The following is a 144,179-nucleotide window of genomic DNA, read 5'->3' on the forward strand; positions in this document are numbered from 1 at the left end:
TTAAAATTCAAAAAGATCAAAAAGGGGAACATTTCCATGTACACATAAGAGGATTCAATCTAAAACTCTGGATTTATTTTAAATAACAAACCATGTAATAAATGCTACATATCATTTTAAAAACTGCCTTGCTTTTCTGTATTTCCAATTAAGTTTTCTTTTGTTTTTTGCTATGAAGTTTTAATGTTTTTTCTCTTTCTTTCCCTCCCCAATCCACCTCAGAGGAGGGCTACCATTAGACACAAGTATGTCTGTGTGTATATGTGAGAGAGAAACAGTACTATATATACATTTCTGTTTAACAGTTCTTTCTCTGGATGTAGATAGCATCTCCCTTCATAGAGCCTTTGTAGCTGATTTGAATATTTATAATATTCTACGTTTCCTACATTTTTCCTTTGTCATTCATTCACTCATTCAGCAAGTACTTTTTAAAAAGTCAATTAACAAATTAGTTCTCAGGAATTCTATAAAATATTATACCCTACCCCATGGGGTAGAGGAGAAGGAAACCACTCAATACAAGCTAGCCCTTCTCAGAAAACCTCAGAGAAGCTGTCATTTCTATTTTAGATCAGGAGAAAATCTTTTCCAAAGAAGTCAAGAAGGAGTAAATGTTAAGAATAATAGTTTGTTATATATAGGTCACTTAGACACATTGTGAATATAGGATGAGATGGGATGGGGGATTGCTTGCTTCAACAAGCATTTATTAAGCATCTACTGTGTGTACCTGAGATATAAAGACAAAAAACTATGCCACTTCTGCCTGAAGGAGTTTTTACTAAATGTGGGCAAATATGTACACAGAGTAAGGAAAAAAAAACCTTTTTTTTTTTAAAGTAAATAAAATCATTTGCAGGGGAGGGGGTGAGAAAATATCTTGTGTAGAAGATAATACTTGATCCTAATCTACATTGAAGGTGGATATCCTAAGATTCTAAGGAACAACAGAAGAGAATTCGAGGCATGGGGAAGAGGGGCAGCCATCTGTAAATAGACACAAAGGAAAAGTGTGGAATGGAATATAGGCTTGAAAGTAAAGTGTGGGAGAGGGTGTGATATAGATCTAGAAACATAGGTTGGGTTTTCATGTGACAGAGAAGTTTCTATTTATTTCATTCTGAAAGCATAATGGAACCATGAAAACTTCTGAAGAAGGCATTGAGGTAGTCAGACCTGTGCTTTAGGAATGTCAATTTGGCAGCTGTGTGGAGGATAAATTAGAAATGAGAAAGAGAAGAAAAGTAGGCAGATCAATTATGAGTTTATTGCAATATTCAGTCAGAGATGGTGACGGTCTAATTTAAGGGAGGATTGCCCCATGAGTGGAGACAGGGGAGATATGGAAGCGGAATACCCAAAACTTAACAATTGATTATCTATGAGAAATGAGGGAGAGTAAAGAATTAAGGATGATGGACATTGAACCTTGACCATGGTTAATGGGGTGGGATATGGAAGATAATCCAGCAGAGAAGACAAGGAAGACATCTACAGGCAGGTAGAACAGTGTCATCCAGGGAAGAGAGATTATCCAGGAACAAAGGGTGGTTACCTGTTAGTTGAGCAATTAAGAAATTCTTAATCTTATCAAAATGTTTTAGATAAGTGATCAGATTAGATTAGAATAAAATGAGAAGTTGAATGAGAGAGAAGGAACTAGAAGTATTTTTTCTTACCACTTAAGCTAGGAAAAGGGAGGAGAGATGTAACTTGAAGGATAGAGACTCAAGTGAAAGTTCTTTAGGGATGAGTCAAGTCAATAAGCATTTAAATGTCAATTGTTTTCTAGGAATACAAAGAAAGGTAAAACAAAATAAAACTAAAAAAACAACAACAACAACAACAACCCTGCTCAATCATTGTCCTCAAGAAGCTGAGGAGACAACATATGACCAACTCTGTGCAGGACTGGGGTATGTTTGTAGCCAACAAAAGAGTCCCATTTTGTGAAGAAATTTTAGGTTAAAGAGGGAAGAACAATGATTTGAAGAGAAAAGCTGCTGGAGAAAGAAGATAGATTGCTATGGGATCATGGACACAGGTAAAAGAATTGGACTTGGTAATCTTGGTAAGAAGAATCTTTTTCCTCAGAGACTCGAGCAAGTGAGGAGAGAAAGGGAGATGATATCAGGGAGTTTTGAAGCATTGAAAAAGGGAGAAGGAGCTCTCAGTGAAGGGCCTTTAATCTTCCAATTAAAGTATGAGCAAGCCCATCTGCTAAGAGGAAACTGGAGGAGGAGGAGCACGAAACTTGAGAGAAGGCTTGGAACAGTCTGCAGGGGATTGTTGTTACTTGTCCATTCTGGAAGAGGACTGATGACATCACTGATGACATCAGGAGAATGATGTCTGGACTTGCAAAAGTGAATTGGATTTGTGTGGCAGAGCTGTGCAAATTCATCAGCCTCATTCTCTCCTCCAAAGTTAAGGGATCCCATGGCAAGACATAGGTCAGAATGACTGGTGATGGCCCCTGAAATAAAATTTTAACAAATTAAAAGAGAAAAAGGATTGCATTCTAGCTTTGAGGGCCCAATTGAGATGAGATAACAAATATAGACCTAGTTAGCACAGTTGTGTGAGTTCTTCCAGTATCTTCAGTAAAGTAAAAATAGAAGAGGAAGGTAACTCTGGGTTAGGGTTTAAAGATTTGAGAGTTGAGTTAATTAATTGGTTAACTATAGAATTAAGATCAAGAAGGAAGGAAATTAAAGTTACACCAAGATTGATAGCCTGAAAAAGCAATGAAAAAAACCAAAAACCTAGAGATCTCAATAGATATAAAGAGTAGATTTAGTTTGTGACCAAAGATGAACTAGAGACCATGACTGATCACAAAATAGAAAATTTTGATTATATCAATTAAAAACAAACAAACTTTGTACAAACAAAACTAATGCAAATAAGATTAGAAGGGAAGCAACAAACGGGAAACTTCACAGTTAAAGGTTCTGATAAAGGCCTCATTTCGAAAATATATAGAGAATTGACTCTAATTTATAAGAAATCAAATCATTCTCCAATTGATAAATGGTCAAAGGATACAAACAGACAATTTTCAGATGATAAAATTGAAACTAGTTCCACTCATATGAAAGACTGTTCCAAATCACTATTGATCAGAGAAATGCACATTAAGACAACTCTGAGATACCATTACATACCTGTCAGATTGTCTAAGATGACAGGAAAAAATAATGATGAATGTTGGAAGAGATACAGGAAAACTGGACACTGATACAGTGTTGGTGGAGTTGTGAATGAATCCAACCATTCTGGAGAGCAATCTGGAATTATGCCCAAAAAGTTATCAAACTGTGCATATCCTTTGATCCAGCAGTGCTACTACTGGGCTTATACCCCAAAGAGATACTAAAGAAAGGAAAGGGACCTGTATGTGCCAAAATATTTGTGGCAGCCCTGTTTGTAGTGGCTAGAAACTGGCAAATGAATGGATGCCCATCAATTGGAGAATGGTTGGGTAAACTGTGGTATATGAACGTTATGGAATATTATTGTTTTGTAAGAAATAACCAGCAGGATGAATACAGAGAGGCTTGGAGAGACTTACATGAACTGATGCTAAGTAAAATGAGCAAAACCAGGAGATCATTATATACTTCAACAATGAGATTGTATGAAGATGTATTCTTATGGAAGTGGATTTCTTTGACAGAGACCTAACTCAATTTCAATTGATCAAGGATGGACAGAAGCAGCTACACCCAAAAAAAGAACACTGGGAAATGAATGTAAACTGTTTGCATTTTTGTTTTTCTTCCTGGATTATTTCTACCTTCTGAATCCAATTCTCTCTGTGCAACAAGAGAACTGTTTGGTTCTGCATACATCTATTGTATTTAGATATACTACAACATATTTAACATATATAGGATTGCTTGCCATCTGGCGGGGGGGGGGGGGGGGGGGGAGGGGGGTGAAGGGAAGGAGGGGAAAAATCGGAACAAGTGAGTGCAAGAGATAATGTAAAAATTACTCTGGCATGGGTTCTGTCAATAAAAAGTTATTATAATAAAAAAAAGGGTAGATTTAGGCAGATTGAAGCACAAGGAAACAAGAAAAGAGGGATGAAGTTCAGACAAGAATTGTAATCTGCCTACCAGATTGCTAAGTATATGGCTATATATAGTGCTGAGAGAAGAGTTTTCACAAATCATGGGACTTGACTGAGGATGCTGGTGAACTGGGAAACCAGGTTGTTTAAGGGGACATCAACCTGTATATTAAAAGTTGTCAAGTAGAAAAGAAGTTGTTGGGGTGGTGATCCAGCTATTTAACTCCTTCAGAAAGAGAGGATAACAAATACAGGATGAGTAGGAGGAGGCCTAGAGATTGAGCCCTATTGACTTATTTTACAGATAAAGAAATTGGAGTCCAGAAAAATTAAATCATTTGCCCAAAGTCAGTTAGCTAGTAGCTAGGTCTTCTGGACTCCAGCACTCTCTGCCTTTTACTACACTGACCCTCAAAACCTTTTTGACCAACTATTGGCAAAAGGATCTGTATAGGGCATTATATCTAGATGGGTTCATTCCTTCATTTCTCTCCATTACTGATTCTCTGAATTTCTCGTTACCATATACCAATAAGCCTTCTCATCTGGAAAGATCTTTCTACTCCTATTGTCCCTTCCATGGATTAGTCATTTCCTTCTACATCCTCCATTTTAAAGAAGAGGCCAGCCATGTTAATTTGTTTATACCTCTCTGGGCCGTATCCTTTACTCTTTGAGCAGGTTCCTTCTTCCCTTACCCCTTACATTGTGTTTGTATTTTCATTTCTTAGCACAATGTCTATCACTTAAGAAATGCTTCTTGATTTGACTTAGATTCTCCCAAGCAGAGGTTGTTAAATGATGGGGCAGAAGAAGGAGCTAGAAATGTTTATAAGGATCAGAAGCAGGACTATTACAGCAGTGTGACTAGTGTCAGGAGAAAGTATATAAAGACCTGGATAGGACAGTCAAGAATTGAGTGTATTGGGAGTGGGGTAGGATGGACAGAGGAAAAGCCATGATTAATTTCAAAACTTGGGAGAGAGGAAAAGAATGGAGGAGTAGTCGTGTAATGGACCATTGCTCCAGTGGGCACAGTAACAGGGGAAAGCAAAGCAGGATGGGTACTTGACAAACGAACGGCTGATGTCATTGGACATGAGCCAGCTGAGGTTGGTAGTAGTTTGTATATACAGCAGGGATCCAGTGTGGCCAGAGTTAGGGGTAGGAGAGGTGGGACTTGGCTAGCCATAGCGCAGACATTTAGGGCCTTTAGAGTGAGGACCCTCAAGGGCCCTGAGATAGCAAGAGGATGCGTTAGAGAAAGGTGAAGAAATTGTCTTAGAGAAGAGAGATGAGAATTTGAATCTCCCGTCAGGGAAGCTGCGAGAACCCGAAGTACTGCAAGGGTTAATTAGAGTGCGATTTCAAGGCACAGACAAAAGGCGGAAGACTTTTTTTTTTTTTAAGAGTTGGACTGAAGTAGAATTGTGGTTGCTTTTCCGTTGTGACTGATACTCATCCATAAAATAAAAGTAGCTCCTCTCCCGGTGTTTCTCCCCTCCCCTCCCCTCCCAATTTAAAACAAAACGGCGGGAGATTAATCCAGCCCAAAATCTCAAGTCCACTAACGGATCCGTGCTATTGACCCGGGGCAAACCCCGCCCCCGGCTTCCTCGGTGCCTTTTTGTGCTTCCTAATCAGCATCCCCCCGAACTTCTGCGCCGCAAAGTCCCCACTTAAACTGAGGGACAGTTTTCATCAGTGGTGTATTCTAAAAACAACTTTGCATGAGCCCAGAAACAAGTGCCAGACTTCTTTTTAACCACGTACCTCATTTGGGGTAAGCCGACCCTAGAACTCAGGGGAAGAGGGAAGTAAAGGGGTGGGGGAAGCCCAGAATTAGAGAAGGGACCTTGGAGCTACGTAGGTAGGTTGGAGTGAAAGGGGAAGGAAGGACAAGGAGGAGATAGGAGTGTCTTGGAATAGGTCCTTAGGGCGGAGAAAGTTAGTTTCCTCTCGCCTCTTTCAGAAGCCCCAGCTGCCTCTCTCAGAGCGCCCAGCTCCACTTCTGCGTCTAGATCCGCGACTCTATGGCGACGAACTTTTGGAAGGCAAAGATCCTACTGGCAAGTGTTCTGATCGGGTATTTCGGTAAGTGGGAGCTCTGGCCTAACTTTCTGGTCGGCCGCGGTCTCGAGAAATTGCGTTAGAAAGTCGACTGAGACTACGCCCATCCATCGATACTCTGGGGACCCCGGGGACAGTCGCTCATGGGGAGAAGGGAGGTGCTCTTCGGCGATGAACACACTGGGAAGAGTGGTGGGGTACGGGAATTTCGGGAAAATTAGGAGAGACGCGTCGCTCGAACTGCCTATTGGCCAGGATCCAGAATAGTTTGAGTAGAACCTAAGAAAAATAAATGCCAGAGTGATGGTTTGCTCTCAGAGATCTCCCGCTCCCTCTCATACAATTATTGCCTCATTCTTTCTGCCATTCTGTCCTCCCAGTCAACAGAATCTCCCTCTAGTCCTCCTTCTCCCATGTCTACATTCAGAACTTTTTTTTTTTTAGGTAAGGAAACCTCCAAGTTTATGCTCACTTGAACTTGATCAAGTTTTATTTTATTCCACCTGCTCCTTCCCCTTTCATCTTCCTTCCCTCCCTTCTCCCCACCCCCAACTTCAATCACTCTTCCTTTCAAAACTGGGCAGTGTTTTCAGAAAGTTTTAAGGAATCTTTCACTTCGGCTTTTGTTCACGAGCCGTCTACAGCTTCTTGAGAAATGAAATTACCTGTTTAATCTATACTGAATTACTTGCTGTCTAGGGGAGGGTGGTAGTGGTAAGGAGTGGGAAGAAAACCAAAGACAAAATGATTTGCAAACCATTAGAATATCTTGGAGGGGCTTAACTTCCTCCTTTCCTCCATATCTGTGGTTTCCCTTTGAGTTAGGGTACTCACAGTTTGCCTCTTATTATTTAATAGATGTTTATTACATTGCAATAATCAGTTCCCTTCAGTTTTTTCCACTTTCCAATTCATCCATACCAGAGATGCCCCTAAACCAAGTCATTCTGGAGCTGGAAAGTCTTCTATGGTTCCCCACAGGTCACAAAAGGGAAAAAAAAAATAGCTTTTTTTGTCTTAGGGACTGTCCCAGTTGTTTTTGACCTTGGGAGTTAAGTGTTTTTATTAAGTCCATTTAACAGATGAACAATCAGGGTTAACTGACTTGCCCAGGTTCCCACAGCTAGTAAATATGTGAGGTCCCACTTGAACTGGGATTTTCCGGATTCAAGGCCTGGTGTTCTACTGGCTGGTGCTCTATTCATTTCACCACCTAGTTACCCTGGGGTGGGGAAACAAAAAACAGCTCAAAATAAATTTCTAAAACTTAGAAAATTCCTTATGTTAATTTAGCATTTTCTTCCCAGAAGTCCAAAAACCCTAATTGTATTCTTTGGAACAACAGAGAAGTCTCCTTTTTCTATTTCCAACTCTTTGAATATTTGAAGATAGACCTCTTTCTTACCCATTGCCTTTATTAAGTGAAATATGCTTACTTTTTTCATCATTTTGTGTGTGTGTGTGTGTGTGTGTGTGTGTGTGTGTGTGTGCAGTAGGGTTTCATCATAGTTCTAATTTTCACTTTCTGCATAGACTTAGTACCTTTTAAATGTGGCATCAAAATAGACCACAATTACACCAAAACAGAAAATGGTTTTCCAGATGTGGATTGACTGATCCTCAGTACAATAGGATGATTGTTGACATCAGAACAATATGCATCTATTAATTTGGTTCAAGATTTAGGGTCTTTTTTTTTAAAGCAGCTTTACCATTGCTCCCCTTGAATTTGGGCCTTTTTTTTTTTTTAGAAGCAGTTTCAACATTGCTCTCGCTGAACTTGTGACTTAAAAAAAAAAAAGCTTCATTATATTTCCCCTGAGTTTGTGACTTAAAAAAAAAGGAAACAGCTTCATCATGCTCTTACTGAATTTGTGACTTTTTTAAAAAAGCATTTTCACTATGTTTACACTGAGTTTGTGACTTAAAAAGCAGCTTCATCCTTGCTCCCACTGAATTTGTGACTTTTTAGAAAAGCATTTCACCATTGCTCCCACTGAACTTGCAACTTAAAAAAAAAAAAAAAAAAAGCAGCTTCATCATATTTCCACTGAGTTGGTAACATTTTTTAAAGCAGCTTCATCATGCTCCCACTGAATTTGTGACTTTTTTTAAAAAGCGGTTTCATTGTGTTTACTCTGAATTTGTGACTTTTTTAAAAAAGCAGCTTCATCATGTTTCCACTGAGTTTATGGCCTTTAAAAAAAAAAAAAAAAAAAAAAAAGCTCCCTTGTTCTTGCTGAGTTTATGACTTTTTTCCTTCTTTTTTTCTAGTCAATGTGGTTAAATCACTTGTTCAGGGCCTTACAGCCTAAGTATTTGAGGTCATATTTGAACTGGGGTTATCCTGATTCAAGGGCCAGTTGCTCTACCTATTGTACCACCTACTACCAGTCTGTGACCTTTTAAAATTCTCAGATCCTTTTCAAATGAACTTTTCTTAAACCAGATGTTTCTCATCTTTTACAGACCCTTTTAAGATTCATTAAAATGCAGCTACTTTTATTTCTTTCTGAAATAAAGCAGGATAACTAACGAATAGGATGCTCCACTTGAACATCTAGGTTTGAGATTTGCCCCTGGACACTTACTAGTTGTTTGAACTTGTGCAAATCATTAAATCTCTTTGTTCCTCAGTTTTCCATCTATAAAATGAAGGAGTTTAACTTGATAACCTTTCTAAGGTCTTTTCTTGCTGTAAATCTAATGAATTTTGACTGTTATCTAGTATATCTTACACACCTCACACCTCAGGGTCCTCTGTAAATGTCTTAGCAACCAGTCAACCAACAAACATTTGCTAATCACACACTATGGCTGTATCTTCATCTAAGTTATTGATAGTACTGAACAGGAAAATACATGTGGAGCACTGAAGTATTCATCAAAGCATTCCCTTCCTGTTCCATTGTCAGTCCACTAGCTCTGAATCCTACTAGCTACTATTACTGGACCCACTTTTTAAATGTCTCCAACTATGTCATGGGTATGAGGTGCCTTATTTGAGAGCCACCTGGAATGTAGCATTTTCCTAGAAAAGATACTCTAATGAGAGAGGGATTTTGATGAACATTTTAAGTAGATTAGTGAAGCACCTAGGTTTTCCTGGCCATTTTGGTTTTTTGAGAAACTGATTCAAGGATGTCTGTCTTATTGCTCTGTTTTACTTTTTAGTAAATTTTATTATGATGATCTTTCTGCTTTTTTGAACAGTAAAACAGAGAATATTTATTAAATTGTTTTGCAAAACATCCATTGTTGTTCAGTCATGTCTAATTCTTCCTGACTCCAATTGGGGTTTAGCGAGTAGAGATAATCTAATGGACTGTCATTTCCTTAAGTAACTTGCCCCAGCTATTTAGTATCTGGGATTGGATTTGAACTTAGAAAGATGGATTTTCCTGACTCCAAATTTGGCCTTGTATCCACCGAGCCACCTAGTTGCCCCAATATTCTTTACTAGAATAATGGTTTTAAATGCATAAAATAAAATATACAGTATTACAAAGGAAACTAATTATACTTTCTCAAGTTATCAAAATATTTTTAAAGTTCAAGGATCTCTGGTTAGTTATCTCTTCTAAATGGATGTTGTCCATCAAAATGATTTCCAGGGAACCAAAAATTACTGGAAATTTATATTTTGGAATCATGCTCAGAACCAGCTATTCAGGAAAAAATTTTAATAAACTCATAGAAACTTGTCCCTGGCCCTTGGTTCATACTTCCTGTTTCCTTTTCCCCCTTTTGCTTTTTGCTCTTTTAAGTCAGCCCTCTGCTTTTTCTAGGGTCACATTAATTGAGAGCCCAAAGTCCTTCCTCCCTGAAAAAAGTTCTAAGCTGAAACTGAGATCCGGGGAAAGTGGAGAAAGAACTGTGACATGTGGGTTGTGGCAGGCAGCCTGGACTGTGCTGTCCTGATAATAGTGTGCTACATTTTGTTTTTGCAAGTTGTAGAAGGAATTCATAATAGTCCCTATCACAGCCTGCCTTTATACTCTGATGAAGTCATTTCCCTACCAATTCAATTCGAACTAAGAAGCATTTATTTAGTGCTTTCTGTGTACTATTACCAGCTCTCACGGATCTGTACTAGTGCCTGGCAGTTTGAGGAAGGGGAGATGGTAATAAATATTAATGAAACGCCTACTATGAGCCAGGGACTGTTGCTAAGTGCTTCATAAGTATCTCCCTTGATTCTCACAAGAATCAAAGTGGATAGGTGTCTTTATTATCCCATTTTACAGTTGAGGAAACTGAGCCAGTCAGAGGTTAAATGACTTGCTCAGTCACAAAGTGGATGAAGGCTAGATTTGAATGGGGTTTTCTGGACTCCAGACCTATCCTCTATCTGCTTTGACATCTAGCTGACTTAACTGTAAACTCTCAGGGCAGTGCTTACTTAAGAAATCCTAGTTGACTGACAGGAGGACATTTAATATGCAATCAATAAAATACATACACCATAATTATAACCCTGTAAATGAAAAGATCCCATTTGGGACACGGAAAGTCCTGAATGTAGTGTAATTGTAATGGCTATGCTAGGGCCCGGAGAAAAGAGGGGAAAATGTGCCCCCTTTCTCTGCTTTGCAGAGGTGGGGAGCTCTGGGTATAGAATATTCATGTACTCTTAGTGAGTTTTGTTGAACTGTTCTCTTTCCTCTCCAGCCACATTTTAAAAAATTCTATGTGATAAAAAATGATTCTATAAGTAGGAATCCTAATCCTATTCTTTAAATAGGTTCAGTCATTTCAGTCACATCCAGCTCTTTGTGACTCCATTTAGGATTTTCTTGGCAGATATTGGAATGATTTGCCGTTTCTTTCTCTAGTTCATTTTACAGATGAGGAAACTGAGGCAAACAGTTTAGTGACTTGCCCAAGATCACGGTAAATATCTGATGTCAGATCTGAACTTAGGACTTCCTGAGTCCAGACCTGGTTCTCTATCCACTGAGCCACTTAGTTTATCAAGAAGGTGGAAGAGGGAAATATTTGAAAATGTAGATGATTTTTAAAAAATAACAAAAATGAACTAACCCAAATCTTGCCTTGAAGGTGTTTATAATGGGCCTGGAAGTAGAGGGCTATCTATTAATACAATATATTTTTATTGAGGGGTGGTGTGGTACAGTGGATTCTGGGAACCTGGGTTCAAATATGACCTCTATTCTATGTGTGGCCTTGGATAAATCTTTAAAGCCCCTTTCTTCATCTGTAAAGCAAGAGGATTGAACTTGAATATTTCCAAGAGCCAGTTCCATTTTAGAATTATTTTTTTCTTATGTTTAAGATACTGGGGATATAATTTAAAAAGAGGTGCATGTGAATAGTATACCTGGATTTTTCTTTTGCAAATATGATTTCATTTCATCCTTATAACCTTTCAGATAGTTGTTATTATCTCTATTTACATTTGAGGAAACTGAGGAAAACAAAGGTGAAGTGACTTGCCCAGTATCTGGATCTAGATTTGAACTAAAGTCTTCCTGTCTCAGTACTCCATTCATTGTAGCACCTGGGTTGGTTTTAGTAAATTAAAAAATGGCAGAGCTCTATCAAGACATAGATATTAATCTCTGCCTTCCCTCTGAGACCTCTGATTCATTCTATGTCTTGTTTTTTGAGCCAGGAAGTCCTGAGTTCAGACACTTACTAATTGTATGAACTTAGGTAAATCACTGAATCATGCAAAAATAGTTGTTTGCATATTTTTCCCTGCATTCCAGTGTGAGTTAGGACTCTTTTATACCCAACTTCCAACCCTCACTATTCAGCATGGTATCTAACTTTATGTAGTAGGTGCTTGATAAGTGCTTGACTTGACACTTAAATAGCTAGTCCCCTTTGATATATCTAAGTGGTTGCTTCTGCTGCAAATCCATTCTACACCCACATTTACCATTTACAGATGGCCACAAGCCAGCTCAAGTCTTGTGAATTGAAAACTGAAGAAGGAAGGAGAATTCCCAGCAACAAATATAACTTTTAATAGTAGAACTAAAATGATAAAATTTGATATGCTGACTTCTGACCACCGTCTTCAGCCCCTTTCTAAATTGTTATTTGAAGGCTCTTTGGGTGTGGTTTCCCTTGTAACTCAGTTCTTCTTTCTGATGACTCATGAAATTGTACTGAGAACCCAGTGGGGATTCTGAGTGGGGGTAGGAGGCAAAGCAACAGATTGGCAGGGGAGTGGGAGGAGTTCTGTAGCCTAGAGTGCCTGGAGATTTAGAGATAGTGAACTCTTAAAAGTGAGGAGTACAAGTCTCCGTGGTTGGCTCTGGAGGTAAGGCAGAAAATGGCAGAAGGGCAGCAACAAAATAGGAAGATGAAAACAAAATGATGAGCATGGTAGTGTGGAGAAACTTCGCCCACTATCACTAGAAGTCCTTTTCTCCAACCCCTTTCACTGTAAATCCTTTACTTTTCCCTAAACATTGTTTCCCCCTTTTTTTTTTTTTTTTTTTTTTACTTTCTTTCTAATCTTGGTTGCATAGGTTTTGTTTGTGCAAAATCTTTTTAATTTAATGTAATCAAAATTATCCATTTTGCTTTGCACAATGTTCTTTACCTCCTGTTTGGTCATAAATTCTTCTCTCCATAGATCTGACAGCTGAACTATTCTTTGCTGCCCTAATTTGTTGGTGGTATCATGCTTTATGCCTAAGTCATATACTTATTTTGACTTTCTTGTTGTAAGGTGTTAGATGTTGGTCAACACCTAGTCTCTGTCATACTATTTTCCAGTTTTCCCAGCAGTTTTTCTCAAATAGTGAATTTTTATTCCTGTAGCTGGAGTCCTTGGTTTATCAAACAGTAAATTACCACAGTCATTTTCTACTTTGTCTTGTATACCTGAACTATTCCACGTATTTTTTAACTAATACCAAATAATTTTGATGTTCTTTATGATTTTATTTTAGATCTGATATGGAGAGACCACCTTTCTTTGCATTTTTTCAGTAATTCCTTTGATTTCCTTTTTTTTTTTTTTTTGCACAATAGGATTTTTTCCCCCATTATAACATGTAAAGATAAATTTCAACATTCATTTTTGTAAGATTTTGAGTTCCAAATTTTTCTCCCTTTCTCCTTTTCTTCCTCCTTCCCCAAGATAGCAAGCAATCTGATATAGGCTATACAAATATAATAATGTTTAACATTTCCATTTTAGTCATTGTAGTGCAAGAAGAATCAGGACAAAATTTCCTTGATATTTTTGACTTTTTATTCTTCTAGATGAATTTTGTTCTTTTCTTGCTCTATAAAATATCTTTTAGTAGTTTGATTGGTGTAGCACTGAATAAATAAATTAATTTAGATAGAATTGTCATTTTTATTATATTAGTTTGGCCTACACATGAACAATTGATATTTTTCTAGTTATTTAGATCTGATTTTATTTGGGTAGAAATGATTATGGCATTTAATAATCTAATAATATTATATTGTATTAGATGATATTATATTATCTAATAATAATAATAATCTAAATATTCATAACATTGAACAAGGATAAATGTCATCATTTCTGATTAAGTAAATATATCTAGTTTTGAGTAAATATTGGCTTGCACACACCGTACTTATGCAGGTTACAGAGATAATAATAGAATAATAAAAAATACAGAAAAAGAATTTAAACATTCATGTAAGTTCTTCATTTTATCTCTCCATTCCACACAATAATGAATAATAGTAGTGTTAATGGGCATCCTTGCATCACCCCTGATCTTATTGGGATGATCTAAACTTATCTCCATTACAGATAATACTTTCTGATAGTACTTGTCATTTTCAGAAAATCTCCTTTTATTCTTTTGCTCTCTGGTATTTTTAATAGGAATGTGTTCTGATTTTTTTTGGGGGGGGGGGTGAGGCAATTGGGGTCAATGACTTGCCTCGGGTCACTCAGCTAGCAAGTATTAAGTGTTTTAAGTCGAATTTGAATTTAGGTCCTCCTGGTTTCAGAGCTGGTATTCCATTTACTGTTCCATCTAGCTTCCCCAAGGTGCTGTATTTTGTCAAAAGCTTTTTCTGCATCTATTGAGATAATTATGTGATTTCTGTTGGTTTTGTTTTTGATATGGTCAATTATATAAATAGCTTTCTTAACATTAAACCAGCTTGTATTTGTGGTATAAATCCCACCTGGTCATTATATATTCTCCTGGTGATAAATTGCTGTAAACTCTTTTTGAATATTTTATTTTAAATTTCTGCATTAATATTCATTAAGGAAATTGGTCTATAATTTTCTTTCTCTGTTTTTGCTCTTCCTGGTTTAAGTATTAACACCACAATTGTATCATAAAAAGAATTAGATGGGACACCTTCTTTGCCCATTTTTTCCAAATGATTTATATATAGTATTGTAATTAGTTGTTCTTTAAATGTTTGGTAGAATTCACTTGTAAATCCATAGGCCTTGGAGATTTTTTCTTAGAAAGTTCTTAAATTAAATTTAAATTTAAATCTCTCCTGGACTTTCCAGGTCAGTTTCTTTCCCCTCTCCCTCCCCCCCCAATCAAATAGTTCACATTTTCTTCTATTTTTTTTTTCATTAATTTGATTTTGTTTGACTGATTCTTGGTATCTTGTAGAGTCATTAATTTACATTTGCACATTTCTAATTTTTAAGGAATTATTTTCTTCAGTTAGCTTTTGTACTGCCTTTTCCATTTGGCAATTCTATATGTAAAGACATTGTTTTCTTACCTTTTGAAGAATTCTATTTTTTAAGGAGCTGTTTTCTTCAGTCAATTTTTGTGCTTCAGACTCTTTTTTCTATAATTCTCTGATTATAACTAATTTCTTTTCCCAATTTTTCTTCTACCTCTCTCACTTGATTTTTAAAATATTTTTTGAGCTAAGAGCTAATTTTTTGGAATTGAGACCAAGTCACATTCCCCTTTGAGGCTTCATATGTAGACATTTTGACATTGTTGCCCTTTTCTGAGTTTCTCATCTTCCCAGTTGCCATAGTGGCTTTCTATCTATCATTTCTTCATTTTGTAAAATTGAGCTCTGCTCCTGGGGTACAGAGAGCACTTTCCAAGCTTCTTGCACTGGGGACTAGTAGCCCAGTCACTGCCTTTCTGTTCTGGGGCCTCTGAGGCTACAGTTTGCCCACCACACTAGGGTCTAGTAGAACCTATTGTGCTCTGGTTCCTGGGACTAGCAGTTTGCCTGCCCATTTGGGGCTGAAGGCCTATGGCTGGGCTTCTGTGCTATTGATCTGATGAGCCAGGTTTGTGGGAGATCTTGGTTGCTGATCTGTATTGTGGCTAAAAGCTTTCCATTAACTTGCCCAGACACCGCCATTGCTGGGCTGTACTCCCTTTTTGCCCAAGTGAGACAGACCTTTCCTGAAGTCCTTCTAAGTTGTCCTGGGCAGAAAATTGTTTCATCCTGTCTTTTTGTGCATTCTGTGACTCTAGAATTCTTTTAGAACATTTTTTCCAACGGAAACTGGGGAGAGCTCAGGCAACTTCCTGGCTTCTTTCCATCATCTCGGCTCCACCCCTTTATAAATCCCTTTCCATAGTTCTGTTGTGAAATTCTGTGGGTAAAGCAAAATAAGTCTCCCTATAGTTTTCCTTCATGAATTAGGCCTACTTTAGCCTTCTGAAATTATCCTCTTCAACACTTTAGGTGGATGAAGACAATTACTAGATATCTCTCCTCCCTCCTTTTTTCCCTCTAGAAATCTTTTCTCCAGTCTGAATATTCTCACACCATTCAATTATGTTTCATCAAGAATGGCTTCTAGAAACAATCAGCGGGATGACTTCAGAGAGGCTTGTAGAGACTTAAATGAATTATGCTAAGTGAAGTGAGCAGAACCAAGAGAACACTGTATACAGCAGTTACAAGGTTATACGATGATCAATTCTGATGGATGTGGCTCTTCTCAACAAAGAGATAATTCCAATAGACTTATATTGGAGAGAGCCATCTGCAACTAGAGAAAGGATTGTAGGGACTGAATGTAGATCAGAGATTAGCATTTTCATCTTTTTGGTTGTTGTTTGCTTGCTTTTATTTTCCTTTTTGATCTGATTTTTCTTGTGCATGATAAATATAGAAGAATTATACTTGTTTAACATAAAAAAAAAATTCTTCCCACTTGGAAAAAACAAAGAATGGCCTTTAGAGCCATCACCCTACAGGTTGGCTTTTTCTGGTTGGTCTCTAATATGTTAACTTTGGTCTTGGTTAAATTGTAGTACATACACCAGGACACAACACTCCCAGTGTGATCTGATCAGTTTAAGAAAAAGTGAGATCATTTCCTGTTTTAATCTGAATACCAGATAGCTAGATAGCAGAGGAGAGAACACTGAACTTTGAATCAGGAAGGTATGATTTCAAATCTGGCCACAGACATTTTACTAGCATTGTGACCCTGGCCAAATAGTCACTTAACAATACTGTTGACCTTAATTTCCTCATCTGTAAAATGTTGAGATGAATATTTAGCACACTGTTTAGCACAGTGCTACAGCAATGCTAGCCATTATTATGTATTATTATGATTAATACAGCCTGATTGTAGGAGCTTTTTAGGTAGCCATTTTCCCCCTATGTTGTCTGAAACGGAATTTTTGGTTAAATAAAGCCTCCAACTGTTTTTGAGCTGGAATCTATTTAGAAACTTTTTTCCTTCTCTGTCTCTCTCTGTCTTGTGTGTGTGTGTGTGTGTGTGTGTGTGTGTGTGTGTGTGTATCTATGTCTCTGTTAGTTCTTGGAGTGTGACAAATTTTCTTCTGTCAATAAAATTGAACTCTGAAAAAAAATGAAGTATTTGAAGGATGTGTTAAGATGAGCTTCCTGCAAGCCGGATCGCTGGGTCAAAATGCTGGTGGTAACTATGTACATAAACCTTGTACAGATGCATCAGCATAATTTTTGCCACTTTCATGAAGTTCTTTGGAAGGGGATGCCTATTTTGGATGAAAATAATGTCTCATTGTCCAACTGGTCCATCAGGAATCAATATATTTTGGTGTAGAATACCTAACAGGCTTTTAAAAATATAAAATTCTTTATTTTGAACAGTAAAGATAATGTGTATATAATGTAATTTCAAAATCAAATCAGCATTAAAAAAATAAAAGTCAGGACATATACCTAGTCTTAAAAAGTACTCATAGAGTTTATACACATATACACCACATTTTACAAACCTCTTTGATTTAATGAACTTTCAGTCATAATAAACTATGCAAAGTAGTGTTGGCCTACATTTATATTAGAATTACAACATAAGCTATAGTTGTATGTCCATGAAAAAGAAATTGTGGTTCCTTTATTCAACCACATTCTTTTTTTTCTGGCTGGAAAATGCAGAGATTTTGGTTTTTATTTTAAATATAGTCATAAGCTTATTTATACATATCGAAGTGAAAAGAACATTAAGTTTGTAATCTGAGGACTGCATCCCCCCACTTTCTTTTTTAAAAAAATATTTTATTTTTCCAAATGCATGTAAACATAGTTTTCAACATTCATTTTTGTAAGATTTTATATTCTAAATTTTTCTCCTTCCGATCCTTATCTCTCCCCTCCCAGATACACCAAGCAATCTGATATAGATTAAATATATCAAACATAGTCTTAATAGGCTTGTTTATCTTTGATGTGGTGATGGGTCACTAGTTTGGCAGAGAAACTCTGAATTGATTATTCCCTGAGGCAAGCAGAGAAGGACACTGATGGGGATCAGCTCAACTTTACAGTTCCACCCTTTGTGGAGATCTTGGGTAACCCCACCTCCCTGTAGCTAATCAGAAAGCCAAGTTATGTCAAACTTCTGAGGTTAAATTTGCCCTATAAATTTGCCCATGGCTCATGTCATTTTTGCTGAATTCTTTTGGGTTAGTACATCATAATGTTCTCCCTCATGGTGTTTTCCTTCCCATCTCTTCCCCCATGCCTCATGCTATTTTTCCTCCATATAGCTGACTCTTTTAGGGTATTAAACTCCTCAGTGGATTTAGCCTGCCAATCAATGGCATATTCCCATCACATAAAGTAATTCCTTTTTCCTGGTTAAGTGCAAATTCTACTGGGGAAATAGTTGTCTTTTCCATTGCTAATTGTTATATGATCTCCCAAATCTGTTCCATATTTATCATTTCTTGTGTCTATTATCTCTTGGTTTTGTCTGTAACCTCTTCTCATAAACAACTGTCTCTTTTGTCAAAGAAAATGGCCATTGTGAAATAATCATTTGACTAAACCCCAACATTGTTGCCAATTGCTTTTCTCAATCTCATCATGTAGGTTCTGCCCAATGATATTCATTGCCAATAATATTCATATTTTGGGCCAGCTGATGTCATGGGACAGGTCTCCTTAGTAAAAAAGTCCATGATAGTCCTATAAAGTATATTGATCTGGTTAAAGAAATCCACACTGTGTATTGTGGCCCACTCACACTGGTGAGAACCTTCTGAAATGTTCTTCTTTGGCTTACAAGTTTTAGAGGAGCACTGCCACTCACAATTTTTGTGTTGCTATCATTTCGTACCTTGGAGGACAAGCAACTGCTTTTTCCTCTGAGGATCCAACTCCTTCCTTCCCCCTCTCCCTCCACCATAATCCATAACATGCATTTCTTATTAGATATTAAACATAAAAGAAAATTAATAATTATAAAGACAAAGGAAAACCCCCCACTTATTAACCTGTAAGCAAAAATGAAAATGGAGCTAAACTGGGAGGGGAAAAGAGTGTGTGTGTGTGTGTGTGTGTGTGTATAAAATGAGGCTTAAGTCTAATGTATTATAAATGGTCTAACCATTCACAAACTTTCTTTGTTAACACTTTTACCATGGTTAACACTTTTCTTATTTTCCTTTCCTGAATCATCTTTCTTCAGATAAACACTGGAGGAAGGAAGGTTAGATATCACTGGGTAAAAAGATGAAAGCAGCCTAAAAGACTAAATAGCTAAGTAAACAAAGACTATTAAAGCTAAAACAATGAACTCTGATCATCCTGTGGTTTCTACTTATATAATCTTTTCTTGTTCATATAAAATTTAACCTTTCTTAGAGAGACTGTGAAGTTCCATGTGTAATATGCTCAAGAAAGCCGTGTACTCACAGTTGCGTTACAATGCACTAAATGAAATATAAATGGATTGTTGACAATTTGACATGATCTTAACAAAAACATGAACTGTTTCTCGACGTGCCACGATTGTCCACATTGCTGACAAAACTAGAAACTGCTTCAAAGGAGGACTTAAAGAGAAGTGATAACTCCTATTTGCATGGAGGTTCATTTACAAAGAGTTTTCTTAACTACAACCTTTTTCTTTCTTTCTTCTTCTTTTTTTTTTTTTTTTTTTGGTCTATATATATATGTATGTAATTTTTCCTTAGTTTTGGGAACTCCCCTTGGGGAAACTCCTTTACTCATGCAGATCAGCTACTGTCCTGCATGTGATAGTTTAGATGTCTACACACTTTGAGAGAGTAATTGTCACCCAGATCTGCTTCCAATCCATTTTGCATCTTGAACATAAATAGCTCAAAAAACCTATTTGGGTGTTGGGTGTGTTTTGAAAATCTGAAAAAGAATCCATTTATATTAATGAATATTTAATTCTTCCCCAGAAATAACATGTATCCATTTTAGAAAGGAAGAAGAGCAGGTGAGGGTGCTAATCCTCCAGCTTGCTTGGTTGGTTTGATTTCCCCAAAGGTACCGGCTATTTTAAGTTCTATTGGCAACTTTGTGTTTGTGTTTCAAATACCATAACTCACAAGCCTCCATCAGTGTGCTTCACATTAATGGTTAGTCACTAGTTAGCTCTGAATAAAAGCATTTTTTCAGATGGCATACAAAATTTTCTCCCATAAACCTATGATAGACTTTCCTGCAAATACAGTATTTGTTGGAAGAATGAAATGCTATAATAGGAAATAAATATGGCAAAAACAATTCAAAACTTTTAGTGGTGTAGAAGCTAGATGTCTTTCTTTATAGAGCTCTTCACAGCTGTACATACCTCGCACAGCTCTCTTTAGATACAGCATCTCTGATTATCAGCCTTACAAGTTCTACTTCTCTCCTCCTCTTGACTTTTGATTGCTAGAAGTCCTACCTTACCTTCAATGACTCTATGTATAATTTCTGCTCCTGCTGGATACAATGTCTGATAGTGGTCCTGATTCAGGGCTTCAAACTCTCCCCTAGGAGGGGATACCCTCATGTCTATAAAGGAAACTCCCACAATAAGTAATCTCATTCAATTTTGAATTGAATTGAATTGAAAAACAAATCTTTCAGATTCATCCAGAGATTGGGCCCTGGTTCATGGGCCAAAGATCAAAGCAGCCCCAATATATTTAGGGCTGTATGCCCAGACATCATTGCAGAAGTCCTAACAGGATGTGGTCCACTGCGGAAGATATTTTCTTCTCATTGTTATAGTCCTGACAGGACCTTGCCCATTAAGAAGTCTGTATTCCTAGCAAGCTGCCTTCTTAGTGCAAATAAACCCACTCTTTGCCACAAACCTTGTGCCTGTATTCATTGGGGTTTGTGAATTCTTTTGCAAAGTCTGCCATCTACCAAGGGGATCCCATTGCTGTTAGGGATCTCTTACCCTCCATTCTGACACCTCATCAGTATTCAAAGCAATGTTATAGCTAAGTGGTTCATTAAAGAGAAGTAGATAGAAGACTCATCTTCCTGAGTTCAAATCCAGCCTGAGACACTTATTCGTTGTGTGATTCTGGGGGAGCCATTTAACCTGTTTGCCTCAGTTTCCTCATCTGTAAAAATGTAAAAAAAACCCTACCTTCTACATTTGTTGTGAGATTCAAATGTGATAATATTATAAAATACTTTATAAATGACTCATTGTAGTTACTATATTAATGTTAGCTAAAATGATGATGGTGGTGGCTGATGGAGGGAGAAAGGGAAATTCCCCTCCCAAGGTCTTTACCATAGTCACGTTCTACTTTCAAAGACTGCAACTCAATAAACAAAGGAACTTTCCAAAGGCTTAGAGCCATGTAAACCCAAATAAACATTCCTTGCACATAGTAGGCTTTTAATAAATGCTTGTTGGATTAGATTATATTGGGTTGAACTTCTTACAAGAACCAAAAAAAAATTCTATCTCCCTAGAATTTCCTTTGCAGGTATAATGTTCCTATGAGCCAGGAATAATTAAAATGTAAATGTGGATTTTGAGAGTGCTAATTGTTTTGCATTCTAAGTACCAAAAACTAGCTGCCAAAGAAAAAGCTCTGGGGCACTGATGAGGACTCCAAAGGGAGGTGTTTTGGGGGAAAAGATCAAAAAGATGTAAAGTCTAGGAAGTCACTGGTTTAGAGAATTAGAATTTAATTCTACAAGCATTTATTGATCTCTGCTTTCTGCAAAGCACTGGGGATTCAAAATAAGAGTCCCTGCCTGAATGGCAGGTACACAGATAAGTATTTATAAGCAAGATATAAAGTAAATGCAAAGTAGTTTCTTGGATAGGGTTGTTTATCATTAACAGCTAGGGATTTGAGGGGAAGGCCTCCTGTAGGAAGTGGCAGCTGTGCTGTGATTTGACAGAAGCGAGGGATTCTGGGAAGGCTAGTTTGGTTGGAACCTAGACAAATTGTTGTTGATATGACTTTTATTGGTGGTGGTGGTTCTTCCTTCCAAAGGAATCAGCAGAGTGATTTCTTGACTTGCAAATGAATTGGTTTTAAGTAAAGCAGATGTACAAAGTTATCAGCCTCTCTTTCCTCCAGAGTCATCTGAATCTAGAGGCAAGACAAAAGTTAAAATGATGGGAATGATGCTGGATTCAGTGGGAGACCTTAGCCTTTTAAAGTCTTTTCCAGGTCTGTTTGTCTGGGGCAACACTCATTCAGTAGTTAAAGCCTAGATACAGATTGAGGCAAAACAAAAGAATCATTCTGGGAGGAAAAGATCCTCAGAGTTTCTCACTTAAAGCAAATGAAGAAGAGTAAAAAAGAAGATGGGTTGGATCTAGATTGTGAAGGGCTTTATATGCCGAACAGAGGGGATTATATTTTTTCTTAAAGGCAATGTAATGCCGGAGAAACTGAGGCAGGAGAGAGATTAGAGAGTTTTTAATATTTTATTAATGGGAGAGTAAGATTGACTGGACAGGACTCTCGTCTCAAATTATCCAGTCAGACAGAGATAAAGATATACTGGGACCAAGGAATTCATGTTGGTCCCAGGTCTGGAGGAGACTGTCATCTCAAAGAATCCAGCGTCCAGCATCCACCCGCCAGCCGCCATTCTCCAGCAATGAATGGAGAATCTCTAACCTTTATATGCCTTTTGGAGACAAAGAAGAGGGAAAGAGTGGGAAAGAGCAGGAAAGCCCAGCTGGAAAAGCCTATAAATAAAAAAAAAACAAAAAAACAAACAAAAAAAAAAAAAAAACCCAGAGACAGGATGTCTGAATACCCAGAGATAAAGATGTCAGTGAAATATCTTGGAATATTTTAGAGGGATGTTGCAAATTCTCAAGGACAGAAGATTATCAGGAGGTCTACTCTCTTGTTTATCTTGCTTGGGCTAACAATTTATAACCTTAGACTAATTGGTCCTCAACCTTCATGGACCAGAGGGAGATTTACAGCTTAGGGGAGTTATTAGGAAGACTGAGACAAGGGAAACTTGTACAAGGAAACTGAGTCAGGACAGTTAAAGAGAACTGTGGCATAACAGCAATAGGGAGCTACTGTTGTTCCTGGAACACAGGACTGGCCTGTGACATTTGGTTTAGACAGGGCTATGATTGAAACCAGCTCAAATTGGTTGGAGAGTCATTTAAGTGTGAAATTTACATTTCAGCAGAGGCTACAAATCAGTCCTTGGTTTATTGTTTTGTTAATTGTTTAGACTCTAAAAAGTGTTATAGTAAGAAATGAAACTTAAAAGTGTGTCCTGGTATGTGTGTGTATTGATAAGATCAGAGAAGCAAGTCATAGTTTGAAATAAACATGTGACAAATTTACAATGGCTATTATCTTTGCCAAAAGGTAAATTTATCCAGCAGAAAAGGTTACAGATGAAATAAACAGTAAAAGTCATCAGAAGTGGCAAATATGAAATAGAGTTAGGAAATCAATAAAATTATCAAGGAAAGAAACTTGGAATAATCCATTATATCCCTTTAAGTGGATATGCCATGAGGCATGGGTATACCATCGAGTGGCTAGATTTAGGTTGAGTGAGGAGAAAGTCACCATTAGAGGGACAGAGAGAAAGACAGAGACAGAGAGACAGACAGACACACACACACACACACACACACACACACAGACAGAGACAGAGTGATAGAGAGACAGAGACACAGACACACACACACACACACACAGATAAACAAAGAGACAAAGAGACAGACAGACACACACACACACAGATACAGAGAGAAACAGAGAGAGAGAGAAAGAGAGAGAGACACAGAGAGAGACAGAGAGAGAGAAACAGAAACAGAAACACCTTATAGTGGGCATACTCCTGGAAAGAACTTAGCAAAGATCTTCATATAAGCAGATCTTTTATAGGGAACATACAGCATTGGAAGTTTCTCAGAGAAACAAGAGAAGTAAAGATGGGAACTCAGAAGGAGGGTTCAAGGAACCAGATGGAGTGCACTTGGCAGACCAGGTTCCAGATTGTCTAAAGATATGCAAATCAGTATCTCATAGATTGTTTAAAGAGGCATAGATGTTGGAGATAAACAATGAAGGTTGAGTTCCTTTTTCACAATCACTTTATATAAACAGGATAATCTGGAAATTGGTTATGCCTGATAATAGCTGATTCTTGACAAGGGAAGAGTGTCAGTCCACGTCATGGGAGAGAGAGACATAGAGACAGAAACAGAGAAAAAGACATGTATACACAAAGAAACAAAGACAGACACAGAGGGAAAGAAAAGCAAGAAAGACAGTGGTGGTTGTTAAACTTTTACCAGTCCACCCCTGAGCATGGGAGCAGGTTGTGTAGAGGATAGATGAGAGAGAAAAGAGACTGGAAAAAGAGAAAAATTAGAGGCTGTTATAGTATTCCAAGTGAAAGGTGATAAGGGCCTGAGTTAAAGTAATAACCGTGTAAGAGGAGTAAAGGAAACTGTTAGGTGTATGTTTTGGGGATAGAATCAGTAGGAATTGATAACTGTGGATATATGGAGAGTGGGGAAGAAAGAAGAATTGAAGATGATTCCAAGGTCCTGGGGTTGGTTGATTGGAAAGATGATGGGACTTCCACAGAAACAGAGAAATTGTGAACAGAAGTGGATTTGGGACTCCTTGAATTGAAAATGCCTATGGGATATTATAGTGGCTAGATGGTACACTGGAAAGAATTCAGGCCCTGGAATCAGGAAGCTTCCTTTCCCTGAGTTCAAATCTGGCTTCAGATACTTACTAGTTGTGTGACCCTGGTCCAGTCACTCAACTCTGCCTCAGTTTCTTCATCTGTAAAATGAGCTGGCAAAGGAAATGGCTAACTGCTCCAAGTATCTTTGCCAAGAAAACCTCAAATGCGATCATAAAGAATGGGACATGACAGAAAACAATTGAACAATCACAACAAAATGGGATATTCTGATAGATATGTTGAAGGTCAGATCACCTGGTCAGGAGGGAAATCTGGCTGGATATAAATTTGTTAGTTATCTGCACAGAGATGATCATTGAATCCATGGGATCAGATGCAGAAGAATTAGAACATAATAATTCAGGGCTACTTCCGTAGAAAGGAAATGGATGACAATCCAGCAAAGAAGCTTGAGAAGTAAGAGTTATATAGTTAGGAGAACTGAGAAAAGCATATCTCAGAGAAGATTATAGTGAAATGTCAAAAGCTAGAGAGAGAGAAAAGGGAAAGGAATAAGCATTTATATAATATAGCACTTATTTGTGCCAGGCACTGGGCTAAGCACTTTTTAAAAATATTGTCTAATTTTTCCTCAAAAACTTTGGGAGGTAGGTGCCATTATTATCCCTATTTTACAGGGGAGAACACTGAAGCAGACACATTAAATGATTTGTTCATAGTCACACAGCTAGTTAGTATTTGAGATTGTTTGAACTCAAGGTATTCTTGACTCCAGAGCAAGTTTTCTATCTATCTTACCACCAGATACCTCAAGAATGATAAGCTCTAAGAAAAGGCCATTGAATTTAGAATTTAAAAATTGGATAACTTTGTAGAGCACTTTAATTTAAGGAAGTGGAGGTAGTGAAATCTAGGAGTGGGCAGTGAAAGGGAGGAGAGACCTAGGTCTAATAGCTTGGAGAAGTGGTACAGTCAAGTGAAAGGCTTTAAAAATTAAGGACTTGGGGAGGATTCTGGGAAGATGGCAGAGTAGTTGGCAAATTTCAAGCTCTCCTGATTTCTTCTACAAATAGAATAAATTTGTGCCTCAGGGTTAACAGAGTGAAAAATTAAGAAGACTTGGGGCAGAATAGGGTCCTCCTGATACAACCCTAGATGATCTGAAGAAAGACCCAAGGCTGGGATTAATCCACCTGGAATGAAAAAAACCTCCAGGCTAGTTCCACAGAAACACCAGTGGGGCCTCCTGAGGCTGGCTGGGTGTGGCTGGAGAAGTCTAGGTCTGAGTTTGGGAAGACTGAGTAAACCTTGGTTGATTGGGATTGCCAGGCCCAGCAGAACTGCTGAACTATGTCCCTGAGTGAGAGGGAACCAGCACACCCACGAGTGCAGAGACAGAGGGGCAAGAAGGCTGCTGGCTGTGGGCATTTGCTGGAGGGTGGAGATTTTAGTTAGGACTTCCTGTGAGAGGAGAGAGCTGAAGTGGAGCCAGAATCACCATCCTCTCCCACCTCAGAATTAGAGGTGCTTACACTAATACCTCTTATTAAAAAATGAGCTGGCAAGGAAGAAATCACCCCACTATAGAAACATACTATGGAAACAGGGAAGACCAGAGTTCATCTTCAGAGGAGGACATTGAAGTAAAAAAAAAAAAAAGCTTCTACCCCAAAAAGTAATGTGAAATGGCTCTCAGGCAAAAGAAAATTTACAGAAGAACTCAAAAAAGAATTTAGAAATCAAATGATAGACACTGAAGAAAAACTAAAAACTAAAAATAAAAACCATCCAAGAAAAACAAGATTATAGAAAAAAAAAGTTAACCAACTAGAAAAGGAGATACAGAGTGTCAAAGATGAAAATAACTCTTTGAAAATTAGAATTGGGCAAGAGGAAGCCAGTGAAGCTGTGAGAGACCAAGAAATAACAAAATAGATTTAAATAACGAAAAGATAGAACAGAATATGAAACACCTAATTGAAAGGTCAGTACTTCTGGAGAAGGAGGAAATGGGAGGATGCAGGATCCAGGGCAAAGGCAGAGGGTGGGCCTTAGCCAGACCAAAATTGGAGCAAAGGAAGAAAAAAGTGGAAGAAAGACTTTGCAGGGATTTGAGAGGTAGAATTGGAGATAGGAGAGAGAGGGGGAGAGAGATCCAATTGCCTCAATCTTCTCAGTAAAGTATTGTGATGAATAAAAAGTTTGAGAAGCATAATTTCTTGGTAATTAATAATTTTGTTAATTCTGTCAGTGGATACTTAATAAAAGAATAGTCATTTGGTGGAACATAACAGACCTTTCCAGTTTATGTGCCCTTAAAAACATGGGTGTTCCTGAAGTGAGTGCAAGGGATAATGCTGTAAAAAATTACCCTGGCATGGGTTCTGTCAATAAAAAGTTATTAAAAAACAAAACAAAAAAAAAGGGTGTTCCTGATAACCAGTAATCAATTCTGATTGGTTAACAATTAGAGAATGAATATTATAATGAGAGGTGGCTTTATTGTAATGAATGTTAAAATATGGAAAGGGCAAAAATCTTAGTTCTAATTCAATACTGGGTTATTAATATGAGAGAAATAATCATTTTTTTCATTATGAACTGAATGAGATTTCAAGCAGGGATCAGCCATTTGAGGAGACTAGAGAGGCTGGAAGGAGAGGGCCCAACCAAGGGAAATGTTTGTGATCAAAGAGCCTATATTTATTAGCTGGGTTTCACAGAGGAATTTAAACTGAAACCTGGAGGTGGGACATGTGTCTAGAGGGACTTTACTTTCTCTCCTCTCTGACCCAGGGGACCAGGGGGGAAAAACGGCTTAGACCAAGGGTAATAATAAGGAACCAAGGAAGAAAAGGGACAATGTGGTATTGTGGAGAACACACTAGACCTAGGAATCAGGATCCTGGATTCTAGTCCTTGTTTTGACATTAATTAATTCTGTGATTTGTGGCAAATCCCTTCTTATGTCTGGGCTTCTGTTTCATTTGACCATTTCTAGTCCTCAATTTGCAAATCTGTAACATGACAGGATCAGACTAGATGAGCTCAAAGGCTCCTTCTGGCTTAAGTGTTTAATCTTAAAATGAAATTCTTGGACTAAATGGCTTCAGGGGTTCCTTACAGTTACCATTTAGAGGCAGTGTGGTATGGTGGATGGATCACTGAAATTTGAACTTGGAGAAAGAACCTTGGTTCCAGTCCCATCTCTTCCCCTTATTACCTAGATGACTTTAAGTAAGTCACTTAACTTCTGTTTGCCTCAGTTTCCTCAACTGTAAAATGGGGAAAATGATAGCACTTATTTCCCAATGATGTGTTCAGGATATTAATTCCTAGTTCAGTGATGTGTTTGGGGTTTAGCACCAAATGTTGAAATTGATGTAGGCACCAAATATTAGGAATTGGTCATGTGAAGAATTCACAATGACTATTCTCTTCCATAAAAGCTAGGTTTTTTAAGGAGAAGAGATGAAAGACAAAATGAAGAGATATAATAAACACTAGAAATGGGAAATAAAATGAGAGTTTGGAGACCATATGGTTAGACAGGAAAGTGGTTTTTAACAATGAACAAGGGAAAAGATAAGTTCCCTAGTAGAACTTACAATAAATCAGGAAAAAGAGTAAACTCCATGAGGCAGGAGTATGGCCTTAACTGTCAGGCTAAATCCATAGAGGAATTTAGGACCTTAAAAGAGTTAGTTAACTATAAAAAAAAAAAGACTAATGCCTCAGTTTCCCTAAATTCTAATTAAATGTTTCAGACAAACTGAATTACCATTTGGTTGTGTGTGTGTGTGTGTGTGTGTGTGTGTGGTATGTATAGACACACATACATATATTTTTTACATACACATATTTTAAAATTGGCTTCCAGAAGTTTGACTAGATAAGGAAGCTATTCCTTTGACAGTTTTTTTTTCCTTCAAAACAATTGACATCAGCTTCTTTTGTCTTCCCTCTCTTTCCTCCCCCCACGCAGAGCTGCGACTTGATTCAGATATGGTTTTATTGCCCCCTCCCCTTTTTTTCTTAACAGGCTTTGAAAAGACTGCTTTTCTGCCAGATTTTAAAATCAGCCAAGCTTTCTCTCTCTTTTTTTTTTTCAAATTAGTGCAAACAGGCTACAATTAAGTCCAATAAGAAGTTTAAAAAAATTCTCATAAAGCAGTTTTTTATGCTAAGCACCTTTGTAATATTGCAGTGACTAATTGACAAATTTCTCAATCATTATTCTTAAAACTTAACAGAACTCCTTAAATCAACACAGCAGACAGAGAAGTCACAAACACAGACCACACAGACACAACATTTAACAAAAACAAACTTGGGGCAAACTTTTGATATCTTAGAAGTACCGGGAGGGGAGTTTTTAGGTCCACAATCTCTCCCTCACAGAAACCCCAACTGAGACCTTTAGTCTTCCAAACTACAGTCTGGTATATTCTCTGCCTTTACAGAGAGTGCTCAGATATATATATAAAAAAATACCCAGAACCAAATTGTGCCTAATGGCACCCAGATTTGTGCCGGAGGCACCCAGACCAGATAGTGTCACATGGTGTCCTATTGGCACTTCTCAGAGTTTTATGGCTCTTCAGCCCAACTATATCTGGGGACCCAAAGTGCTAGCAGCAAACAGAGCAGAAAACTCACCTCCACAGGATTTTAAATCAAGTTCTCCATCGCAGCCGAAATATAAATGTCAGTGGTGAGTGTTTGCTGTGGCTGGAACTGGTCTCTCCGTGGGATTCTGGAAGAAACCAGGTGCCAGCTTCTCTAAAAAAGTATAGTACCAGCCAACCTAAGCCCTCTCCCCCCACCACCCCCCAAGCCTGCTGTTCTCTAATATCTAATCTTGCTCTCAGATCTCATCTAGCGAGGGCCTCCAAAAATGTAGCACCGGAGAAACTGAGGCATTACAAGACACCATGATGTATGGGTGGGGGGAGGGTAATGAGAGGAAAGTACTCTGTGACATGGATAAGGGGAAAGACATCTCTGTAATGACTGTGTTAGCACCCTGGATACTTTAGAATTAGCTGGAGTCAGGATCAGCAAAAGTCCTTGATCTTTATTCTTTGTGGATGTGAAAGGAATGGCCACACAAATCCGGCCAAGAGTCACTCTGGCTTTCTCACTCCACCCTCTAATCCCTCTTCCTCATCTCTCTCTATACACCAACAGATCGAGCCGGCACAGAATGGTGGAGCTGGCCATTTTCCAAACCAATGCTAATAGAGTATTGTCCAATTATAATTAGCCTTAAGTGCTTGCTTGTCCGAACCTCAGTGTGTCTGCTCAATTTCAACCCATTACACATCTCGAAACAGAACACTATGGCAGACTGACCGAAAAGGGGTCAAAAAAAAAAAAAAAAAAAAAAAAGATGGTATGAACCATGGATGGGTTTATAGGGGATCTCAGAAGTTTGACATAACTTGGATTTATAACTTTATGACTGGACCCCAGCAGGGTGGGGCTACCTAAAACTTCCACAAAGGGTGGGACTATAAGTTTAAACAGATCCCCATTAGCTCTTCCCTGCTCACCTCAAGGAGTAATTTTATCAGTACTTTAGGTTCTCTCTGCCAGCCCCACCTAGTAACCCAGGACCTCATCAGTAGAATCATACAAGATAATAATTTAAAAGATAGCATAGAGTCTGACACAGTGTAAGCAATGTATATATAATGTATACTATATTTATATATATTGTAAGCAATATATAAATGTTAGCAATAACAATAATCATTATTATTAGTACCTTCCTACTAAGGTACCTTCCTCCAATCCTATTACTTTTGTAATTGGGCTAAAGGACTCAGGGAGCTAGTTTAGGGAAGATTAAAATAAGAACCGAGGCCATGCCCAGGATGGCACCTGTGCTGGCTGACATCTTGTATTGGGCATAGAGTTTGGGCCAAAGGAGTTGTCATGGAGCAATAAAGCAATTTTGCATCTGACTTGCTGAATGTGTGTTGGATGTTAGGGATGAGACATGGCAGCCCAGAATGAAGGAGAAGGTCAGGGCATAGAGGTCCCCGAGGTCACCCTCCCCATATCCCACAGAAGGTTTGGTTTCTGATACAAGTCCAGGCATAGCTCAGGGAAACTGCTGAATCACAAGGGGGAAATCACCTCTTAATTTTTATTTAACCACAACACAGAGGGGATTTTTCTAAAGAGACAAGCTTCACTTCACTTCAGCTGTTAAAATCCATGGAACAGTGTTGAGGAGGTTGACAGTCTTAAAAATGTGCTGTCCATGTCTAAGAGTAAAATAGCCCCAAACCAGCAATATTCAGTCAAGGAAATACCTGGACTCTAGACCTTCAAAGCTGTTTAGCACAGAGTTTAGCACAGTACATTTTTCCTGACTGTGACTATCTCCTCTATGAACTTTGAATAAAGGGTCTATTTTTTTCTCCCTTGATTATCTTTAGTTATTAGCTTTTTACACATAATACTAGCTTAACAGATGCTCATTGACCAACTGACTGGGACACTCTTCCCATGTGAGTGTATATTATACTGAGATTTTTTCTTTCCTCCTCTCCCATCAGATCAGCCTCTCACAATTTGTCTAAGAAAATTGCCTCAAGTGAACTTTAGGGCTTGAGAGAAGTTGAAGATGGGGCTCTATGTAAAGAAGGAAAAGGGGATGGCCAGGCTCCTCAATCAGCCCCAGGTCTATCTTTGGTGGGGGATGGAGGTTTATATTCTGCTTTTGTAACCTTGCCTCAGGCCACTAATGCTGTCTCCTGCCTCCTGCTCAATCCCACAGTCACCAGCTGCAATTTTAGCCTCCCAAAAATTGAGGCCTGGGGCAATTGCCCTAATTTGTTATAGGCTGGAGAGAGGCCTACCTAAAATTTCCCTTTAAGTTGACTTTAAACCAAGTTAGTTCTAAATTTATGTTGGGCCAATTTTACTCACTTGGGGATAAGGATCTGTCATATTCCCTGGGAGTTTGTTTTTATCATATTCACAGAATTCTTAAAATGTTTTAAAAATCCATTTCCATATACCAAGTAAAACAGAAGAAGGATTAGAAATGAAAGGGTGACTGATTCATAAAGTCACTTAAAAAAAAAGTATATAAATTCAACGTATTACTTGCTCAGGTGTCCAGTTTCTCTGTTATCCCATCAGTGAACTCACATTTTTTTTCCCCTATGTTATGGTACTGGTTCCTCCACCAAATCCCCCCTCCTCCACTCAGTGAAGAAAAGAAAAACAAAGCCCTTATAACAAATGAGCCAAGTCAAGCTAAAGAAATCCCCATATTTGCTATTTTATTTTGCATTTCTTTTTATCCCTCCCACTTAGCACAGCATCAAGCTTATAATTAATGCTTGAAAAATCCTTGTTTACCATTAAAAAATCCTTATTTACCACTGTCTGGTCTAGCTGTGGAGCCTGGTCCATCATGACCTTTTGATGTCATGGTGGAATACTTAATTGATCAGTGCTCTAAAATCTTTCAAAGTTTTATTTTCTTTATAATGTTATTAGTCTATATAAATTATTCTCTTGATTTTTCTGAATTCAGATAATTCTTCCTGGATTTCTCTGAAACAGAACCTGTTATTCTTTTCAGTAATTTCTTATAGTACAATAACATTTTGTTATACTTACATAGCACACTTTATTCAACCATCTCTTTTGTCGTTTTTTTTTTTTTTTTTTTTTTGAAAGGCAATGGGGGTAAGTGACTTGCCCAGGATCACATAGCTAATAAGTGTAAAGTATCTGAGGTTGGATCTTCCTGATACCAGGGACAGAGCACTAGCCACTGCACCACTCAGCTGCCCTCCTCAGCCATTTCTTCAAATGATTCCCACCTCCTTTTCCTATATCTCATCGCTTCAGCAAAAATTGCCACTAAGAATATTCAAATCATAGAAATAAAATAATATTTGTAAAATAAAACCAAACATTACATATAGTTAATAAAAGTTAAAATACCAAAGCTAGTGTAATTGTGATTAATATAAAAATCTCTGGCACCAGTTGAAAACAGGCAGCTAAGCAGTACAGTGGTTAGAACACTGGAGTCATGCAGACCTGAGTTCAAATTTAACCTTAGATATTCCCTACCTGTGTGACTCTGGGCAAATCACTTCATCCTGTTTGCCTCAAGTTCCTCATCTGGGAAATGAGCTGAAGAAGGAAATGACAAACAAGTATCTTTGCCAAAAATCCCCAAATGGGGTCTTGAAGAGTTAGACATGACTGAAAAAACAAAATTGAAAACATGTTTCTTATTTCAATTTAATATATTATACATAATTATGTTATATTATTGTACATTTACATGCACATATATGATACTATTATATATTCGTGTGTATATATGTATATACATATATATTAATACAAAATAGTATTTCACAAGATCCTGATTTTTTTTAATACTTTGTTATATTTTTCCATATATCCCCATCCTTCTCCCTCCCAGGTAGCCATTCCTCTTTGGGGATGGCTATTAAGTTATTATAAAATGTGAACTCCTTGAGAACAGAGGTTATGTTTTACCCTTTTTTTTTTTTTTTTCCTGAGGCAATTGAGGTTAAGTGACTTGCTCAGGGTATTAAATGTCTGAGACCAGATTTGAACTCAGATCATCCTGACTTCAGGGCTGGTGCTCTATCCACTGCACCAACTAGCTGCCCCTTTTACCTCTTTTTGTATCCCCGATCCTTAGCATAGTGCCTGATACATAATAGGCAATTAATAATTTATTTATTTATTAATTGATTGGATAAACAGATTGTGCTATACAAATGTAATTGAGTATTTTATGACATAAGAAATAATATATTGGTGGAATTTCAGAAGAAACTGGGGAGACCTTTATGAACTGATGTTAGAATGAAATGAATACTAGGAGAATAATTTGTACAATGATAACATTGCAGAGAAAAATGACTTTGAAAAGCTTTAGATCAATGCACTGATAAGCCATGAATCCAAAAGAAAGGGCATGAAACATATTACTAGTTCCCAATAGAGAAGTGATTAATTATAAATGCAGAGAATGCTGTGTATTTTTGTACATGGCTAATGTAGAAATTTGTTTCATAAGACAATATCCATCTGTATTTGAGGAATTTGGTATTTTATTTTTTGTTTTTAATTTACTCAGTGAAGGAAAACGGGAAGGTCAGAGGGAATAGATTTGTTATTTGAAAAATGAGAAAAAAATTAATTTTAAGCTGTTCTTTTTCTTCCTCATACTGAATTAAATCTGATGTGATTGATTTAGGAGTTCCCTTCAATGACATACATCAAAACTTATCCATGTTTGCCCATCCTGTGTAGCTTTCTTTTCTTTCTCCTAATGTTGTAAGGGTGCCAGTAGACCACTCTGATGTTCCACTTGAAATCCCTGCTATGTGACTACCCTATCTTCTGTCTTTGTTCTCTTTAGTATCCTTTCTACCCTCCTTGTATAGGATATATGCAGTATTTAAGAACTAGTACCTTTGATGGGAGGGTTTGTCGAGCCCTTTTCAGGGCTCCTTTGGTGTCTACCTGATAATCAACTCTCACTTATGGCTCCAAGGAGCATGTACAGTGGCCACACCCTGGTAAACCATCTTAACAGACAGGCTAGAACGCATTGAGGGTAAGTAACATGTCTCAAGCCCATTTGTGAGTGGCAGAGTGTCTAACCCAAACATGAAGATTTTCCCCAGCAGGATGAGCAGATAACAATAATTTGTTCCAATGACCAGGAGGGAGATGGAGCAGATATTGTGAAGTGATTAGAGTTTAATCAGACATCAAAGTTGCCAAAGTCATCCCCTGCGTCCTGGGCCATTGCCAGTTAATCTGATTTACCTTGCCATTAAATCTTGATGACTTTGGAGGAGGGAATGGGACTGACAACTATGTGCAACTGCTTTACTTAAAATCCAATTCATTCCCAAGTCAAGACATCATTCATAATGAAACTGGTCCTCTTCTAAAACAAACAAAAATAAATAAATAATCTCTTTTGTAAATACTTCAGAGCTATAATTTTTAGATACAGGTTGGATGATTCAACTGTGCTTGATGGAGAAAATTTTTTTTTCTTCAAATTTTCTCCTTTTTTTGCTTTATTTTGGACTCTTCTTTCCATTTTCACCTCTCTGTGCCTTAGGATGGATGACTTGACTTAGGATATCTTGCCAGTGTTTCTGTAAATTGGTTTTGCCCTCTATTGCTTCTCTCTACTTTATGAGACAATACTGTTCGTAATTGTCTATCATCCTTCTTTGTAAGATTTTGCAGATGAGTTTATCCTCTCACCCAGTGTTCTCTTTGCTTACTCTCTCACCATCTGGCAAGTCCAGTGTTTGTTGCTTAAGGCACTTTTTAGTCTCTTTTGCTCTCTTTGTAGCAACAATTAATCTACATTAATTTAACTTCCAGACGAAATTATTATAATCAGGGCCAATATAATTTCTGTTGTCCATTTCCTATTTTTGACTTTCAATAGTTTATTAAAATAATTCTGGGTTAAATCTTCCTAATTGTAGATCTTTTTTTCCTCCCACTACTGTTCTTTCTTCTTGTTTATTATAAATTCTGCTCTTAGTGCTTGTGAGACAATGGTGTGACTGCACAAACAGCTGATGCAAGGATAATTCTCATGTCAATAATTTCTTTCCCTGTCTATCAAAATGTAGTCAGGGGATTTCTAAATTTCTTATAATAAAGAAAAAAAAAGAAGAAAACAATTCTGAAGAAACTAATCTGAAAAAAGCTACCTCTATGGCCTCTCACCCCCCAAAAAACAAACAAACAAACAAACAAAACACCTTTGCAAATACAAGAGGGAACATGTGACTTTTCAGTCTTCAAATATATTTAAAGTAGAAATTAATTGTTTGAAATATATTATTGTGTGGTGTGCAAATCACCCTATAAATCTCAAAGATCTCTCAAGGTGCAAAGAGAAAGTTTATTTGATTCTCTTGAGAAGGGGGCAGTCACTCTCACCATATGGAGAGGTGAAAGTGAGGGCTCTTGAGCATGGACAGAAAGGGCAATATACAATTTCCCTGACTCAATATTGACCTTCCCCCTCTTGGTTCATCCTTATTGACTGAGAATGTGACCTTACATTTTATTACCCCAAATGGGGAAACAACACATAGATTCAAATTTAAACAAAGACATTCCTTTTATTGACTCTGAGACTTGTGCTTTCAATGTATGAGTGAGAAGGGCTGAGTCAGTTTGCTTTACACTCTCTCAGACTTGCTCCCTCTCCCCATAACTTGGGAACTATTTGCCAATGAGAAAAGGCAGGGGGGAAAAGGAATCTGATCCCATAGCTTAACTTATAATTTGTCTTTTGAAGAAATATCAAATTTTCCATTCATTATTGTTTGGTCATTTCTGACATGTTCATCTCTTCCTGTCTCCATTTGAGGTTTTTTTTTTGGCAGAGCTATGGAGTGGTTTGCCATTTCCTTCTCTAATCCATTTTACAGTTGAGGAAATTGAGTCAAGCAGGGTTAAATGATGTGCTCAGGCACAGATAGTAATTGTCTGAGATCTGATTTGAATTCAGATCCTCCTGACTCCAGGCTTGGTGTTCTACCTAATGGTCCTTCGAAATATTTATTTGTCTTATATTCATACTACCATAAAGATAGAATCCAAACATACATATAGACTACTTCTCCAGGTAAGATGGAGCTAGATTGTGAGGACTTTAAATTGTCAACACAGGAATTTGTATTTTTGTCCTAGAGGCAAAAGAGAGACATTTAAGATTGTTTTTTTTTTTTTTTTTGAGGGGGCAAGAGGGGAGACTATTGAGCTTAAATGATTTGCCTAGAGTCACACATTTAGAAGGTGCCTGAGATCAGATTTGAATTCAGAACTTCCTTATTCTCACACCAGTGCTTTATCTATTGTGTCTCCTCACTGCCACTTAATTTTTTTTAAATAGGGAAAGTCTCACATAGTGACAGCTGTGTGAAAGATAGATGGGAGCAAACTTTTAAAGTTACTGGTAGTTCAAATAAGAGATGATGAGATAGAGACATGCATGGCTTTTATTATTTACTAGTTACTAGGAGGGAGTTGCAATAGATAGAGCTCAGGTTTAGAGTCAGGAAGCCCTGAGTTCAAATTTAGCTGCAGATACCATTAGTTGTGTGACTCTGACCAAGTCATTTAAGCATTCTCAACTTGTTTTGTCATCATAAAATGGAAATAATAATAATAACACTTTCCTTCAGGGTTGTTGTGTGGATAAAATGGGTTAATATTTGTAAATTACTGTGAAAATGCTAATTATCATTATTTAGATAACTTTCACATTAGCTGGATTTAAATATATACATGTACCTTTCCAGACATTATTTCCCCTTATGTCCTCAATTCTAGCCAAATTCTCCTACATTTTTCACCCCCTGGATTTCATTCCATTTCTTAGTTCTGCCTGTTCCCTATTTTTAAGATGCACGCTCTCCTTCCCTCTGCTTCTTAGCTTCCTTCCCATCCTAATTCTGATGTTTTCCCCTACAGGAAGCCATCTCAGTCTCCTAAAAAACTTTTTTTAAATAGGGCATCAAGGTGGTACATAGATTGTCAGACCCGGAGGCAAGAAATCTCATCTTCCTGAGTTCACATCTGGCCTCAGACTCTTACTAGGAGTGTGTGATCCTGAGCAAGTCACCTAATCCTATTTGCCTCAGTTTCCTAATCTGTAAGATGAACTGGAGAAAAACAACTCCTTTATCTTTATCAAGAAAACCCCAAATGGGATCATGAAGAGTCAGATATGACTGAAAACTGTCTGAACATCTGAAATGAGAAAACAATTACTTTCCCAAGCTGCCCATTAAACTTTGGAATAGAAATTCTGAGGCAGTTTCCTTAGAGAGACCACATCTTCCTCTCTGAAACTGCCATCCCTTTTTTCTGCCAACAGAATAAGCCCCTCTTCTTTATGACTCATGGCAGCCCAGTGGATAGAATGCTGGACCTGGAGACCAGAAGACCTAGGATGTTTTAAAGAGGCTCAGATTAATTTTTTTTTTTTTAATGCCTGAACAACAACTGGTTTATACCTTGTATTTACTTGTTTATTTATGTATCATTTCCTGGCAACAAAAAGTATGTATCAGCAAGTGTATACAAAATATTCTTGCCCATGCAGTCATTTCACCTATCTTAACTTTCCCTGACTTGCTTTGAGGTTTTCTTAAGCAAAGATTCTGGAGTGGTTTTCTATTTCCTTCTCCAGCTCAGAGAATTCTGGGCCAGACCAAGCCTGGCCACTCTGTCTACTTTGCCACCTACCTGTCCTGTGGATACAAAATAAATCCAGAATAATTAGTTGGAGTGGGAAATTAGAGCCAGGTAGGTTGAGTGCAAAGTCTACTGCAGATACTTGTTAACTAGCTGTGTGACTCGGGGCAAGTAGTTTTGGTGGGACCAAACCCAGACAGCAGAGGACAAATGTTCTTAGGGAGGTAGCTTTTCAGTCTGGTGAGCAATGGGTGTGATTCTTAGCCAAAACCAAACTTGTACTTTGGCCTTATAGACAGCTAGCCTAGAAGGGGAGAGGCTCCAGATGCAGATAATGTCCCTCCCTTCTTCCCCAGATTTTTCTTCTTGTACCCAACTCATCATTCCCAGAAAGCTCCCCTTACAATGCAAATATATTTCCTGTTCAAGTATTTTATACTTTGATATATTAATTATATAAAGTATTAATAGATACCATTAATATTTTAACAGATTATTTTATTCATATCACTTGATTCATTCAAAAACAAGTAACTTTTTTGTATGTGAATCATACTAAGTACGTGGGCATAGTTATATATTTTATTACTTATTTATTATTATTTAAGCTCATATATATGTATGTGTGTGTCTATATCTCTATATATCCATCCATCTATTCATCTATCTAAAGTTTGAATCAGACCCCTCCATTTACTACTTGTGTGATCCTTGGCCAGTCACTTAAACTTTTTAAGTCTCAGCTTTCTCATATATAAAATGAGGTGGATGTGATGAGATTTTGTTCCAATTTCATATACAGCCAAGAAGTGTTAAGTGTCTGAGGTCAGATTTGAACTTGGGTCCTCCTGACTTCAGGGCTGGTGCTCTATCCACTCACCACCAGTCTACCAACCTTTTGAAAAAGTACTTCATATTATTCTTCCAGAGCAAGGGTGAGGAAACTTTTTTCTGCTAAGGGCATTTGGATATTTATGATATTATTATTGTATATTATTATGTATATTTATATACATTATATAATTATATATTAATATAATATTATTCATAAGTCACAAGTCACTCAAAATTGTCAACTTGTAAAATTCAAGCAGTGAGAGGTTGTGGTACCTAGCTTTCAGCTCATGATTTCATGGGCCTTAAACAGTCTGCAGATTGGACGTTCTCTACCCCTGTTCTGGAGAAAGAAAAAAGAGAGAGATGGATTAGGTGAGAATACTATTAGATGGAGGCATAAATCCCAGGAATAGGGAGATAACAATCATATTATGTTCTACCCTTGTCATACCTCATCTGGAATGTCGTGTCCAGATGTGGACACCATAGTTAAGACCAATATAAGGTCTGGAATTCTCCAACCAAGGGGACTCCGACCATCTTCCCCACCCCCATCCAAGGGGTAAGCTAATTGTACTAAAGAAAGAGGCAGGGAACTCCATTATGGTTGTATAAATGATTTAATAGTCATGTGGGTTATTTACATAGGGGCTCTCTGGGGATGAACACTAGATAATTCATCACATCTCTGATCCCTGTCATGCAATCTGAGGCAGTGCCCAGACTATTCAATGAATCCACACAAATGTCCCCAATAAATCCCATGTAATTATAGAAATCAAACAAAGGGAGGAGGAGCTGCAATGAATCATTACATATGTCACTGTGGATTTGCATTATACTTACCAAGCAGTTTTAATTTGGGGCCTGGGTCTTAGGCTTGGGCATCACATCAGCACTGTTAGGTGAGTGCCTAGATATCCAAGACTATGTGGTGGATACAACGAAAGTTATGTTTTGGACACGGTGTTCTTGTTATATTTTTTCTTTAGCTTGTACTTGGTTACTATATTCTTGTAAGAGCTTTCAGCCCAATGGAGGCCCCACAGGACTGTGTGCTGGTCAACTTGAGTAAGTTCTCAGACCCACATCAGGTTATTTGCTAGGCACAGTATCTTTGTAATAGCTTTCATGTCCCCCTGCCCTTCTCATGGCTTTCACTCCAGTAGTGTGGCTTTCACCAATTAGGACCATACAACCAATATTGAGAAGCTGGAGAATAGCTGGATTGGGGGCAATAAGGTTAATGAAGAGTCTGGATTGAATCTTTGTCATACAAAGAACAATTGAAGGAAGTAGCCAAATTTAGCCTAAAAAAGAAAAATCAGCAAGTAACATAATAGTTGTCTCAAAGTATATTTGTTCTCTGGAATCAAACATTATTTGGTGGGGAGGGGGGAGGGGAGGAGAAGAGAGGATCACTAAACAAGCAATAAGTACAATTGAATCGTTTATTTTCTTTTTCTTTTTTTTTAATTAAAGTTTTTTTATTTTTCAAAATATACATGTGGACAGTTCTTCAACATTAGCCCTTGCAAAACCTTGTGTTCCAATTTTTCCCCTCTTCCCCTATGCGCTCCCCTAGATGGCAAGTAATCCAATATGTTTTAAACATAGTAGAAATATATGTTAAATCCAATATACGCATACATATTTATACAATTTTCATGCCGCACAAGAAAAATCAAATCAAGCCAGTTTTTTAAAAAGAAAGAGAGAAGTAAAATAAAATGCAAGCAAACAACAACGAAAAGAATAAAATGCTATGTTGTGAACCACACTCAGTTCCTACAGGCCTCTCTCTAGGTATAGATAGCTCTCTCTATCACTGAACAATTAGAACTGGTTTGAATCATCTCATTGTTGAAGAAAGCCACTTCTATCAGAATGGATCATCGTATAATCTTGTTGCCGTGTACAATGATCTCCTGGTTTTGCTCATTTCACCCAGCTTCAGTCCATGTGAGTCTCTCCAGGCCTCTCTGAAATCATTTTGTTGTTCGTTTCTTTCAGAACAATAATAGAATTGTGTGTTTTCAACATATTTCCAGCCAACTGAGAGCAAAGACATGATCCATTGTTGGCTATTGCTCATAAAGGCCTACTTGTTCTCCAATAATCAAGCATGTTCTCAGTGTGTTGATGAGCACATCCACACATCTTCAAGAAAGATTTTTGAAGCTTTTTGGATAGATGGAAAAAAGCCATATATATAGTTATTTCAATTGCTTCTTAATAATCGTTAAATATTCCAATCATGAATCCTGTCCCAGCCTTAGTGATACTTATGCCTAGGAACTTTAGTAGGAAGGAAGGAGGCATTTACCTCTTGATGTAAATATATGAGATGCCATTTCAGGATTGCCTTTTTTTCTATTCCAGAGATTCTCAGCTCTTACATGAGCAACATGGGTAACCCTGGCTGCCTCTCTTCTGGGAGAGGGGAGCTACTCCAGTCCACATTCCACTAATGGAGTTTTATTTTTCTGAATTCTATTGTGTAGAAATTTTATTTCTAATGCTTTAGAAAGTTAATGGTGTTCTGAAAAGCATTTTCTCCCCCAGAGGCTAAGTCAATCTTTACCCCCAAGGGCCCTGAGTTCAGAATTACTCATTGTGGACCTGACTTTGAAATCACCTTTATTTCCCAGTTCCTTGAGTTCATTACCTATGCTTCCTGCATTTTACATGTAAGATGCCCGAGGCCATGGATTTTATTAGTGGCTAGATTCTTCTATGTTGTCTCCCAGGAATTACTGGTCCCCTCCTCTGCACTTCTTCATCTGCTCTGCTACTCTCTGTGGTATCAGAATTCTCAGGTCTTTCCTGTTCTTCCTTTTTAATTGAAAACCCTTTACTTTAAATCATGACATTCTAGGAAAATGAAGGGGTTTGTTTTTGTTTTGTTTTTACCACCCCTGCTTAAGTGTATGACATTCCTAGCCAAGAGCTTTTCATTCTGATATTTTATATTGCCCAGAAATTTGAATCCTGTTTTTGGACATTATATTAACCAACTGTCATCTTACTCATTAGTCTTCAGAATTTTGGACTTCATAATCCTTGTCCAAGCTCTCTTATTTCTTTGTTGTTATTTACTCATTTTTTTTCCCAGTCAAACTCTACATGAGCCTATTTGGGGTTTTCTTAGTAAAGTTACTGGACTGGATTGTCATTTCATTCATGAAGCACCATGAGTGGTGGCTAACATATTTGACAAGTCTGCTCCCTCCAGAGGAATTCCAATTCTCCTCTTACCCAAAACTGTTGTATCTATTATTTGGCTCCATATGCTTACCAGTCAGTTCTTTCCTTCCTTTGCTGTATCATGTTCTTCCTTTCTTTTGTCTTGTAGATCTGTAGAGGGATTTCAGTAAATATCAGGTCCTGCTCATAATTACACAAGAGTTTCTTTTTTGTCCTCAAATTTTTTTTTGTTTAAAGAAACAGAATTACCAAAAAAAAAAAAAAAAAAAAAAAAAAAGAAAGAAAAGCAGAAAAGAAAAGAAAACAAAAGAGAACATTGTCTTGTGCCCAGCAGAATATCAGGGAGGATTCAAATATATATAACAACAAATATCAGTTCAAGAAAGTATATATATATAGTAGTAGAAGAAATTATATTCATGAGTGTCTGTCTTTTCTTTACTTCCTTGTAAATTGTTCTTTTGTTCTCTGCTGCACATCTTTTTTACTTTATTCTTTTTCCCTCTTTCATCTGTCCCATCCCCAAACAGGGTATAGTTTAAAAAGGATATATTTATATATACATATGTAGATTTATACACGCATGTGCACACACACACACACACACACACACAAACACACACCTGCTGACTTTTTGCTTTAATTCTGCTTTAGACTTGACTTGCTATTACTTGATCTCCTCCCATCCATGGATCCCTCCCTTGTCTTCCCTCACCCTTTGCTTCCCTATCTGCCCATTCCTTCTTTCCTTCTTCCCTTATTTCTTTATAGATTTTGGAGAATGCTATACCTTTCATAGTATATATGTAGTGTTGCCTATTTAAGCCATTCTTGATATGAGAACTACAAGCCCTCCTTCTCCCTCTAATGGCTCTGTGTCTATTCTTCCCCTGTACCTCATTAGTATGACATAATTATTGTTTATACCTTAACTGCCCCTGTTTTTTTTTTTTTTTTTGAGCTGTCATATTGTTGATGTCCATTTTAAACATATGGTATGTGGGAAAAAAAAAACAAACAATTTATCCATGTTGAGTTCTTTGAAATTGATCTTTGATATATTAAATTTTTTATTAAGTTCAGGTTTGGTTGATAGAAAGTCCTGAAAATCTGCAGGTTCATTGAATGTCCATTTTTTCTCATTCAACATTATAGATAATTTTGCTGATATGATATTTTTGGCTTCAGGTCTAGTTCTTTTGATTGTCAGTAGATATGATTCTAGGACCTGTGGTCTTTTATTGTGGCTGCTAATAAGTCCAGTGTATTTGAATTTTTTTCCTTGTCTCTTGCAAAATGTTTTCTGATCTGAGGGTTTTGAAATTTGGCAATAATATTCCTATGTGCTTTCCCTAAATGATCTTGTTGAGAAGGTGATCAGTGGATTTTTTTTCTATTTCTACTTTGCTCTCATGTTCTATCTCTCCAAGACAATTTTCTTGGATTATTTCTTGTATTACTGTGCTAAGGTCCTTTTTTTGGTCACAATTCTCAGGCAGTCCAATTATTCTCATATTTTTCTTGATCTATTCTCCAGATGTCATTTTTTAAATAAGATGTTTCATATTCATATTCAAAATTCCATTTTGTTATTTCTTGGTCTCTCATAGTTTTGATATAGTTTGTATCCCCGTTAACCTTTGGCGGGGGAGGAGCCTGAGTCTCAAACCCTGGGAAGGGCACACCTTTCCCAGATAATTCCCAGTCAAGTAATCTCATTCAATTTTGAATTGAATTGAATTGAAGCCAATCTCTCAGATTCATTCAAAGATCAAAAAAGCTCCATGCCTCAGAAGGCTAATAAAAGATGACTCTGAACCTTGAATCTTTGCTAATTGCTAATCAAGAAGGTCTGCCTTTCTGGACTTAGCCCACCAATGAAGATATTTTCTTCTTAGTGTAATGCTGGAGAAACTGAGGCAATATAAAGATTAGAGAGTCTTTAATATTTTATTTGAATTTCTGAGAGGGAGAGATTGTCTGGGGGCAGAGCAGAATCCATTTTTCCCTTAGGGATGAATTGGATTTTTGTCTTAAAGAATTCAGCAGCTAATAGAATATAAGATTCTAATAATTTTTACATGGCTCTAGTGATCAGGGGAGACAAAGGCAAGAGGTAGAGTTTGAACACCAGTGGGAATTTCCAGAGATGGACCATAAATCCGGTTCTGACAAGTTTGGGGTGAGGCCCATAAATTCTGATAAATTAGAAATGAAGGAGGTATTCAGCGAGAGATAGGAAGTCTGGAGAGATAGAAGTAGAGGATGCCAATTAGATATCTGAGATAGGATATCTGGAGTTTTATGACTCTTTTGGAATGCCAGAGTAGTCAGATCTCCACAGCCTTAATTATCTCAGTTCTAATGAACAGGAAAGGGGTTTGCAACCAGGAGGATTGTGGCAGAACAATTTAGGGAAACTGAGGCAGGACAATAAAAGAAAACTGTGGCACAACAAGTGTCAACCCATCTTTGCAGAAGTCCTAACAGGATATTTTTGCCCACTAAGAAAGATGTCTTCTTAGCAAGCTGTCTTCTTAGGGCAAATAAATTTGCCACAAATTTCTGGTTTGTGAATTCTTTTGCAAAGAATCTGTGACATTGACCAGAGGGGATCTCTTACCCTCAGTTCTCGTACCTCATAAACTTCACTGGCTTCCTCTTGCCCAATTCTAATTTTCAAAGAGTTACTTTCATCTTTGACACTCTATATCTCCTTTTCTAGTTGGTTAACTTTTTTTTTTCATAATCTTCTTGTTTTTCTTGGATGGTTTTTATTTTTAGTTTTTAGTTTTTCCTCAATGTCTCTTATTTGATTTCTAAATTCTTTTTTAAGTTCTTCTTTAAATTTTCTCTGGGCTGGGAGCCATTTCACATTACTTTTTGGGGTAGAAGCTTTTTTGTACTTTAGTGTCCTCCTCTTAAGGTGAATCCTGGTCTTCCCTGTTCCCATAGTATATTTCTATGCTGGGGTGATTTCTTCCTTGCTAGCTCATTTTTTAATAAAAGGTATTAATGGAAGCACCTCTAATCCTAAGGTGGGAGAGGATGGTGTTTCTGGCTTCATTTTAGTTCTCTCTTCTCACCAGGAAGTCCTAATCTAAATCTCCACCCTCCAGCAAGTGCCCACAGCCAGCAGCCTTCCTGTCCCACTATCTTTATACTCACGAGTGTGCTGGTTTCCTCTCATCCAAGGACATCAGCAGCACAGCTGGTCCTGACATTCCCAGTCAGCCAAGGTTCATTAAGTCTTCCCAAACTCAGATCCAGACTTCTCCAGCCACACCCTGCCAGTCTCAGGGGTCCCCAATTTTGGTTTCTGTGGAGCTAGCCCAGAGGAGTTCATGAGGAGTAGCCCTGTACTTCATGAGGATTAATCCTGCTCCAGGTCTTTCTTCAGATCTTCTAGATTTGTAGCAGGATAACCCCTGTTCTGCCCCAATTCTTGATTTTTCTTAATTCTATATTCCCCCTGAGGCAAAAGACTATTCTTTTTGCAGGGAAAATTGGGAGAGCTTGAAATTTACCAACCTACTCCGCTATCTTCCCAGAATCCTCCCTCAAGAAGTCTAGGTATACACACTATCTATCTAACTGCTAATAAATCATAATTTCATGACCCCACAATCAGTTATAAAATCCCATAGGAGTCACAAACATCCTCAAAAAAATGGATTTTGAGATGTTGTTCCTCCTCTTTGTTCCTTTTAGTTACTGATTTGTTCCAGGCACTGTGCCAAGCATTGGAAATATAAAGAAAGGCAAAAGTCCATTTCTGATCTCAAGAAACTCAGTCTAATAAGGAAAAACACAGTACTTTAAAAGAAGCTGAAAGTGGGGGTGAGAGAAAATTGTGGGGGCAGGCAGAGAATATTGAGGATGTGTTTTGTCAGTTGACATCATCTTGATGTGAGATTCTAGAGAGCTTTTTTCCAATCTCTAGTACCTTCCTTCTATTGAATGTTTCTTGTTTATATTCTATATAACTTCTCTGTATATGCTTGTTTGCATGTTCCCTTTCCTTCTCCCCCTAGATTGTAAGCTTCTTGGGGACGGTGACTTAATTTTGCCTTTCTTTATATCCCCACCCTTTATTATTCCTGAAGCATAGTAGGTGCTTGATAAATAATTATTGACTGTTGAGTAGTTTGAATAAGGCTTCTTAACCTTTTTCTACTGGAGACTCCTTTTCACCTGAGAAGTTTTTTATATGATCCTGAGTATATAGATATATTAAATAGGTCCACAAATCTACAAACATTTAGATATACACACATCTATTTAACTGTTTGCTAGTAAATCATAATTTCATGACCCCATATTCAGTTATGAAACCCCATAAGAGTCGCAAAACATTGTTTTAAGAGACTGGAGTCTAGGGTGAATCTCATTTAATTTCAATTCAAAACCTGAAGCACCGGTATGGTAGTAGTCACACCCAGGCTACTGCAGGTTGTGAATTTCCCTTTATTTCTCATTTTTTCCTTCTGTGCTTTCTTCCTGAAGCTCATTTTTAACTCTCTCTGTTAACATGGAGTGTAGAGAGATATTCTTCTCTTGTCATTTTGACATTTTTACCTCTCAGGACTACAGGAGCTTAAGAGGATGCCAAGTGTCTAGTAGAAATCTAATGCTCTAATTAAATCTATCCGCCATATTTCTTTGTCTCTGATCTTCAGATATCTTCCAGTATTTTTTTTTTTTTTTTGGTCACTAGACTCAAGACTTCCTGAATAAGGTTAAATGCATTTAGCTGTTAGTAAACATAAGACACAATAAATGAGTATCCAAATGCAACCAACACTCAGTCCACAAGTAAAAATCTCATTATCTAATTAAAGCTACCTTCCTCTATCAGATAGCAGAGAGAAACCAGTTGTGAAACTGATTTGTACATGAAGATAATTCAGTATATCTTTTCATTTAATACATACCCATAATAATAGGTAAAAATCAATTTTTGCATTAATTAGAGTCTTTCTTATAGATCTATAGTGAATGATAAGCATGTATAAAAGACAATGCTGTGCCTCAGTTAAAATTGCCTCTTTATAGTGATTTAAAGAGAAAGGTCTGTTAGGAAATAGGAGACCTTGAATTTTAAGCATACTTTGGCAAATCTAGAAATATTATCATGTATTTATAGGAATTAATAACCAAGAATGGAAAAGCATAGTTACTAGTGATGATAAAAATTACTACTATAATAATAATGGCAGTTAGCATTTACACAGGCAGTTAGGTGACACAGTAGATAGAGTGCCAGGCCTGGAGTTAAGGAGACCTGAGTTGAAATCAAATATCAGATGCAGTATGATCCTGAACAAGCCATTTAACCTTGTTTGCCTCAGTTTCCTTGCATGCATGAGTTAGAAAAGGAAATAGCAAATCCCTCTAGTATCTTTGCCAAGCATCCCTCCTGACAGAACAACAGCAAACATTTACACAGTGCCTTAAAGTTTGTACAGCACTTTATATTATCTGTTGCTATATGGCATGTCATATCATTTGTTCCTCACAACAGCTCTATGTAGTCGATTTCATTGTTATCTCCATTTTACAGATGACAACTGAGGCTGAGAGAAGTTCAGTGACTTACCTAATCACGCAGGTAGTAAAGATTTGGGATTTGAATTGAGATCATCCTGATTCCAAGTTCAGTGCTTTATTCATCAATAAATATTAGAGAAAGGGAATAGGTATTTATAAAGCACCTACCATGTACTGGGTACTGTGCTAAGCACTTTATTCATTTGATCCTCACAACAACCCTTTAAGGTGAGTGCTTTTATTATCCTCATTTTACAGATGAGGAAACTGAGGCATACAGGCATAAGTGACTTGCCCAGGGTCACACAGCTAATAAGTATCTAAATTCAGATTTGAATTTGGATCTTCCTGATTATAGGCCAAGGACTCCGTCTATTCAACCAGCTACATGATTAGAGATGACAAGTCAATTATATCTTTTTTTTTTTTTTTTTTTTTTTTGGTTCAGAATCTGCCAGGATTCAAGAAAGAAAATAACTCTGATATAATGCCTGAAGAAGAAATATGTGATGTTATTTGAATAATGATGGAGATAAAAATGTCAGTCCTCCTTTTTATTCCCTTTATCAATTGAGAGACAAAAATACAATACACACATCACAGTTTTATTGCATTAAACGGGTATTTTCTTTTTAAAATTTAATTTTATTGATGGCATTTCATTCACTTCTTTGTATCTGCTCCTCACTCCCAAGTGAAACCTTCCTTGTTAGAAATTGAACAATTTAGAGATTTGGAATGCTGGAAAGATGACCACATTTCACATGCAAGAGCCTGTTGAAGATACCAGATAATCTATCTAATTATATCATCCTCTTACCCACATCTCTTCATCTTTTCTACAAGAATAGCATGAGAGATCTCAAATGTTTTACTGTCAAACATTTCCTTGAAATCTGTGTTTTCTACTATATTTTTAACTAGGAGAGTCTGGTAACCCTCTTTTAAAAAGGAATTCTCAGGTTAGTTTGGAATGAACTGTTCTTGAAGGTGGATGCTGACTCTGTAATGACCATTTCCTCTTTAGTGCCTGCTTTCTTCCCCCTTTTCCCATGATTTAGCATTCCTGACACTTTTTCTAGGATCTTGTTACCCTTTTTAAATTCATCTTTTACTTCTTAAGTATCTGTTGATGATTTACCTTTTCTTTTTCATCTATATTATTCTCAGTAGAAGGAGGGAGGGAACACACATTTATTAAGTGCCAAATGTATGTTTGCAGAAAAAGACTATTTTATGAAGACTCACATAAGGCAAGTACTCACAGTGTGGTCAGAAAAAGCAGTACGAGCATATTCTCAAGATCTCTCTAAAGAATTTTAGAATTAGAACTGAATGTGGATCACAACACAACATTCTCATTCTGCTTGTTGTTTGCTTGCATTTTGTTTTCTTACTCATTTACTTTCTTTTTTTGATCTGATTTTTCTTGTGCAGCAAGAGAATAGTATAAATATGTTTATACACATTAGATTTAACATATATTTTAACATGTTTAAATATTGGATTGCTTGCCGTCTAGGGGAAGGGCTGGGAGGAAAGAAGGGAAAATCTGAAACACAGGGCTATGCAAGGGTCAGTGTTGAAAAATTATCTATGTGTATGTTTTGAAAATAAAAAGCTTTAAAAATAAAAAAGAATTTTAGAATTGATTGTATGACATTAGAAAGTGCTGTGCTTTATGAGCAAACAGAATTAAAGTAGCCTAAGAGAAATGTAAAATATGCAAAATTAGAGAATCTACCCCAAATGTTCATAGGAACTATCTGTGTCCAGCCTGTGGCAGAGCCTGCTAAACTCATATTGGTCTGATTACCCACAGTGGCTAGTCCAAATTCTGCCCTGCCAGAAAATCATGGGAATTGGAAGGAAACCTTATTGTATTGTTTGAACCTAGGTTAGCCCTCTGTAGCTAGGAAACTGAGCTAAATCCAGAATTGAGTCATAAGATGAAGTTAATGTGGTTCAATTTACACAATTAACTACTTGCTATCCTCATGTTCTCAATTCCCTTATTTCTCAAATTTCATCATCTTGATTGGGGGAACTCTTTAGATTAATTCAAAAGTCTCCAGATCAAATCATATATTCATTCCTATTCCATTGAAAAATATTAAAACAAAAGGACAATCCCTGCATATTAATTAGATTAGCAGTACACGAGAGAGAGACAAAGCAAGGAAATTCCAATCTACTATTAAAAATATTTTGGTATAGAATGTGTGAGACATTCAGAATTGAATGGCTTTTAAAATTGCTATCTTGAAAAATCACTTAAGGTTAGCTACTTCTGAAATAAGCTACTTATCAAATCACATAATATATGCAAAATGTTTTGCAAAACTTAAAGCACACAAAAATGCTAAGTATAATTATTGTTGTTGTCTAACCTTCACTCCATATTCTTTGTTAGAACATTATCTGCATAAAAAAAGCTATTTCATTTTTTAGTACAAAATTTTAATGATAAAGCTTTATAATTAAAATTACCCTGGCATGGATTCTGTCAATATAAAGTTATTATAAAATAAAATAAAATATAAAAAAAAGCTTTATAATTATGAATTCTTGTGTACGTTTAGTTAGTCAGGAATCAAGCCTCAATCTAGGCTACTGCATACACACATGAGAAAAAAAAATGCTCAGAGGATTCTTTACCATAAAGAAAGAATTAATGATGTTAAATTATCTTTCATACTGAGTATTGTAAGTTGTTAAGTCATCATTATATATTATGGATTTTATTCACCAGCTTTTTCAAAAAAATCATTATTGTGTTGAATATTACAACAAAAATGATAGGTAGTAGTGAGTGTTAAAATGGTAGTGGTTCTTCATTTGTGCACTATTGCATTCAAAAATCAGCATTACAATGAAGATTATTTAATAGCCCCCAGTAAGAGGTTTGATGGGGAGCACCATCTCAGGGATGATACTCATATTCTTCTGAATTGTAATGGGGGCTAACTTGAGGTGGGTCAAAGGGTTTCAGTCTCTTCTATTTCCTTAGCTTATCTGATGAAAGCTATTTTCTGGGAAATTTATTTTAAATCTAACTATTAGGATCCCCTTTTCAGTAAATCTGGTAATAAAGTAACATGCTTTTATTCAGCACACATCGAATGTCTTTGATAATCTGACCAGGATGAGAAGTAATGACTATATTACTACAGTCAAGAGTTCTTCACGGTTTCTGAAAGCCACACAGTATTTCAGCTGACTGGATAGCCACACCCATGAAAAGGTTTTCATCTCATCATCTAAATATAGCATTGTCCTTCTGATGAAAAATAGTGAGAATATTTCTTGGCTAAAAGTCTGGTTCCTAGTCACCTTCATGATGGAATGTTATCTTCTAGATGCCTTTCATGCCCTGGGCAATATAAACTTCCAGGATCTTTTTCTTATGAACAATTTTGCTTCCATTACAATTTTTTCATTTGTCTTTGTGGTTGATTTCTTCACCCCATCCCACCCCATGTCCCAGGCATTCCATGGAAATTGATTGAATTTGCTGAACTATTCCAAGTCCTATCTGAAGAATTCTTTTTTTAAAAAAAATTCATTTTACTTTAATTTATGGAATAAAACAAGTTTGTTTTCAGCACAGTGCCATGGCGGAGTGAGGCAGCAGCCATGGTATGGCACATAAGTAGATTTTAAAGGGAAAATGGGATATGACTAAGATTTCTGACATGACATGGCAAAGTGAGACTGCTGGAGACCTCTACAGAGGATGGATCTCAGGGATTTGTCATAACTTGGATTTCAGACTGGATGACCTTCCCAGAGGGTGGGACCATGGAATGGAACTGATCTCTATTAGCACCTTCTTCCTGACTATCTCAGGGATTAATTTTTATCAATTCCTTAGCTAACCACACTTGATATTGAAGACTTCATCAATAGTATAATGAAAAAGGTTGCACATGAAACTGTAAATCTATTGTGCAAAGCTATTCTTTTTAAATATATAATACAATTATCTCATTCCAATTCCAGTTTCTCTTCACATTTATCATAATTTACATTCTTTTCTGCAGCCAGTTTTCTTGTCACACCATTAGGAGAATGCTTTTTTACCTCTCTTTTCCCTTTGCATTTTTCCACCTCCTCCAAAAAACATAGGAAAAATATCACTTGGAGAACCAAAGCTATCACCAGAACCACTCTCTTTGATGCCTTATTCTCCACCTTTGTCATAGAAATCTCTTTTTTCACTAGCATGCACTTCATAAACTTTCGAAATCCTTTTGTACTTTTCTCCTTCATTTGGATTCTTATCCTTATAGCTTATCTTGATATTTCAAGGTTAACTTCCAATGTGCCTATTTTAGTTTTTCCTAAGAAATATTGGGTTTTATCTTCAACACACTGTGGTGTGTGAAAGATGAAAGGAGAGTTTTTCTCAGCCATGTTCATAACACATGAGCGATATGTAAAGTTTTCTATTTGGGACACTAAAAGCTTAAGGAAGAGTTCCTACAAGGTTTCTTGGGCTCTCTTTAAAAATCATAACAAATTTCATTTGTAGATGTAGGCAAATAAATGGCTAATAGAGCTTTGATCAAAATCAGTAGTGCACTTAATCTGTATTACACACTCATAGTACATCTACACTTGAGTAAATTTACCCTACTTTGTCTATAGTACACATATTTGATCTACTTGCAATTTGTAAAGCAAGAGAGCCACCAGGATGGTGAGGGAGTTCAAGAATGGACCTGAAATCAGTTGAAGCAACTGGAAATGTTTCACCTGGCAAAGAGAAGACTTAAGGAGTAAGGGAGGACATCATAGTGATCTTCTTTAACTATTCAACTAGTTGTGGAAGAGGGATTTGATGTGGTTGGCTTGGCCCTAGAGGATAGACCAAAGAGCAATGAATAGAGTTTATGGCAGATTTTTAAAAAGTTCCAGGTTATTAATTGAGCTATTTAAAAGAGAAATAGGTTGCCCTAGGATATAGTGGTTTTTCTCATCACTGAAGGTCTTCAAGTGAAGACTAAATGTTCCAGAGTCAGGGATTTATACTGGAGAGGACATTCTTGATCTGATGCAAATAGAACCTAAACTACTTCTGATGATTTTTCAAGCTCTATGTCAGTGCCCACCTTCTTTTTTTTTTTAATAACTTTTTATTGATAGAACTCATGCCAGGGTAATTTTTTACAACATTGTCTCTTGCATTCAGTTCTGTTCCGATTTTTCCCCTCCCTCTCTCCACCCCCTCCCCCAGATGGCAAGCAGTCCTTTACATGTTGAATAGGTTACAGTATATCCTGGATACAATATATGTGTGCAGAACCGAACAGTTTTCTTGTTGCACAGGGAGAATTGAATTCAGAAGGTATAAATAATCCGGGAAGAAAAACAAAAATGCAAGCAGTTTATATTCATCTCCCAGTGTTCTTTCTTTGGGTGTAGCTGCTTCTGCTCATCTTTGATCAATTGAAACTGAATTAGCTCTCTTTATCAAAGAGAACCACTTCCATCAGAATATATCCTCAAACAGTATCATTGTTGAGGTATATAATGATCTCCTGGTTCTGCTCATTTCACTCAGCATCAGTTCATGTAAGTCTCTCCAAGCCTCTCTGTATTCATCCTGCTGGTCATTCCTTACAGAACAATAATATTCCATAATGTTCATATACCACAATTTACTCAACCATTCTCCAATTGATGGGCATCCATTCATTTTTCAGCTTCTAGCCACTACAAACAGGGCTGCCACAAACATTTTCAGTGCCCACCTTCCATGGGATAACTCTACAGATAGCTCTCTCGTCACCAGTTTTTTTACATCGAGATCTTTCAGATGTTCCTCATATGCTTCATGTCCATCTTGTTTGTCTTCTCTGGACAGTCTCTAATTTGCTCATTACCTTATTAAAATGTGACACTCAGAACTAAAACCAGTATTAGAGTTTTAATATATGACCAAGGTAGAAGTTATTCTGTCTATTCAGTCATTCTGGCTATCCTGACTCTCTTACTACTGCCCAAGATGGCAGTCACTGGAGCTGCCTGGAGCTTCCAATCTTATCAAAGGTCCAGACCTTTTTCACTGCTTTCTAGCTTTACTTTTTCTTCCACAAAATGCTTTTCAGCAATGCTTCTTTCCTATCTCTTTCTCCATTCCCACAAACTACTTTCTAGTTATGCTTCCTATCCTTCCCCCCACAGAAATTGCTTTCTAGCTATGTTTCCTTTCTCTCTCCCTCCCCAATCCCATTTATATTTGTGAAATTAGTTGTTTTTAACTTTATAAGATTTTATCTCTTTGATTATTAAATTTAATCTTATTATAGTAAGATCATCACAGCTTAGGGAGATTTCTTTTTTATGCTGATGCATATTAACTACCATGCCCACCTTGCATTATGAATGAATGTATGAAGCATTTTTTAAGCATTTTCTCTGTGTAAAGCACTAAGAAAACAGTTTTTTTCCAAAAAGTAAGATTGCCTCTGATCTCAAATAGCTCCCACATTAATTTAGGGAAGAAACATATGGAAGAAGGGCCAACTGCAGGATAGATGGAAAGGCCTGAGTGGTCCTTAGGGTAAAGGAATAGAGTGGGTGGTAAACTACCTTCTTCAATATAATTTCCAATAATAAAACCATATCTGTAAATTGAACTACTAAACAATGACAAGGATGTTGATGGTGAATACAGGCAGTTTCACTGGCTTTCCTGGACTCTGAACTGGGCTGAACACCTGTTGAGACTGACTTTCCTTGAAGTCCTTCCAATCCATCTTGAGGTGGAGAATAGTTTCTTCCATCAGACTCTGTTCAGAGATTCGGTTTCATGTAATTTTTGAGGAAAACTGGGAAAGCTGGAGCAGCTTCCTGGCTCCACTCTGCCATCTTGGCTCCACCCCCAGAATTCGTTCTTTCAGTTCTGATTACACTTGGGAGAAATTTCAGTTGACTATCTATTTTTAACACCCATTTTAAAAATTTATAATTTATTTACAAAATTTGAGTTCTGAATTCTCTTCCTCCATCCACTCTCTTCCTCACCCATTGAGAAAGCAAGCAATAAGATATTGATTATATATGTGAAAATATGTAAAACATTTCCATATTAGCCATTTAAAAAAAGAGTAAGAAAAATAAAGTTTAACATCCATTTTTGAAATCTGATGGTTCCTCTTTAAATTGAATAATGTGCCAAAAAGCAGGAAGCACTGACTTATTAGCATGTGCCAAAAATGCTACCTGGGATAATGTTTTCTGAGTTTGTCTCATTTTCTTCATAAGACTGGAAGCTGTTATAGGCAGGTGCTGTCTAATGCCTTCTGTTATCTTCACATAGTGAGCTTTCAGTTGGTGATGATGTTGGCTCTCTAGACTAGAAATCATTTTTGTTGGCTGGGAAGGAGGTGGTATCTCAAATGGGATGATTATATTATCAATGTGTTTATAGGATTTTATTCCATTTATCTCTTTTTGTTTTTCAGACTTCGGGAAGTGTGAGTCCATGAAGATATTTGGCTGCAAAAATGATAATGTTACACTTTCACCATTTCACCTAAACATAGAGAATTTAAATAACTGGATATTTAAGGATATTACCTGGAAGAAAGATAAAGATAAAGTAGCAGATTGGCAATTGGATGAAGAAGTTAAGTATTTTACACCCTTTACAAATAGGGCTACTTTAGACTTTAAATCTGGAAACCTTACCATCTCTAATTTAACAAGATCTGATGAAGGGGCATATAAAATAGAATCATTGAATCTTCCAGAAGGCGAGGCCGTGAATCTTTATGTTTTAGGTAAGTAGCACATTTATTTTATAGACTTGCTCTGAACTCTAGACTGTGAACCTTTGTGATTTTCCTGATGTGGGCCCTTTCTCTCTACCAAAGAAGATTGCCACATCCTTGTCTTTCAGCAATAAGTCTTTGTGAGCTGTTGTGGCCAAAAACTTTCATCTGCTGGTGATCTGTTTTGTGATAATCTGCCCACATCCATAGGGTGTCCTTAGCCAGTGCTCAATAGACTTCTATCTGATATAGTCAAATCAGCCAGAATGTGAAATTAGCTAGTAGAACCTTCAAGCCCCCAAGCCACTGTCATACCATACCACACCACAGTGAGATACTAAGATTCAGTGAAGGATAAATTTTATTTTGATATTGAAAAAGATACATTTCTCACTATTTTAAGAATTCTTTACGATGAATAATTATGGAAATGAGAAGGATTTGACAGTTACAAAACGCTTTGAGAGAATGGTTCCTTTTCTGGGAGTTTTCTGATCCATGGATTTAGGATGGGGTAGAGAAAGTATGTGTCCCCGTACTGCTTCCCTCATTGAGGGCAGAGATTGTTTCATGTTTGGTTTTGTATGTCTAGTGTTTGTTATGTGGTCGATGATTAAGTTGTTAGTCATTTTCTGTCATGTCTGACTCTTTATAACCCCATTTGGATTGGTTGGTTGGTTGGTTGGTTTTTGACAAAGATACTGGAGGGGTTGGCCATTTCCTTTCTTCAACTCATTTTACAGATGAAGAAACTGAGGCAAACAGGGTTAAGTAACTTGCCAGGGTCTCACAGCTAATAAATATCTGAGGTCAGATTTAATTTAGGAAGATGAGTCTTCCTAACTCCAACCCTGGCATTTCTATCCACTGCACCATCCAGCTGTAACAAAATAGATGGTTAGTAAGTGCTTACTGATCAATTCTTTGATTAAACTGATGTGGGTTGTGTAGATGTACTTATATCCTTGAGTGGACAAGAGAAAGGATCTTAAGATCATAGTGTAAATCTGGAAAGGGCAGCATAAGCCATCGTTTCAGTTGAGGAAACTGATTCAGGAGTTTGAAATCTCTTGTCCAACCATAATCACTATGCTAGAATTTTTGACAAACCATGGAAAGGGGAAAACGATGGCAGTGCTGACTGAGACCATACAAATTTATGTTACAAAATCTCAACTTCACTGCAGAAAGATAATCTTTTTATACTTCCCTAATCTGTTCAATATCCGCTCACAAGAGTGGCCACCCCAAACTTCTCCATCTCTTCCTAAGCTTCTCAGGGTACTATCTCATCCCATACTCTTAATTGCTTTAGTCTTCATCAAAAATAATAAGTCAATTCTCAATAACTCTTCCTTCTCTTTTTCTGTTCATCTCATATCATTCAGATTTCTTCCCCTACTATTTCCTTCTATGCCCCTATTTCATAGGTGACCTTTGTTCTTGTCAAGATGAAACTTTCTACATGTACTTTTTATCCCCTTCCATCCCAATTTCTTCAGTAGGTTGCCTCTCTGTCAGCCCCACTCATTTACTAATCTTCAATCTCCCTAGCTCCTGGCTCCTTCCTTTTCCTGTGAACATTCCCAGATCTCTTCCATCTTTAAAACAAATCTGTATTTGATCTTATGCTTCTGCTTGCTAACATACTATATTTTTCTTCCTTTCATGGTCAGACTTCTTGAGAAAGCTGTGCATTCTCAACATTTCCTCTTTGCTCTCTCTTTCTTTTGTAAGTCTAAAGTCTGGCCATCATCATTCAACCAAAACTTCTCTCTGAAGTTATGATGATGTTTTCATTGCCATATCTAAAGACATATCTTAAACCTCATCCTCCTTAACCTCTCTGGGACCTTTGACACTGTCAAACCCCGCTCTACTTCTAAATGCTCTAATTTCTATATTTTTATAACTCTGCTCTTTTACTGCTGCCCATGCTTGGAATGCTTTCTCTCCTTCTACTTCCTGGTTTCTTTGGTTTGCATCGAGGCTCAGCTCAAGTCCAGCCTTTTGAAGGAGCTTTTCCTTGTCTTTTCCTCTTTCTTCTCCCACTCCCCCTACTTCCATTTGAGATTACTTTTCATTTATACCATATATATATATAATAATAATAGCTAATATTTATGTAACATTCCTACATGCCAGTCACTGTGCTAGCATTTTATAGCTATCATGCCATTTGATCCTCCTAACAATCTAGGGAAATAATTGCTAATATTATCCTCATCTTATAATTGAGAAAACTTAGACAAACAAAGCTTAAGTGACTTTACTGGAGTAACATAGTAAGTCTCTGAGACTAGATTTGAAATCGACTCTAAGTCCAGATCTCTGTCCATTATACCACTAAGATGTTCCAACTTTACATGTTTTACATTTTCCCATTAGAACTTCTTGAGGTCCGAAACCATATTTTTGCCTTTCTTTGTATTCCAATACTTGGTCAAATGCCCGGCATAGAGTGAGAATATAAATTTCCTCATCACTAAATGAAGGGATTGGACCAAAACGCCTGTGCAATTACTTCCAGGTCTAAATTTGGGTTTCTAGGATTTTTGCCCACATCTTTATGTAAATCTGCAAATCCATTTAACATGTTGCAGCCCTTCCCTCTTAGACTATCCATTTGTTTTCTCTCCTTCTTTCTACATGACTGGCCTCATATTTACATATATAACTTATTCTTAAAAATACCATCTTTGTTACAGCCTACTTATACCCCCTCTGTCTCTTTCCATTGATCTCTGAGTCACTGGTAAGTTTAATTTTTCTGAGATCTTGATGTTCTGTACTTGGTTTCCTAGTAGCAGCCTTCAAGGAATATTAATGGTAAAAGGATGGATTTTCAGGACAGCTAGTCACATGGGGTTATGGGAAATGTGACAAAATTTCCTAAATGACATTCTAGTTTCAAGGAAGCTACATTCATTAAGACAATGAAGTAGTGTGGAAAGGTTGTTGGAGTTTAGAGATCCTGGATTTGAATCCTATCTCTTACATGTACTCCTATGAGCAAATCAGTTAACTTCTCCAAACCTCAATTTCCTCATCTGTAAAACAGAAGTAATAATAGTACCTACCTCCCAAAGCTATTCTGAGGCATATGAGATAACAATAGATGGAGTAAAGCATATTGTGAACCTTAAAGCATTATATAAATGTTAGCTGCTATTAGTTAAGAATTATCCATTTAGAACTGGAAAAGCTCTTAGAGGTTATCAGATCCAACTTTCCCATTTTATAGATAAGGAAAACGAGGCGTAGAGTTTAGTTGACTCTCAGAGTCACAGAGCCAGCAAAGAACTAAGGCAAGACCTATCTATGGGTCTTCTTGACTCCAAATTTGCTACTCCATCCACCAGGTCGCCTTACTTTTTGGTGGTCACATTTTTAGACATAACTATCCTATAAAACAGATAATTACAGAATCTCAGAGGGACTTCAGACACCAACAAGATAATCATACTGGAATGAGAAACCTTTCTCCTCTCTGAAATCTAAAAGTTCAAAGGGATTGCAGCGATTTAATTTCATCTCCTGCCCAGTAAAAAATTCCCCACTGTTGTCTTCCTGACAAGTAATCATCCATTCTCTGCTTGAATCTATGCAGTAATGGAAAAGTTCTTGCTCACTACATATTTTTCACTTTTTTTTTTTGCCTCATTTAAAAATTATTTTATATTTTATTTTTCTCCATTACATGTTAAAAGCAATTTTTAACATTTGTTTCATTTCTTCAAGATTTCCAAACATTTCTTATGATGAATTAAAACCTTTCTGTGGCTGTTATGTTCATATCAGGAATTCCTGTGAGCCTCCACATCAGAAGAACTGGTTTTTCTGGCCCTAAACCAATTTTTTTTTTACCCACTGAAGTTTTCATACTTTCTAAATCTATGTTTCTTGCTTTCAAATGGCTAGCAGCCTGAAGTCTGTGAAACTTGTCTCAGAAATAGTCTGTGCTCAGCCATGTCATGCTAGAGACATACTCCTCATTTGTTGGGACATCCTGGCTCTTCTCTGCAAATGGCTCATTGTAACAGGCCCTTAAGAGCAAAATGTAGAAGCCACTTCCCCCTTTTCCACATCCTGTTCTATGTTTCATCACACATAGAAATGGCTGATCAGCTAAAATCAGTGGTTTTCCTGGTGAGCTGGGAATTGGGGAAGATGAGCATATGGCAGATGGTGCTGGCTTTGGCAAAAGGCATTCCTCTCTGTATTTTTTACAAGCTCAGTTCCATGTCCAGATGTGTTATTCTCAATCAGACCACACTTAGGACTACTAAAAATGGACTTGGGGTTTATTGGCATTTCTTGGGTGTGGTTATTTCTTGTAAGTTAGATGTTTGGGGAAATGTATACTTCTAAGAAATGGGTGCAAGCTTTGCTTTTTCCTTTTAAAAAAATAATTCAAGTATTTTTTTTAGCTCTTGCTTATTTCTTCTAGGAATTGTAACTAACCTAATTGGAAAATATTTAATTTAACAAGAAAAAATATTTTGTGATGATGAACCAATGTTTCCAAATTAAAAGTAACCCTATAAAGCAGAACAAGCTAAAGAAAAGATAATCTCTGCCTCAATTAGGAATTCCAAAATCTCAGAGTAAGAAAGGACCAGAGGGGATGTTCAGTCCATTCAGTCAGTCAACAAGCATTTCTTAAGTGGTGACTATGTGCCAAGTTCTATGATAAATGCAAAAGAAAAGCAAAAAACAAAACGAAATGAAACAAAAAACAAACCCAACTCCTCCCCCTAAAACAGTTGGTTCTTCCCCAAAGGAGTTGACATTCAAAAGAATGAGAGAACATATAAATGTATAAAGAGAAGATGGGAGGGAATCTGGAAGGGAAAGGCAGTGGCAATTGAGGAGACAGTGGCAGGCCTTCTATCCAAACTAAGATTTGAATAGAAGTTTGACGAAAATGAAGGAAACTCAAAAAAAGAGAGGTAAGAGAATAGAGTATTGAAGGTGTGGGGATCCACCAGTGCAAAGGCACCCAGTTGGGACATGGTGTCCAGTAGTCCAGCCCAACCTTAATCAGAAGTCCCTCTACAATATACATCCCTTAGAAGAGATCATCCAGTTTCCATTTTAAGACCTTGGGAAATCTGGGGCAGCTAGATGGCACCATAGTGGATAGTCTGGTCTGCATTCAGGAAGCTTCATCTTTATGAGTTCAAATCTAGCCTCATCTGTTTACTAGGTATATGGCATTGGATAAATCACTTAACCCTGTTTGTCACATTTTTTTCTTCTATAAAATGAACTGGAGAAGGAAATGACGAACTACGCTAGTATCTTTGCCAAGAAAACTCCAAATTGGGTCATGAAGAGTCGGACATGACTAAATGGGAAACCAGCTTCTTTTTCAGGCAGCTCATTGTACTTTGGAATAGAAATACTGAGGAAGTTTCCTTCCAGAGAAACCACATCTTCCTCTCTGAAACTTCCACCCCTTGCTTCCAGTTCTGCCTTTTGTGGCCAAGCAGAATGTATCCCTCTTCTCATGACTCATGGCTGCTGAGTGTCCTAGTGGGTAGAGTGCTGGATCTGGAGATCAGAAGACCTGGGAAGTTTAAAGAGACTCTGATGGAGTGAAAAGAATCCTGGTTTTGGAGTCAGAGGCTCTGTATTCAAAGCCTTCCTCTGATCAATTACTCTGTGATTTGAGGCAAATCCCAACTTCTCTGGACCTTAGTTTCCTCGTCTGTAAACAATGCTATCCTTCCTCAGTTACTAATTTCCCCTGCCCTCTTTTTCCACTGAGAGTGTTCTTCTGCTAAGGCAAAGTAAGACAGATGGTTTTAGCATCTGAGGACCTGAGTTTTAATCCTGGCTCTGCCCCTTCCTATATGAGACTCAGAACAAGTCACTTATTTGTCAGAAAGGCAGAAGTGGACTTGATGACCTCCAAGATTCATCATAGACAACTAGATGGTACAAGAGATGAAACACTGGACTTGGACCTGGAAAAACCTGGATTCAAATCCCACAATTGAAATAGTGACTATTTAGGACATTTTATAGCCTCTCAGCTTAATTTCCGTACCTATAAAAATAGGAATGATAAGGGCAGCTAGGTAGTGCAGTGAATAGAGCACTAGCCTTAAAGTCAGGAGAACCTGAGCCAAATGTGGCCTTAGTCACTTAACACTTCCTAGCTGTGGGACCCTGGGCAAGTCACTTAATTCCAATTGCCTCAGCAAAAATAAATAAAGAATAAAAATAAATAAAATAGGAATGATAATATATGTGGTACGATACTCACAAAATTATTGTACAAATCAAATAAGATTATAGATATAGATATAAAAATACCATATTTATTTTAGTTATTACTAAAGCAGTATTTTAGGAAGTTAATTTGGAGCCAGCTCATGAAAGCTGATAGTTAAAATTTCCATCTGAGCATTTATATGCCTTAGAAAATTCTACAAATTAGGGGATGATTTATTGTTTTTTTTTTTTATTGTGTTGACTTAGATTGACAGAGAAAATGTTAATAATGCAGATTCAATTTAAAAGTGTATCATGTGCACATCCCTCTTCCCCCAATAGAGTCTGTTGTTAAGCTTTTTCCATCATACTTTTGAAATAGAAGCCAGTTGTTAAACACTTTCCATTATATAAAATATATGACAAGACAGTAGGTGAGAAATGGAAGTTTGAATTAGGGTGTTGCCATTGAAAGTGAGAAGGCTATAAGGAACATTAGGGATGGTGGAAATAGTGGCGAGGATGTCAAATGAAAAATGAAGAATAACAGCGAGTCATTAGTTTTGGCAATTAGAGGTCATTTTATAGTAACTTTTCTGTGAACATTTAAAGAAGAATGATATAGACAGAAATTGAATTTCTGAGATTTTAGGTATGAGTGAATTGATGGTTAAAAAGTGGAGGAACTAGCAGACATTTCAGAAATTCTAAATTTTCTGAAATCTGCAAGGGAAGAATTATTTGTTCGTTCTAGAATAAAGGAAACTGGAGTAATTTTGTAAATAGAAAGGAAGAAATCAATACAATAAAACTAAGAGATTGTTTACTAAGAATAAGAGCCCAATTAAACAAGATGACAAATGTGTAGGGAAGCCAGCTAGCACATTTTGGGGATTTCTTACAGCAGTTCAAAGTGATTCAGGAGTAAAGCAGAGAAAGTAAACAATGGGAGTGACTAAGGAGTATACTAGTAAATGTTTAACAATAAGCTTTCCAAAAATAACAAACAGCAACCTGTATGCAGCGTACACTTTTTATGTTTATTCTTTATCATTATTAACATTTTCTCTGATCTCTCTTCTAAAGTCTAGGTAATCAACAAAAGAACAAATCAAGCCTTCATCTGTAGCATTTGCTGATTCTTGAAGTACAAATACTCTTGTCTACAATTGGTTCTGGCTCCAGTCCACTACTTGGCAGTGGGTGACTCAGAACTGAGAGTCACCCAAGTGGAAAGGAGGGGAGAGCTTTTAGATAAGGGATTTCAGGATAGTGGACAGTTCGCTCCTAAAGTCGTTAACTCCAGAGTCAAAACTATAGAAGGAAGTGCTTAGAATGAGATGCTAGATGTGGATAACAAAGATATGGCATTATAGAGAAGCGAGAGGCAAGATACTAGGATTGCGATACTAAATTTGTCACTCTGGCTATGTGGCCTTTCATTTAAACATTCAGAAAATCAAGACAGAGTAGTGTTGGGAAATCTGAAAGAGGAAAGGGTATTAAAAAAGAAGGAAGGAAATAAAGACATCTGCTGTTGTGGCTCTTTGTCCTTCATCCTTGAAGAGGACTATGACATCAGGGAGATGATTCCATGACATGCAAGTGAATTGGACTGAAGTGAGGGAGGCTGTGTCAGGTCACCTGCCTCACTTTTCCCTCCAGAGGCATTTGAGTCCAAGGACCAAATGTAGACCAGAACACTGGGGATGGCCCAGAATGAAATGGGAGATCTTGGCCTTTTTAAGCTAAGGTCTTTTTTGAGGGAGGATGTACCCATTCAGTGATTAAGGTTAGGTAGCAATGAAGGCAAAGAATCTCCTCTTTTACCTAGTCCAAAAAAAAAAAATCCAAATAAATGAATGAATTTGGGAGAGGAAAACTCTGGGTTTTGGGTCAAAGCAGAAAAGATTGCTATTTAAATTCAATCTGAGTCAATAAGCACCTACTATGAGCTAGGCACTGTGCAAAGTGCTTTATAAAATCTCATTTGATCCTCACAATAGTCCTGGGATGTGGGTCCCATTTTCCAGATAAGGAAACTGAGGCAGACAAAGAAATTGAGATCACCAAAGTCACATAACTTGTTAGTGTCTGGGGCTAGATTCACATATCATCCCATATAAAACCAAAGTGTGGGACTAGTTGAACTTTGAGTTCTAACAGTCTGTTAAACTAGAGAGGGATTTGAAGGAACAGAGATTGTTCTAGCAGTGGTTCTCAAAGTATGGTCTAGAGAATCTTGGGGATCTCTGAAACCCTTTTAGAGGGTCTACAAATTCAAAAATAGTTTTTATTTCCAATATGGTAAATGTCTATAAATATAACCCAGATAAACAAAAACGCTTTGGAGAGATCCTCAATAATTTTTAATAGGATAAAGATACTGAAAACAAAAGTTTGAGAACCACTGTGCTAAGGTAACAAAACAGGTTTAGCAAGAGCAGAGCAGGAAAGAGAGATCAATCACCTGCGGATAATAAAGGAAGAGTTAGGAGGCTCTTTTTTCACTTGATTGCAGTGCTTAAAGGACTTCCCAGGGTGAGAAATCCTGTACTTCAGAGAAATGCTAACTCTGGTATTGTTTTTCCTTCCAACTGTACTAAAGAATTGTTCATGCAAGTGAGATGAACTACTTTGCCCTCAATCTGAATTGCAGTAATACCTTTTTAATAGATTAATTCAGGCATTTCTTTGAGAGTTATGCATATAACTCTGTTCTTAATGAGCAATGGATTGCATTAATTAATTATGAACACTTATGAATAGGTTAATTATTTCATCTTTTAGTCATGAAGTCGGTCTATTTCCTTTCCAGGTAGACCATGAGGCAGGCAGTGGTTAAGTTTGTCTTCCTGGAGGATTAAGGTGTGTCTCTGAAAGAATGAATCATAGGAGAGCTAGAGCAATCTGAAAATCCAGAATTGGGAGAAGAGAATCTGGAACTCTGCAATTATATTTGCATATCTTAATAAGTTATCTGGCATCAGTAAGTGTAATGAGACTCAGAAAAGATTGTGCCAGTATTTGGGCTATCAGTCTTCGTGTTGGCATGTTTAATAACAATAATAAAAGCAATAATAAGAGCTGACATTTTTATTGTACTCTAAAATTAGCAAAAATCTTTTCGCGTATTTCTATTTGATCCTCACAACAACTCCATGCTGGTATTATACCCATTGATAAGAGAGCTGAGGCAGGCAGAAGTTAAATGACTTCCCCAGGAATATACAACCTGTAAGTGTCAGAGGCAAGATTTAAACTCCTCTTCCTGTCTCCAAGCCCAGTACTCTATCCACTGAATTACCCCTTAAAAACCTAAATTATAATATAATATGCAGGTAATATTGTATTAGATTCTGCATAATACAATGAGATTTTGATGGATACTGATTTCAGTATTCCCTTTAAATTTAAACACACATACCCATTCATCCTGTGCTACATTTTTTCTGATCCCAATGAGAAAATTCAATTCATGGCTTTTTCTTTAATAGAGATGCCTTGGGCACTAAAAAGTGCAGAGGCAGGCTGTTACCCAAATTTTCCTAAGGGAGGCTGTTTATTTATTTATTTATTTAACCACCATACTATGCTGATACTGATAGTCGTTGTACAAGTCCTCCTACGTATCTCCTCCATGATGGGGACCAACCAACATGCTGAAGGCCTTCCTCTAGATAGCTTGACATGCTAATTACCAATGAAACAGAGATGCTATCCTTTGCCCCATAAATAGAAAGTAATGCTCTTTAAAAAAAAAAAAAAAGGTGTTTTTGATGTATTTTTTAAAATATTACTTCATTTCCTCCAGTGTCCCTCCCTTTCCCAGAGAACTATCTCATATTTTTAAAAAGGAAGCATTTTTTAAAAGACAAAAAACAAAAACAAAAACAAAAAAAAAGTCAAAGCAACCAATCAATACACTAAAAGCCTGCAGAAAAGTCTGCCATGTGGACTTCACCTCTGAAAGAGTGGGTTGGAGTGGCTCCTCACAGATCTTTTTTCTTTCAAGCCACGCTTATTCTTTATAATTTTGCAACATTCACTTTTTATTTTTGTGTGTATGGTTCTTACTGTTTTCATTGCTGAAGCTGTGTATATTGTTTTTATTAAACAATGAAATAAAATAATTTTAAATTAAATACTAACAAACAACCCATATTTGAGTAAAGGACATTTATTAGTTATTTGCTATGTGTTTTGCTTACTTATCTCTGTATCAGTTCTTGTAGTTCTTGTTATGCTTTTCTGTATTCATCATTTCTTAGGGTATCATAATAATTCATTATATTCACGTACCACAGTTTGTTTATCCTTTTCCCAATTGACAGGGGTCTATTTTGTTTCCAATTCTTAGCTGCCACAAAAAAAGTGCTGCTATAAATATTTTGAAGTGTATGGGAACTTTCTCTTCTCAGCTGCTTTATTGGGGTATATTGCCAGGAAGGAAATGTCTGGGTCAAAGGATATGTACAATTCAGTAATTTTATTTACGTAATCAAATGGAGAAGTTATGTTCTTAATTTGTTTTTATTTCATAGACCCCTTTGGCATGTTAGTGAAACCCATAGATCACTTCTTGGAATAATGAGTTTACATGCAAAAAATAAAACATGGAATTAAAAAGGGAAAATCATATATAGTTGAAATAGTTGAAAATTAAAAAAAAAAAAAAAAAAAACAAGTTTATGAGGGCCACTAGGTAACATAGTGGATGGAGCACAGGACTTGAGTTTAGATTTATCTTCAATCACTTACTAGTTGTGTGATTCTGGACAAATCACTTAACCCTAATTGCCTTACTCTACTCTCTCCCTTGCTTTCTCCCCTCTGCCTCCAACCAAAACAAAACAAGTTCCTGGAGGCCATGAACCTTCTCTTTATATGTTGAACTGTCTACTCCACAATTCTCCCAACAGAACGTAGATTCTTTTTATTTTGAGCAAAAGCTTTATTAAATCGATAAGTTTATTATCCTGCTAACACAAGAAACCCATCTAAAATAATTAAATGTTTCACAAGTTTTAACTTTACTTTCAAACTGACTGAATTAGTTTGAAGCAAAGAAATTTTAATTATACTCAATCATGTGAATTTCCTTTTTTTTTTGCTTTTGAAGATTCATAAAAATAACTTCACTCTTGCAGAGTTCATAAATTGCACTTGTATAATTTGTTATATTTATTGTTTTAAAAGTTGCTGATGTTATTCTTTTGTACAATCTGAGAACGATTTGTATCAAATATTTTTAAGAATAGAAAATACTAAATTAGGGTATTTGATTCAGTTCAATGCTTACATATACCAGTTATATATCTTGAGACAGCTAAAAAACACTAGATTAAGCTTTCAAAAAAATTAGCATGGACTAACTGATTTATTTTCAAGTTCTTTTTTTTTTTTTTGACAGTTTGAATTTCTGGCAATGAAAATACTGTTTCATTATTAAAGATCTGAGATTTAAATCAATGAAACATAGGAACCATCATTACACAATTGTTCTAATTAACTCACTTCATCTTTCACATGTTGTCTTTTTCTTTAGCAGCAGGTATTTAAATAAAAGCTTAAGACATCTGTAGATCCAGATTTCAAGGGGGAAATTTACCTTTTACGCTTTCTTGATAGTTCTTTGCTTTAACTGTGAAAATCTGTAAGAATTCATATGTTTTTGTAATGGGATCTGAAAACAATACTTTTCTTGTAACACATATACAATCTTAGTAAATTTTCTGTATATGTACTGCATAGACTGATGTTATAAAGCTGGAAAATATCATAAGCTGCAGATAAAACTCAATACAAATTAAACTGGCCAGGGAAAACATGTTTAAAGCATTATTAGATACAAATGCAACTTTTATGAACACTTGCATAATATCCAACCATTTTTCCAAATAACAAAAATGTTCATTATAGAAATATTCTCCTATAGGATACACTTCCCCCAAAAATTACATAGAAAGGAACTTGAGCAATCACTTACCAAAGTTTACCTTCTACTATATAATAGAAATAAATACCTCCTGTAGAGAATAGAGGCAATAGAAATACCTCCTGTAGACCAACAGGTGACATAAAAGAATGACATTTACAGAATGCCATCATAGAGGCAAAAGAATAAATAAGATGGATCATTATGAAGATATCAAGCTATTTGAGTATTAATAGTTGCATCTTAGTTATTTGTAGAGAATCTTACTCTATTAACATATCAAGATACACAACTGAAAGGTTTTCCTATGGGTAAGTCCTTTATCTATAGAAATCTGACTGCAATTAAATTCTGGCATTTTCTAGCTATTGGATGAACAAGATGCTGAAAGCCATTACTATGCATACACTGATACATAGGGTCTCTTTCATTCACTGGTTCTGGCACATTTCCAAAATATGCCCAAAAGTCCAGTTTTATTTTGCCCAAGACTCTAGGAGCACAGATCATAGAAGCAGCAAGATAAGCTCTGAAAATTGAAAATGGCAGACATTGTGAGATCGCTGATATCCCCAGTCACCTAGAATAAAGGTTCTATGAGGGCAAGTATTGTTTATCTTAGCACAGTGTCTTACCCTTAGGACCACTTTTCTTCAGAAGCATCCAAGCCCAAATTCTCATTTCATAGGCTAATTTCAAATTTAAGTCAGAGTATAGAAAGAAGATCAGATAGATTTTTAAGGCAGGGAGGGACAGTAAGTAAGGCTGTCTGTGGGAGTGGTAAGAAAGCCAGTCTGTCCAAGACTGTGGGATGTATTAGGGAATTAACAGTTTTGATTGGTATCCCATTGCTTCATAATGATAAAAAAGGGGGACCCTGGTGATGTTGAGGCTTAAATGTCAGTAGTGTAGTGTAGGGAGTAGATTGATTGTTTGATAGTATAGATTGGTGTTTGGCAGGGGTAGGTTTCTGCCAAATGGTGAAGGGAAGGAAGCTCTGAGTTCCAGTGCCTGCTCTGTTACTATCTGTGATTTGGGACAAGTCAATTCAGTTGGGTAAATCCTTAGGCTTCAGTCTCCTATGTAAATATTAAAAAAATGAAAGATGTGAAATAGAAAATCACTTAGCCAAAAAGCCCTTTTTTCAAACCACTCACTAGGTACCAGGCATTGAACTAAGGGCTGTGGCTACCAAAAAAAAAAAAAAAAAAAGACAGGGGGCCCAAAACATGGTCCCTGTCTTCTAGAAGCTTACAATCTAATGGGATTTTTGAGGTCTCTTTCAGTTTAAAAGTCTAAACTCTTTCAGTTTAAAATATATATTTAAGCATATTTTCCTTCTGATTCCTTTTCTATGAACCTATAGTCTCTGCATGCTGCCACTTTGGTCATTGAGGAGATTCTACTAGATATTGACCCCAGTAATATCTGGGATAAACTGTTGAGGACCATGTCTAAGTGTGAAATCCAGAAAGCCTGTAAAGGATTAAAGGGGACTGTATCATTAAGGGGTGGGTTGGTGCTCTGAAAGCCTCCACAGTGGTAAATTGTAACAACTTGTAGGAATTATAAATCAGCCTTTACTGACATAGATGTTGCTGGTGGATTGGGAATGAAATAAATTGGATGCAAGAGGGAAGAGGAGGGAGGTCAGAGAATGCAACTGCTTCTCATTCTCCTTGTATCGTTATCATCCTTTCACATGAAGGGATCTATTCTGCTGGTCAGATTTAGATCACCAGCAGCCACTAGCAGGTAGGTCCTGTAACAGTAAACAGTAGAAAAGGTGTCCTTTTAAAGACAAATATAGTTGTGGGCAGTTCAGGGCTGATCCTCCCCAAACCAATGAGTACAAGACCCAATGAGGGAAGAAATCTGGAATATTTTCTCCTCCATCTCCCACTCCCAACCTCTTCTGGGTGATACAGAAATTGCCTTTTGTGGTCAAAAGCCTCAGGATACTGAATGAAGCTACATTGGGAAGAATTTTGAGGAAGAGCTAGGGAGTAACCCAGTCAGGGAGGAGCTCACGTGGATCAAGGAAGCATGGGATGAGGAAGCCTTCTTTCTGGTAGCTTCTTCTTTTCTTAATGATTCCTGTTGCATGCTAAGATTCCTTCTTTCTACCTATAGAAGGAGTACTGAAACTTTCAAGGTCCTCTTTAATCTTGACCTCTTAGATAAAGGATCCATAGTTACACCTTGGGCAACACCTTACTATTCCAGCCTTTCCCTAATTTTAGAATCCACTTGCTTAATCTTTGCGTCATTTCTTGATAAATAATTGGACCCATCTAGCAAGTTAATTTAACAATTGTGAATTATTAACAAGTGACAGTAGTTTAATGTATAACATTTGTCCAGGTAACTGATATCTTAGTTTATTGCTTAAAGCCGTTAAGATTATATCTGTGAATGAATGGATGAAAAAGAAATTATTCAGCCCTTGCTATGTTCTAAATACAAAGCCAAGGACTGAAAATATAAATACAAGAGAGAAAGCATGGTATGATGGGAATATTGTTAGATTTGCATTCAGGGGACCTGGATTGTGTATATAGGTAGCCATGCTGATCATCAGACAGCAGGAGACAGGAGCTCTCTCTAGTGGCCAGATACCATGTTCTGTTCTGATCCAAGGAGTCTCCAAAGCATGCAAGAGAGAGAATTCTCCCTCTTGTTGCTTAGAGAAGGTAACTTTATGCATTTCTCAGTTAATGAGGAAGACTATGGCTCATTATAGTTTTGTAAGTAGGAAAGGAAAAAAAGAGACCTCTAATTTTTATGCTATTGGGGACTCCTGGATGAGGAAACCTGCTCCGTGGGATAAGTTTGCACTTTTTGCCTGCAATTTATAGTTTTAAAAGAGTCGCTGAGAATTGAAAGGTTAAGTGACTTACTCAGAATCCACAGTCTTGAGGTGTCAGAGACAGGTTACTCCAAGGCCAGCTTTCTCTTTCTGCTACTATCCCCCTGCCTCTCACCTTTTCATTTTTTTTTTCAATGACATTCAATGACAATGACATATCAAGATAAATTTTAACATTCATTTTTAGAATAAAATTTTGAGTTCCAAATTTTCTTTTTCTTCTTCCTAAGATGATAAGTGATTTTATATAAGTTTACTATATCACACAAAATGCATTTCTGTATTTTCCATGTTCCATGTTGTATGTTCCATGTTGTCAGAGAAGAGAACAAAAGGGAAAAAAAATACCCTCCCCAAAATGAAAATAGTATGCTTTGATCTGCATTTAGACTTTATCAGTTCTTTCTCTGGATGTGGATGACATTTTCTATCATGGATCTTTTGAAATTATCTTGGCTTCTTGTATTGCTAAGAAGAGCCAACTCAATCCTAGTTGATAATTGCACAATGTTGCTGTTACTATGTGCACTGTTTTTTCTGGTTCTGCTCACTTCACTCAGAAAAATTGGATTCTGTCAATATAAAGTTATTATTAAATAAAATAAAATATTAAAAAAAAGAAAAAAGAAAAAGTTCATGAAAGTCTTTCCATGTTTTTCTGAAATCTGCCTCTTGTTATTTCTTGTAGCACAATATTTATTCTATTACTTTCATATACCACAATTTGTTTAGCCATTCTCCAATTAATGGGCATCCTCTCAATTTGTAGTTCTTCATCGCCACCAAAAGAGCTGCTATAATTTTCATACAATGTTGGTCCTTTTTCCGCTCTCATTTTTAAATATACTTAGAACACAAACCAGTTTCTGTTGTGATACATAATTTGCTTGATTTTTTTTTCTCTCCAGACAAACTTTCACCACCTACTCTTTCCTGTTCATTTGAGGATGGAAAAATTGTGGTTTCAAGTGAAAGGCCAGAAGATAGTCGTTTTCTAAATTATAAATGGAAATATGCTGGACCATATGTGAATATTTCTGAATCAGAGGTACAAATAAATAATTCTGTAGATTTCCATGAAAGCATTTCCTGCATTTTATCGAACCCTGTATCTACCACTGAATCTGAACTCTTTCTCCAGTCCTGTGTTCCAAAAGGTAAGTATTCATATACAATTAATTATAGGAGACAGTGTAGTACAATGGAAAGAGTACTGGAATTGGTATCATAGAACTAGATTCTATGATCCTGATTCAGCAATATCTTGCCTGTGTGACCTTGGACAAATGACTTAATCCTTCTGGGCTATAGGATCCTCACTTGAAAAAGGAATGGTTGGAGCTGTATATAGGCTAGACTCGGATTTGGAGTTCAAAGGGATCTCAAGAACCTAGAGATCCCTTTGAGCTCCAAATCTATGTGTCATAAGCCTATGCAGCTCCTATATCCAGTATACAACTTGCCCAGTTGGAAATAAGTATACTTGTTTTAAAATTAATAATGTGAACTTTATTCAAGAATCATTGGAACAAAATGATTACAGAAAGGCAGCTATGGGTCCAATATAAGGAATTACTTTCTGATAATTATAGTCTAACACTGAAATGGGCTACTTAGGGAGGTGGTGAATGCCTTAACCTGGGAAAACCAAGTACAGTAACAATATGCTTTTTTGTTTGTTTGTTTTTGTTTTTTAAGATGGAGTCATGGAGCTATTAAGTGTCTGGAGACAAATTTGAACTCAGATCCTCTTGACTTATGTTCTATCCATTGAGCAATCTAGCTGCCCCAACAGCATTGGGCTAAACACTAGGGAGAAAAATAGTCCTTGTCCTTAAGGGACTTGAGCTATAGAAGGGGGAGACAAAGTCTAAGGTGCATTTCCTATGTCCAGCTCTCCTATCTCTCTGTCATAAATTCTAAGTTGGAACTGTCATTCATATCTCTCGCCCAAGGTTTATTTTTAACAATGAAAGGAAAGATATAAATGAGGTAATATCTGAATGGGATAAAAGAGGCAAGGCAGAGGAAGGCTTGTTTAAGAATAAGGAGCCCTGCGAACGAGATAAGAAAGAGTCCATAGAAGAAGAATTTAATCTGCTCTTTGTTTTCCCATGGAGAATGGAGTCGGCTAAAACCCCACCATTTTTGTTGCGTTCTAACATTCTCTAGGGTAGCTAATTGGCCCAATGATTAGAGTTTAGAATCTAGAGTCAGGAAGAACTGAGTTAAAATCCAGCCTCAGACAACTGCAAGCTGTGTGACCTTGGGCAAGCACTTAACTAGTTTGCCTCAATTTCCTCATATGTAAAATAAGTTGAAGCCTTCTTCAAATGGCAAACTAGCATCTTTGACAAGAAAACCCCAAATGGGGTCACAGTCAGATATGACTGAAAAACAGCAAAATTTCCCTTAATGCATTTTGAACTTTAGCACTAACACTTTTCTTACAGTACCACAATCTTGTATTCATTCATTTTTCCTACTTTCTCTAAATATTTTTCTATAATCTCTGTTGGTTAATGTCTTTCCTGTACATTCACCCCACCAGACAGCTGGTAGTATGGTGAATAGGAAGCAAGACCTGGGAGCTAAAATCTGGCCTGAGACACTTGCTAGCTGTGTAACCCTGGACAAGTCACTTAATCCTATTTGACTTAGTTTCCCCAAGTATAAAATGAGATTAATAATGGAACCTTCTTCCCAGAGTTATTATGAGGCCCAGCTGAGGTAAAAAGGCTTTAATTTAGTGTATGGTACATAATAAGCACTATAGAAATACTATTCCTTTTTAATATAATGCCCTGTTTTCTTTCTCTTCACTTAATTACTGAGACATTGACACCAATTCATGAATATATTGAGTCTGATTATTTAGCCAGTTTCAAATCCATCTAATTATCAAATAATTGGCTGAATTTATATTTAGAGAAAGTCCATGATCTATAAATCAAATAAATTTTTTTCCCCCGAAGATAAGACAGGTAGGTGGTGCACTGGATAGAGCACCGAGCTTGGAATCAGGAAGACTTGAGTTCAAATCCAACTTCAGACACTTATTAGCTGGGTGACCTTGGGCAAGATGCTTATCTCTGTCTCAGTTTCCTTATTTGTAAAATAATCTGGAGGAAAAAGAGGCAAGCCACTTCAGTATCTTTGCCAAGAAAACTCCAAGAGTCAGACATGACTGAAATGACTCAGTAATAAATAAAATAAATGAATCCAGAAAGCTGGAGGACCATTTGTTAAGGATTTTGCAAAAGGAATTTTCATCCCCATGTGGATTATACCAGATAGAGTTTAAGATCCCTCTGAACTTTTAGAGTCTGTAATTCAGTGACCTTATTGATAAAATTTTAAGTTTAGGAGAACCATTTTGGGACAAGATAATTCCTCCAAATAATGTCATCAGGCCATTGTTTATTCTATCTACCTTCCTTATGTGGAGGCAGGGGTATTGTCATTCTTTATTTTTACCCAAAGTTTAGAAAATTCACTTGACTCATGAAATGAAATTTATAGTATAAATTCATTTCCAGTGCATATTTATAATATACAACAATCATTTTATTTGCATTTATTTGGTTTTCTTTTTAACAGAGAATCAGAGAAGACATAGATATATACTAATTGGATCAATCACAGTTGTAATTGTTATATGCCTGGGAATCCTTTTCATCTTAAGAAAATGCGGTACGTATAATTTTTTTAAATGACTTTTCAAATTTATAACATTTTTCAGGATTGTAGTTCAGCAATATGAGCCATCGGTTTGAAATGTTAGGCATTTGAAGAATGTGTGAAAACTGGCTCATATTTGCTGTAGTTTTTCAATAATTTGGGGCTGTTTGACATCCAGTTTTCCCTCTGGTTATAAAGCATTCTAACCAATAATAACAGTAGTATTAATAATTAACATGTATATGGCACTTTAAGGTTTGCAAAAGAATCTTTTTATATGTTAGTTTTCACCTTGGAGAATACTGTTATGGAGACATTGCAATTTTGCCAGAGATTCTTTTTTCTAGATCAATGCTTCTATAAGTATATCAAGTAGCTTGGGATGAGGGGAGAGAATTTTTTTTCTCTGCCCCAAAGTGCTCTTGGACAGGAGTTCTGATAATAGCTTGTTTCCAGAATGTTTCCAGAAGTAGATCTGGATCACTTAAAGATCCTGTAATAGGGATCTGTAATAGAGAGCCTCTAGGATTCTCTGAACAGAACTGACCCTGGGCCCAACATTCTTATGACAACCTTTAATGATTTTGGACCCAATTTAGACTTTTTGAGTGTGATGAATTACTCAGTATTTGCTTGGTCGCTAACCACAGTGCACATGCACCTAAGATTATAAAGATTTCCACAGGAGACAATCACCAGTCAGGGAAAGAAGATTTCATTTACAATTAGAGGAGCTGAGAAGCTGTATGACCTTGGACAAGTCACTTGATCATCACAGTTCTTCATTAGTAAAATAAAGGGATTGGCCTAGATGAGCTTCATGAACTTTTCTAAAGTCCCTTTTGTGACCCTATGATACATTTCAGCTTTTTTGATCCAGTGGTCCTAGTCTCATGAACACGACAATCCATATTTTAGGTTTGGGAATTTTTTCTCATTGCCTCCCTATCTGGAGTGGGTTGGAACATTGACTTCCCTGGCTTCCTTTAAATCTTAAACTAAAATCTGATCCTTTATGGGATCTTCTCCAACTTCTCAATCTAAATCGCTTTCCTCTGTTAACTATCTACTATCTATCCTCTGTATAGCTTGCTTTAAATATATTTGTTTGCATTTTGCTTTCTTTATTAGATTACAATCTTCTTGAAGAGCGACTGTTTTTTGCCAGTTTTTGTATCCTTGGTGCTTAGCACAGTGCCTGTGTAGGCTCTGTCTCTGGGTCTCTGTAGGCTCTCTATGTTGCATTCCCTCCATCTTCCTGCTAGGCTGTTGCTATTCTCCCTCCTGCCCTTACCCAGAACCCCACTATACCTCGGGTCTCAGCACAATCTGAGTTAGAAAGTATAGCCTTACCAAGGGATCTTCTTATAGCAAATTAAAGGCACTCAGGAAGCCGGTCTTAAGTAAGTATATCACATTTTCTTATTTTAGCTCTGCTGTTAGAAGCTCTATTTATTGCTGTGAATTCTTCTTCCTTTGGTTTTTAGTTCACGAGATTTGAGTTGACTTGACACCGTCTGTAAATGATAATTGTTAATTATAGACTGGATTTCTAGTAAGAGGTAGCCACTTAGATATCAAGTCAAGTCTAAAAGCAATTATGAGTCACCTGCTGTGTGCCAGGTATTTCCTTCAATACTGGAGAATACTAAGAATCCCAGCTTGCAGTTGAATGGGGAAGAAAATATGCAAACTATTATATTCGCATTGGGTTAGTAACTTATCCAGGATCACACAGATAGTAAATGTCTGAGGCTGGGTTAGAACTCAGGACCTCCTGACCCTAAGAATAAGACATAGAAGATAATTCCAGAGGAAAGGTGCTAAAGCTGTGTCCTCGTAGTGCCCTGCCATTTTAAAATTGACTGAATCCAACTCAGGAGTTACAGTGAATAGATGGCAGGTTTTGGAGTCAGGAAGACCTGAGTTCAAATTTAGTCTTACACACTCACTAAGTGTATGACCCTTGACAATTCATTTAACCCCTATTTGACTCTGTTTATCTATCTGTAAAATAGGTATAATAATAGTACTTATCTCCCATTGGTGTTATGAGGTTCAAATCAGATAATATTTATAATATGTTTAACACTGTATCTGGCACTTAGTAAGTAATATAGAAATGTTCAATTTATTATTTCTTCTATCTACCAAATTATATTTGCTTCTTTTCCTCTCCTATGGCCATTGTTTCTGGATTCTTAGCTTGGGCTTAACTTCCCCTTTGGGTAAGAGATTCATGAGACCCCCCAAGCAAAGAGAGGAGATGTATAGTGGGAGGGCACACACAGACAGGAGAAGCGGGGGAGGGCCAGTTAAGCAGGAATGGCAGGGAAGGACCACTCTCATGTTTTTCCTGGAAGGTATCTGTCGTGATCATCAGGACACACTTAACATACCAAGGTGTATAAGAGCATATGCTCTACAAAGATAGACTTCTCCTTCTCTCTTCTGCTTTCACAGCCTCCTCAGATCTTGCTCAGGTCTCTGATGGCCCCAGGATCTAGCACGGCTCTCTCTGGTTACATCAAAAGTGCTGATGTTCTGCACAATGGTCACAAGCATCTCCCTTTTTGGACTTTCTAAAACCTGTTCACATATGCTGCCTCCCTGTGGCTACTTTCTTAACTACAAGCAGCTCTTCGCTCTACATCCTCAGAATCAACTTTAGGGGTTAACTCCCTGCCCCTGGGAAGCCCACAACCATATACACATGGTGAAGTATAGTTTTTGTCAGTGTTCAGAACAGCACAGGGGTGAATAAAATCAAAAGCTAAGAAAGTAAGTTTATTTTCAAGTGACATTGAACCAAAGATTTATAGCCAAAAGGGACTTTAATGGCTGTAAGAGTCTAATTCTCCCATTTTATTTATGATAAAACTGAAACTGAGAGTTTTTTTTTTTTTTTAAACCAGGGTCACACAGCTAATAAGTATCTGAAACAGGATTAGAATTCAGGGCTTCCTGACTCCAGGCTCAGCACTCTATAGCTATGGTTCCACCTTGATAACAATTCCAAAAGGAAGGAGGGCCTTTTTTATCAGTTGATAAGGATCATAGGATTTAGTTATAATTGTGCAGTAAAATAACAAGTTTTTAAGAATAAGAATTATTTTTATTTAAATGACAATATCATTAATAATAACAAAACATACTGAAATCAGATCGTTCCCATGGAAAGTATCATCACTCAGACATAACAGTGATCCATTAAAAAAACTAAACTAAAAAACTAAGAATAATGTTTTTAATAGATGGGAAAGATAGAATGACTACATCTGTTGCCAGCACTGCATTCTAGTCTGTGGCACTCATTGGCTTCTAAACTGCTAGACCTATAAGGAACTTCAGAGATCTCTTATACTACCTCCCCTATGTTTCACACAAGAAAAAAAAATCAGGGTTCAAATTGGTGAATGAAATAACTTGTTTTCCTTGATTCCCACTGAAATAATTTCTTCCTTTTTTGTAAAAAAAAGAATACTTCATTCTCCTTGACATCTAACCCTTTCTTTATTTTCCCTCCTTTGAGTAGCATTGACCTTTTCTTTAAGTATTAATAACTGTCCCTTAGCCATGACAGAAATTCACATGTTCAGCCTTCTATAGGGATCATAGCAGAGTCCTCCCTATTCTCCATATTTGTTGGAAATGAAATCTCAGGCTTTTATAATAAATTCTTGTTCTTAGCTCCCCTGTAGACTTGTGAAACACTGATTGTAAGAGGTTTTCAACTTAGATTTTATTCTGATTGCTTCATTAGCACCTTACCTTGTTTCTCTAGGTTGCTGTCTTTTCCTCAGTGAGTTTGGTGCTTGGCTCACAGCCTTTCTCTCCTTCTCTTTTGCCTTCATTGTACATATTAATAGTCCCTCAAATACCTTGATCTCCAAGTGGTCCATCTAACCTGTTTTCCCATCCTACATGTTCCTTAGCCAATGCCTACCTTTTCTATAAAATGGAAATAGTAATGGCACACTCATCTATAAAATGGGGATAATAGTAGCACCCATCTCCTAGGGTTTTTGTGGGAATAAAATGAAGCGGTACTTGTAAAGCATTTTGCAAACCTTAAAGAACCATATAAATGTTAGCTATTATTACCAATAATCATAATCATAATAAATGATAGAACTAAGCTCCCCAAATTGGCCATCCAACATCAAGTCCCTTGTACTTTCTGCTACATACAATAAATTGTAATCAAATCCTCTCAGATTTCTAACCACCCATTCAATAGTGTATCAGAAGTATTCTGAATTTGGGGGAAAAAAAGTTGGGGAATGGAGTGGATATCAAATATCCCTCCTTTCCTTCCAAGCATTCAAAGCACTTATTTTTCATTTGCTAATAGAGAGGCTGTTGTCTCATCTATAGGTCTATTGGCTGGCAAGAAATAGTGTTTTAAATCAATGTATTTATTTGAGCAAAATTCCATTATAATTCCTCTCTTAGAATCCCTGGATTCTGTCAAGGATCTGCTTAAATTTCACCTGCTCTGTGGAATTTTTCTTCTTCCCTGTCCCTCCTGATATTATTTTTTTATAGAAATCTGTATCTCCCTCCACCTCAAGAAAATGTAACTCCTTAACACCAGGGGCTGTTTTTGGTTTTGTTTTGGTTTTTAATTCTTTTTGGTCCATTTTTTTTTGGTCCAGTTGCTAGCACAATGGAGACATTTAATAATGCTTGTTTAATCCAGTTATCTGCTATAAAAGATTCACTTGTGTCAGATAAGAAAATATTACTTTCCAATACAGATTAAAGAACAGTGGGACCCTGTTGTCTGTGGAGTAAAATCCAAATCCTTTTGCCTGCCATTTAAAACTTCCCTCATAATGGAATCTAGCAAAGGCCTGGGCATACAGGGGGTGTTGAATACATGTTGGTTAAGTTTATTGAACTGAATTTTAAAAGATATTCATGTGAATTTGTATTTTGCAGGGCTATTGAACAAAAAATGAATTCCATCACCTATAAATGGAGTAATGAAAATATCTTTGGAAATTTCACTTGAATGTTTTCTTCATAAATAAATGTATAGCTGCTAAAAAAAAAACTGGTTCTTCTCCAGCTATAACTTCACATGGAAGTTGAATTACAAAGTTAAGAGCAACTGAGTTCAAAATTTGGCCTCAGACACTGAACACTTCCAAGTCATATGTGTGACCCTGGGCAAGTCACTTAACTCCAATTGCCTCAGCAAAAACAAACAAACAAACAAAAACCATTGCACTTTGAGCACAACATCCTCTCAAGAACTGTTTTCCTTCAGAGAGTGACTGTCATCACCACTAGCTGCCACACCAGCTCAGCCAACCACCAGCCTGGCCCAAGAAGAAGTGGGACACAATTAGCACCAACGGAGCCAGCAGCAAACTGAGAATGCTGTGGGGAACAAATTGCTTTTATTTTGTGCATTCAAACTGGGGCCTTTGGAAAAGGACATAGGTTTTTCTTTCTGTTTCTTTAGAAGATCCTTTAAGGAAAAAGGTAGGCAGGAAGAGTGTTTATTATTGATGACTTGTTCGGTACTGATTGCATTTTGCATTATCGAATCCTATGTATTGTCATAGCTCTGGCAGTGAAGCCCCAAAAAGTCAACAAGGATGATTGAGCTATAACCCAAGGAAGGTGTTTTGCGCATGTACATTTTTACGCCTGTACATATCTATGTAGATAGATGTAGACATGATATACATTTTTAATATCTGTGTATATTTTTTTTTGGTGTATATATATGTTTTTAATTTAAAAAAAATTTTAAGTGGGGGGCAAGTCAAGATGGCGGAGAAGAGACAAAATTTTATCTGTGACCTCATCTGATCTCCTCTCAAACCAACAGCAGAGTAAGCCTCCAAATTGGCTTTGGCATCAAAGAATCCACAAATATTTGGAGTATAACACATTTCTAGAAGTTACATTGGAAGAACTTCAGAAGAGATCTGTTTCAAATGGGCGGGGGATAGTCTTCCGAGCCTAGACCTCAGCACAGGAAGACGGGGCAAAGAACTGGGGCAAAAAGCTGGGGCAAGAGGCAGAGCATTGTAGCTTCCATGCATCTAGGAATATTCTCTGAGCCTCTTAGATTACTTTGTCCTGGTGCAAGCAGGTGATTTGGCAGATTTGCCACAAAAGGCAAATTGTAAACCACTGAGCCATGGAAGAACACAGAACCTGGTCACAATTACCCAGCATTGGAAATCAATCAACAGAACTGCCCCAGGGCAAATTAAAGCAGCTATCTGCTCCTTTTTGTTAAGATCAGACCTCAAGCCTTTTTAAAAAATGAGCAAAAAACCAAAAAAACTCACCATAAACAGTTTTTAGGGTGAGAGAGAAGAACAGAACTCAAATCCTAAGGTTCCTAAATGCAAATCAACTCTAGATGAAGCCCCAAAGGGAGATATAAGCTGGTCCCTATCTCATAAGGCTTTTTTGGAAGCTTTAATAAAGGATCTTAAAAGAATTAGAAGAAAAATGGGGAAAGGAAATGAGATCTTTGCAAGAAGGGATGGAAAAAACATATAACTCCTCACAAAATAGATATAAATATGTGTGTGTGTGTATATATTACATATATATATTTGTTGAAAAATAGAATTTGTGAAATGGGAAAAAAAAAACACAATGAACAAAACAATTTGATTGGCCAAATACAAAAGGAGCTAAAAAAGGTAACTGAAGAAAATAATACACTAAAAATTAGAATAAAATTTTTAAAGCTATTTTTCAAATGAGGAATAGACCCCAACAGAAAGCTGCAATATTCTTGATATCTTTGTAAGCAGTAAGGAGGAGCAGTAACAGTATTATCTTATCTTTAAGTGGGCTTTTTTTTTTTGTTGTCCTTAAGTAAATTTTTATTACAATGGATCCTTGTTAAATCTCTTTTCTAATTCCTTAAATTAACAAAATTATCTTGAGCTCCCTCTCCACCTCCTCCCCACAGTTACTGTATCCAAGCAGAAGTACAAGTTATAGATGTCAACCCCCAAGGTTATTTCTCATCTATAAATGACCCTACTGCTTTGCTTCTCTTATTAATTACTTTTAGTAACTTGGCCCACTTACTAAGTATCAAGTGGCTACTTCATTTAGGAATTTAGCCCACCTTATGGCATCTTCCCCATCTTTTCCCTTTTTGATGGCAACTTCCTTTAAGGATTCATTAATCACTAAATTCTCCTTTATTATGCCAACAATATAATGAAATCTTTGCCTCTAATTTGTAGATGGCCTAAGCCTACAAATTCTTTTGAAATACCTTGTGACACCAACCTGAAATCCCAATATATATATGTTTGTACTCCAACACTTTTAGTAAAGTGCTGGGCCTGAAATCCTGAAAACTTTAATGATCCTGGGAATGTTGCTTAGCATCTTATTTTATTGCCTTTAAAAAAAAAAAAGCTTAAAAAAATAATTCTTCCAAGAGCAATATTTACACTCAGAAAAGAAATTCATTGCACAAATATGAGAAATACTAAAATTATAAACTACAAATTTAGGGGAATTCCTTATATTTCATATAGTCAGAGATATGCAGAAATCAGCTCCCTCTGGGTCCAGTTGTTACATTTTGAGAGTGAACATTTCTACCTCTTGTGAGGAGTATGAAAAGTTAGATTTCCTTGGAAATTGTCAAAACAGGATGAAGGGAGGGGTAAAGTATCTTGTTAAGATATCTCCAACCAATCATTAAATGGGTCTAGGAAATGGCCAAATAACAAAGTTCCTAACAAAGAGGCCCAGGCTTAAACCAGCCCAAACCAGGTAGGGTCAGTGACTGGACATAAACAAGCCTTTTGACACATAGAATGGATTAATAAAGAGGATTATAAACTCGACCAATTACAACTCTGATTGTAAATCTGACCAATTGTAATTCTGATCATTAAAAAATCTGACCAATTCATATCATGAACGTGTTGAGGGATGAGACACTAACAGTGTTTGGTCACCAGGTCAGTATTGCAGGTTTTGCAAAAGAAGTCACAGTTCTGGTCTCCAAGTTAAGTTGGCAAAAAAGGGTTTATCCCAGCGAGCTGGATTCCTAGTTGGAATAGCAGCAAAGCATTGAGAGACAGAGTTCAATCTAGTCTTCTATAACCCGAGGCTAAGGAGCAATCTCTGAATGAATTAAGGGTGGTGGGCTAGGGAGTAATCCAGATGAATTAGGAGTGGATGGTGGTGGGTTGAGGAGTAATCTTCAGGTGAATTAAGGGTGGTGGTGATTATTTTAGGAGTTTCCTGAGAGTAGAAGCTAAGGAGTAATCTCCAAGTGAATTAAGGGTGGTGGGCTAGGGAGTAATCCAGATGAATTGAAGTTGGAAGGGGTGAGCCAAAGCCAGAAGATTCCGGGTTTCCTGACCCAGAAACTGCATCCCCCCACAAAGGTCAGAGAATCAAAGGGTCATGTTACATCAAAGGGAAGAGTAAGGAATTGAACTAATAATATAAAGACTTCAGTCTTCAGTGTATGTCTCACCCATAAGCCCACCCACTTCTCATGAGAATCACTGAATAAAGGATTCTTCTTTTACTCTAAAAAAGTGTTGCTGTAATACTACTGGACTAGCTTGCAATTGGGGAAGCAGGGGACAGCAATAGCTCATCTCAGACTTACTCCTCAACCCTGTTGAGTTCCATGGAGTCTTGATAATACCTCCCAAATTGGCAAACATTAATCAATTTGATTTATAGAATTTGTAACTCAATGTTAATGAGGGGTGGGGAATATTTTTAAAAATTACATTGTGTGAACTTTTTTCCTCCCAGAAAACAAATTATTAAACATTTGCCAATATACCTCTGGTATAGTCATATTTCAGCAGAGTACTTGCCAGTCTCTTGTGGATGGAGAAGCATGGGCTGGATTATATTCTACTTATATGTACCAGTAGCTATTCTATGTAAAAACACAAAATAATTCTATCAGGAATCAAGAGAACTTTCAAAGGAAGCTAGGAGTTGCCAGAGATAAGTGGGGAGAAGAGCATTCCAGCCAAACTGAAAGGCCAAGTCATGACTATATTATATGTTCCAAGGGTTCCTGGGATCATGCATTTATTTTTTTTGATAGACTTTTGATTAGCCCACTCCTTCTTCACTCCCTCAGCTCCCTTACTCCTCTCCAAACATATGCATAGTTTATTCAGTCATTCCTTTTACATCTCAACTTTCCCCCTTATGATTTTGATATATCATGGATCAGCACTTGAAATTAAATGGGAATTTGGAGGGAGTTTTGTGGAAGCTGCTGATAACATGCAAAGGCTACAGGTGACCCAGAAAATGTTTAGAAACTCAGAAATGCATTAAGTATATGTATAGTATTACTTAATAATACTGCCCCCCTCCCTATGGCCTACAAATTAAAATATTAATTTGTAATTTATTAATTTCTATCTATTGATAGATATGATTTTTAATTTATGTTATTTGTGGATTGCACTGTGAATGTTTTGGGGACAGGGACCAGTTTCAATTTATCTTTGCATTTTCTCCCTCTGTCCAGCACTATATTAAAAGACAAGTGTCTCACTAGGCACAAGGGATACAGATCTTTAAAAAGTGACTCATATGCTCATATTTTCGTGGAGAAAGCTCTGTGACTTTCTTTGATGGCTTAGAATGGCTATGAATCATAATTGTTTTCTCTTCAGTCTAGAAACTCTAAGGGTCTTCCCTTTCCAGAGCCATATCTTTGTGATGGTAAATTGGCCCATCCTTTTATCTCATTTCTTACATAGCTCTTAGTCATCAAGTGGGCATTTTATTTTAGAAATTAATTAATTTAGAAAGACCAAGATCACCTGCTACCTCTTGGGCCATCATCACTAATCTAGACTAGGATGACTTTTGAGGAGAGTGAAAGCTTATGACTTTGCACAACCCTGCCCCATTTAAATCGAATGCACTTACAAGTCAAGCCATCACTCTTGTGAAGTCAATGATCCTCTTCCAGAGGAAGAATGCAGAACAAACCTTTTCTTGGAGCGATGTTGCTTATGCATCTAAAGTTTCTCCAGAGGTATGCCACAACACAGAGGTAAACCCTAAGTTTTTTAAGGTATACTTTGTAGTTTTAGATATGTTATTTCAAATAAAATAAGCTTTATAAATAACTTGATATGTTTATTTACCTAGTGTATGTAGTATAAATATAGCATTTGTAAAATTAAAAAAAAATTTATACATATATACTAACTTTGAAACACATCAGACCATAAACTAATAATTGTTCTCAAAGAAGGGAAACATGCACGTGTGGATCTCCCAACTCTACTGTAGTGTTACTCACTTAAACTTGTGCCTGGTACACAGCAAGCTCTTAATAAATGCTTGTTGACTGACTGTGTACCATGATTCCTCATGGCAAAAATGGCCATTTCATGATCAAAGAAAGTCTGAGAATCATTGTTGGAAAAAGACAAGAAAGAGCATGAGGGTGAAGAGCATTGAACCTCATCTCTAACATGAGAGAGTCAAACTGAATGGCCACCAAGATTCCTTCCACTTTTAAATCTATTGCTTCTAAGTCTGTTGCAAGAATTCCAGAAAAAAAAAATGTTCTAGCAGCCTACAGTTTAAGGGATCACAGAAGAACCCCTAAAAAAGGAGCCACTTAAGCTAAACTTCGAGGGATAGAAGGCAGAGGTAAAGAGTGAGTGTATTCCAGGCACAATGGAGATTTGTTGCTTTTATTCTTGGTGTAGGGGGAAATGATGGATTTAGAATTAAAAGACTTGGGTTCAGATCCTGCCATAGATATTTCCTAGTTGTGTAACAATTGATTAAGTTGTTTGACTTATTTGAACTTTACTCCTCCATCCTAGGCATCTGATAATAATATAATATGTTACTACATAATGTTACCTATCCCAAGCACCCAATAACAACATAATCATATAATATGTTACCCATCCCATACCTAAGAATAATATTATAATTCATATCAATATATAATGTTATAATAATAATTCCAGAAGATGTCATGCTCACCCCCAATAGAATGAAAGACTTAGGATGCTTTTTTTTTGGGGGGGGGAGGTTAATGATCATTTTGTTTTGCTTGACTGCATTTTAATAATGGGTTTTGTTCTTTTAAGCTGAAGCAATTGGGTTAAGTGACTTGTCCAGGGTCACACAGCTAGGAAGTGTTAAGTGTCTGGGGTCACATTTGAACTCGGGTCCTCCTGACTTCAGAGTTGATGCTCTATCCACTGCACCACCTAGCTGCCCCTGTTCTTTTTTCCCCCCAATGGTGAAGAGAGGTAAGAGAGAGAATTTTTTTTAATGAAAAAAAAAAAAAATCAAAGCATTTCCCCACTCTTAGTCCCTGGTTTAGGGGCTCAATGGCTGGAGTAAGCCCTTTTGGCTTTTCTATAGAGCTTCTGTAGCAGTAAAACTGTAATAGTTTGGGATGTGATGGTGATTAGACCACATCTAAAGTAGCCCCTTCCCTCCATGGTGTACTCCCTGTAGCCTTGCCCAACTAATGGCAAGTTAGTGATTTGTTATCCTTGAGAGAGGCTGTAACTCTCCTAGCACCTTAGAGCTGAATTCTCCTGTATAGTTTTACTAGCACTTCCATGAGCTACCCATCATCAACATCACTCAATTCCAGGTTTCAAGAATCACGTGCTTTCCCTCGAGGAAGGCCATGGACTCTGAAAATCCTCCCCTCCCATTCTCAGAGTGTGTATGCTGACAGCAGTATTTGCCCGAGCTGTACCTGTTGCCCTCTAGCTCAGATTTTACAAATTTATTAGCGCATACCAAATAGAAATGGGGTTGAAGTCTGAAACCATTCAGGTGGGTCTTCATGCCGAAGGCAGGATCTCCTTTGCCTGGGGCAGGCTGGGCATAAGGTGTGGCAGGTAAGAGGAAAGTCTGTCTAATCCCTTTCCTTAAGGAATTTGACCTCCTCCTTTGGAGATCCCCATTGGGGAGCCAGCTCCCACAGGAATTAATCTTCATAGAGAGGGATGAGAATAACTCAGTTTTCGCCACCTGAAAAGGGCCAAAGGGCAGTCTCCATTTGGAGATTCTGTAAAATGTGACTGACAGTGAAAAGTAAGTCCTTCCGGGACTTCCGGGCAATGGTATCCAGCCAGAGATTGACCCCTTAAATCATTGCTTCAAGAAGCCTCACTCCATTTACCAGGTTCCCATTTGAGCTTCCTTTGTCAACCCCAACCCAAATTTACCTCCAAGTCCCCCAATATTTAAATTATAAAGTAATTAAAGATTTAATATTTTGCGCCAAGAGTTCAATAGAAATTCAGAGGAGGGAGTCAATAGCCTGGAAAGAACAATGATTTGGAGTGAGAGACCTGGGTTTAAATTTTACTTCTGACTCTTACCATGTGAAGATTTGGACAAGATACTTGCCATCACTGGCCCATAGTTTCTTCATCTATAAAATGTGGAGTTTGACTCAATGATTCCTGAGATCCTTTCAGCTCTAGATGCATAAAGAACATGTCACGAGATTAAAAATTCATTGATTTTTTTTTTTTTTAGGCTTTCTTTACTCAATATTTCATCTTCCACTTCTCATGTTCATGACATTCAGCTTCTGGTCAAAACTTGCTCTTGCTCATCAGCAATATCTCATATCCCATTCAATCCTCACAACATTGCAGGGAAGTAGGGACTATGATTATTCTTATTTTATCATAAAGGTTTAGTGACTTGCCCAGGATCATATAACACATAAATGTCTGAAGTTTCATTTAAACTAAGTCCCTCTTGATCTCAGTGTTTACTTTCTCCCATTATCACTTTAACTGTCTGGACTCTGACCAGAGAAACTCTCTGATGGACTCTTCCCTTGATCTTGAGCATGCCAGATAATTAGAATGAAATTCCACTCTTTTATCTGTATATCTTGAATCTTATGAAACTCTTATTGTTGTTCAATCATATCTGACTCTTTATGACCCATTTGAGGTTTTCTTGGCAGAGATACTGAAGTGGGCTGCCATTTTTTTTTTTTTTTTGAGGCAAATGGGATTAAGTGATTTGCCCAGAATCACACAACTATTAAGTGTCTGAGATCAAATCTGAATTCAAATCCTTCTGATTTTAAGTTCATATCTACCATAGCACACAGCTGCCCAACTTTTGTCAATTCTGTGCTCATAGGCTAATTACTTCTAATTAAATCTTTTCTCTATAAATCTGTCCTAGTTTCTCTTTGTGTATCTTAACCTTTCTTCCCCCCTTTTTTTCCTTCACATTTACGTTCTTCCCCTAAGTTCAATAACCTACTTGGATAACCATGAAAGTCACATTATCTAGTCCAAAAATTTAGCCTGGAGTAACCCCATCCCTTATTGTCTATGCACTTGTAATATATGCATAGAAGAATATCATAGAAGATCATATAATTGACAAAGAATAATTGAAAGAAACCTCAAGACCTTTTAGTCTGACCCCTTTCCCACTAGAGAAGGCAGAAAATCAAAAGCCAGGCTGCTTAAGACTGAGAAAAGTCCTAGCTCAGTCTCATAACATCTATTACCTTAGTACCTTTAAGGGATGTTGAGGGAAATATTAAAAAATTATACTCTGTTAAGTCTTCTAGGAAAAAAGGAAACTTATTTAAAATTGATTATTAATATCTAATCATTTCTAGCTTGGAGAGAGAGATGTTAAAATATCTAACATTGTTAAAATAAATTCCCCCATGCTTTCTCACATCTCTAGCCCAGCATGATTTGAAATAACAATTACAGGAGTCTTGAACAAGAAAAATATGTTAAAATCCAGTTTGGGATTAATAGTCCATGATTATAATCCATGATATAATAGAAGGAATTCTTCCTGGACCCCCTCCCTGTAGGATCCAAAGTGACTGGTCCCTGGTATCAATATCTTAATATTTTCTCAATGAAAAAAGATGGATCTTTGTGCTGAACACTCTCTAGAGTGAATGGATAAATAGGAGATTCTTTTAAGATGGATCCATAGACTAATCATTTCAAGGGACAAAGAGGATTTTTTCTAAAATGGGTCCATAGTCTAATCATTTCAAGGGGAATAAGGAAGGCACTTTTCTTAACAAGAAATATTTTTTGTTATCCATTTCTCTAAGACCTATTTCACTTTCAAAATAAAAAAAAAGTCTAGAAAGGGTTTTCAGCAAGAGAAAATATTATTTCTTAATATTTCTAGAAGAGGTTCCAGGTTCCTTTTCTATAAAACAAAGAGTCAAATTTAATTATCTCAGTTTCCTTAAGTTTTTCTGTTTGTTAGAAAATCAGTCTGGAGAAGGGGCACAGTGGGAGAGGTTCAATAATACAAACCACCACTTGGGGTCTCTCTCACATAAACAATGGAGCTTCCATGTCCTATCTGCTATTAGAGAAAATGGACGCCAGAGGAATAGAGCTCTCAGCTCAATTAGATTGGTGGGAAGGGTTCGTGTGGCTTGCAGGTCCAGTTCCTCAGATGGTCATGTGGCAGACATTCTGTCCTTCTGAATTCTTTGCAGAAATCCAAGCAAGCAGAGAACTAAAGATTTGACACCAAAAAGTCCAGGGATGACAGTCCTTGTCTACTGGGGTTTCATGGGGGATTGGTATTGCTGAACTGAATTAAGCCCATAACTCACTCTGCTGTAGTCATTCTGTCTCTGCTTTAGCAGGTGATTAATAAATGCTTGTTCAAGGAATGAATGAATGAATGATATTAGCTCCTTTCTGATGCAGCAGAAGGATCTCTGGCTCTGGAGTCAGGGGATTTGAGTTCACATCCTTTGTATAATTTTGGTCAAGCCATATATTCTCTTTGGACAACATTTCCTCATTTGTAAAAATCAGTGGGTTTGACTAGATAGTTCTTAAGATCCCTTTTAGTCTAACCCTATATGTTTAAATATTCCAGTGAGGAAATCCTATGATCAAAGAGTATTTAGAACTGGAAGGACCTACTATCTATGTGACCCTGGGCAAGTCCTTTGATTTTGATTGCCTCCAAAAATAATTAAAAACCTAACAAGTGCACTAATTATGGGTCAGGAAACAGTGTTAAACATCGGGAAGATGATGCTAACGATAGTTGACATTTACAGAGAGCCTATTGTATGCCAGGCACAGTGCTAAGCGCTTTACAAGCATTATTTCATTTAATTCTCACAACAATCTTGGGAGATAGTTGCTGTTATTATCCCCATTTTACAGGTGAGGAAACTAAGAAAAGACAGAGCTTAAGTGATTGGCCCAGAATCACACAGCTAGTAAGTGTCTAAGACTGGATTTTTTTTTTTAAACTGAGGCAGTTGGAGGTAAGTGACTTGCCCAGGGTCACACAGTGTTAAGTGTCTGAGACCAGTTGAACTCAGGTCCTCCTGACTTCAGGGCTGGTGCTCTATCCACTGTGCCACCTAACTGCCCCGAAACTGGATTTTGAATTCAAGGTTCTTGATCCTGTGATCTATCCATGGCACTACCTGGCTGCCACGAAGAAAGACAAAAATAATAAAATAATAAATATAATATGTTACTGAGCCAGAACTTGAAATCCAGTTTGTGACTCTAGTCTAGTAATAAATTTTGTAGTAGAGCCTTATACAAAGCATGAAAAGAAATAAATTCCTAGTCCTGATTCTGGAATTATCTCTATATATGATTCTGGGATTCATGTGCAAAATAAGGGAATTAGACTAATCCCCTAATTAACTTAATATTAATCTTTTTTGTGGGAGTGGATGGGGAGGGAATAGAGGTTAAGTGGCTTGAACAAGGTCACATAGCTAATGTCTGAGGCCAGATTTGAACTTAGATCCTCTGTTGCTTTATATATTACATTGTTCTGCTGCCCCTTAATATTAATATTAAAATATCAATAAATTAATAATACTTTTAATATTAAAATAATATTAAAAGATTAATATTAAGGGGCAGCAGAACGATGTAATCTTTTTAAAAAAATTAATGTTAATCTCATATTCCTTGTGGCTTAAAATCTTGAGCTTCTAGGTCCTGCTCACCACAACCAAATTCTAGGGCTGAATAAGAAGGAAAAGATTTCTCCTCATAGTTCTTTTTCCTAGGCTATTTCCAGAAGATATTTGAAAGAGGATCAACAGTGTCTCTAAGAATTAGCCAAAAGATAATCTAGTAAAAAAAAAGACTTTCATTTTACTAATAATACCTTTTATTTCTGAAACAGTATATACTTTAATCTGAAAATGCTTCACGCTCTACAAATATAAATGTTATGACTCATAGGCCACCCTGGGCCAACCTGGGCCTTCAGCCCAGTACAGTAGAGATTTTTTAAAGAGCAAGATCTGTCTGGCTCAGCAGAGTCTGAAAAGGTCAAGGTCAAGCCCAAGGAATAAGGATGCTTCCTTTGCTAAACCCTGCTATTAGCCTATGGGAAATAATCTACAAAAAAACCAAAACCAAAGTAAAGCAAGTAGACAAAACCTGCTCCTGAGGAAATAAACATTTCAGTAACAAATTAAAGCACTTAGAAAATTCTGACCCATGATAATGATGCCCCATCTAAAGAATTGCTCATGAGGTCTTTAATTTATCCATAATGGCAGAAGAGGAGATATGAAATGTTTTTGGTGAGGTTCCTTATACTAGCCTTGGAATTATAATGGTTGAATCCTGCCTCAGATACTTATTGTCTATGTGACCCTGAGTAAGTCACTTAACTTTATTGAACCTCAGTTTCCTTATCTGTAAAATGGGGACAATAATGCCTCTAGTACTTACTTAATAGAGTTGTGGGAAAGATCAGATGAGATAATATAGAGAAAGCACTTTTCAAGCCTTAATATACTTATTAAACATTGATCTAATTAATTAACAAAAATTTACATATATATAAAACAATACTTGTCTGTCCCCTTCTGGTCTGTGGATCTCCAATTCTTTCTTTCTCTGGTTCCCATTACTATCTAGGAAATTTAAGGCTCAAGATGACCCAGGACTCATCCTTATGCCATGGCGGCACAGCTAGTCAGGGTATAGGCAAGCGGACTTGCCCTGCTGTGTGATAAAAATCAAGTCACTTAATCTTTCTGATCTTTGGATTCCTCCTCTGTAAAATGGGAGTAACTACCTGCTTACTATCTACCTCACATAGTGATCAAAGGAAAGCAATCTGTAACACATTATCATAATGGAAAAAGATTTGCTACTTTTGTTGTTACTATTATCATCTAGCTAACTGTAATCATGGAGGAAAAGGGGGGGGGGAAATCTCAACCTCTATGGACTTATTCTCTTATCGTAGGGCTCTTTAAAGGTCCATTTACAGAATCACAGAATTTTAGAGTTGGAAGGAAGAACATAGACTAATCCAAACTGAAAAAGGATTTCCACAACATAAGCAAGTGGTCCTCTAGCATTGCTTGAATATCTCTAGTGATAGGGAACTCATTATTTTTCAAGGCAACTCAAATTATCAAGAAGCTTTTTTTTTAACATCAAATCTAATGTTGTCTCCTTGTTCCTGGATCTGTCCTATGAGGAGAACCTTCAAGCATCCTATGACCTCAGTGTTAAATTGTCCTTTACTCTGTACCCGAAGCCATGGATTTGGGCTAAAATGTGATTACACATGTGAGAATCCCATGCCCAAATGGGTTGGTTGTGTTTCATTCCTTGCATAACCCTTGTGTCAGATCCTGGGTATATTTGGAGAAATTTCTTACTTCTTGGGTTCCTTTCTCTTGGCCAGTTGAATCTGTATTGTTCCCAATTCCCATTATAAGCACCCAGATCATGAATATTAAAGAACAAACAATTTTTTCTGAATGCAATTCAGGAGCTTCAAAACTAGGTTCCTTTTGATTTTCTCAATCTTCTGTTTTACTCCCACTCATGTATTCTGTGTTCCAGGAACACTGGCTTTCTTGCTATTCCACAAACAAAACACTTCATCTCCCAATTGTGTACCTTTTCCGATGGCTAGAATGCTATTTTTTCTTGATTCTGTCTTCTGGGTTCCCCCAAATCAGCTCTAATCCTACCTCTCTTCCCCCCAATGTTACCTTCTGCACGAAGCCTTTCTCAGTCTCTCCTGTCATTCCTCAGAGATTCCCTTTCCTTTATATTGTATCTATTTTCTATGTCATGTATGTTATCATGTTGTTTCCTCCATTAGAATGTAAGTTTCTTGAGGCTGGGACTATTTTTGCTCATCTTTGTATCATCGGGGCTCAATATAGTGCCTGGAAAAATAAAAGCTTAATAAATGCTTTTTGAATGAATCAAAAAAATATAGAGTTCCTAGAAAATAGCCATTCCCCTCAGTGATCAGCCATCTCCAGTAGCCTCTGTAGGTCCAGTGACTTAAGTAATGTCCTGGCTAGGGTTCCAGCTGAGGATACCCAGGACTGCCTCCCCCATGCAGGCATCTATCTTCACTTAGTCTATAGCTCCAATCTTCCCAACAGCTTAAGGCTTCTGCTTTCTCAGTTCTTCCTTCTCTTTCTGTCTCCTTCAGTTCCCAGTTGATGGCACTAGACATTATCCCCTCCAACATGGTACCTGCATTTCTGCTAAGGTCATAGAAAATGACATTTTCTTCTTCCCTGCAACCACACAAAATTAGTTGGAAAGGACCGACTAATGTACGGTTGAGGATTTTTCTGTGCAGTCTGTCTGATAGTGGAATCCAGTTTTTGCCTGAAAACTCATGATCACTCACTTGTCCTCCTCCAGATATTCTGGAAGTGGGAGATGGGAGGCGGGAGCTGCCAATGTATGCCGTCACCATGCTTAAACATCCCTACACAATGTTGCCACCATTTCCTAAGTCTTCCTCTGGAACTTTGTTTTCATGACCTTGAACCACAGGGGCACGAGCTCGCCTGGCAGCAAGCAGGAACATTCCTTCTCCTGCTTTCTGTGATCTGCTCTCCCTCCCCGGTCCCACAGTAGCCAAGGGTGACTTTCAATTTCATGTCCTCTTGTTCTGAAAAAAGCAATTTGTTATTATAAATACCTTATGGCCAGAGATGAATATCAGTTGTTATTTTCATAATACTATTGTTAACTAGTAATTAGGTGAAAAACTACCTCCATGACTTCTGGGTTCCCCATCTGAACCACGAAAAAGTTGGACTATTTATTCTAAGGTTCCTTCATCAAATTATTTAGAATCATAAGATTTAGGGTTCAGAAGAGATCAATATAACCAACAAATGTTCATCCAGCCTTTACTTCCAGTGATGAGAAATTCACTATATTCCACTATAGACCCCACTTTCTCCACTGTTGCTTCTGGGGTAACTGGATAGTTATTCATATTCAAGTTAGAATTATTTTCTAAAACTTCTTGGAGAAGGGAAAAAGAAAGAAAAATTTGCAAACCCCACTAAATCACCAGAACTCTTTGAATGAATAAGCTTTCATAGGTCAGAAAGGAGGAAACAATCATTTTTAGGGAGGAAAAAAGACAAATAGGTGAGAAATAGGGACTAGAGCTACAGGAAATGGTGGCAATTATTCTTCAGTCCCCTTTTACAGTCCCCATTAATGCTAAGGTCTTCTCACTGAGATTATCTCAAATTTGTTCTGTCTGTATCTTATCAGGAAGACCTGAGTTCAAATTCAGTCTCAGCTCTGTGTGACCCGGGACAAGCTACTTGATCTCTGTTTTCCTCACTTTTCTCTATACAAAAGGGATATTAATAACTCCTATCTCCCAAGGTTGTTGTAAGGATAAAGTGATATTAAAAATTGTAAAGCACTTAGCCTGGCACGGTGCAAACACTACATAAGTGTTCCTTATTATTATTATTATTATTATCATTATACATAGTTTGCATGTTTGCATGTAGATGTTTATTTTGCCTTTTTCTGTATTCCCTGGACTTAGCACAGTATTTGGCACATAGAAGTCATTTAAAGATTGTTGACTTGGCTTGACTAGGCATAAAATACACTGATTATCACCAGAGCTAGAAGCCTTCAGCTGTCTACATTTCTCTGAGCTTGTTGTCTATTCCTGGAAGCTGTGAACTTTATCCTCCACGGTCCTTAATCTAATAGTAGACCCTCTAAGCTTTCTAATTGTTCACCTTCAATATCAGCAACTTCCATATTAACTTTTGAGTTTCTTCCATAATGCAGTTACCTCTGATTCCCCCCACCTTAAAGGCCTTTCGATTTTTTCTTTTTTATTGTGTTTCCCCTCCCCAGTGCCTTCTCCTTTTTTGTTTAAATTTTCCTATTGAAGTGGCTACTAGGTGTCAGGTCAAAGAATCCAGCTCTTGGGTCTGAGACAGAGGAAATCTTTCTAAAGCATTTATGCTTCTGCCTTAAACCTTTCTGACTCCCCTTTGCCTATGATTTCCTCTTTTTATTGACAAAGACCTTTTGCTTGTCAATAGTGGACAGCAGGATGCAAGGCCCCTTCAGAGTTTAGCTTTAGATGATCTCGCTACGGGTTTCTGTATTCTGCATTATATCTTAGTTCATTCCAGAGAAAACGTTTGAACTTGTTTCTTGGGGGAAAATGAACCACCTTGTTCTGGATGCCTAGGGAAATGTTCCCATTGTTTGCCTGTAACGGTATCTAAGCTTAGAAGACACCCTATAGTTTTGTTTCCAAAAACAGCTAACTCAAAAATGCCCCAGATGTGACCAGCTTGAATTTAAAATCTGCCTCCTTCTTTCTCTTCCTTCCTTCCACTCCCACAACCTCATTGTTCCATTCCCCTCCAACACACACACACACACACACACACACACACACACACACACGTTCAGAATAGACTTTATGACCCTTAGATTGCTCCCAAAATAATGCACTCCAGCAGATAGAAGGGAAAGACTTACTTCTTTTGCTCCCCACCCCTGTTTGGATAGAATTTATAGGTATTTCATCCAATATAGGGGAGAGTGCCCTGGATCTCAAAGCAGAAGGGCTTGATTTGAATGCCAAGATTTGTGTGAAGATGAATGTCACCTCTGGGTCTGTTTTCTCAACTGCAAAATATGCACTGGATGGTGTTGTTAGAAGATTTGTGTTTGCATCCTTTTTCTGTTTATTTGTTGTACAAACCTGAACAAATCATCTTTAACTTTATTTTGCCTCAGTTTCCTTATCTGAAAAATGAGGAGTCATGATGAACTCTGAGGTCCCTGTTAGTCAGGATCTTAGTGGAAGAAAGTTTCCACATGTAGCATTCCCATGTTTTTTACCACAGGCCCGTCTAGAAAAATCCATTTAGGAATGGATCGAACCAAGTTGGAATAAGCAAACAAGTTTGCCTTCCAGATCAGAAACCCTTGGAATGTTGAGGATGAAGAGGTAGGATAACAGATAAGAAAAATGATAGATTTTATCAGAAAACTAGGTTTAAATCCTGCTTTTCTCTCTGGGACCTTGGGACAGGAATGTCACTTTTATGGGATTCAGTGTCCTCTATGTTATATAATTGATAATCTCCAAATTGTGGTTCTCTGATTTAAAAATATAGATATGTGCTAGTATATGTACTTTTTTTTTTTTTACTAGAAGAAGGTATACAGACCAATTTGTTCTTAGAAATAGCCTGTAACTTAAGTAGAGCCATATAATATATAACACAATGTTGGGCATTAAACTAGGAAATGACTCTTGCTAGTAAGTGGGAGTGATTATTGGCTGTTGGAGGCAGTGTAGTATAATGGGAAAAGTTGGAATCAATCCGGGGAACTAATGGGTGAACTCCAACTGTGTGATTTTTAGCAGTTTACTCAGTCTGTTTGGGAATCAGTTTCTTCATCTGTGAAATGAAGAAAATGGACTTCATGGACTCAAAGATCCATTCTGGTCCCTACAGTCTAACAATTAGGCATTGTAATGGATTAGAGAACTGGTTGTGGATTCAGGAGGATGAGTTCAAATACAGCTTCTGACATTTGCTACCTCTGTGACTTAATCCCTGTCTGCCTTAATTTCTCATCTGCAAAATAGGAATGATAGTAGCCCCTACTTCCCAGGGCTGATATGAGGATCATTTGAATTTATAAAGCACAACGTAAGTGATTGTTGTTCATCCTTCATTCTTGAAGCGGACCGATGACATCAGGAGGGTGATGTTTGGATTTGCGGGTGAATTGAATTTAAGTGAGGCAGAGCTGTACAAAAGCCTCATTTGTGGAGTTACCTGCGTCCAGAGGCCAGATACAACTCAGGACAGCTGGGGATGTCCTTATCTTCAGTGCCCTGTTCACATGCTTCCTCCTCCAAGTAGAATCTATATCCCTCCTGCTAAAAGTAATCCTTCCCAACTCAAATCTTTCTAAAGCAGTGCATGGATCTCTCCTTCATCCCTATCTCATTTTGCCTTGTAGCCTAGTTAAATTGTGCATATTCTGTGTTCCCAAGTCTTCCCTGTACTTCATCTCCAGTGCCTCAGTTCCCTTTTTATCTTACAACTTTCCTCCATTCCTGGGTCCTTCTCAGACTGAAATATCCTCTACTAATTTACCCTCTGGTAGGTTCCTTCTAAATCCTCCATATTTTGGGGAAGTGCTCAGGCTGGCTATCTGTTATTCCTCTCCCCCACCTGCTTCTGACTTCCAGCACTCTGAAACTGTACTCTTTCTGAGGTACCCTTCTCTCTCTCTCTCTACTTTGCTTTTCATCTCACTTTCATATATTGCCTTATCTCATAAAAATGAAAGCTCTTTGAGATCTGGGACTGTGTTTCTATTTGCTTGTATTTGTACCCCCAGCTCTTAGCACAGTGCCTGGCACTTAGTAAATGCTTAATAGACACTTTTTGTCTTGCCTTGTCCAAAAAGATTCTGAATTTCTTGAGGGGAGGGAGTATATGTTAGTTATTTGTATTTGTCTGTTTCGCGCCTAAAATAGTACCTTGTACATAATTGGTACTTAATAAATATTGATTTCAATCAAAATGAACTTTAATTATTTGATTAAATTGAATTATTATGAATCTTTCCTTCTCCTTTTCTTCCTCCTCTTCCTCTTTCTCCTCTTCCTCCTCCTCCTCCTTGTTCTTCTTCTTCCTCCTTTTCTTCTTCTCTTCTTCTGCTTATTGTTGTTGTTCTCCTGCTTCTCTTCTTCTCCTCATTTTCTCCTCCTTTTTTCTTCCTTCTGACTTCTCCTTTCTTCTTCTTCTTCTTCTTCTTCTTCTTCTTCTTCTTCTTCTTCTTCTTCTTCTTCTTCTTCTCCTCCTCCTCCTCCTCCTCCTCCTCCTCCTCCTCCTTTTCTTCCTCCTCCTTCTCCTCCTCTTCCTCCTCCTCCTCCTCTTCCTCCTCCTCTTCTTCCTCCTCCTCTTTCTCTTCCTTCCCCTCCTCCTCCTCCTTCTTCTTTCTTCTTTATTCTCTTACTCTCTCTCCCCCTTAACTAGGTTTATAGTGAGCCACATTGGCTTCAGCTGGAGGCATAGGAATGTAAGAGGTAGTAAGAGGTGGGAGGGGTACAAAGGACACAGAGGCAAAAATATAAGGGATACCAAAAACAAACTTTATTTATTTCTGAGTACTGTCTTATTCATCTTCATTTGTGTTCAGACCAATAAAAACTAGGCCTGGAGGTATTCTTCTTGCATATGGCCATCAATTGTAGCCTACACAGAACATTGGCCACCATTTTGAATTCAAAGGTTCATCATATGCTGTCATATATTTAATCAGAAGAGATCTGAAAAATCACTTAATCTGGTTTAGAAAGGTAAGTAAGCCCAACCTTGGCCCGTGGTCACTTTTGGAAATTTTCCAGAGTTTTTCAGCCTGGAGTTACCATAGTCCTTTCCCATGTTCAGACATTAAAATGCAGAAGAGCATGTCTTACATATTAATTCTGAAAGTGACTATGAGCTCCGGGGTAGAACATTTTGAATTGTTCTCTGGGGCTGCCTTGGTTGATGGACATTAGAGACTTTAAAATACAATGAGGCATTAAAATATTCATTAACAGCTACTCTTGAACACTTTTTAAAAAATGGCTTGGGAAGTGGGTATGGTATTGTTAATAGATCATTTTGTTCCAAGAGCCATTCTTCTCTGACAAATGAAACTTGGGATGCTTAGTTTGGCAGATTAGTTGGTAACCAAGTCATTGAATCAATATATAGTTATTGATCCTTTGCTGGAAACAGAGAATGCTCTCATCCTACTCTTCCTTTGGAGGATACTGATGAGTTTTCAAATCCACAGAAAAATCTGTGATCTTATCTATTCAAGAATTTCTTCTAATTATGTAGATTGCAACCTACCCATGCCTACCCCTCCTGAGAAACTTGTTCATGTTTTTTCTAAAAGTTCACCAGAGGCAATATTCCTCTCTGTCTCTCTGTGTCTGGCCCTGTTTCTGCCTCTCAGTGTGTTTCTGTCCCTGTCTGCCTCTCTGTGGTCTCTCTGTGTCTGTTTCTCTGTATGTCTTTCTCTCTCTGCCTCTCTATCTCCCTTTCTGTATCTCTGTCTCAGTCTTTCTCTATTTCTGTCCCTGAATCTCTTTTTCTGTCCCTGTCTCTCTCTGTCTGTCTCTTTGCCTCAGTTTCTCTGTCTCTCTATCTGTCTCTTTATCTCTTTATTTGTCTCTCTGTCTCAATCTCTCTCAGTCTCTTTGTGTGTGTGTCTCTCTCTGTCCCTGAATCTCTGTTTCTGTCTCTCTCTTTCTGTTTGTCTGTCTCTCCCTCTGTCTCTCTGCGTTTCTGCCTTCCTGTCTTCCTTTCTGTCTGTCTCTCTTTCTCTCTCAGTCTCTCTGTCTCTATCCTGTCTCTCTCTGTCTCTGTCTCTTTCTCTCCATCTCCAGGGTATCAGGGAAACTTTTCTGGCTAGCTATCAATCATTCCTCCCTCCTGCCATTGGACAAACCTATCTTCCCTTTCTATCGTACACTTTCTCCATGACATAGTTTATTCTAGTTCTTCCTCTGGATTTCTTGCAAGCCTGTTCATACTTGTCATCCATCTTTCCATTGCCCTGGTAGATTTCCTTATAGAAGGATCCCAATGAAAAGAAATAAAATCATGGAGTGCTAATGCCTCAAAAGACCTTTGAGATTACCTGGTCCAGTTCCCTCATTTAAAGATCAGGAAACTGAAGCCCCCAAAAGGTAAATGGGTCCCTCCAAGGTCACATGGAAGCAACAGAACTCTTAGGCCTTAAGCTTGATGCAACTGATGGAACTCAAAACTCAGGTTTCTGATTCCAAGACCTAACCATGTTTCCTCCATGGTGAGTTTTGGTGCTAATCCTAATAATGAAGTCTCATATTTAAAACCATTTCAGTGTGAAGTTTTCTCAAGTGAGTCCACAGGATCATCTTACACTTCTGGTCACTCCCAGGCTAATAATACTTGAAGACTTAAGGCAACTTCCTAGGTCTCTTTGGTGAAGTCATGGATGGTTATAGTATTAGAAAGATTTTCCTCTTTAGGGAACTCCTTAGGTTAAGGTGTTCTCACATTCAAATCTTTGCCATTTAATCTATTCCTGAAGGTCTCTATATAAAGACCATTTACAACCTACTGATTTCAGTCAAGTCATATGACCTGCTCTGGTAAAAGGACCTTGCACACAATAGACTCCAGATAAGTATCTTGATGCTTATCTAAAGAATCGGCTCCTTTCTTTCAACTAAAAGATAACTTTCCTGTATCAAAGGCTAGCAGCAAATAATTTGTACTACCAGATTACCAAGGTAAGAGCAGCATATTTCACTCATGCTAATGCTCAGGGAGTTTTTTAAAATGTGTTTATTATGAAGACAATCATAAAGACTCATGTTTATTGTTTATTCACTAATTCATATTATATGTTTATTCACTAAGCTGAAAAACTTAAACCAAACTAAACTTAAGCATACTATTTATGCATTATATCAAGATGTAATACAATCTATACTTTAAAATCAAAAAGTATCATGATATTACACTAAAATACAAAGCCACTTTTTTTTGAGACAACAGGAAGAAGGTACCTTTTAGAAGGCATATCCTATTTCTTCCCTAAATTCTCTTTATGGATTCCAAATATCAAGGGAACTTAGATATAGACAAGATCAGATTAGGAAATAATAAATTAGGAATAAATAAATTAGGTTAAAGGAAATAATTCCATCCTCTTCTTTTATGTAGATCCAAAAAATTTCATTGATTTGCTTGGGGCCAATACAAATGATAAGTAACTGAGGCAGGATTTGAACCAGGTTCCCTGCCTCAGAAAGCAGTTCTTTTTCTACCATATTGTGCCTTCTCTATGTCACACAGTGAGCTTGAGGCAGCTCCTAGGATTATAATTTTGCACTTCTGACTCCAAGTCTGGTATTGCATTGTCTCTCTCTCAGCCCTTGGGTTGAAATATGGTCAATCATTAACTTCCCCATCAATACTAAGTGTATTTTCAGTTAATGTCCCCAACACTCATATTCTGCATTGCTCTGCTTGACTTCCATATGATTGTTTGGGAAAAAAAAATTAGCCTATAAAGTGTATACCAGTGGATATATTCTCTATTATATTTCTAAAGTAGAGGGCTGTAAGATGAAGAGTTGGAAGAGTCTCAGTTTCCTCATCTGCAAAATGGAAATAATAACAGACAACATGGCGCAGTGGAAAGAGCACTATTCTAGAATCAGAAGCCCTGGATTCAAATTCTACTTTCTCTAATGCTTACTTCCCTTGGGGAAAACCCTAAATCTCCCTTTCCTGGTTTGTAAAATGAAGAATATTGAAGAAGGCCCTCGAAGTCATTTCTAGCAATAGGTTTATTATCTTGTGACTGATTTCACAAGGTGGCTTTGAGGATGGGATGAGGTGTATAGAAAATGTGTTAAAACCCTCAAAGCATCACAAGAAAGAGAGCTTCTGTCATTATGGGTTGGGGGAGAAGGAGGGACTTCTGCCTTTGAAAGCACAGAATCAGATCATCACTCTCCATTTTCAACCTTCCCTACTCTTATCTGTTCTACCCCATCTACTCCCCCTCCAAGCTGGATAGAAAAGCAACAACAATACACAGTAACTGACTTTCAGAGAGTGATTGACTCTTTGTAGTAATATTCCACTGGAAAGAGCAAAGACCTTGTGTGGTCTAGGATGCTGGGGTTGTAGATCAAGGGCAGAAAGAGATCCCAGGGGCTGTTGAGTGCAACCATCTCATTTTAGGGCTAAGGATGTTGAAGCCCAGAAGAGCTTATAATAGGTTAACCAAACTGCTGAGGGAGAACTCGAATACAGGTCTTCCTGACTCAGAACCTACTGCCCTATGCACTATGACAGAGACAAAATGGGTAATGGGAAGTCTCAGAGTTCAAGGAGGAATTATCCTCCTCCTTCTTCCAATGCAGTCTAATTTTTTTTTTCAAACAGCTCTTTAGAAGTACACTTCCAAGGTAAGTGAACCCACACAGTTATTATTTAACTCTACTGAATAACTCTAATTCTTTAGCTAGAGCTTTAGTTTAAAATCAGTTAAATAGATGACTTTCAAAGTAGGAACAGTAATATCCTTTGCTCTTTTCTTCCTTCTTTCCTTTCCCATCATGTCCCAGAAAGAAAAGTTACCTGTGGTTTAGTAGAAAGAGCACTAGATTTGACAAGAACTTGAGTTCCAATTCCATACCTCATTTGGCTCTGGGAAAATCATTTTCCTTCTCTGGGAGGCAGTTATTCATTTTAAAAATGAAGAGTGGTAGAGGTAGCTAGGGGTCACAGAGGATGGAATAGTAGACCTGGAGTCAAGGAGATTTGAGTACAAATTCTGTTGCAGATATGTACTGGCTGTGTTATACTAGAAAACTCTACCTGCCTCAGTTTCCTCACCTGTAAAATGGGAATCCTAATAGCACCACCTCCCAGGTTGTTGTAAGGATTAAAATGAAATATTTATAAAGCACTTTGTAAACCTTAAAATGAGATGTAAATGTGGGCTATGATTATTATGGGAAATGGGGAAATTTTTAAATTGGAGTTAGAGGACCTAGGTTAAAATTCCTGCTGTGTGACTTTCTACAGGATGCTTCACCTCATTGAGATGACCTCTAAGGCCATGTCTCCCTTTAAATCTGCCATGCTATTTGAGAAATATGAAAATTCTTGTAAAGTCCTAAATGACCTCTCAAATATACATACCATATAGCATATATGATATAGATTTTGTTCAATTATTATCAGCTGTGTCTGATTCTTGATGACTCCATTTGGGATTTTCTTAGCAGAGATATTGGAATGGTCTGCCATTTTCTTCTCCAACTCATTTTACAGATGAGGAAACTGAGGCAAACACAGTTAAATGACTTGCCCAGAGTCACATAGCTACTAAGTAGCTGAGACCAGAGTTAAACTCAAGAAGATGATTGTTCCTGACTCCAGACCCGGCGCTCTACCCATTGCACTACCTATGATAAAATTGGCAAGGCAATTCCTAAAGAAACATACTCTGTGTGTAATATTTTGGCCTCCTTTGCATAAAAGAAAGATACTGAACTGCAGTGATTATCACTGACAAACGACAACTTGGAGTCCTCTCCATTTAACAATGGAAACAATGGATAGACATTGGAAAAACTCAGGAACAAATAGACACAAAAGAATCCCATGCAAAACAAATATCTAAATGCTGGTGATGGGTCTGATTATAGACCGAAAGGAGATGGAGTGAGGTGACCGTTTACAGGGGAAGACTTGGAAGAATGGTTAGTGAGCTGTGTTTGAAAGGAGGTAGTGTGGAGAGCACAGGATTTGGAGGCAAGGGATCTGAATTTGAATCCTGACTCTGTCACTCACTATCCCTGTGCCCTTTATCTCAGTGAGTTTCAGCATGGAATCGGACTGTTTGATCTGTCTCATAGGTCCCTTTTAGGTCTACATCTCTCCAAGGCTGCCAGAGAGGAGACGTGAAAGAACCCGTTGGTTGTCTCAGGGTCAAATGAGAAGATTGACTGCTTTGGAACAAAGGGCTCTAGTTGAAGAAGTTAATCAATAGCCCAAGGTCCAAGACTCCCATACTCCCTATTGCAAACAGTACACCACTCTCACTTTTCCTGAGGGGAAGCTTTCTGATCTAGGGAGGACAATTGTTTCCATAGCAACCAATTGTTCTGTCACAGAGATGTGTTTCTGACTCCAGGTGGGTTTGGAACAGAAAACCACTAAGTGACAGAGATCTAGTTTCCCCAGTAAATGCCCCTGCTAATAAAGACGAGCAAAACCATACAAAATAAAAGATAAATGGAGCAGAGAAGAATAACATGTTGAAATTTCCATGAGGCATCAGCTGTTTGCTAAAAACAACAATAACCATCTAATAGGGTCGACAAGGAGGATAGCTATCAAGGACAGCCGACAGCAAGTTCTGTCAATCTGCCAGGTTGGGGCAGATGGCAAGCAGGGCAGGCCTCTATCTGACAATGGAATATTTGTGAGGCAGAAAAGAAGGCATCTTACATACACTCATTTTAATCTCACACATCTCTAATGCATTTAAAGGAAAATAGCGCTGATTAAGTCATGAATCATGATCTAACAGGATCTTTGCTCTCATTCATTCACTCCCTCGTTCATTTAATGAGCTCTCCTGGGTATTAGAGTGTGCTGCTTGCTAGGGGTTATGATACCAAATACAATCCTCACTAATTTGAGCTAAGGTGGCGGTGATGGGGGCAGAGGCAAACTGAATTAGTGAAAATATGAATGTTAGAGAAATGAAGTTTCTTATTTTAAGAGCAGCATGATATGGGCAAAAGAGAACTAGCCACGGTATCAGGAAAGGTGGGGGCTGGACACCACCTGTGTGATTTTAGGCAAGGGATTAGCCCTTGTTCTCTAGTTCCTCATCTATGAGACAAGCATAGTGACCCCTTTGTTATTTTTACAGATGATGGTCAAAGGGATGTAGAATACCGCACAAACAATAAGACAATAGGCAATTATAACTGTAATTATCAAATAATGACTATTACAGTATATCATGCACCTGTATGGTAGCTTGGGGAAGCCTATGGATTCCTAAAAATTTTTAAGTGTTTAAAAATATACAGGATTACAAAGGAAAAAAAATTATATTGAAATAAAGTTTTCAACAGTTTTTTTTAATTTCATGAAGCTTTTTATTTTCAAAACATATGCAAGAATAATTTTTCAACATTGATCTTTGCAAAGCTTTGTGTTCCAATTTCCCCTTTCTTTCCCTCACAGTTTTCCCTAGATGGCAAGTAATCCAATATATGTTAAACATGGTAAAAATATATATCAGCATATTTAAAAAAAAAAAACCCAAACCCTATGTTAAAAATCCTTGAACTTGACCTTGGCTAACAATGCTGACTGGTAGAGCTCCTCAAGATCCTCTGTTTTCATCAATAAATAAGAACAGGTTGAAATTGACACATCAGTCTTTTATGCTTTCTAAATAGGTGCATCTAAATTATATGAAGATGGAAGATACATCAAGAAATGGAGATGATATAAAAAAGATAAAAGTTAACTTATTAAAGTAAATTATAAAATTATTTTAAAATGGTGTACTAAAACCATTTATTGTTAAAAATTCCACCCCATATTCCCATCCCAGTTTTATGTATATGCTTTTTAAAAGCGATTTTTCTTTTTTTAATTGATTGTTTTCTTTTCTTTTCTTTTTTTGGCTATATATATGTATGTTAACTTTTAAAATACACATTTCTTCATGAAGCCTATTGGGAGAGAAAAATCAGAACAAAAGGGAAAAATCATCAGAAAAAAAAATCTTGTGTATATTCTTAATTGGCTTGGCCAACTCTTTCTTCATATATAGTCTAAAAACATAAGCTTGATTCAGCAAACATTTGCAAACACTGAAGTTTTATGTGCACTGGGTGACTGAATAGATGTTCTTTTTTATTTAGTTATGGAATGATAATTAAAATGATCTCCTGGAATACAACTTAGATAAAAGGAAAAGTTTTCAAAGAAGATGGATGAAGAAGCTGTCCAAACAGTATTATCAATGATTCTGCATTATGTAAAACCTGGGGAGTGAAATTATGAATGCTAAACTAAAACAAGATATGAATATTAATGAGGTGAGGGCAAAGGGATGGGGAGGAAAACTAGAGGCTCCTCTAGCCCATTCCCAGTACTGGATTGGAAGAAGAAAAAGGAGCCTGAATGGAGTTGACTTCTTTCTTCTACATGTGCAATTAGTAACTCAGGGAATGGAGAGGGGAGATAGAGAAAAGAAAGAGAGGACCTTGTAGTTCATCTCTTTCAGTACCCTTACTTTACAAAGGAGAATGTGATGCTTAGGGGAAATGGACAATTTGCTTGGGGTCCTACAGTTAGAAGTAGCTTGGCTACTTGGTTCAGTACATGTCCTCTAACTCCAAATCCCATGTTTTTCTCATCTCACAAATCTGCCATTCTAGTTCCATCACCAATTCAATAATCACTTATGAATAACAAGCTTGGTACATAGATAGGTCTTTAGTGAAAGTTCTTTGGTTTGAAGTGCCCATTTTGTGCCAGGCACTATCTTGGGTACTAAGGATAGAAAAAAAAATGGAGAGATCTTGTCTTCAAGGAATTTATCATTTATAAAGTCCTCCACAAATAAAAGGCTTTCTACCTTAAATAACCTACCTTCTCATCCTCTCCATCCTTAAGCCCTGCCCTTTTTCTAATTATGCATATGATTGAGGAAAAATGAAGAGGGAGTAGGGATGGATAAGCAGGGATGGACCAGTGTAATCCAAACTACCTTGGGGAGCAGCAGACAAAAACACTAACAAAAACAGTCTTATCATGATTTCAGAAGTACTTTGTTATGACTCTTTGTTATATTCTCAGAGGCTTTTTCCTGAAAGGAAAGGCCTGGATTTGTTTTTGGATACTTTCCCATCTCTCCTCACCCTCCCAAGATAATCTGATTCCTTCCCAATTTCCAAATATCCTGGTATATACCACCAGTTCTTGATTAGTGTGAATAATGAATCCTATGAAGTGGTCGCATTATTTGATTTTATGCTATTTTAGATGTCGTTATATGTAAAATATAGTAATCGGTTTCAATGCAATGGAAATAGGCGGTGTGAATTCAAATAAACAACCATTTCATTGGATGAGTTATTCTCACTAATAGAGAACTAGCTATAGTCACTAATTCCTCTTAAAATTATACAGAATCACGAGGTCATGAACAGGTTTAGTTAGAGCTAATGGAAATAAAAAGACTTGTTGGAACTCAAATAAGATAGTAATATCCACTAATGAGTAATCCATCCCCCAGAGGTCATAGTCATAGCAATGATTGAGTTTGGAAGGCATAATCTATGGATTATTGCAATAGCCTGCTGGTGGGGCTTCTTGCCTCAAGTCTCTCCCCATTCCAATCCATCTCCATTCAAGCACTGAAGTGATTTTCCTAAAGTGAAAATAGATTTTTCAGGTCTATTCATGTTATTCCCCAGCTCAATATACTCTAGAGGCTCCTTGTTGTCTCTAATGTCAAATAAAAAATTCTGTTTGGCATTTTAAGCCCCTGGTAAGCTAGTCCTGTTCTGCATTTCCAGTCTTCTTATGCCTTATTTCCTAACATGTATTCTTCCATACAGTAACTCTGGCTTCCTGGTTGTTCCTTGAACAAGACCATCATCTCTCAGCTCTGGGCATTTTCTCTATCTGGCCCCCATTCCTGTCTGGAACATTCTCCCTTCTCTGCTTTAATTACTGACCTCTCTGGTTTCCTTTAAGTCTCAACTAAAATCCTGCCTTTTGCAGGCATCCTTCTTTAATCTCTCTAAATTCCAATGCTTTCCCTCTCTTAAATCTTCCCCTATTTATCCTGAATAAAGCTTGCTTTGTGTGTGTGTGTGTGTGTGTGTGTGTGTGTGTGTGTGTGTGTGTATTGTTTGCATGCTGTTTCTCATATTAGATTGTATATTCCTGGAGAGCAGGGACTGGTTTTTTTTGCCTCTTTTTGTGTCTCTGGTGCCTGGTCCACAATAGGTACCTAATAAATGTTAATTGATAGAAAAATTGATAGTTCTTTTTTTTTTTTTTTTTTTTTTTGGATTACAAAGGTCCTATATTTATCTGGTGGAAAACACAGGTAAATAGAAAAATATAAAATAACAAGCAAATAATTAAAAGAGGGGACTAACAACTGGAACAATTAGAAAAGGCTTTTTTTTTTAATTTTAAAAAGCTTTTTATTTTGAAATATATGCATAGAGTCTCAACATTCATGCTTGCAAAACCTTGTGTTCCAAATTGTTTTTCTCCCTCCCTTCTCCCCACCCTTTCTCTTAGACAAGTAATCCAATATATGTTAAACATGGACAATTCTTCTATTTATATTTTCATAATGATCATGCTGCACAATAAAAATTAGATAAAAAAATGAGAGAGAAAACAAAAATTAAGCAAACAACAACCAAAAGGTGAAGACACTATGTTCTGATCCATACTTAGTCCCCATAGTCCTTTCTCTGCATACAGATGGCTGTCTCCATCACAAGTCTATTGGAATTGCCCTGAATCACTTCATTATTTTTGTTTTGTTTTGTTTTTGCGTAGGTAATTGGGGTTAAGTGACTTGCCTAGGGTCACATATCTCGGAAGTGTTAAGTACCTAGGGTCAGATTTGAACTCAGGTCCTCCTGACTTCAGGGCTGGTGCTCAATCCACTGAACCACCTAATTGCCCCCAAACGCTTCATTGTTGAAGAGACAGAATTGATCATATCATCTTGCTGTTGTGTACAATGATCTCACTTAGCATCAGTTCATGTATATCTCTCCTCTCTAAAATTATCCTGTTCATCATTTCTTATGGAACAATAATATTCTATAACATTTACATACCATAACTTATCAGCTATTCCCCAACTGATCCATTCAGTTTCCAGTTCCTTGCCACTACAAACAGGGCTGCCACAAACATTTTTGCACATGTGGACATGCTTTTCCCTTTTTTATGATCTCTTTGGGATACAGGCACAGGAGACACTGCTGGATCAAAGGGTATGCACAGTTTGATAGTCCTTTGGGCTTAGTTCCATATTGCTCTCCACAATGGCTGGATCAGTTCACAACTCCACCAACAATTTAACAGTTGTTCTGATGAAGAACTAGAAATCTTAGTGGACTCCAACTTTAATATAAATCAGCAGTGTGATACAGCAGCTAAGACAGCTAATACAAACTTGGGCTGAGTTAGAAGGGAGATAGCTGGAGAGGACCCAAAGAATGCAGACAGGATGGTGATGTTTATTCTGAAGAAGAGAAGACTTGGGAGGACATGATAGTTATTTTCAAGTATTCAAAGGATTGAATTAACTCCCAATTCTATAATCCTATGATTCTAGGATAGTGTAAGAGGTATTATGGGATGAAAAGGGCAGATGAGGCTTTATCTGCCTCATTGTTTGCTCTTGGACTCTCCCCAGCTTGGAAAAGACTCATCTTCAATCCTCTCCAAACTCATTCTGGACTCTTAAGAACTTTCTCTACCCTGTCCAGAACAGGTACCTCCTACCTCCTGCTCTCATTACATGACTGGCTCACCTTCTTTTTCATTCATATATTTCTTTAAAAGGGAAAAAGTGACACAAAAATTACAATGCAACCCTTTGACCCAGCAGTGTTTCTACTGGGCTTATACCCCAAAGAGATACTAAAGAAGGGAAAGGGACCTGTATGTGCCAAAAAGTTTGTGGCAGCCCTGTTTGTAGTGGCTAGAAGCTGGAAAATGAATGGATGCCCATCAATTGGAGAATGGCTGGGTAAATTGTGGTATATGAATGTTATGGAATATTATTGTTCTGTAAGAAATGACCAGCAGGATGAATGCAGAGAGGACTGGCGAGATTTACATGAACTGATGCTGAGTGAAATAAGCAGAACCAGGAGATCATTATATACCTCAACAACAATACTGTATGAGGATGTATTCTGATGGAAGTGGATCTCTTCGATAAAGAGAGCTAATTCAGTTTCAATTGATCAAGGATGGACAGAAGCAGCTACACCCAAAGAAAGAACACTAGGAGATGAATATAAACTGCTTGCATTTTTGTATTTCTTCCCGGGTTATTTCTATCTTCTGAATCCAATTCTCCCTGTGCAACAAGAAAACTGTTCGGTTCTGCACACATATATTGTATCTAGGTTATATTGTAACCTATTCAACATGTAAAGGATTGCTTGCCATCTGAGGGAGGGGGTGGAGGGAGAGAGGGGAAAAATCAGAACATAAGTGAGTACAAGGGATAATGCTGTAAAAAATTACCCTGGCATGGGTTCTATCAATAAAAAGTTATTTAAAAAAAAAGAAAAAGAAAAAAATTACAATGCAGCAAGGAACAAAGAGACCTCTGAAAAATGACCAACACATTCTGGGTTTCCATTAAAATGTAAGTTCCTTGAGGACAGGGACTGTCTTTCTTTCTGCTTATATTTGTATTCTTAGTGCTTGGCATATAATAAACATTTAATATAGGCTTGTTGATTTGGCTTTTAGGGTGATTGAGTTAATACTGGGTCATTTTATGATGTCATTCCTTTTAGAGAAATCCCATACTGGGACATTCCTCTCCATCAGTTGATTCCACTTATGCATGAATTGGACTGGGGGGTGGGGGGGTGGGGCTTCTGAAATTCTTCGAATTTTCAAATTGTGTGATTCTGTGGTGTTGCCCCTCCTTGTCAGTGGCTATTATTTCAAAGGTTGCTCTTGCATGCTTCCTCTCAAGGTTCATCTTCCCATTCCCTCTTGTTCTATAGCCCTTCTTCCTGAAGCAATTATCTGCTCTCAGAATGTGATGATTGTTTTTCAGAGGTCTCTTTGTTCCTTGCTATATTGTAATTCTTGTGTCATGTCTGCCCTTTCAAAGAAATGTATGATTGGAAGAGAAGGTGAGCCAGTCATGTAATATGAGCAAAACACAAATGATGGACAGTTGTGTGCTCCAGGGGCATCTATGTAACATCAAGAAATCTGAAGGAAGTGTGTCGGCTTAGTTGGTGCATCCACTGTGGAAAAGTAACAAGAGGTTAGGGACAGGAGTCTCCCTGGATGAGGAGACATGGATGGGTAGTTGAAGGTAGTAATCATCTGGATGAAATCCCAGATCCTTTGAAGGAGCAAAGTTTTCATCAGCTGTTCAGCAGATGGAGCTTGATTCTTTTTTTTTTTTTCTAATAGTTCCACTTTCTAACTCAATCCATTGAATAAGAATCTTTAAAAATTGCAGCCATGAAAATAAAAGATGCTTACTCCTTGAAAGGTAAATTATGTCAAATCTGGATAGCACATTAAAAGCAGAGACATCATCTTTCTGACAAAAGTTCATAGAATTAAAGCTGTGGTTTTTCCAGTAGCAATGTATGGCTGTGAAAGTTGGACTATAAAGAAAACTGATGGCCACTGAATTGATGTGTTCAAATTACAATGTTTGAGGACATCTGAGAGTCCCTTAGACAACAAGGAGTTCAAATCGGTCAATACTGAAAAGAAATTAATTTAGACTATTTACTGGAAGTTTAAATAATGAAGTTGCAGCTTAAATACTTTGGCCACATGATGAGAAGATAGGACTCATTGGGAAAGTCTCTGATCTTGGGAATGATTGAAGGCAAAAGGAAAAGGGATTAGATAGTGTCATGGAAGCAAATAAGATGAGCTTGGAAAAATTTCAGGAGATGGTGAAGGATAGAAAGATCAGTTTGCTATGGTCCATGAGATCATAAAGAATTGGACAGCAACAACTGGGAGCCCCCCAAAATGGGGGAGATGAAAGGAATCATATAATGAGAGAGAGGGCCCTTCTGAGATGAGAATTCCAGGACTTAAAGTTATCTTCCAAGATGAAGACTTTTCTGGGGTGTGATGGAGGAGTCTGAAATAAAGCCTGGAGAGAAATAAATTGTACTTTCTGAGTCTGGTACTCAGGAGAATCACCCTACCAATCATCTTTCAGTTCTTCGTACTTCCCCTGGGCAGCCAAATAAGGTTATTTATAAAGGAAGAAAGAGGGAGTCAGTGTGAAATTAGAGGAGAGTATAGAAGAATTGGAAAAGATGGAGCATCAACACCACCAGCTGCTGTCCTCAGGAGGGGACTAGAAGTCCAATAAATGTTTTCTCTGTGAGTCAATAAGGTTTTGCTTTCCTTCCTTTGGTTAGAAGAGGAAAGCAAACAGCAGAGTAGGCAGAGACAATAGAGCACAGGGGTCTGACCAAAGCCAGAAAAGGAAATGGAAAAATACAGAGAAAAGTAATGTCAAATACTAGAGTTGTTTGGCTGGAAGATCTTGTAGCATTTTCAGGAGGTAGTTGGGAAGAGAAGGGGTAAAAAGAAGAGAAGGAAAAATAAAAAGAAGAGGAGAAATGTACGTGTGTGTGTGTGTGTGTGTGTGTTGATGTGTATATTTAAAGGAAGAAGAAAAACAGAAGTATTGTGGAGGAATAAAATTACTTCCCCAGATTCCCTCTTGGGGGAGGATAAAATCAGAACTGGAAGGATTCAGAAAGTTCAACAGGTCCAGCCCCTTCTCTGATTTATCAATCTTTTCTATCGCATCCCTGACAAGTGGTTTCCAGCCTCTGCCTAAACATCATCAGCAGAGGCTGACTCACTTTCTCATGAGGCAACCTATTCTATTTTCAGCTCTCTCCAATTGTTAGAAAGTTCTTGAAATCTGCCTCCATGTAACTTCTACCTTTTTTCAGTCCTCATTCTATCCTCTCCAGAGAACTCCTAGTCTACTCTTTACCCCCCTCAGCAGCAGAGAGAAATTTGAAGACAGGTATGATGTTCCCCTCAACTAATTATTCCCTTCTTCTATTACTCCTCCTCTCTCAACTGTTTTTTTTCTGAATGATATGAACACCCGACTTGGGAATTTTTGATTAGATGATCTCCAAAGGTTCCTTCCAGCTCTGATGAAGCTGTTTGTGTGATCTCATGACAATATTGCTACACGGATCCTTTCCTAATCCCCTCAGCTGCTTGAGTTGTGCTCTCCAAAAACCCTGTATTCCTTTTATACATTTATATTTGGTTTATTCATATATATATATGTATATACACACACTCACACAATACATATTTTAACTCCCTTGATAGGAGTAAAGCTCCTTATGATCAGGGGCCATTTGCTTTTGTTTTTGTCACTATATGACTTATGCCTGCTATAGAGCCTGACACAGAAGGCTTGTGATATTTTTCTTGATTCCAGATATGGCCTGACTGGACCTGGGGAGCAGGGAGCAGGGGAGTTAATACCCCTCCGTACCTTGTTTTGAATGTGATACTCATTGCAGCCTAAGATCTAAAACTAGGATTTTGATGATTTTATCATCCTTAGGATACATATGGAATTTTCCATCAATTAAGACCTCCAGATCTTTTTTTTTTACATGAATTAAACATCTATTCCATTCTGTATTTTGGCAATGGATTTTTAAAAACTTTAAGTGCTGTTCTTAACATTTATCTTTATTGAATTTCATTAGATTTAGTTCAGGATGTCAGTATATCATGTGAGAAAGCTTATAGATCTCTATTTAGTCATTTAACATATAAATCTATCCTTTTTAGCATAGTACTCCCTTTGAGTTTACTCACTAGCAAATTTATCCCCAGAGGGTGGTTTCTTCTTCTGTGACCTAGAGTTCAAGAGATAATTCAGAGAAATTGCTAATGTTAATGAGACTTCATGTGATGCGTTTTCCCCAATATCAATCAATCTGCTAATAGCAATTGGATTTTTTTAGAGGGAAATTATTTAGAAAGTATAGTAAGAACTACATAGGCTTAACTAAAAAGATATGGTAAGAACAGAATAAATTCTGCAAACCATAGATCACATTTCTCCTTTCCTCTGTGGATAGAATTCTGGGCCTGGAATCAGGACAACCAGAATTCAAACTGTGTGAACTTAGGCCAGTCACTTAACCATGTTTGCCTTATTTGTCAAATGAGCTAGAGAAGGAAGTAACTTTACCAAAACCCCCCTCCCCAAAACCCAAATGGATTCATGAAGAATCGGACACAGCTGAATTAATTAAACAATAACATTTATTGAAAAATAATTACTGAGCCACATTTAGTTGGTTGGATTTATGTTCAATGTTAATTTTTCTATAGAAAATTATTTTTAAAAGAATGGAAAATTTGGATCCCTTCTATAAGGGATATTTATATATAGTAGTAAGCACAGGGCTCTTGTCAGTGGTGATTAAAAATGTCTTCACATTCGCTTTGGCCCTCCTATATTAATTTGCCTCATATTGCTCTGGGATCAGACTTTTTTTTTTGAGCTCTCTCCTACCTTTGTTTCCACATTTGTTCAGAGGTGATGCTTCTCTTTCCTTTCTTACCTCCTAGAAATTAAGCGAACTAATGTCTCCAGAGCTTGGTTCAGTGCCCTCAGAAATGGGCACCGATCCGTAAGCCCTTGGTCTGTCTGACTAGTGGAAAAATGAATTCTTTTTCAAGCTGTGGGGTGAAATGAGTACATCAACTTTACTCCGGATATTTAACTTCCTGAATCTTTCTCTTGAACAATGCCATCTCTGTCTCACCCCCAGCTGAGTAGCCCTGGGAGAACCAGGTTCATGTCACATGTCTTGTCCTTGCAGTGAGTCATTGGCCAATTGGGCTGCAGTTTTAACCTTCACCATGGAGGGAGGTGAAAAGTGTATTAGTTTAGAAATCTTTCAACCCTGGTGCTTAATGTTCCCTTCAATCAACATTTTGCCCTGGGCCTTGCCATCACAACAGGCAAATAAGGGTCTCAGAACCAAGGTGAGTAGACCGAGTGACCTGCTCAGAATCTTCCAACAAAAGCCCTTTCAGCTTTGCTTGACTTAGTTTGAGTTACTCAGTGGCAAACTTAGCGGTGAATGCTGTTCAGTGCTTGAGACTTATCTGTAAATGAAGCTTTCCTCTAAGTACACTTTATTGCAAAACAGGTATTTTTGACAGCATAAAAAATGAATGACCACTTGTCAGAGAATTTGGAGAGGAGATGCTTGATTGGTCCCATTTTGGGACCTTCTATTTCTAAGATTCTATAACAATGACATTATCATTATTTTTTAAATTGAAGGTTTTTATTTTTTTCCCATGCTTCCTCTCATCCCCTCCCCTAAATGGCAAGTAATCCAATAATGCTGAACATGGTAAAAATATAAGTTGAATACAGTGTAGACATATGTATTTATACAATTATCCTGCTTGTTGCACAAAAAAAAAAATCAGATCAAAAAGGAAACAAATGAGAAAGAAAACAAAATGCAAGCAAACAACAAAAACAGGAAAATACTAAGTTGTAATTCACACAATTCCCACAATCCTCTCTCTTGGTGTAAATTGCTCTCTCTATCACAGGTCTATTGGAACTGGCCTGAATCATCTCATTGTTGAAAAAACCCACGAATGACATTATTTTTTTAAAAATATATTTTATTTCATTTTTTTATTTTTTGCTGAGGCAATTGGGGTTAAATGACTTGCCTACCGTCACACAATTAGGAAGTGTTGTGTCTGAGGCTAGATTTGAACTCAGGTCCTCCTGACTTCAGGGCTGGGGCTCTATTTACTACCCCATCTAGCTGCCCCAAATGACATTATTTTTAATAAATTAGGTGGTTTTTTTTTTTTTAATATCCGACCTGAGATATCATTGGCATGGGGAAAAGCTGATGAGAAGCTGCCAATGCAGACCGGAGGCTGTTCTGTATTTTATAGCCTTAGACACTTTTCTGGACCTTGATGGGTTAAGTGGCTTGCCAAGACTCCCACAGACATTATGTCAGAAATGAATCTAGAACTGGTTTTTCTGATTTTAAGGCCAGCTCTTTACTATGTTATGCTTTGTGATTTTAAATAACCATAGTTCATAAATATAGAGAGGAGTTAGTCATCAGGCATTGATTAACACAAGAAGGACTACCCATGTTAATTGATGCATAAAATTTATTATAATTTTACTCGGAAATAAAATTGTTCATCCTATCTTTATTTTCTTTGCCTTGTGGATTTAAAAATGCTTTGTGTCAATTGATGCAGCTTAGTCCTTTGAGGTATTATTAAATTTTATTCTTTCATTAAGAGCTTATTTTGTGCCAGGTACTTTGCTGAGAGCTGAGGATAAAAGAAAGGCAAAAACTGTCCTTCTCCCATGTCCTCTAGCAGTTCTTGAGGGAAGTAACCAAAGTATTATTCCAATTTGCAGTTAAAGAAAATGAAGCTTTACGACATCTAACTAGCTAATAGCTGTTAGAAGGATTATTTCCAGGAGCTTCTCTTGCTTTTGTTTCTAAACTCAACATCTTAACCCCAAACTCAGGACTCTTTCTACAACACCAAGTTGCATCCCCCACCATCACTGATGTATTCTAAAAAGGATGTGAGAATGGTCAATGCGTCAAGGATCTATGGCTTCCTCACTATGAGACTAATTAGAAAAGGGGTAGTGGAGGTGGAGAAAAACTCCCACAATATTTGATGGGGAGCCATAATGGAAACTTGAAACTTTCAAGTTTTTAACTTGAAAACTACAGATCTTTTGATGATACTAATTCACATGATGACGTGTGCATCATGGACAACTCATGGGCCAAACCATATATGGCCCTCATAATTCCTCCTTTTCTAAAGTTGGACAGAGACTCAGGAAAATGCTAGTAAATACCACACAGGAGAAAATATGAAGTAGTGGAACGAGGTAGTCATGTGGAGACCTGACTCTGCTACAATTAACTGTGTGACCTTGAGCTTCAAAGACATGACTTCAATGGAAAGAACACAAAAGAGTAAATTGAAGGGTTTGCATTACATGATTCTAAGGTTCTCTCCTAGCTTTTAGATTCCATCATTGTTTTTAAAAGTGTCACAACATCTCAGACTGCAGCTGGGGTACAGAGGAAATGGAAGTATAATAGCCTTGGATTTGAATTTCTGCTCTGTCATTTAGTTTCTATGTGACCTTGGCAAACCCGTCCATTTTTCTCAACATCAGTTTCCCCAATTCTCAAAAAAGATGAGTGGAATGAATGGCATTAAAATTTCCTTCTAATCATTTTTTTTGTACTTTGCCATTAAGCTAAACAAACAAACAAAAAATCTACTTCAAACAACCACAACAAAATTAATTTACACTGTACTTTGTACAATTCTTCACCCCTTGAAAATTATTAAATTTTATTCTTTCATTAAGAGCTTATTATGTGTCCGGTACTTTGCTGAGAGTTGAGGATAAAAAAAAAAAAAAAAAAAAAAAAAAGCAGAAACCATTCTTTCCCCCATGTCCCTTAGCAGTTCTATGAGGGAAGTAGCTCAAATATTATTCTAATTTACAGAGGGAAAAAAAAAAATGACACTTTGAGACATGTAACCAAGTAATGGCTGTCAGAAAGATATTTCCAGGAGCTTCTTTTGCTTTTGTTTCCAAACTCACAATGAGAAAGTCACAGCTCCTTGAGTTTTGACCATTTTCTGGATTTCAAGGAGATACCTGAATGATGGCGTTGGATTTAAATTTCTATATTTAACTCTAGATCCTAGACCTTGTAAAACTAGGAGCTGCTACTTATTGGCTTTTTTTGCTTTGAAAAAGTAGTATCATCACTCTAGGCTTCAGTTTGTGAAATGAGACGGATTGGTTTTGCTGGTCACTAAAATTCTTTCCAGGTCTAAAATCTAACTGGCTCCCCCATATACTAGCAGCCTTTCCATTATAGCCCAATGCTTCTCTCCCTTCCTTTCAATTCTGTGCAGTTATGAAAAATGCAGAACTGTGAAGTCAGAATGACAGACTACAGGGAGAAGGACCCTGCTGGGTAGAGAATGTAAGCTCCAGCTCAGTTGGATCTTTAGAGAATTGTTTCACAGCAAATGCATTTCATAAGCCCTTTATTCCTGAAAGCAAGAATTCTCCCCCTACAGAAAAAGTCGCCTGTTGAAAGTGGAAAGAGAGAAGTGAAGAAAGAAAAGAAGGAAAATGGGAAGTGTCCTTTCTGAGGGATTGAGGTGCTATTGAATCACCAATATCTGGAGTTCTCTTATAAAGTGTAGGCTAATAAGAGTATAATAGGATTATCTATTTAGAATGAGAAGAAACTTTAAAGGTCACTTTCATTTTATAAATGAGGAAACAGATACAATAGGTAACTTACTCAAGGTCAACCAGATAGGAAGTTTCTGAGGTAAGATTTGAAACCTTTCTAACTCTTTAAGTCCAGTGTCCCATATACTCTTCCATATGGTTTTCAAGAGTTTTCCCACATAAATTATCTCATTTTACCTTCACAAACCACCTTAGGAAGTAGATGATAAAAATATTTGATCTCTACATTGCACTTATATTTTTTCAAATCATTTTATGTATATTATTTCATATGGGTCTCATAACAACTACTACAGCTATTATTATCTTTATTTTATAGCTGAAGAATTTAAAGATCTTGTCCATGATCAGATAGAAGGTAGTATTTGAACTCAAATTCTGGATTCCAAAGTCAACTCTCTATCTACTATGATATATGAACTTTACAATGGTAAGGACAGGTGCTATGACCCCTGTTTTATAGATGAGAAAACTGAGGCTTACAAGGGTTAAATGACTTTCCAATATATACAAACAGACCAGAACCCAGTTTGACTCATTCAGTTCAATGTTCTTGGTCACCAACACTTAACTGGTACTAGCTTAAACAGTCCAGAAATCATACACACCAGATTGGTATCTATCCAGTTAATAATAACAACACTTGATAGATCTGTATGATATGTTTAACTGTTTAAAGGACCTTCACTTCACTAATTGATGAATAGTCAAAGAATATGAACAGGCAGTTTTCAGAGGAAGAAATCAAAGCTATCAATAATCTTATGAAAATCTTCTAATTAGAGAATAATTAGAGAAATGCAAATTAAAAGTATTCTGGAATACCCCCTTACCGCCATCAGATTGACTAAGATGATAGAAAAATAAAATGACCTATTCTAGAGGGGATGTGAAAAAACAGATGCACTAATATATTGTTGGTGGAGCTGTGCACTAATTTGACCATTCTGGAAAACAATTTGGAAACTGTGGTCAATTTGGAACCAAAGGTCAACAAAACTTCAAATCCTTTGATTAAGCATTACCACTATTAGGTTTACTACCACTACCTGGAGATCAAAGAAAAAAGACCTATATTTACAAAAATTCTTATAACAGCTTTTTTAGTGGTGGCAAAGAATTGGAGACTAAGAGAATGTCCATCAATTAGAGCATGGCTAAATCAGTATGATATATAAATATGATGGAATACTAGTGTGCTATAAAAACTTTAAAGGGAGGGTTTCAGAAAAACTTGAGAAAACATGTGAATTGATGAGAAGTAAAGTAAGTAAAACCAGAAAAACAATCTACACAATAATAGCAATATTGTAAAGATAATCATGTGTGAAAGACTTAGTAATTCTGATTAATTCAGTGATCTAAAACAAAACTAAAGGACTCATTGATAAAAAATGTTATCTATCTCCAGAGTGAGAACTAATAGACTTAAATTACAAATTGAAGAATATTTTTTCCTTTACTTTTTCTTTCATCTCCATCCTTAGCCCAAGATGGCTAATGCAGGAATATGTTTTGCCCAACTTCATATGTTTAATAGGTATCATAGTTCTTGCTTTTCTCAGTGGGGTATAGGAGAGAGTAGAAAGAGAGAGGAACTGAAAAGACATGAATTTTTTTTTTTTGAAAAATAAGGAACCTTCATGTCTTTCATCAATCACTTTATCTTCATAACACTATAAAATAGCTATTATTATTTTTGCTCCCATTTTTTTTCAGATGAAGAAAATAAGGTACAGAGAAATCAAATCACTTATAGAAGAACCAGTATTATAACTTAAATTTCTTGGCTCTTATTCCTGTGCATTTTTCCAGTAAGATCATATAAAAATGATATTGGCCAACTTAGCTTGCATGCTATTTGATTGATTGGTTAGTACATTAATTTGTTCAATAGATATTTGTTGAGTGGCACACAGGTGGATTAGATACTTGAGGTGCTTGAGATGAAAAGATCAAAAAAAAAATACTAAACCTCCAGCAATCTCAGAGTTTATTGGGGAGGGCAGAGTAGAGAAAGGGATATGAACTGAATAGGCATAAATATGTGGCAGCTAAGCAACACAGTGAAGAGAGCACTAGACCTGGAGTCAGGAAGACTCATCTTTATGAGTTGAAATCTGGTCTCAGAGACTTCTTAACTGTGTGATCCTGGGCAAGTCACTTAAGCCTGTTTGTCTCAGTTTCCTCATTGGTCCAATGAACTGGAAAAGGAAATGACAAACCAATCTTTTCCAAGAAAACTCCAAATGAAGAGTTGGACTTAACTGAACAACAACAAATATGTAGCACTTGTATCTGAGACTTCATCTTTTGTACATTTTGGGGTTGCCTAATTTCTTTTTTTTCATCTTAACCCTAATAGAAACCAAGAACTTAAGTATCAAATTCTTCTGTTCAAGTGGCCACTAGCTCCCCTTACAAGCACTTAAGCTACTTTGCTATTCTCTATTATTTGGTTTCTTTTAATGGATTCTGCTTGTAATCTCCTTTGTAGAGACCAGCTTGTGAGCATCTGGCTCATAGAGTGATTATACTGGAACCTCAAATAAAATGATGGAGCTTTTTCATACCTCTTAGGGATGGTTTATTGAAATTATGTTGTTTTATATCCACAGACCTATTCTTCAAACAAAGGATCTATTCAGGTTGATATACTAATGCTTTCCTGGATTGGTTAATGGCAACTCCATTCCATTTACCTTTTTACTCCTTTAGTGCCATGGCTTCCTGCCTTCTGTTCAAATTAGCAGCTCCCACTGAGTCTTTTGCAGTTTAAATAAGTATTCTTGTTCTATTTCCATTCATCTTTCTGTCTCTTATATTTTTTGAGAACATCTAGTCTAGGGAATCCTGTCTATTTCTCAAACATTGAAAAAGAGAGAAGGGCCATGTTGGTAGGTACTTCATTCTAGCAGAGATGCCTGTGACTTAGAAAACTCCCTTCTTATAAATATAATACAAGATTAGGAGTAATGAGAGAAAAGAAGACATCCAAGCAAATTAATTGGTCTGAGTCAAATCTGAGAAGGAGAAAGAAGTGGTACCTCATTGAATTTTGAAGAGAGATGTATGGGAAATGGAATGCAAGAAATAGACAGCAGATGGAGTTTGGAGGAATACTTAATAGTCTAGTTTAACGAATATGGGATTAGGGGAGGGCAATTATGTGAAATCAGGATAGAATGACTATTTTAAGATCTTAATACACTTGGCAGTAATGTCTCAATGCATCTAGTTGGGATTATCTGGAAGTAGAGAATGAAGTAGAGGAAGTTAGTTTGTCTTTAGTGCTTTTCTCTTTAATATCTGACTTCTCCACCCCGCCAAATCTTTTCTAGTTGTTCCAAAAATTGCTTTGTAGTCTACCTCGCTAAAATAATCCATTTTAAAGAACTTTCTTATTATCTCCCCATTGTTACCCAATCTTAACTTTGGAGTCATCAGAGTCTTCTTGAGATTTAGTGTATCTAATTAACTGTTTTGCATTAATGACATTTTGTAAAATATTTAATAAATATTTCTCATTTTAACTTTACCACAGCTTACTTTGCCAAATCCTCCTGGAGGACTTTTCTGAATCCCCACAAATTTGCTCTTCAAATATTTCTAGAATAATATCCTGGTCTGCAGTATTTATCATTCCTTTTTAACAGACCAGGAAACTGAACTGGAGAGAAGTTAAATGATTTTCTTGTGGGCTCACAGCTAGTAAGTGTTTGAGGCAGGATATGAGTCCAAAATACTATGCTGTCTAGAAGATTAAGGTTTTACTCCTTCTGGGATATACATTTATATCCTTCTGATTCTTGGAGGGACCTTATGGAAATAAAGCTTTAATCCAGAAGAATAACTACAAATAGTGGGAATTTTAGTCTCCACAGTAGTCCAAAGAAGGAGATGTTTTGGTTCAGAGGACATTTCAGTGGTCTTGAGATGATATTTTGCAGGTGGCAATATAGCGGTCAGATGGCATAAGGCAGGCTTTACTCCCAGGCTATTTTGAGAGAGCTAGTATATGGATGGAAATGGAGGGGGAAAGATAGGGAGGAGTAGAAAGGATTAAGTAGCTGCAGCTGAAATGAGAAAGAGTTAAATTTAGTGCGGCTTCTATTTGATTAGCTGGGCCAACTCTTGCAGCCAGCAGGTGTCAGCACTCCCATTTATAAGGAACAAGGCTTGTAGAAATAAATGTTGGCCCTTCGTTCCCCATACTGTTCTCTAGAAGAATAAGCCCCAGAGGGCCTAAATGTACTGTCATGTTACCTGACCAAGAGCAAAGCAGAAACACTACGGGATGACAGAATGGAAACAGCTTTGGAAGCAGGCAACAGCCGGGATAACTTGATAACCTCATCCTTCATATTCCACTGGTTTAGATGTTAAGGCTTTAGTAAAAAAGGGGGAAAAGGCCTTATTTAAATTTTTAAATGGACTTTTGAAACCACCTTAGTCAATGGGGTGATGGAAAACCCAAGCTTAAATCTGGAAGGCTCACAAAGGAATACAAGAGTAGGATATCAGAGCATCTCCCAGTTGAAAGAGAACCCAGAGCCCATCATGGTCAACCTATATGTGAGCAGGCATTCTCTCCACAACATCTCTTTCAAGTGTTCATCCAGCTTCTGTGTGATAACTTTCAATGGAGAGGAGCTCAGTCCTTCCAGGAAGTTCATTTTATTTCTGAACTGCTCTAGTTGGGAATTTTCCTTCTAAATAGGCTAAAAAGGAGGACAAGGAGGAATTGGAAGCTTCAAGTCTCCTCCATCCCCAACATCTTTTCTTGCTCTATCAGAAATAGTGGAATAGAATACAAAAAAAAAAAAAAGAGGGAGGGAAGGAAGGAGAGAAAGAAAAAGAGAGAGAGAGAGAGAGAGAGAGAGAGAGAGAGAGAGAGAGACAGAGACAGAGAGACAGAGAGACAGAAACAGAGACAGACAGACACACACAGAGAGACACAGAGGGGGAAAGAGAGAGACAGGAGGAGGAGGAGAAAAAGAAGAAGAAGAAGAACACGAAGAAGAAGAAGAAGAACATGAAGAAGAAGATCATGAAGAAGAAGAAGAAGAACACGAAGAAGAAGAAGAAGAAGAAAAAGAAGAACACGAAGAAGAAGAAGAACAAGAAGAAGAAGAAGAAGAAGAAGAAGAAGAAGAAGAAGAAGAAGAAGAGAAGGAAAGAGAGAGAGACAGACTTTCAGAGCACCCCCATTCTTCTCTGAAAAATGAGGACATTGAGGCCCAGGGCTATTAAGTTACTTGTCCATGGTTCTGAAGCTACTTAGTAGCAAATCTGGGACTAGAATCCAGGTTTTCTGCCTACTAACTACTTCTCACCCTTTGCTTGCCTCTCAATATCCCTCAAATACATTAGCTTCCAAAGGAACTTTCTCACTTCCAGTGGGGCAGGGGAATGTTGGTTAAAAGAATAGTCCAAAATTCTTAAAACTCGGCCAAGTAGCCTCAAATTCTGGGAATTTATCCAGTTTGTTTTGCAGGGGTTTTCAGTCATGGTAAGGATTTGGGGAAAAATAACAAAAATGAATGTGAAAAGGAGAGATACTGTGGTCAAAATACTTAAAAAAATATAAAATGTTGGAGAAATCCCCAAAATAGGCACTTCCCTTCAAGGAAAGACTAAGAATTCAATGAAGAATAGATTCTGCTTGTGAGATTAATTTCTGTCTCTCTGATATATAGATTAAACATTTAATTGACAAACATTTATTGAGAGACCATTGTGGCAGATAGTTTACTGTCTTACAGAATGAGAATAATACCAAGATCAAATAATACTTGAGTCATTCTCGAAAGGGAGCTAAGTGGTCTTGGAAACAGAAAAACTCTTCTACACGAGTTCAAATACAGTTTTAGACACTTACTAGCTGTGTGACCCTGGGCAAGTCACTTAAACCTATTTGTCTCAGTTTCTTCATCTGTAAAATGGGCTGGAGAAAAAAAAATGGCAAATCACTTTAATATCTTTGCCAAGAAAACCCCAAATGGGATCAGGTAGAGTTATCTACTCTACTACCTAGAGTTTTCAGTCATATTCAGTTATATGACTGAATAACATGACTCTAGAATGATTTGCTCTCAAATTTATCATTTAATAAGGGAAGAGGAGAATAAGACTTGTATGAATAACTACAAAAGAAAATATAACTGAATAACAGAGGTGTAAATAAAACAAAGAATGAATGAAAAGCACTGTTGAGTTCTTACTATATTTCAATAGTAGAATATATATACAAAAAGCAAGACAGGCGCTGTGCCCTCAAGGAGTTTTTTTATTTTTTCTATTAGAAGAAGATAATACATTATAGTGGTGGCAGGAGAAGAGATATTTTGATCTGGAAAATTGCAGAATGACATGGAGGCTTAGGACAGACAATTGACTGTCCTTTCCAGAAATAATAGTGTTGATTTGATTATTGTTTCCAGAGCTAAAGGAAGAAATCATTGGGAGTATGGGAAGAAGGGAAGAGAAGGTCATATATGAAGTAGCAAGGCAAAAAAATAAATGTCTGGAGATAAAAGAACCAAATAAAATATGGCTCTTGTGCTCAAGTTTACAACTCAATAGAGGGAAGAAAGAATAAGACTGCAACAGACAAAGTTATTGAATAAAAGAGGTATAAATAAAAAGATGAAGAAGTGTCTTGGGTCTAGTTTGGTCTAGTTATGGTAAAGTTCACTAATTAGGAGCCCAAGGTCCCAGGGCAGGAGCTGGAGTGCAGGGTCCTAGAAGGAGAAAGCCTTAGGAGCTCATCTTTGTCTAGGGGAACCATGACAGGCTTCTTGCAAGAGGAGGCATTTGAGTTTGAGCTGCAACTATTTATTTTTTAAATATATTTTTAATTTTTTCTAGTTATACATGTACAATCATCTTTTTTAATACACATTTCTTTATGAATCATGTTGGGAGAGAAAAATCAGAACAAAAGGGAAAAACCACTAGAGGGGGAAAAAAACCCAAAAGATAAAGGAAAAAAGTGAACATGAGCTACAATTATTAATCACGATTGGATCTGGCATAATTAAATAAGGGCTATCTAAAGTTGTTTGGATCTCCTTTGAGTTCTGGAGAGGACTCAAGTTGTTGGTATAAGAATGTGCTATAATGGAAAAAACCCTGGATTTGGTATTAAAACACCTAGACTGAATTCTGTCTCTACCACTCACTAAGCATGTGACTTTATTAAAGTCATTGTGGTTCTCAGTTTGTTTCTCTTAAAAAATGAAAGGGTTTGGACAAAATTTTCTCAAAGGTTCTATTTAGTCCCGAGAGTCCATGAAGCTACCAGACACTTTCTGAACCTACAAGGTTTTGAATTTTTCTCCTTCTGGCATCCATTGCTACAAGGCACTCTAGTAGATTAATGGGTTAAATGTCATTCTATGAAGTTAATATTTTCTTAGTGTGCTCAATATTAACAGACAATCACGATTGCCTGGAGAATGGATAAAGCCCAAACTTTGGGTCTTTTCTTCGAGGAGAACCATCTACTCCAGCTCAATTGTTGAATTGTATCTGACTCTTCATGACTCCATTTTCTTGGCAGATGAGGACAAATGAGGAACTAAAGCAAACAGGGTTAAGTGACTTGCCCAGGGTCAAGTAGGAATGTAAGGTCAGATTTGAAATGACTCATGAAAATGAGTCTTCTTCATTTAAAGTCTTTTGTTCTATTCACTACACTACCTAGCTTTCTCCTCCAACCCCCCACATATTCTCAAAACCCAGTCAAACAATTTCTCTTGAAACCCTATGGATAGAATCATTTTATGGTCCAGTTGCAAGCAGTGGGATCAAAGTCTCAACAGAAGGCAAACCCACTTGGATTTCAAATATTTTATCTCGACTAGGAGCATATTTGCATTAAATTGTCAGTGGTGCAAAGAAAATAGACCTTTGAAAATGATTGACTTTTGTGCATTGATTTTTCAATGTACGAAGTGGCAAAACTCCCATGGGATTTAAGACAAGAAGTTTGGTATGAGTTGTCTTTCAAAAATAGAATAATCTTTTTTTAGGGGTCAAATAAAGTGGTCAGGTCTAAACCCTCACTGTGTTTTTCTCAGGTTTTTATTTTTTAGAATGATATGAAGTTCAAAAGTGTGCTGAAGCAAACTTTGCAAACTGATTGTTAAATTTTCAGTGTGAACATTTAACACCTCAGAAATAGGCAAATCTTACAAATCAGGAACCAATTATTATTTTGTTGCTTGTTTTGATCTAAGTGATTAAAAATATTAATATAAATTAAGCTTGAAAGTATGTTGCAAAAGTATATATTTTTCCTCTGCAGAGTTGGAGAGCTGTTTGCTCAATATTTCCCAACTGGATATAATGGTCAAGTTTTAAGAGGCAGATATTGATTGACCCAGGGATGCAAAACATTCCATGGTAAAATGAACCTGTTGAGATGTCCTGCTATTTTATGAATGACTTTTTGCCTGGGTTATTTTGGGCCATTCTCCCATCTTTGATGGGAGTTTCCTCATCTGTAAAATGAGAGGTAGACAAGTTGCTCTAATGCTCCATCTAGGCTTGGATCTGTTTATTTTGATAAAGTGGGATAATTTTAAATCTCAATGAAATTAATCAGTCCTGCTAGAAATCAAGCCCTTTGTGACTGGGAGCTGTGAGTTCTGACTTCTGGACATAGGCTGACACACCTGGAGGAACAAATTGTCTTTTTGTGAGCATTATAATAGTAAGAGAAACAATCAAAGGTAGGGTTCCATAGTAGATAGTGTTCTGGGCTTAGAATCAGAAAATCTGAGCTTTAATTCTAGCTCAAATATATGCTAGCTGTCCAAAAGGGGAGGGCTTGACCTTGAACCTCTTATGTGTCTCAGGCAACTCCCTACAATTTATAAATTAGGGGGAGAAAGGGAATAAACATTTATTGTCTTCTACAACATATTAGGTATCTTTCTAAAGACTTTACAATTATTCTCATTTGATGCTCACAATAACCTTGGGAGATAGGGGCTATTATTATCACTATTTTACAGCTGAAAAAACTGAAGTAGGTGCTATTATTATCACTATTTTACAGCTGAAGAAACTGAGGCAAAAAGGGATTAAATGGTTTGCCTAGAATCTTACACCTACCAAGTGTCTGAAGCTGTATTTGAACTCAGATTTTCCTGACTCCAGGCTTGCTGTTATCTACTCTTAGCTTAATAGATACTTAGGAATTGAATTGGATCTGTATTATTAAGTACAAGGATTAGGAAATTCAAATATACTTGTGCCAAACAAATAAGCCATTTAATAAAAGTACTTCAAAAAGCAGTTGTTTTGTAGGTTAAACTAATAATTAGCTTTGGGAATAGAAATGTAAATAGAAACACAATTTAGGAATGGAAAAATTAATATCTGTATTGCAGACCCTAGCTAATGTTTTCTCTTTAGCTAAGACTTAGGGATACTATATCTTCTTATTATTGGATAGACTCATCTTTACAGTTGGATACTGGGAACCTAATTCTTTTTGCCCTTACAAAAGACATAGATAATAGGTGTTTAGTGCTTCGTTGTTGCTTTTCTGAGCTTGTTTCTGAAAAGTGATGCCTTGATCAGTGCAGAGCGCTTAGCATCCCACTGAGATGGCAGTTGCTGAAGGAAGTGACAAGAGTCTCACTCTTGTTGCACTATCTATACCCTAAAAACATCACTTTAAAAAGAACTCTTAGGGGGACACTGACTTTATTCAAACTATCACAGTATCAGGAGAAACTGACTCTTAGGGGGACACTGACTATTCAAACTATCACAGTATGAGGAGAAACTGATTAGCATCATACTTAGGCAGCCGTTGCTGAAAGAAGTGATAAAGTCTCACCTGTTGCAATACCTACATCCTAAAAACACCACTCTGGAGAGAACTTTTAGGGGGACACTGATTTTATTCAAACTATCATAGCGTCAGGAGAAACTGGCCAGCTCCCAAAATGTGACTGGGGATGACCCAAGCACTCAGAAGGAGCATCTCTCAAGATTTGGCCTTCAACATCTTGACATATTTCGTTTTCTCTATCCATTTGTCTCCATTTCCCCTCAACTTTTATTTTTCTCCACTTTGATCTCTTCACACATTTTCTATTAACCTCTCCAGCTCTTTCCTTTTCTCCTCCCTTTGGATATTGATTTGACATATTAATCATTACAATAATAGCTAAAAATTGCACTGTGCTCCATTAATCCAGAGGAAAATCCCACATAGCCACCAAATGCTGTAGGGTACACTTCTACGTTCTTCCCAGGCTTTTGGACGGTGGAAATTTCTAAGGTTCCACTTATTAACCAAACAGGAGGCCATTATGTAAGGTTATATTGAAGGAGGAAAATGGGGAGAAGAATGTGGGAGGGCTTCAACCAATAGAGCCATTTGTCACCCACCACTGAACCTGACAAGCCCAGGACAAAACCTTGGGTTCTCCTAGGGCATGAGCTAGAGATGTTTAGAGGTAAAGTCCTTAGGAGTATTGCCAGGGTTTGCTCTGTGTAACTTTAATGAGGTTAAAGTTTGGCTTTCTTAATAGCTCTTATTATGATAAGGGCCTAAGTCACATGGAAGAAGAAAAAAGTAGAAGAAAACCCTCCTAGAAGGTCTATCCAATCTTAGTTCATTAGCTCACTAGGTGTGGTTGGGAATGGCTTCTTGCCATGTGCCCGGGGGGTGCTACTTCCTGTGCCCTGGATCAAACTTCCCAGATATCTTTCTTCCTGTCATATAGAAAATGTCAGTTCATATTGTAGGAACTACCTGTTGCTTTGAAGTGATGTTCCAGAAAATTATTTTAAAACTGGAGAGCCCCTAGATATGAAGGAGAGAAAATTGGATTTGAACACAGAAAACTTGGGATTGAATGCCAGCTCTATCACTGAATATCTGGGAGACTTGGGACAAGTTATACTCTTTCCCTGGGGCTTAAGGTCATCATGTAGAAAAAGACTGACTCAGACATGATAGGCAGTAAAGGCCCTTTCAGTGATAAATTCAATTATCCTATAACTCAGGAGCAAAGTGGCTTTTTAGAGGAAAAACAAATATCACTATTCTATGGCTACAGAAGCCATGTCAGTCCCTGGCCACCTATTATACAAACACAATTGATCATAGGGAGACCACATGAAAACATGTGGAGGATTTGTGTAAGGCAGCTGCACCCCTGAGAAACAATTAAAACAATTAATCTAGAAATCATAGAGTAAAAAGAGATAGCTCAATGGTACAGTGGTGAGTGCGCTGAGTCTGAAGTCAGGAAGACATGAATTAAAATGTCATTAGCTTTGTGACTTCTGTTTGCCTCTGTTTCTTTATCTGTAAAATAGAGATAATAATAGCACCTACCTCATGGAACTGTTGTCAGGGGCTAATGAGAAAATAATTACAAAGCCCTTAGCACAGTTTCTGGAATGTGGAAGGAACTATATAAATGTTAGTTATTATTAGATCATATTGTCTAGCAACCTAATTTGGGAAATATAACCGAGACCATCTTAATTTATGAAGAGAAATACATATTTTTGTTCTAATGAGAACAGCAAATTTCTTACCGGTAGGATTCAAATAGATTAGTTTGTCTTATAGGTAGAATTTAGAAATTTATTTGAATCAAGCAGTAGAAATATGTAATATGATGATTGATTCTCATCCTTCTCTGTAATGTGGATTCATTCTGGATGTTCTTTCCCAAAGTGACACAATACAGGTAAGTATTTATTAAGAAACAACCTTGCACTCAATACTGTATCAAATGACATGGGAATTTTTAAAAAAGGCATGATTTTTTTTTTACCTCAAGGGGCTTACCATGTAATGGGGAGATAGTAGGAATACATAAAATAGTGAGAGTTTGATAAATAATACAGTGTTGACTGTACATTCATAGAAGGAGATAAGGACTTTTTATTAAAGATATTGTGACAGGAATAGAAGATAGAGGTAGTTAATTATCATCCTACCCTTCCAGTTTCAGTCCTGTGAAAGTGTCTCCCAGAAGTTTAGTAAAGCTTAAAGGTAATTTCCATGACCCAAACCCTTGCCACAAAGCTCATGAAAGGGGTTAAAAGGAAAAGATTTGCCCCAACCACTTTTGTATACTAACTGTTATGATAGTAAACTTAACCTAGAAGCAAGTTGATTTGCACAAAGCATTTGGTTCAGAAAAAGACGAAGGACACTCTCTTCAAGGAAGAAGTTATACAGATGAAAACTCCAGCAGATGTCAGCAACACCTTAGTGGAAAAGCAATGACAGCAATGGAGATGAAATGAATGAATAGTTGAATGAAAAATTATTAAGTGCTTACTATGGTTCCAGTACTGTGTTAAACACTCCAGATAAAGACAGAAAATCAAGACAGTCTCTGTACTCAAGTTGCTCACCTTCTAGCGGGAGAAGGCAATAAAATAAGAAAATTCAGCCATGGGGCCAATGGAAAGGCTAAGAGGATGGCAGTGGGGTGAATTGGAAAGCCCAGGGATCTTTATGGTAAATGAAGAAGTCAAAAAGGTATGGTTGCAGGACAGATAATAAGACCTGGACAGGAGTGGGAGTAGTAGAGGGAGGAGAATCTATCTTTTGAGAATCAATTAATAATTATGTGTAAAGCATCCACTAAAAGCAGACATTATTAGACATATCCACAAAAAGCCAGAAATTATTCTAGGCACTAAGGATACAATTATAAAACAAATGAAACTGTCTATACTAAGGATTGTGTTCTAATCGATGATTCCCTGCTCATCTAAATGGTATGGGTAGCCATGGATGTAATGTGGGGTGGATCTGGAAAGGTTCCACCTACCATCAGTTGAAAGGGAAAAGAGTGAGCTTGATATCTTTAACACTGAGATGTAAAATAGGGGATAGTATTCACTAAGGAAGAATGGGAAAGGGGACATCATCAGGAACATTATGGAAGAGCACCCCATAGCATTTATTTCACCATGTCCTGTGGAATCCAGATAGGTTCTGGGTGGCTTAGGGCAGTAAAGAGAGAGAAGGGTCTCCAGAGGCTGAGCTTGTTTCCCATTTGGGCTGTACAAGTCCTAGAGCAAGGGAGAAGGAAAGGAGGAAAACTCCCCCTCCCCCAGAGCAATGGAATAGAGCAACTATAAGATATAAATTGTTGCTGGGAAGCAGGGTTTTGAGAGATATTTCAGTACAAATCTAAGAGAATAAGCTGTCTGGAGTATGGTTCCTCTCTTATCAACATGCTAACTACAGGGAAACTGTGTGCCTTTGTGTATGGGGTGGGTAGAAAATGAGCCTCCTACTCGAGTTTCACTTGTCATTCATTTTGCTACTCTGTCTTAAATAAGACCTTACTATTTGAAATATAATTCTTTCCTAATGTATTGGTAGAGGAGATACTGGTGGGGGACTTGATCTATATTTATATGACTAACTGCAATTACCCCCAAAGTCCCCATAACTGAATCTGGGACAACAATATGTGGAATCTGGTAGACTAAGAACAAACCATTTTTTAAGGGAAAAAAGCATTTATTATGTGCCAGGTACTGTGCTAAATATTAGGGATACAAAGAATGGCAAATACAAAAACAAAACCAGAAGTTCCCATTTTCAAAGATTTGTTTTCAGTTTAGGAGGATGGGATAGGGGTGCAGCAAGAGGGAGATGATGTGCTCTCTCTCTCTGTGTGTGTATATATTTTTTATATATGTATATGTGTGTATATATATACACATATGTATTTTATATATGTATATATACATATAATATGCATTATATATATGTGTATGTATGGAAAATAAATTGGAAAAAAATCTTAGAAGAAAAAGAGAACTTGTGCTATATACACACCTTTTTTTTCTTTCCTAACTTATGATAATACCTGCCAGACTTGACTAAGGGTGTGCAAAATATCCAGATGGGATTTCTTGGTAATGAGAGCAGGAGTGAGGATAGAGAGAAGGGAAGGAGCCATCATAGACTGAAAGCTAACAGGGCTGTTCTGAACTAGAGTTCACCTTCCTCCAGATCTGTATGCCTAAGATGGGGTCAAAACTATACTGGTTTAGTGATTTCTGGGGGTCATTGGTTCTGATGATCATTACAAAGATGGCAAAAGAATGGTTGCTTTGTATTGAGGTCCTAGAAGGAATTGTTTAGAAAATGCTATGGCCAGAGAAAGGAGAGTCCATAGCCTGGAGAAGACAGGCTATCTGGGGGACCACAAAGCCCTGCATTTCCTGAAAGCTTCATACCTGTCTTGGGTTGCCCTCCCTCTCCTCATGCAACAAGCAATAAACACTTCCTAGGAGCCAAGTACTGTGATAGGCATAAAAAGGGGTGTGCTGGCCATTGCCACATAGCTAGAGTTTGGCTCACTACAGAGTCCTGTGACTCTCTGCTTTGTCTGGTTAAAGTTGGAAAATCCAATAAGGGTTGGAGGAGGCTCCCTGTGTCATTGACCTCTGGGCAATGTGTGAAGGGAAGCCAGTCTAACATGATTAACAATTATCTCTCTTTCTCTGAGCCTTCCATCCCAGGAGGGAGGAGATGTCCTTGTCAAGGTCATCAGTGGGGACTGCATTTCATTCAGCTGATTGGGGAAGAAACTCTCCTTTGCCCTGAGCCACTCCTTGTCCCTGAAAGAACAGGGTGACTCATGGTCCTCCTGAAGGCAAGTGGGGGTAGGTGAGCCTGATTTTCAATGCTAGGAATATTCAAAGAGCACGCTTCTCTATGAATAGCCTCTCCAGCTGTTCTCCTGGAGTGTGAGTTACCCTCTCATCCAAAGTACAGTGAAACTATTCCTATTTATGAACCTAAGCAGGAAATATTAAAAATCTACCTTTGGCCCTTCAAGACCAACTTCGTTGCCTGTCACTATTCTGTAAACTCTCACCAAGTGAAATATTAACTTCTGTAGGATACCAAAAATTCTCTTTTGGAGAATGCCTGAAAAGGGTTCACTGACTTTTGTGACCATGGATTGATTTTTGGTTCATCTCAAATATCATAAAGGCAAGAGAAATTTTTCTCATTCTTCAAATTTAATCCTGATTGACAGTTACAATGACTAAGTGATAAAAATGGACAGGAAAATACAGTAAAGGGATTCAAATGCCATCTCTGTTACTTCTTATCTTCATAATTTCAGCTAAGTTGCCCCTTCTGGGCCTCAGTTTCTCCATTTATAAAGTGAGGGAAATGGATGGCTTCTAATAATAGTTAATAATTTATACTGAACTATAAGTTTGCAAAGTGCTTTACATATATTAGTTTTACCAGAGCCACCATATCCACTTTGTAGGGCTTTAAGGGGGATATATTGATCTGGTAAGGCACTACCGACCATCATTTGGAAGGGAGGAAAATGGACCTGAGGATATAAGGAGGAGGAAGAGTGTTAAGGGGGGGAAGGGCAGTGTCCATTCAAGTGGGAAGAAGGGAAAGGGTCACAACAACCCTCTGAGATAGAAACTATTATTATTTCCATTTTATAGATGAGGATAATAAGATGGTAACTCAACATGTCAGTTCCTGAGGTAAGAATAAAATACAGGTCTTCCTGAACAGCTCTGTATCCATTATCCATATTATCTCTAATTTCCTAGTTCCTAATCTTTGGATTTGGTCCTAGGATTATGAAAATTGTTAGTATTATCATTGTCTCTAAGTACCAATGAAGTCCTTTTAAAAAAATAGTTTTTATTTTCAAAATACATGCAAAGATAGTTGTTAGCCTTCACCCTTTCAAAACCTTGTGTTCCAAATTTTTCTCTCTCCTAAACAGAAAGTTATCTAATATATGTTAAATGTGCAATTCTTCTATATTTCCACATTTATCATGTTGCACAAGAAAAATCAGATCAAAAAGGAAAAACTGAGAAAGAAAAAAAAAAGCAAGCAAAAAAAAAAAAAACAAAAAAAGATGAAAATATTATGTTGTGCTTCACATTCAGTCCCCACAGTCCTTTCTCTGGGTGCAGATGGCATCTCCATCTATTGGAATTGACCTGAATCACCTTATTGTTGAAAGGAGCCAAGACCATCAGAATTGATCATCACAAAATCTTGTTAGTATCTACAATGATCTCCTGGTTCTACTCACTTCGCTCAGCATCAGTTCATGTAAGTCTCTCCAGGCCTCTCTGAAATCATCCTGCTGATTGTTTCTTATAGAACAATAATATTCCATTACATTCATATACCATAACTTAGTCAGCCATTCCCCAAATGATGGGCATCTACTCAGTTTCCAGTTCCTTGTCACTACAAAAAGGGCTGCTACAAACATTTTTGCACATGTGGGTCCTTTTCCATTTTTTATAATCTCTTTAGGGTACAAATCCAGTAGAGACACTGCTTGATCAAAGGGTATGCAGGTTGATAGCCCTTTTGGCATAGTTCCAGATTGCTCTCCAGAATGATTGGATCAGTTCACAATTCCACCAATAATGTATTTTCCACAATTTTCCCACATCCCCTCCAACATTTATCATTATCTTTCCCCATCATATTAGCCAATCTGAGAGATGTGTACTGGTACCTCAAAGTTGTCTTAATTTGTATTTCTCTAATCCATCATTCATAGCCTATTAAAGTAATTTTTTATTACCTATGAAAAATTATTAATCCCGTGGATCTTTTCTCATCTCCTCATCTTTTTATTTGTGCTCAGGACTGATTAAGTCAAAGTCTTAACTCTCACTAGCCATCATCATACTAACTTTCCCTCTAATCTGTAGCATCATTGTCCCACATAAAACTAGTAACCTCCCAACACTATGTAAAAACACAGTAAAACTCACCTTCTTCACCAGCCTGCTGAAGACAAAAGAGAAAAAAAGGATTCATATCCCACCTTAGATAGTAGCTTTGTCATCTTGATAAAGCTACCTCAGTTTTCTCATTTTTAAAATGGGGATAATGATACTTTCACTATTTACTTCAGATGAAGAGTCTTTGTAACCACTAAAACACTATACAATGTTCTAGTCTGATCCCTCCATTTTACAAATGGGGAAAACTGAGATGCAGATAGAGGAAGTGACCAATATCAGATCATACTATTGTGTTTTGCAGCATTCTGTCATTTCCCTCCCACAATCCTCTGCATGTTAGCTGTACACAAGCCCTTGTTCCCCAACTGGCTTCCCTGTCCCTTCTCAGCAAGAGCAAAAAGCCTTTTGAATGGCCATATTTAGACATTGGGAGCTGGGAAGTTGCTGGCTAATGATAACTAAAATAACAACAACACTCCTGCCTTAAGCGCCTTTCATTGCCTTCAGGCAGCCACTGGAGAGAGTTGCCCAGAATTCTCTTAGGTTCCCCAGTATTCTTGGGATGGCCACAGGGACTCAGTTCCGGTTAGGAGTAGAAGTCTTTGGCAGAGGGACTGTGATTTTGAGATCCACCATGACAATGTGTTCATCTGAAGGCTTCTCTGCTAAGACAGATTCCCTACAGGGTGGAGTGGCCAGATCCACCAATGAGCTCCTTGCCTCTAAGGGATGTTTCAATGATGGCACTGTTATCTCCAGCACCTAGAACAGTTCCTAGCAGAGAGAAGCTGCTAGGATATACTCAAATACTTACCCGTTGCTTGATTGGCTGATTAGCAGTCTGAAAGCATCACAGAATCTACACTGGAAGGGAAAGACTACGTGGCCCGATCGGTATATGCCTTAGCAAGAATCACCCTGATGAGATGCATGGGAGTCAGAAAGACTTGGATTCAAATGCTGCCTCACACCCTTGCTAGCTGTGCGATCCTAAGGAAAGCTCTTCCCTTCTCTTTCAATTGGTCCTGTATAAAGCTTGTTTTTTTTTTTTTTCCCTTCTTCTTCTTTTGCCTTTTTTTTTTTTTTTTTTGACATTCCCAGCACTTTAACTCAATGCCCGGCACAAAGTAGAGGCTTAAAAAAATGTTTATTGACTGATGCACTAGGTCATAGTGTCCTCATCTATAAAATGGAAGAGTTAGACTCAGTGATCTCAAGTCTTTTCAATGATCTCTAAATCTGTGATCTAATGATTCTGTGAGTTTCTCCTACAATAACATCTTGATAAAGGATCCTCCAATTTTCCTGTCTGAAGAACTCCAGTGGGAAGGGAGGGAGAAAGGGAGAGAAGGAACCCAATACTTCCTATAATTGCTCTTTTCCCTCTTAAATTCTGCTAATTGGTGGAAATTTTTTCCTGACAGAGTCTAGCATTACTTTCTGCAACTTCCATTCATTGCTTCTTGTTGGGTGCTCTAGAGCCTAAACTTTTTTTTTATGTGACTTCCTGGCTGGGATCAGATGGATTGGACTGAATATTGTGTCTCTCTCCCTCCTCCTCCTCCTTCTTTTTCCCTCCTCCCTTCTTTTTCTCTCTCTTTCCCTCCCTTCCTTCCCCTTTCTGTCTCTCTTTCTGTGTCTGTCTATCTGCCTCCTTCTCTCTCTCTCTTTCTCTCTCTCTCTCGATTTGTGTCTCCAGGGTACTCTGAAGGGATGGGATGAGTGGGGTGATAGGTGAGGATGCTCTGGCCTTTCAGAGAATTATTAGTTTGAATTAATCAGCTAGTCAATAAACATTCGTGAAGTGCAGACTATGTGCACCAGGCACTAAGCTAAGTGCTGGGGATACAAAAAGAGGCAAAAGACAGTCCTTGCCCTCAGAGAGGTTACAGTCCGATGGGGGAGACAACCTGCAAACAAATACATACCAACCAAGCTGTGAACAGGATAAATTGGAAATAATTAACAGGGGGAAAGCACTGGAATTAAGAAGGGTTGGAGAAGGTTCCAGTAAAAGGCTTAAGAAGGCCTAGAAGTCCTAAAACATTGTCATCACCCAGCTCCCTCCCAGCTCAAGGCATAGGACACATTAATACCTTAGAACCTCTGATGTCCCCAGGGAACACTTTATAGTTGAATGTGCCCAAATTATTTTGCCTCAAGTCTAAACTTTAGGAAGTCTGGTTGAATAGAGGTTGCCAGGTCATTATTGAAATGGGTAAAATGATAAATTAGTATTTGATCTCTTTCATCCTCCCTCTCTTTTCCCTTCTCCCTCCTTCCCTCTTTCCCTCCTCCCTCCCCCTTCCCTCTCTCTCCTTCTCTCTCTCTCTCTCTGTCTTTTTCTGTGTCTCTGTGTCTGTGTCTGTGTCTCTCTCTCTCTCTGTCTCTCTGTCTCTTTGTGTCTTTTTCTGTGTCTCTGTGTCTCTGTCTCTTTCTGTCTCTGTCACACTTTCTCTGTCACACTGTCTCTCTCTCTCTCTCTCTCTCTCTCTCTCTCTCTCTCTCTCTCTCTCTCTCTCTCACACACACACACACACACACACACACACACACTCGTTTGAAGCCACAAATCCATTAGACAGTAAAACATTTAGTTCTTCAATTTCCCCTAAAAGGCAAGATCCATATTGGCTGGATTATGAATGTCTCCACTATAGTGCTTTCTCGACAATTTATCACTTCACATGACTTTACTATTAGTTGGTCTTATGCTTGGTCTTGGAGATCTACCGTGGTCATTTCAGCTGAGCTAATGCTTTCAGAAAAAAAAAAAAAAAAGATAAAAACAATAGTCTCTTTGCAGGAATCCTGCCCTCCTAAAGATTCAGAGGCCACAAAAATTTTCACACTATACTGGAAAACAGTCTTGTACTCCCCCACCCATCCCCTCCAGCCCTCACAAGTTTCTGAGGATGTTGAGTTTAGGAATAATAACAAGAAAAACTGTTGGAAGAGTGTTTGTGTTTTCTAAATGCCCAGCAGTGAGTCTGAGGGAGTTCGTCAGTAGATTTTTATCATTCATCAGGACTGCCAAATGGCCCTGCGTGAAAGATTTTGTGTAAAGCTGGGAAAAAGCTACTGAAAGGACCCGGGTTGCAAGAAAATAGAACAGAAGCTTCCTAACAGCCAAATAAGGAGGAATCTGGGTGGTCTACCAGGGGTCCTCAAATTTTTTAAATAGGGGGCCAGTTCACTGTCCCTCAGACTGTTGGAGGGCCGGACTATAATAAAAACAAAAACTTAGTTTTGTGGGCCTTTAAATAAAGAAACTTCATAACCCTGGGTGAGGGGGATAAACATCCTCAGCTGCCGCATCTGGCCCGCGGGCCGTAGTTGAGGACCCCTGATAATTTTCCATAGAAACAGGAGAGAGAAAATGTTATTTAGTGAATGACAATTGCTCACATTTCTTTAGCATCTTCAGATTTATAAGTCACTTTCCCCATAGCTTTATAAACTCTGTAGCAAAAGTTTTATTAGCACCTTATTTTCCAGTTGAAGAACTGAAACTGAGAGTTTAAGGTGATTTGCACTGAGCTCCACAGCCAGGCAGCTTCTGAACTAGGGTGAGAATAGTTCTCAAGAGTCTAGATTTGGACACTCCCCACTATGCTTCACTGCTTCTCAGACAAGCAGCTGAGAGATCTGGGTTCTAAACCCAGTTTTGTTGCTAATTTTCTTTGTGACTGGATAAGTTACTTTGCTGCATTGAGAGTAACAGTATCAGCTCTGCCTACTTCAGAAGGATGTCATGAGGAAAAAATGAGAGCTTCATGAGGAAAAAACGAGAGCTTGAATGTGGAAGCATTTTAAAAACAAAAACATTCATAGTAAAAACCAAAACAAAACAAGTCAAAGGCCTAATTTTAAAAATCAAGATTTCTTTGTCTGTCTCTCTGATAGTCAACATTATATATCATAGACTATTAGATGTTAATGTATTAGCTATACTATGATAATCAACATTATATATTATATATTATCTATGACAATCAACATTATCTATTTTATATATTTAATATGATCAATATTATATATCACATATGACTTTAATATATTAATATAGGAATATAATATATAATGTGATAATCAATATTATTTATATAGATGTTACTATATTACATATAATATGATAATCAACCTTACATATATTATTACACATTAATATATTACATATAATATGATAATTAATTTATTTGGGTGTCCCTTACTGAGAGAAACTATATATAATGTCACATTAGACTGAGAGAATGTCTGGTACAGTGGGCAAAGCACTGGACCTCAAGTCAGGATGAATGGGTTTAAATAAATTCGGCTGTTTCTTCTAGTGATGCGATCCTGAGCAAGTCACTTAATCTCTGTCTGTTTGAAATTCTTCATCCATAACATAGAGTAATAACAAAGCTTCCAAAGATAAAATGAGATACTATTTGTATAATATCTTAAAAACCTTCAATTTCTATATAAATATTATCTACTAATATCATCATTATTATCATCCTCAGATAATTTCTGGTTCCTTCTCCACCTGTAGAGATACAAGCAAACTCCCCCAAGCAGTTAACCTCTTTGGTCCCTTCCATTGACCACTTTCCCAGTCTCTCCACATCACCTGGCGATTATCTGTTGGGTTATAAAACCTGTCTGCCGGAGCCAGTTTCTGAATTGAATAGGTTCTCTTTGGTTTGTATGGACTTCTAGTACTCAAAGCACATTTTGACATAGAAACTATATTACAGATGGTGGTTAGTCTCCCAGGCTAGCCCACAAAAGCCAAATTAACCTATAATGTAGCTGAATTTATAGTCTGGATTTTAAAAGCAGCAGGTCTTGTGGGTAGTACAAGTAGGAAAAGGAGGAAATGGAGTTTTCTCCTGTTTTACTGAATAATAGATCTATTAAAGAAACAACTAAGTGATTCAGTGGATAAGAATGCTGGGAATGGAGTCAGGAAGTTCTGAATTCAAATCCAGCTTCAGAGATTTACTAGCTGTGTGATCTGAGTAGTTTTATACTCTATTTGCTTTAATATACCAGAGAAAGAAATGGCAAACCACGCCAGCTTTTTGGCTAACAAAAACCCTATGATCAGTTTTGACATGCTGTGGTTCATGGGGTCATGAAGAATCAGACAGCAATAAGATCTAAGGATAAAAATTTGAATTCGTTGCCTATGACTCACATTTTGTTGTTTTACACTTGACAAAGCTTTAATCTTTGGCACCTTTGGCTTTTCTTTGTGAATTCCCCTCCTGGCCATTTACTTATGGAACTGCTGCCAAGTAACGAGGGTATCATACTAATCTCAACCTAGTCCCCTGCCTAGAGCTGCTCCAGCCTTCAAAGCAGTCCATACAAAATTCTGGACTTCTCTTTGGCAGGGGAGGGTGGAGAAGAGTGTGAAGGCAAATAGGGCCATGAAAGGACCATCCAGAAGGATGGAATACTTCACTTCTCTAGAGAGATGACTTCTTCTCACAGTCCTTATTCTGACAGATACAGGTGGATATTCCTGGTGGCTGGTGATAGTATAGTAAGACAGATTTGGAGTCAGAAGATGTGACATGAAAGTCTGGCTTTGTCGCTTACCACCTATGTGATCTCAGAAAAGTCACTCAGTCTTCATTTTTCATTTGTAAAATGAAAAGGATGGATTGAGGTCTTTTACACTTTTAAATCTATGATTTGTAAGACAGAGATTCCATATGCGGGAATACCTCATTAAGAGCAAATCTAATTGCTAAAAATCTAGGCTTATGAAAAAGACCAATCAAGGACTCATTATAATATTCCTTTAATATATGAGCTCCCAAATGCATTTAAATATTAGTCAATCTTCGACTAATGGGCACTCCACTTTTCTGGGACACATCTATTGTGCAAAGGGAGGTCATTCTTAACATTTCATTTCTATTTGTTGAAATGCTTCCCTGTTATATTTAAAGGAATGGAATGAAAGGAAGTGCCTTGGACTTGAAATCAAAAGTCATTACTTCAGATTGCTCCTCAGTTTCATTATGTTGTGAGGTCCATTCCAGCTTCATTCATAATGTTCTGAGATCCATTCCATCTCAGAGCTTTTGAGAACCCATGAGTTAACTCCCTAAGAGATTCCATTTCCTTATTTCTAAGATGGGAATCATAATAGTTGCCCTGTAGACATTGAAGAATTACTATCAAGATCAAATGACTTATTATGAAAGCATTTAAATAATCATATGAGTATGAAAACATGCTCTTCCTATTGCTAATCACCTTAATAATTACTCTGTCCCCAAGTATATTATACATTTGTAGATGACAAAGACAACATTTGCTATTTCTTCCTTTCATGTCTGCAAATAACCAATACTTATGTTCCACACACAAAATGAGCATAGTAAATGCTCTTAACTAAGCCTTTGCTCATTGATTGGTAACAGGTGGGTAACAGGTGAGCAGGTATTAGCTAGACAGAAGACATATATTCCTTTTACAAGATAAATTTGCAGAAACTGGGATGTTAAGCTTTCTTAAGAAAAGCTGAAGGAAAGAAGAATTTTCAGTTTTGCAACAACACTGACTCATTGGTAAAAAGAGCCTATTAAAGAGTGTTTTTTTTTTCCACCTGCTCAAATCATCTAAGAGGCAGTGTCTTCTGGTGAGTAGAAAACTCTTCTTAGAGTTGGGACGATCTAAGTTCAAGTCCCTTTTTGGACACACTGACCATATGACCCCAGAGAAGTTACCTCTCAATGTTCCCAGGTAACATTCTAGGATGAGAAATTCAAGAGTATGTGCCCATCAGCATAGAAGGAGTTTGCTCATCATTCCATAGACCAAGGAAGTCATAGATCTGGTCCTATCTCATTATATCATCTAGACTCTTAGAACTGAAAAAGAACAAAGGTTCTTTAATCTTATATCTCCTTGAAACCTGAATTCCCTCTCCAAAGTCCTGATAAAATCTGCTTGAAGATATCCAATGCTAAAGAAATTCATCACCCAAAGAAGTCCATTCCATTTTTTGGACAATTCTGTTAGAAAGACTTTCTTTTTATTGAATGAAAATATATATCTCTTTAACATCAAGTTAAGCAATAAATCTCCCCAAATCACCTAAATATTATTTTTTTCATGCACAATTCTGATCTATTAGAAGGTAGATATTATATCAGATTGGAAAAATATAATTGTGTTGATGGTTTTTCCCTCAATCAGTAAGTATTTTAAGTGTCTAAATATTTAAGTGTCACTATAACTGAGCTAAGTGATAAAGCTACAGAAAAAAATGAAACAGGACATGACCTCAAGGAGCTTACATTCTACTAAAGGGACAACATGAAAAATAGGAAGAATTCTTGTATTCAGCACTCTGATGCTCTGCCTCTGTACTCATTCAATGACAAATAACTTTGGAATCCATTTCTATCAGGAGATTGAAGGAAATTTGGAAGGCATTCAGAAGAGGAAATTAAATGATTAAGGGAAAACAGGGCTTGTTTATAATGAAAAATTAAATATGGATAACTTATTTAAATGTTGACTTAATGGAGATATGATTACAGTTTATAAATATTTGAAGAGAATAAATTTAAAAGGTGGAGTCTACATATTTTATCCTTGTACCAGATAGTGTAAGTAGGAGTGATAGGATGATTTAAGAAAAAGAGATTTGAAATTATAGATTGACTATATTCTCCCAACTAAACCCCTCCCTGAATCTTAAGCTTTTAAAATATCCTATCAGAGGAATTGTGGAACTTTAGTGAACTTCACTGACTCCATTTTGTGACTCAATTCTGGATCTAGTTCAGTTCCTTTTTTGTTCAATTACAGGGCTAGTCCAATTTCTGTCTTGTGAGAAACTACTCAATTATGGAAATCGTGAGAAAACTTTAGAGCATTTTTTGAACCTAGCCTTTCATGGTCCAGAAGCTGGACTACCTCTGTACCTGTTGCTTAGATTATGCTGACCAGAAATCCATTTTGATCTGAAATTTGATAGGAGTTTTCTCACAGTTATATATCTCAAGCAACCCATATGTCTTATCTGAAAACTGGTTCTATACTGGTCAATAAGTTACTGTTTTTTTTATTCCTTTAATTGAATATAGGTAATTGGCAGGGAGTGGAACATCTCTTTTCTAATTTCAGGGAATTTTACCTGTTTGCTCTACCCCCTCTCAAGTTGGGAAGCCCCTATTCTTTTCTTTAATTAGAAATTAGATCACCTGTTGTATCCTACTTTATATCCTATTAATTGTTTTGTTTTAATGCATAAAAATCTGTCTCTCCTTATATTTGGAGTCTAGTGCCAAACTGAGATCTGGGTCCCCATTTCTTATGCAACTGGCAGTAATTGATTAGTAAATCAATATGTTTAGAAGCCTGAATCTTTGTTTTCTCAATTATTTCAGATTTCACTCCCCACAAACTCAAATGATGGTTTAATTCTGGGTTAAACTCCATGAAGCATTTCAATCTCAACATATCCAAGACAATTCAGGACCTTTCTTCCCAGCATTACCATCTTTCAAGCTTCCCTGTTATTGTTAAGGATACCACCAATCTTTTAGGTCTCTCGGTTTGGATCTTATAGTCATACTCTTTTCTATCCCTCATTGATCAGTTGCTAAGTCTTGCTAATTCTTTCTCCTTTATGTAATTCATATCTATTTCCATCTTCCCATTTTCACAGCTCCTACTGAATTCCTTATCTTGCCTAAACTTACTGCAATAGACCCTTAATTGGTCTTTTTAGATCTAGTCTCTCTTCTTTCTCTTCCATTCTCTACAAAACTGCTATTCCTAAAGCACAGTCAACAAACATTTATTAAACATCTACAACATGTTTATGTATGTATGCTTTCCAAAAAGGCTATGTTTAAGAATTGATTTTAATAGTATTTTATTTTTACAAATACAGGTAAAGATAGTCTTCAATATTCATTTTTGTAAAACTTTGTGTTCTAAATTTTTTTCTCTCCTTCCCTTACCTCTCCCCTCCTCAAGATAGCAAGCAATCTAATATAGATTAAATGTGTGCAATCCTTTAAAATACATTTCTATATTTGTCACGTTGTGCAAAAAAAAAAAATCAGACCATTGTTCTATGCAATGCTTGGCTTAAAGAGGCACTTAAATGCTTGCTGAGTGAATTAATAAAGGGACCTTGTCTTATTAAAACTTAGTATCTACCATCATGATCCCCTTCTTTTCACTCATGCATCTTCTACCCTAATATAAGGCTCTCATCATTTCAGACTGGACTATTACAATAGTTTTCTAATTTGTCTCCCTGGTCAAATTTCTTTCTACCCCTCTACTCAGCTGTCAAAGTAATAATAATAATAATAATAATAATAATAATAATATAGTACTTATTATGTGCGAGGCACTTTTCAAATCTTATCTCATTTGAGCTTTACAACATCCCTGGGAGGTAGATGACAATATTATCCTCATTTTACAGATAAGGAAATTGAGGCAGATAGAATTTTAGTTACCCAAGGACACAGAGCTAATGTCTGAGGTTGGGGGATGGATCTGAAACTTGGCCTTTTTTAAAAAAAAAAATTATTTATTTATTTTATAGCTTTTTATTTACAAGATATATGCATGGGTAATTTTTCAGCATTGACAATTGCAAAATTTTCTGTTCCAACTTTTCCCCTAGTTCCCCCCACTTTCTCCCCCAGATGGCAGGTAGACCAATACATGTTAAATTTGTTAAAGTACATTTTTTTTTTTTACATTTTAGATTCTTTTTTTTCCTTTTTTTTTTAAAGTACATGTTAAACACAATATATGTATACATAAATATACATTTATTTTGCTGCACAAGAAGAATCAGATTTTGAAATAATGTACAATTAACCTGTGAAGGAAATAAAAAATGCAAACAGAAAAAAACAGAGGGATTGGAAATGCTATGTAGTGGTTCACACTCATTTCCCAGAGTTCTTTCACTGGGTGTAGCTGGTTCTATTCATTATTGAACAAATGGAACTGATTTGGTTCATCTCATTGTTGGAGAGGGCCAGGTCCATCAGACTTGATCATCATATAATATTGTTGTTGAAGTATATAATGATCTCCTGGTCCTGCTCATTTCACTCAGCATCAGCTCATGTAAGTCTCTCTAAGTCTCACTGTAACCATCCTGCTTGTCATTTCTTACAGAATAATTCTCCATAATATCCATATACCACAATTTATTCAGCCATTCTCCAATTGATGGGCTTCCACTCTGTTTCCAGTTTCTGACCACTACAAACAGGGCTGCCACAAACATTCTTGCACATACAGGTCTCTTTCCCTTCTTTAAGATCTCTTTGGGGTATAAGCCCAGTAGAAACACTGCTGGATCAAAGGGTATGCACAGCTTGATAACTTTTTGAGCACAGTTCCAAATTGCTCTCCAGAATGGCTGGATGTATTCACAATTCCACCAACAATGTATCAGTGTCTCTATTTTCCCACATCCCCGCCAACATTCAGTATT

General features: G+C 37.2%; 1 protein-coding gene and 1 pseudogene across 1 annotated transcript; one reads left to right on the plus strand and one right to left on the minus strand.

Annotated features, from left to right (window-relative positions):
• The first annotated feature begins 5,056 nt into the window (after nt 1–5,056).
• On the plus strand, nt 5,057–83,986 carry CD58 (CD58 molecule). Its single transcript, XM_051992925.1, has 6 exons — nt 5,057–5,864; nt 6,054–6,175; nt 54,838–55,155; nt 71,084–71,332; nt 73,776–73,868; nt 78,801–83,986. Exons 2-6 carry the CDS (start codon nt 6,115–6,117, stop codon nt 78,818–78,820), a joined length of 741 nt encoding a protein of 246 aa, XP_051848885.1. The 5' UTR covers nt 5,057–5,864; nt 6,054–6,114; the 3' UTR covers nt 78,821–83,986.
• LOC127559205 (dnaJ homolog subfamily A member 1-like) lies at nt 50,364–50,981 on the minus strand (annotated as a pseudogene).
• Nucleotides 83,987–144,179: the final 60,193 nt, after the last annotated feature.

Source organism: Antechinus flavipes, chromosome 4, assembly GCF_016432865.1.
Source record: "Antechinus flavipes isolate AdamAnt ecotype Samford, QLD, Australia chromosome 4, AdamAnt_v2, whole genome shotgun sequence".
Lineage (NCBI taxonomy): Eukaryota > Metazoa > Chordata > Mammalia > Dasyuromorphia > Dasyuridae > Antechinus > Antechinus flavipes.

Coding starts and splice junctions, on each gene's coding strand:
- CD58 (XM_051992925.1), top strand. CDS start 6,115: ATGGCGACGAACTTTTGGAAGGCAAAGATCCTACTGGCAAGTGTTCTG. Junction 55,156..71,083: donor CGTGAATCTTTATGTTTTAG/GTAAGTAGCACA, acceptor TTTTCTCTCCAG/ACAAACTTTCACCACCTACT. Junction 73,869..78,800: donor TTTCATCTTAAGAAAATGCG/GTACGTATAATT, acceptor TGTATTTTGCAG/GGCTATTGAACAAAAAATGA.